The 130,304-nt window shown below is 40.8% G+C and overlaps 4 protein-coding genes across 5 annotated transcripts; 2 read left to right on the top strand and 2 right to left on the bottom strand.

Annotated features, from left to right (window-relative positions):
- Nucleotides 1-15,491: 15,491 nt before the first annotated feature.
- Nucleotides 15,492-46,555, top strand: mrps9 (mitochondrial ribosomal protein S9). The gene is made up of 11 exons (XM_036569817.1): nucleotides 15,492-15,609; nucleotides 17,977-18,159; nucleotides 23,818-23,880; nucleotides 25,303-25,333; nucleotides 25,491-25,570; nucleotides 36,555-36,640; nucleotides 36,775-36,850; nucleotides 38,109-38,277; nucleotides 38,938-39,046; nucleotides 43,485-43,654; nucleotides 46,283-46,555. Exons 1-11 carry the CDS (start codon nucleotides 15,508-15,510, stop codon nucleotides 46,372-46,374), a joined length of 1,161 nt encoding a protein of 386 aa, XP_036425710.1. The 5' UTR covers nucleotides 15,492-15,507; the 3' UTR covers nucleotides 46,375-46,555.
- A 7,218-nt stretch (nucleotides 46,556-53,773) lies between these two features.
- On the top strand, nucleotides 53,774-54,959 carry LOC118807471 (high-affinity lysophosphatidic acid receptor-like). The gene has a single exon (XM_036569485.1). It carries the CDS (start codon nucleotides 53,838-53,840, stop codon nucleotides 54,957-54,959), a length of 1,122 nt encoding a protein of 373 aa, XP_036425378.1. The 5' UTR covers nucleotides 53,774-53,837.
- Nucleotides 54,960-58,307: 3,348 nt separating this feature from the next.
- Nucleotides 58,308-100,144, bottom strand: tgfbrap1 (transforming growth factor, beta receptor associated protein 1). The gene is made up of 12 exons (XM_036569816.1): nucleotides 99,813-100,144; nucleotides 97,715-98,416; nucleotides 90,830-91,024; nucleotides 83,479-83,633; nucleotides 79,032-79,114; nucleotides 76,216-76,557; nucleotides 75,160-75,217; nucleotides 74,799-74,942; nucleotides 72,887-73,033; nucleotides 72,317-72,476; nucleotides 67,376-67,812; nucleotides 58,308-63,622 (listed from the first exon to the last, which is right to left on the bottom strand). Exons 2-12 carry the CDS (start codon nucleotides 98,400-98,402, stop codon nucleotides 63,428-63,430), a joined length of 2,604 nt encoding a protein of 867 aa, XP_036425709.1. The 5' UTR covers nucleotides 98,403-98,416; nucleotides 99,813-100,144; the 3' UTR covers nucleotides 58,308-63,427.
- Nucleotides 100,145-103,776: 3,632 nt separating this feature from the next.
- fhl2b (four and a half LIM domains 2b) lies at nucleotides 103,777-124,704 on the bottom strand. Of its 2 annotated transcripts, none has more exons than XM_036569814.1 (7): nucleotides 124,617-124,704; nucleotides 122,365-122,477; nucleotides 116,551-116,723; nucleotides 112,650-112,824; nucleotides 112,219-112,388; nucleotides 109,985-110,171; nucleotides 103,777-104,016 (listed from the first exon to the last, which is right to left on the bottom strand). In XM_036569814.1, the coding sequence occupies exons 3-7, from the start codon at nucleotides 116,704-116,706 to the stop codon at nucleotides 103,865-103,867; spliced, it is 840 nt and encodes a 279-aa protein (XP_036425707.1). In that variant the 5' UTR covers nucleotides 116,707-116,723; nucleotides 122,365-122,477; nucleotides 124,617-124,704; the 3' UTR covers nucleotides 103,777-103,864. The 2 variants fall into 2 exon arrangements, with proteins under 2 accessions (XP_036425707.1, XP_036425708.1); XM_036569815.1 differs by lacking the exon at nucleotides 124,617-124,704 and adding an exon at nucleotides 122,827-122,844.
- Nucleotides 124,705-130,304: the final 5,600 nt, after the last annotated feature.

The raw sequence follows: 130,304 nt of genomic DNA, 5'->3' as shown, positions 1-130,304 counted from the left end.
GGGGTCCTGACCACTGAAGAACAGGGTAAAGGGGGCTAACAAAGTATGCAGAGAAACAGATGGACTACAGTCTGTAACTGTAGAACTACAAAGTGCACCTATATAGTAAGTGAAGCTGATAAAATGGACAATGAGCATAGAAACAGGTGGTCATAATGATATGCCTATATATATATATATACATATAAAACCTTGTATCTCCATTTTTGTCATTTCTCAGTTATTTAAATAATTTGAAAACTTCTTTCACATTGTGTTTAAATTTCATGATGAATGGACTAAAAGAAAGGCCCAAAATTACTCGGTAAAAATTCTGGTTCCATTGACTTACATTAAAAGTAAAGTATGTTTTCTTCATTTCCTGTAAAGTTACCATTTTGGAGATACAAGGTTTCCTTCTGACAACCAAGTTTGGTGAAGGATATCAAATCTGGCAATAGAACATATATGGCTTGGTCAATAATGCAGTGGTGTAAATGAGTTCATTCAAAACTTTATCATGCTTTGGATTCAAAGTACCATATCTTAGCAAAATAAGCATTAAAGTAGTTTAAGTAGTTTAAATTAGTTTAAAAGTAGCCCCCATTGCCTTACAGCTTCACACACTTAGCATTTTCTCAAGCAGCTTCATGAGGAGCCACTTGTGGTGCTTTTTCAGGCAGGATTGAAGATGTTTCACATATGCTGAGCACTTTTTGACTGAAAACTACTTTTAGCAGGGCATTTAAGATATATACAGTACATATCTTCATAAATACAGTAGTGCGCAGAAGTCTTGCATTTTTTAAACTATATGTCCCAGCAGGAACATTTTTTTGCCAGTAAAAAAAATGTGTATAATATTAGAATTAGCATAAATAAAGCAAATTATATGGTTGTTTTTTTGCGATGGACTGGCGACCTTCCAGGGTGTATCCTGCCTTCCGCCCAATGATAGCTGGGATAGGCTCCAGCACCCCACCGCGACCCAGAAGGATAAGCGGTTTAGATGATGGATGGATATATGGTTGTTTTTTTAAAGTTATTGATATGTGGATTAGAAAAAGATGGTTAATAGAACACAGGTTTGTTTCTTGGTGCAGTTATTGTATATATTTGTTATATTTCATCAGCAGCACACTTGATTTAGTCAAATAAAAGATTGATTAGCTGAACTAAATATTGGATGTTAACAAAATTCTGGACTTCCTTGAGGAGAGATGTGGAAATGATTAAGCAGATACACTCACACAAAAAATCTTTTTTTTTTTTTGCTTATTTGTTTTTTTGTAGCATTAGGCTGGCTTTACACTTCAAAACGTTCATGCAACTTTACTTGACGCTAAATTGCACTTGAGTTGCATTATGTAAAGCTGCAACAGTTCACGGAACAAGTTTCAATGAAACAGCCAATCAAATTGCCAATAATGCACCACATGATCACGTCAAATGACATGCTGTAAACAAACTATTGATTTCCCTGAATTAACAGACAAAAAATACAAAACAGAAGATGGTTTATAGTGCAAAAGAGGCTCCACCCACTCACCCATCCCCTTACAGACTCAAGGTAGTTTTCAAGCAAATATGAGTTTCTCAAAACTAATATTTTTGTAATCAGCTGCGTTAACTTGCCAGCTAATGCTAACAGCTGCTTGTGCTACCATTTATTCATGGCTAACCTGCTGGTAATGTGACTTACGTAGCTAAGTTTATCTTCCCTCTATTGATGCCCCTTAATTTTACACAGAGCTCAGGTTACTTCGGGATACAATGGGAGAAAAAAGTACAGAAGAGGAGACAGAAACGCCAATGAACTCGTTGTGCTTCTAGGGCAGAAAAAGTGAGGCATCAAACTCAAAATACAGTAAAGAACCCTAGGATGTGGACATGGATGACAGCTAAAAAAAATTAAACATAGATGGCAAAAATGCTGTAAATGTGTAAAGTACGTCTCAGGGCAGAGCTTATAGCAAGAACAATACAGCATATCAAAGAATATGAGCTGCTAATGTGGCTAACTGTTGGAGTAGCTGAATGTGTTGCATGCAGTTCTATTGTTTCCCAGTTGGCTGAATTGTAACTGTCAAGTTGCATGGAAATTGCATGCAATTACTCGCAACAATATGCAACTAGTTGCATGAAAGTTTCACCATGCAAAGTCAGACGTAGTGTATGTTTTTGTTAAATAGCCAGGGCCCACCGTCTGGCCCAAAGTTTTATTGCACATTTCTATAACCTAAGAATAACTCACTGAATTTGCATTTTAAGTCCCTGTAGTTACTGAATAATAAGCCTTAGTATGTAATAAGCCTGGGCTTTTCAGGGGGTAAAACAACTACTGTCCAGACAAACTGCTGTCCGTATCACTTTACTAGATGCCTAAGACTTTTACACAGTACATTTATGCGTTTGTCAGACACTCTTATCCACAGGACGTTGAATGTAGCATTAGGAGTCTTGCCTGAGGACTTTTTGGTATAGCGTGGTGTGTTTGCCTGCACTGTGAATCGAATCCTAGTCTTCTGCATCGCTCAGGTGTGTCCAAACTTCTGACGGGTGCTGTAAATGAATGAGCAAGTAAGAGTAAATAGAAATTAGCCTAGCGTATTTATTCTGGAGTATTCTTTTATGTGTCGTTCAGTTGTCCTTGCTGCGTTTCGCCTTTCTGGCTTGGGCTGATTCATGTGCGTGTGGGTCTGTACTATTCAGCTGGTGTCTCTCGGGCCATGCAGGTCTTGCGTGAATTACCGCACGCTCCAGGTCTCTGGGTGGCTCTGCGCTGAGGCAAGGACACCATGTGGTCCTCGCAACATGTCCCCCGGCTGCTTTTTCCAATCACGGCTTCCCCTCTCGCTCAGCACTCCCTGCAGATAAGAAGCCAATCATGGCTGGCTTAGGCACATGTGCTGGTTCACGCGGGGCAGGGGCGTCAGAGGGGGCTGCATGGCCCAGGGGCAGGAACAGCTCGCTGGCACCCATGACAAAGACACACACACATAGACGAGCATGCACACATAACCACACACTCATCACAACTGCATTTGGGGGACAGGAGGGAAATGTGTTGTTTTTTTTTCTCTCTCTCTCTCTCTCTCTCTCTCTCTCTCTCTCTCTCTCTCTCTCTCTCTCTTTCCCTCTCTCTCTCTCTCTCTCTCTCTCTCCTCTAGCAGCCGTGTGTCGATCAATAGTTCTCCAGGCCTTTGATGAATTGGAGTTTGGATTTGATTCATTGTGAGCCATGCTGTCATGTTCTTTGCCCTTTACTCATGCACACAAACTTTTTCTCATAACTAAAGTAACTACCTGTTACTACATTACCTGTTTAACCTAGCTGACTGAGATGGCTTGCCACACACTATATTTTGCGTGTTTTTTAATCCTGTCTCAGTAATGCTACTTCTTTCTATTTTAACAAAAAAAAAAGTACATAGCGCAGCTTCAAACAAAGCATTGTTGTTCACAGAATTATTGTAGTAACTATATTAATGTGATCTGAACGCACTTATGAAGTATCATCATTACAGAGCCTTACCCTGCAGCTTGTATCTTACCTGAAGGTAATATAATTACCATTTAGCAACTGGGCTATTTTCTAATATAAATAGGTAATTTATAATGATAACTATATTCTGCATAAACAGCATGTAATACTGTTTGCATCTACTGCTTCTATGCGTTTATTTGGGTCAAAACCGAAATATTGCCAAACTGTGCACCTGTCTTCTAGTTTTTCCTTTGCATGCACCATTCTTTGCCAGAGTGAAAATCTACTATACTGCAAGTATGTAAATGTGTAATTAATGAGTTGATGATGTTAAAGAATGACTCTTTGCATGATGTCACCACTTATTTCAATTATCACAATATTTGATAATGAGTCTGCAGCCCAAGGCTTACTGGAGTGCCCCTATCCTGCATATTTTGCCGTTTTCCCTGCTCCTGCATAACTGATCCAAATAATTAGACAATTAGCAAGCCCATTTTGAGCTGTGGCAGTGCTTGAGCAGTGTAAACACAAATATGCAGTAAGTACAGCTGTACTCCAAGAAGAGGGAATGGGACCACTTTTATAGACTGATATGGTTTCAACATGGGGGGTTCAACTGACCCACCGCTACACCCTCAAAACTGGAAAGGAGGGATGTTGGTGTTGCAATGTGACTAAAAACACTTTCAGACATTTAAATTAACATCTCAACACATTGGCATACAGCATTATAGTGTTTAAGGAACAAAAACAAAATTCTTTATAGTATTTACAGTAAATATCATTAATAAATAACCTAACTTAAAACGATGGGTAATAAACACCACTTAACACCTTTTTTCACTTTCTTTGGTGCTTTGTGCATTGAAGCGCCTCCAACTGTCAACTCAAAGCTTTAGGTAAGACATTTTAATCGTTAGATATAGTTTAGATGTAATATTTGTTTAGTTACATTAAAGATTATGACATTGTAAGTGAGTGGAGTCTAGTATATGTAAAAGTTGTGTAGCTTGAAGCTAAACATGTTTCTGATTTACATTCCTGCTTGCATCTGTGATATTAAAGATAAATTTAGTGTGTTTGTACACAATCTTGTTATTCCAAATAACCAAGAGACATTTTTCTATGTCCTTTCTAAGTTTAATAACTAGAATCTATTAGTTATTACCCAGTTATTATCTAGAACCTGTTGGCCATCTCACCCTGACCCTATCTGACTAAGTGGTTAAAGATGATGATGATGTTTTATTACATTTATTGTAATTTAGTTTAATACATTTATTGTAATGTAGTTTAGTCTAACTTACATCATGTTCCCCCAAAATAAATATCTAGTACTTTGGACTTTGTACTTCATAGTTACCGGGTTAATACCTTAAACTTAGGGGACTGTATTGTAACACTAAGTGCTGCCAAAAAATCAGCTACCAGCTTCAGTGACGCGCACCCATGATCAAATGTCTGTGGGGGTCTGTTCCATCCCAGGCCCCACTATAGACATGCCACTGCACATGGGTAGCATATGGCTGGTTAGCACCTGCCTATTGGCTCCTATTATAAGGTTTTCTGTCCTTTCCTAAGCAGAGGGAAAAGTTACTGTCCATGGTAATCGATCACATGATAAAGAGAGAGATTAGATTAAAAAATGCAGGAATTTTCCCTCAAAGACAAGACATTTTGTGTTACTTTAAGCACAACTACTGTGTTCTTTTCAAATAGTGTTCAGATTTGTGGCACGTTTTCTAATGACACGTACAGAACTGTGATGAAAAAGCACCTTTCATTTATTTCATTTACAGTCAAATTACAAGTTAATTTTTCAGCATCAACTAAATATAATCAGTTTTTTATTTGTCCACTGTTTGCCTTTATTACAGCTTCCACACTTTTTGAGAGACCTGATTTCAGTTTTTCAGAGAAATCTGCAGGGATATTTTTACACACCTCCAAAGTTCAGTCCTAGAAGTTGGTTGCATTTTTTGTTTCTCACAATCAAGTAATCCCAAACACATTCAGTGATGTTGAGGCCTGGACTCTGGGGTGGTCAGTCCATTGTTCTGAGAACACCAGCAGCTTCTTTGCTTGATTTTTCTTTGTTGTTTCCTTTTCTCAGAAACAGCTTCATGACAGCTACACATCCTTTCAGACCCATAGCACTGAGTTGTCTTCTCACAGAAGGATGGAGAGAAACAGCAGCCAGGCCAGTTCAGCACCCGGACTCTTCTTCTGCTGAGTCATGCTGTTGTGATGGGCGCAGTATGTGGTTTAGCATTGTCTTGCTGAAATATACAAGACCTGCCCTGAAAGAGACGCTGTCTGGGTGGGAGTATATGTTGTTCTGAAACCTTTATATACCGTTCAGCATTGATAGTGCCTTTCCAGATGTGTAAGCTGCCCACTCCATAGGCACTAATGCAGCCCCAGACCATCAGAGATGCAGGCTTTTGAACTGTGCGCTGATAACAAGCTGGATGGTCACTCTCCTCTCGAGTCCACAGGACACGTGGTTTCCAAAAAGAATTTCAAATTTTGATTCATCCGACCACAGAACAGTTTCCCATTTTGCCTCAGTCCATTTTAAATTAGCTTTGGCCCAGAGAAGACGGCGGCGTTTCTGGATCGTGTTGACATATGGCTTCTTCTTTGCATGATACAGCTTTAACTTGCAATTGTGGATTGCATGGCGAACTGTGTTCACAGACAGTGATTTCTGGAAGTGATCCTGAGCCCATGCAGTGATTTCCAGTACAGAATCATGTCTGTTTTTAATGTAGTGCCACCTGAGGGCCCGAAGATCACGAGCATCCAGTAATGACCGCTGGCCTTGTCCTTTGTGTACAGGGATTTCTCCATATTCTCTGAATCTTTTGATGATATTATGTACTGTAGATGGTGGGATATCCAAAGTCTTCACAATTTTACACTGAGGGGCATTTTTCTGAAATTGTTCCAAAATGTTTAGACGCAGTTTTTCGCAGATTGGTAAACCTCTGCCCATCTTTGCTTCTGAGAGACTCAGAAAATGCTCTTTTTATACCCAGTCATGTGAGTCAGTTGCAGATTTCTCCTCCAGCTGTTTTTATTAGAACCACTTACTTTTCAAGCCCAACTCTTTTGAGATGCGTTGTTGTCATCAAGTTCTAAATGAGTTAATGTTTTTCATTAAATAGTAAAATGTCTCACTTTCAACATCTGACATGTGTTCTATGTTCTATTGTGAATAAAAGCATGGGTCTATGAGATTTGCAAATCATTGCACTCTGCTTTTATTTACTTTATTTACATTTTGCACAGCGTCCCAACTTTTTTGGAACTGTGGTTGTAAAATGAAGGGTGGTCTCTGACTTTTGCACAGCCTTATTTGTCCTTGTGGCCTGACTTCAAACGTCTTAAAATAGTGATACCACAGAAAGTGTGTTGTAAATGAACACATCATGTTTGAGGGAGGGCCACATTTTCTACAGTTACATTTTCCTATAGGCCTGATTGGGCCCAGCTGCCTTCACTTTACTCACAGTTCTCAGCTAAGCTAAAGCCGTGATATTAGGTCATTGAGATGGTTTTGGGGTGAACGCTGAATGAATGAGTGTGGGGGGATTTACAGGGTGGAAAATGGCAGCGGAAAAGCAGCTCCAAGCACGCTGCCCCGCGATTGTGATTGTGTTGGCCATAACGTGGCGGCGGAGCTAAGCAGTATAACAGCTTTAAGGCGAGACAGGCGCGCACGGTGAGATGTGCTTATCCCGGCACAAGCCAGTAAGGATATTAGGAAATCGCTGTAAAGCACTGTGGAAATTATGATTACAATAAGCCCTGAACCACAACCACTAAAGCTCAGCAGATCAGCCCAATCTCTCTCTCCCTCTCTCTCTCTCTCTCTCTCTCTCTCTCTCTCTCTCTAACATACACGCATTGTTTGTTTGCTCCTTTTTCTTTTTTTTTTAATATTCAAATGTTCCTCAGCTGGCAACACTACCACAATCCACTGCATGCAATCTGGCATTCCACTCATGTTCTTGAAATAGACACGCTTCTTTTGCCTTTCGAGGATTAATGACTTGCTTACTGGACTGAACCCACTTTTCCAAAATTCCTTGAAAGGAGGAGAACACTGATTAATCCTTCGAGAAGACAACTAAACCATCTTTGCGTGAGACTTCCCGCAATACTAATTCTTTAATCCCGAACTCAAATTGGCGGAGAAGTGCAGCAAAATAAAACAAATTGGGCATAACTGGCAGCCCCGGTAAGACCAATAAGGCTCTCATGCTGCTGAATGCTGTTTTGTAAACTAAAAGCACTTAATTAGTATTCATCAAGTGAATAGTCAATGACATATGAAACACTGACTTCACGTTTACTCAGAGTGTGAATTATACAGTGATACACGGGTGGGTGAGCTATTTTCCAACACAGTTATTGTATAGAGCCACGTAATATGAAAGCGAGTGCGTTCATTAGTGAAATTAGATGTTATATGTAAGCAGCTATAAGGAAGGAAAGTCACCATCTGCTGTTTACATTCAAAAGATAGGCTTGTCAGCCCCATATTTACCTGTATTTGACACTATAGCAATGGTCAAAATGATTAATTAACAGTATAGAAATGTCAATTGCAAGGCTGCAATTGATTTTATACACCTGTTAGCGATAAGTGTGGCTGAAAGACCTGAAATCACTAACTAGAAGGTGTGTATAGATACTTTTGGCCATGTATCTTAGTATGCTGGTCAGGGAAAAATGAGTAGCCCACTGTACTTTTTGACACTATATCTATTGATCTATATCTATATCTAATATATATAGAATGCATTCTGAAAGTCATTTCATGTTTTCATTCAGAATATCTCTGTACTATGCTTCATTCAGCTTTCCCTCAACCCTGACCAGTCTCCCTGTCCCAGCTGCTGAAAAACATCCCCACAGCATGATACTGCCACCACCATGCTTCACTGAAGGGATGGTATTGGGCAGGTGATGAGCAGTGCTTCGTTTACTCCAGACATGACACTTTAGAACTGAGGCCAAAAAGTTCAGTCTTGGTTTTATCAGACTGGAGAATCTTGTTTCTCACAGTCTGAGAGTCCTTTAGGTGCTTTAATGCAAACTCCAGGCGTCTTTCACGGAGGAGAGGCTTCTGTCTGGCCACTTTGCCATAAAGCCCAGATTGGTAGAGTGCTGCAGTGACTTCCTTCTGGAAGTTTCTCCCATCTGCACACAGGATCTTTGGAGCTCAGCCAGAGTGACCATTGGGTTCTTACCAAGGCCCTTTTCCCCTGATTACTTCGTCTGGTGGGGCGGCCAGCTCTAGGAAGAGTCCTGGTTGTTCCAAACTTTCTTTCTCCTCATGGCTTGGTTTTTGCTCTGATATGCATTGTCAGCTGTGAGACCTTATATGGACAGGTGTGTGTCTGTCCAAATCATGACCAATCAACTGAATTGACCAGATGTGGACTCCAATCAAGGTGTAGAAACATCTCAAAGATCATCAAGAGAAATAGGAGGACCCCAGAGCTAAATTTCAAGTGTCAAAGCAAAGGTCTGAATAATTATGTCCATGCAAAATGTTCATTTTTCCTTTTTAATAAAATTTGCAAAAAAATCTAATATTCTGTTTTCACATTGCCATTATGGGGTATTAAATGCAGACTGGTGGGGGGAAAAAGCCTCAACATAACAACAAGTGAAAAAAAAGTGAAAGGGTCTGAAGAATTCATAACTCAGCAAAATACAGAAATACAGAAATATAGTTTTTCCAAATGTTTCCCAAAAATGGACTACAAAATCTATGATGTGAATGATGTCACTATCATACATTGCACAAAGTGGCACCATGGGTTTTGTAGTTCAAATGTATATTAAAACAATGGTCATTTGTAATACATAAATACTGTATTCATTGGTGCTATTCTAGTATGGTCGCAAAATGATTGTTTCACTAGAGTTCCAGCTTTAACCCCTTAACAATCCAGGTTTATTTCATACACAGACTTATTAATCAGTAACTACAGGGACTTCAATGCAAACTAAAGAAGGTATTAGGTTATAGGAATGTGTGTGATAAAGCTTTGGCATGGATTGTTAAGGGGTTGAGTGGTTTTTAATCTGTTATCAGTAATTTCCCTCTGGCAAAAAGAAGGAAAACTCAACATGTGTGAATACAACCAGACACTGGTGCAAATTCGGATGGGTGAGTGGGGATTGGGGGGACATGTCCTACCCACTTTTTGAAATTATTTGAACATTATGGGATTCATGGGTTGGTTGTCAAAAAAAGTACGCTGCTGAGATGCAAAAGAGCTGTCAGATATCAGTTAATATAGCTGATTTGTTTAGTTATGGTCAGTAACAACAAAAATAAAGAAGAACTAACCCGTCTAAAATAATTTGAAACACTTCTTTACAGTACTATGATCATTTGCTGACTTATCCATAAAAGCTATTAATAGTCGTTTCTTTGTCTTGTTAATTTTCATAATGTAGAATGGGGAAATAGACAAAAACGAACATTTGCAAATCAAACAAAGAAGCTGCAGGGTGTCCTCAGAACAATGGCCTGACCACCCCACAGTCCAGATTTCAGGACCATTGAAAGTGTTTGGGATTTCTTGGATCGTGAGAAGGAGAAAATTCAACCAATTTCTAAGACTGACCTTTGGAGGTGTGTAAAAGTATGCCTGCAGAAAGAAAGTCTTGATCCAAAAAGAATGGACACTATGAGAAAAGCAAACTATAAATACACTATATGGACAAAAGTACTGGGACACCTACACATTGCACCCACAGGAGCTTTTATAACATCCCATTCTAAACCCATAAGCATTAATATGGAGTTGGTCCTCTCTTTGCAGCTGTAACAGCTTCCACTCTTCTAGGAAGATTTCAGAGAGTGTCTGTGGGAATTTTTGCCCATTCATCCAGAAGAGCATTTGTGAGGTCAGACAACGATGTTGGACGAGAGGGCCTGGCTCACAATCTCCGTTCTAGTTCATCCCAAAGGTGTTCGACGGGGTTGAGGTCAGGGTTCTGTGAGGGCCAGTCAAGTCCTTCCATACCAAACTCACCCAGTCATGCCTTTATGGAGCTGCTTTGTGCACTGGGGTTCTAGACCAACCCCTGAAAAACAACCCCATTTCATCATCCCTCCTCCACCAAACTTTACAGCTGGCACAGTGCAGTCAGGCAGGGAACGTTCTCCTGGCATTCGCCAAACCCAGACTCGTCCATCAGACAGACAGATAGGGAACCGTGATTCATCCACTGTTCCAGAGTCCAGTGGCAGCATGCTTTACACCACTCCTCCCCATATATATATATATATATATATATATATATATATATATATATATATATATAGATAGATAGATAGATATGCACAGTACTGTACATTGCTAAACCACTAAACTAGCCAGCTAATTCACAACAACACCAATATTTTCCCACATGGCATTTACCTTTCACAACATATGAATACGTATTGAGGGGTTAAGTCTAAGACCGTGTCAACAGTTAAGAAATTATACGGCCCACTGTACGGATATATTTTAGTGGTGCTATTAAGATCATTTACTAATACCAGGTTTTTAGAACATTCCCTCCCATATCATTTGTCTTTACTTCCTCTGGGGGGTTAAAGCCTTAATTAAAGGGGTCAGACTTGCCCAACCCTCCCCCCCTTTATGCGCACCTTCAGTTTACTGAAGCCTACTGGGACAAAATGACAAAATGTGCCTGAATATTCAGTCAGGTTGATTTCAAAAACCCTTAAAAACTCAAAGCTAACAGGGCATGTTTCTTGTATGGGCTCTGCTGTAATTGAGATGTGGTGTAATGTTTCATAGTTTACACAAGGGAGTGAAGGGATGCTTCTCCCAGCCCCTCAAAACACAAACACCCAACCTGTCTAGCGCTAGCTGAGCTAGGCCTAGGCTACCATATGATTTATGCTTGGCCCCCTAACCCCCCACAGTGAATTAGAGACCAGAGGTTGAGTTCATTTTTCTTACTGAGCTGCCGTGCGCTTGTGGCTAGAGTGTGAAAGCAAACACAGTCCATCATGGTAGCACACAGACTGGCACGAGCCGGAGGCACGCGGCCCTTCACTTTGATGAATATCCCCGGGTACTCACTCGAGCTCCATCACTGGGGTACGGGTGAAGACAGAGCATTGATCTGTGACTTGGCACACCAGACCTCTGGAGCCTGGCCAGCCTCATGGCAGGTTCAGCCTGAAGTCACTGGTGCTGTGATGGCTAATCACAAATTAAAGATATGCAGGTTAACAGGACAAGACAGAATAATAACAATAAAAAGAATAAAAAATAGGGGAAAGGGAGAAAACTGATATGTTGCAAATAATATATTAAAATGACTATGGGTCGATTAATTCCACAGTGTTCATTTGAGTTCTGTGCATACTATATAGACAAATGTTTGTGGACACCTGACCATCACACCTAGGATTGAGGTCAGGGCTCTGTGCAGGCCACTGGAGTTCCTCAACACTAAACTGCTCAAACCGTGTCTTTATGAAGCTCACTTTGTGCACAGGGGCTCAGTCTTTGTATGCTGCAGCATTAACATCACCCCTCTGTGGACTTGGGTCCCAAGTCCTGAAACACAGCCCAGGCTCATTATCCCTCCTCCACCAAACTTTACTGGTGAAAGAAGGATAAACTTTACTCTGTAAGGCTTTAGCATAATTCTTGAGGAAATGATGTTCACCTGGCTTCAGCGAGCAATATGACGTAATTTCAGAGAAATCAAACAGCCGCTGACGTCGCGCTGAGGCTTCGTTCGCTGTGCCGCGCACATGACATCTAGGCGAACTCCTCGGACGAACATGCTATGCAACATGTTCTTTTGTTTTTTGTTTTGTTTGTTTTTGTTTTTTGTTGTGGCACGGTGGTGCAGTGGGTAGCGCTGTCACCTCACAGCAAGAAGTGCCTGGGTTCGATTCCCGGCCGGGTGACCAGGGTCATTTCTGTGTGGAGTTTGCCTGTTCTCCCCGTGTCTGTGTGGGTTTCCTCCGGGTACTCCGGTTTCCTCCCACAGTCCAAAGACATACAGTCAGGCTGATTGGACATGCTGAATTGCCCCTAGGTGTGAGTGTGTGTGTGACTGTGTATGTATGTCTGTCTGCCCTGCGATGGACTGGTGACCTTCCAGGGTGTATCCTGCCTTCTGCCCAATGACAGCTGGGATAGGCTCCAGCGACCCAGAAGGATAAGCGGTTGAGATGATGTATGGATGTATATGTATGTTTTTGTTTGTTTTTTTGTTTGTTTTTTGTTTTGTTTTTGTGATTTATTTTTGTTTAAAAAATTAGGAATAAAATATTAGGATCCCCACGCCTTACTAAGTTGTGGTCATGCATTAGGATCTCCACGCCTTACTAAGTTGTGGTCATGCATTAGGATCTCCACGCCTTACTAAGTTGTGGTAATGCATTAGGATCTCCACGCCTTACTAAGTTGTGGTAATGCATTAGGATCTCCACGCCTTACTAAGTTGTGGTCATGCATTAGGATCTCCACGCCTTACTAAGTTGTGGTCATGCAATGGGATCTCCACGCCTTACTAAGTTGTGGTCATGCATTAGGATCTCCACGCCTTACTAAGTTGTGGTCATGCATCAGGATCTCCACGCCTTACTAAGTTGTGGCCACGACTTAATTATCTTGTTCCCACGGCTTACTAAATTGTGGCCATGCATTAGTTTTATTTATACGGGATGTCACCAGCGGGGCTATATTGATTAATATTGGTATAGAGATATCAATCTTGGTAGTTCTGTATCAGATCGAAAAACAGAACAAGTGGTATCACCCACCCTACAAGAGCCCTGTCCCAAAAGGCGCCCTTAGCCCTACAGTCCTCCTCAAACTCTGCACTCTAGTGATTTCAGCAGCCAAAGAGGATAAGAGGAATGTATTTGGGAAAGACTTGTGCATGTATAAATGTTATGTACCTCAAAGTGCAATGATGAGTTAATTTGCTTATCTAAAGTATCTCAATAAAAATTACAAGAAAAATAAAGTTTATTGACGAGGTAAATTAATAAACAATTGCATTTTAGCTCATCTCTGAATATCTTCCTGTCAGGTATGTTGGTCAGACAGCTGTAAACAAACTCTACTCTGATTGGTCCTCACCTGTTTCTCAAGCAATTTTGAGTAAGAGGCCACTGCTGAGTGTTTATGTCCCAGTCCTCACCCTAGGGCTCACTAAGAGGGGCTAGGGGGCGCCTGTGAGGGCATTTGAACTCTAAAATATGAAATGAGACGCAAATGAGGCCTGCAAGTGCGGCGATTAGAACAAGGCTGCTGTCATTAATCAACATGGCAAAATATTAGAGAACATTAAGATGAAGATCAGTGCTGAACTTGCAAAGCCATTCACATTTCCTATAAACGAAACCTGCTCATACCTGCTGTTGCTAATATGGCCAAGACACAGAATCATGCATCTTCAGAGGTCTATGCAAATACTTGCAAATAATAAAATAATAAAATTTGATAAATAATTTAAAATAATAACATTTCTTATGTTAACATGAGCTTGTTTTAGTTGTAGATGTACAACAAAAAAGTGTGTATGTATATTACAGGTTATAAAGGCTTTATATGGAGTTTGAAGATAGTTTCATAGATAATTACATAGATATGATCAAAAAATAATAAAATTAGGCTTTGTAATAAAATTTCTGCTGGTGTGGAAATGGTATTTTGCTTTAAATAAGAGAACAAAATTAAGAAAGTAGTAAGTAGTACAGTAATAATGATCAATAACTGAATGAATAACTTTTTCAGTCACTGAACAAGACATATGACCTTTTTTAATAACTTATATTATTAAATATTACATTTATATTATTAAAAGTGTTTCCTTGTTGTTTTTGTGTTGTACTGAAGTCCAATGTATTTGCATATCATTTGCATATCTTACATATCATTTACATACATGTCTTAACAAGCAGCCTGTTTATTTCTAAGGGATGGAGAGAGTTTGGAAAATGTTCATGTAAAAGTGAATTTTAAGTGATTTTGATGAATAAATCTGCACAAATGTCCTAAGCAGAGCTCTGTGAAAGAACTGAAATACAGGAAAAAGCATGTGTAGGATACGGACATCTAGTTAAGAGATGTTTGGGTCTGGATTATGTTTGTTTCTTGGATAAGGGATTTTTGAGTATGAAAAGTGTGGAAAAGTTTTAAATGAACTAAAGTTTTTTTATTTTTTTAAAAATATAAAATTTGATAAAACTCAAAGCCTGCACTGCTTACTACTTTACTACATTACTTTATTATTATTAGTATATATTATTCAATATTTTCTCTTATTTATAGCAAAATACCATTTACACACCAGCAAAACGTATTTTTTATTAGTATTTTAATTGTTTTAATTTTTTACTAATAAATGGACTAGATAAACACAATTATTATTACTATTATTATTATCATTATTATTATTATTATACTTACTTTATTATTATTACTAAATATTATTAAATGTTTTCTCTTATTTATGTTTTCTCAGAATTTACACACCAGCGGAATTTATTTTTATTAATATTTTTTAAATATTTTTACTAATACATATTCTTCTTCTTCTTATTATTATTATTATTATTATTATTATTATTATTATTATCATATTTTTTTATTTACAAAAAAACTTTATAAAACTCTTTCCTACAACATTTGACGTATAACGTATTAATTTTATATTTAATATTATGTTCCTAAATATAATAACTTATATTACAAGTTTTGAGGATTTTACAATGTTTACTGGAGTTTCAAGACAAAAAAATTCACTTTCTAATAAATTTAATAAAACAAACATAATAAAAATAATACAATTCTGGTGTTGAAATGGCATTTCGCTATAAAAACGAGAAAGTATATAATAAACTATAGTATGAATAGTACAGTAATGTAGTACAGTAGTAACGCTGAGTACTGCAGTAATCATCGAGACTTCATCCGTCATCGGACGTGACGTAGAACCGTTTCCTCTCTCAGGGCACCATCATGGCGGCGTGCAGCAGCGGCAGGGCGGTGTGGGCTGTTCTGTCAAAATGTGGGAACTCCAGCTGGACTTTATTCACACGGTCAGCACAGATCAACAGACAGGTGAGCAGACAGGTAAACGCGCTTCTGCTCGACTCCTCTGAGCGGTGTTAGTCCGGTTTACCGTTGCTGTGGTTCTGCCGGAGCGGAGATGATGTCCTTGTGTTGTAGCCGAGCTGAACCGAGCCGAGCCGGTTTCTGCGCCTCATTCAGGCTCAGAATCAGAGAATAAATTAGTGAAGAGCTGTTCAAGACAAAGGTTAAGCTTCACTGGATCTTCTGAGGGTTTTCCCCTGAACTGTTCTTGCTGACAGCGGTGAATAGCGGTGGTGAAGCCACGTTCAGGTGAAAGCCTTGTAAATAATGATAATAATTTTGTGTAAAGTAAAAGAAAAAAGGGGTTTTACGCGCTGTTCGTCTCTTCTGAGATCCTTTTGGTCTAAAATAAAACGCTTGATAATGAGAGATGAGCATCAGCCAAAAATACATTAATAAAACAAAATACAATAATCATAAGAAGAACTGAACATAATGAAATTACTTCAAAAATGAATTAGGAACATTAGGAACTAAATATAATTAAAATAGGAATGAAAAAGTTGGCTCTTTTTCCTTCCGTGCATTTGAGTACATCGCTGTTGTCGGAAGAAAACCTAGTATCTCCAAAACGGTAACTTTACAGGAAAAGGAAAAAACCTACTTTACTTTTAATGGAAGTCAATGGAACCGGAATTTTTTCCAAGTCATTTTGGGCCGTTTGTTTTGGTCCATTCATCATTAAATTTACACACAATGTAAAGAACAATGGGCTTTTTCAAATTACATCAAAAACTGAAAAACGACAAAAATGGACATACAAGGTTTTCCTCCGACAGCAGCGATAAGTAAAAGCTGTGAAGTACAAGAACTTAAAAATTGTAAGCAAGTGTCTGGCCTGGCCATCACCAGAGGTGGACAATCAGTGTCAAAGCCTTCTGACTAGTAGGTAGGATTTTGTAAGAAAACAGCAAAAACTGTTTATTTGAATTCATGTTGGTGAATAATGTTTTTCTTGGTTGCTGCAGTGTAGATTACTGTACTGTGGGTAGTTATTACATAGAGCATGCATACAGAAATTTCATGTAGTATGAAAACATGGCTAAAGTTCTAAAACTTACTACTGACTCCCCAGTTCATACCGTCCATACATGAACAAAACTGCAAAATCAGCCTCTTTGGAATCCATTGTTTTTGTGTTATATTGAAATCCTGTGTATTTGTAATGTATTACTTATCTGACATATTCACATACATGTCTTAAAGGGACAGTAACAAACAGCCTGTTTATTTCTAAGGGATGGAGAGAGGTTGGAAAATGGTCACGTAAAAGTGAATTACGAGTGATTTTGGTACGTAAACCCTCACAAATGTAATAGGCGGAGCTCTGCGAGAGAACTGAAATACAAGAAAAAGCATATTGCTGTAGAAAACCTTATATCTCCAGTTTTGACGTTTTTCAGTTTTTGACATAATTTGAAAATGACTGTTACCCTTTACATTGTGTGTAAATTTCATGATGAATGGACTAAAAAAAATGACCCAAAATGACTTTGGAAAAATGTCTGGTTCCATTGACTTACATTAAAAGTAAAGTAGGTTTTTTCCTTCTCCTGTAAAGTTACCATTTTGGAGATACAAGGTTTTGTTCCGACAGCAGCGATATGTAGAATATTTAGTTAAGAGATGTTTGTTTATGGATTGTTTGCTTCTTGGCAAAGGGGTTTTTGCACAGTTTTAAATGTCAGAATTAGAATTGGAAGGCACACTTTCCGGATCTGGAGAAGTAAGGTAGGTCCTGAAGAGTTCGCCTCATGGGGAAAGTAGGGTGGCATCTAGTGATTACCTTTATAATTGGTTGGCTGTTTCTAATCTATTGGCTGTTTTTTGATTTATCAACTTATTAACAGTAAATTTCCTGATTTAGAAAACATTTAAATAATGATCCAATAAATCTGAATTTGTAAATTAATTATCCTAAGTGTTAAATTGCTTTACTGTTCTTTTTTACTGTTTTTCTACATTACTATTTTTTTATCAGTTGAAATTGATGCTGAAGCAAAAGTATAATTGAATAAAAAGACATTATAGAGTTAAACGAAGAAAGCTTTTAATTATTTTTTTGAAGTCTCCAAACAGTTAAGTAAATAAATTATAAATGAAAAATGTATAAATAAAAACAGATTTGGCATCAGCTGGCGTAGGTCAGGAGCCGGTTAGTATTAATGCACATATGAAGATTATAATTTATTATAGATTATAATTTTATTTACAAAATTAAATACGACGAAAACTATTATTCACATCATATTTAATTTTGTGCCATGCCTGTGTGTGACATGGTACAGTTTTGTAGGTTACTGCATGTATTATTCGCTCGCTTTTCCTCTCCAGCTCCTCAGCAGGCAGATATGCGTGTCCTCGACAGTGTGGCGGAAGAACCTGGCAGCGGCTGGTCCAGAGAAGTTCTCAGAGGAGTACATTAAGAAACAGATTGAGGAGTTCAACATCGGCAAGCGGCACTTGGCCAACATGATGGGAGAAGACCCAGAGACGTTCACACAGGAGGACATAGATGTAAGATGCCCTTCTTCATAGTTTTTGGCTGTCTGTGTTTATCTTCCTTGCCAGCTTTTCCTCACCTGTACATGTAGTCTGGAAATACATATACCTGTGGTTTGCACTTGTTGGCTTTGGCTAGCTAGGTTTGGACAGTGGGCACGGGAGGAGGTCAGTGTTTGGCTCTTGCTTATAGTATCATGAACAAAGCTCAGTGAAACAGAACTGAGACTGTTTAACCGTGTTAATTAAATTGCAGCTTCATTATGACGTTATTAGTTGACTTTTAGGATTCATTACTTGTACTGCTGAACTAGTACTGCTCTGAAATTGCACAACATTTATGGGTCTTACAGGATGTAACTCGTGGGTTACTGTACTTGTTTGCTGCTATAGTCACATTAGGTGCAGTGAAAAGCCGGGGTTGCAAAGCAGCAGTTCAAGTTTATGTACCTCAACAAAGCATTGGAATCCATTATCTACCAAGAGTCAAGCAAGGTTTTGTGATAGAAATCACCTGAGTCTGTCCATCATTGAGATGCGCATGAAGGGTTAAAACTATTGTAAATCATTTAGCATTCCCACATCCTCACAGAAAAGCCAGGGCACCATTATTATTATTATTATTATTATTATTATTATTATTATTTTTTTTTGGTTAATGAATATTCATTGTTTTTTGATAACATACAGACACACTAAATCGGGGGTGTCAAACTCAACCACTAAAAGGGCCATGTTTTCGTAAATTTCAGAAATTATCATACATTTCATCAAGTTTGTGGGCCAGATGTGTTTTTATTTCAGTTTTACCTCTCGCCGTGACCCGAATGGGCCATATTGTTTGTTTAAAATATGCCAAAACTGCAACAGCAAAATAGGCACTGAATACTTAAAAATAATTCTGAATAAAAAATAAATTGTTTTAGGTAGCTTTTAAAAAAAACGTTTATTTGCTTGAACTAGACACCAGGCTTCTTTTCTTTTTGTGTAATCGCTGACCCACAGATTGTTGTTGGGGATCAGAACGCACACTGTGTTGCAGTGCATGCTGGGGACTGTAGTGCATCTCAGGGTGAAACGGGCCAATAAGAACAGAAAAGTAAAACAATTTCGCAGGACTGTGTCACAGGCCGGACTAGACCTGTGTAATTTTTGGCCCTCAGCTCACCACAAACATTGCACTTTGCGCCCCTCAAGGCAAAAAGTTTGGGCACCCCATTCTAGATCAGTTGTTTTTGTAGATGTTTTGCTGTAGTTCGTAGCTGATCTGTGTCTACAGACCTAATCAGAATCTCTTTGGAGATGAAGTTCTTTGAAATAAGCAGCCATATCCACTCACTACTCAGTGCACTGACTGCTATCAGCACAACCAGGCTGTAAACCAACTCTCTGTGCATAAAATGAAGCCTCAGAATCTTTTCTTGCCTTCCTGAGAAGCAAATTACTGTTTTTAGGCCAGTTTTCTGTGAAGTCAGTGTTCTCAGTGAGTGTACTCTGTTGGCTCACTCAATTAAAGAGAACATTGCCAGTGTTGAACTGATTAAAGAATGTGGTTATTAGCACTGAATTTTGAAGAGTGATTATGAGCAGTTATTATGAGCAGTTGAGTGACATTAGGGAAGAAGTACAATATTAGTTTAATCTTCTCAAGGATTGAAGATGTAGGCAGTCCTTGGCATGGAATAATGTACATATACCATAACAAGTACTTGAAATATCATAGCATTGCTTCCACTAATGCAAAGTTAATTCACTTTTTAATGTCATATCTAAAACAAACTGATCCTCCAAGAATTCGTCAAATGTTCAGCACAGATTAATGTAGAAGGTTATGAAGGTTAATGTCCGGAGTCATCTTCAGCAATAATGTCAGTGATTGGTACTGGAAGGTTAACCTCTAGTTAGGATTGAGCAGCATCCTGTTTCATACATTCAAACTGTCTCCAAATATCACCATGGTATTCAGCGTCACTGAGGGTGGGAGGGGTGTAAAAGCACCATAAGTAATGTAAAAGTGACATTTATGTTGCGTCTTGTCTTGTGCTATTTCACAATTAAAAATAATTTAAGTTTAGTGTACTTATGCCTTGGGTTCACTACACAACTTATAAAGTCTGAAGAGATTGTAAAAGACTGGGCGTCTCACATTATCCCACTGGCTTTTGGAGATTTTTTTGGGCGACTGAAATATTGGGGATCACACGCTAAACGATTAGGGATCAAACACTACTCAACTTTCCAGCCGCTGCTGAGACCCAAATAAACAAACGTGGAGCTGCTGCTGCCGTTTGCTCTGATTCAGTAAAGACGCAGCAGGTAAACATGTTTAAGTGGATCATGGATTTAAAAATGTGATCAGTGTGGGATTTTTAGAGTTTTAAAGGTACATAAACTCGATTGTGCCTGAAACTCAGCTCGTTAAAAAGTTGCACTCCACATCTGAGAGACTTTTTGTCATTTTTCTTTGTTTACTTGCTGTATTTTCTTCTTTTGTGCTCTCTGTTTTTATTGGTTGTTGTAGGAATCTGTTCAGATTGAGTCACTGACCACTAGATTTCACTCAAACATATTTGACAAACTCAGACTGGTCTGAAACGCGATTGGGAGGCTGTAAATCTGAGTCTGTGCCCCTTCCTGACTACTCGAATCTCTCCTACTGACCCAAACATCTGCAGACTAGAGCCAACCAGCTCAGACTCAGCCAGACTGAGAATCAGGGCTAAAATCGGGATAAAAGTCGTGTAGTGTAACCCCAGCTTTACATGATTGCCATTCAGTATCAATGTCAAACATCTATCTAGTGATTGTTAAATGGTAAACAGTGCTGCTAACTAGTACAGAGGTGTTTGGGACTGTAGTGGTTACAATAGCTTAGTTAGTTCCACACAGCACTAGTTTGGTTTCAGCTAATAGACGAACACCCATTTAGAGGATATCTCAAAGTTGAGTGACTGGTGTTTGACTGAAAGCTGAAATCTACCGTATCCTGTGGTGTATGCAGTTCTTAGCCGTCACTGAGCCGCTGTCATGCTGAGTTTTTCCCATGAGGTTTTTTTTCTGGCTCAGATTTTTCCCTTTTTCTGTTTATTTGGCCGTTCAGACGTGGAATAAAAATTTGACACAGCATAATTTTGAAATACCGTTTTATTTTTAAATATTAGAGTATATCTTATTACCGTTATGCTGCCCAGTTCTACCTTTAGTAGCTAATATTGCAGAGAAAAGCAAAGCAGTGTTATTCCACCATAAGGATTCTATTAACGTGATTCTCTATTATGGTTCTTGACGTGGGTTGAAATTGCTGAATTTCTTTTGGGAACAGACGATTCCGACCCTCTCCCATGGTCACGACAAGAGAGAAAGGAGTGTTCAACGATACTTTCATGCCCGGTCCTTTCCTTTCGAAGCTTCGTCTGTAATTGATTCATCCCACCAAATTTGGCCCAATTTGCAGCACTTTGATGTTTATCCCCAAACCTCCCACAGTCGTTAATGAATGGAGCGCTCAGCGTGAGCGTGGCTAAGAGGGAGTGACGCTGGCCGTGCCTCTGCCAGATGAGTGGGGGGTCCGCAAGCGGAAAATGGTTCGGACTGGGGGGCAGTGAGCGGGCACCGGATGGGCGTCTGAACTGGCGCTGGCACCCGCCTCGCTGCCAGCCGCGTCAGCCGACGTGATGTTCCCGCGAAAGCGGCGAAGGTGTGAAACAGCTGCACGGCGAACGCTGCCAGCAGGAAGTAATTAATGAAGACGGCAAGCTTCACCTGCCTTCTCTCCGCTGTCACACACATACGCACACGCGCATCCCCTCATCAGGTGGGTTCAGAGATCTTGGAACTCGGTGCCAAGACCAGTGATGACTGTGATGAAACCTCCACTGATGCCTTTACATGGCAAAATGAAGGTTCTTGAGAAGGCGTCGATCCGATGCCGGTATTGGGCTGATATCAGCAGAAAATGCTGGATTAGATATCTGAGGGAGGAGAAGAATGAATCGGATCCATTACTGTAACAAATGTATCCTGAAATAGCACATGCTCACCTTGTGTGATGTGATGTCGTTAGCTGTGTATTTGTTCCTGTGGAGTAGTAGAGTGTTTAAGTAGTGAGAACATGATACTTTTAGATGCTTAAGTGAAGTGTTTCTATTAAGAATGGCTGCTTTTAAAGCTTAGTAGTGTTTAAAGAAGAAATGTTGAGTTGAGATCAGTATTGACTGATATATTTAAATGGGAATTCAACTGATTGATCAAAACGGCTGTGTAATTCAGTCATTCAGAGTGGTTTGATCCAAAATGGTTCATCGTAGGTGAAGCTTACCGCTTTCTTTACAGTGGTGGTGATAGGAACCGGGGATCACAAAGTCCATGGTGCAAATGTAGCCTGTTCAAAACCACCAGTGAACCTACAAGTGTTCTCTGAGTTTTGTCTGATCCACTCAGACCAGCGCAACACTCACTAACACACCACCACCACGTCAGTGTTGCTGCAGTGCTGAGAATGATCCACCACCCAAATAGTACCTGCTCTGTGAGGGTCCATGGGGGTCCTGACCACTGAAGAACAGGGTAAAAGGGGGCTAACAAAGTATGCAGAGAAACAGATGGACTACAGTCTGTAACTGTAGAACTACAAAGTGCACCTATATAGTAAGTGGAGCTGATAAAATGGACAATGAGCGTAGAAACAAGGAGGTGGTCATAATGTTATATGGAGGCTTTTGGGAAGCTCTCTAATTCTCTGTCAGTTCTCATTGCCAACATCACCATCTTGTCAGTAATTGCCGATATCTGATTCTGTCAGCCATCACGCTGTCACCAAAGCCTGGTTCCTACTTATAGGTCTCAGCATTCAGAGTGACACTGCTGAACCTTTCGTGGTCATATTTCCAACAGCTCTTATGCGTTCATCAAAACAGGAATGAAGCTGTTTATATGGCGTTAGCTGATGTGGCCTCTAATTTGGACCGTATTTGGTTTTCATTAGCAGTCTTGCCCTTGTCACAGCGGACGGTCAGCGTCCTTCACAGCTTCTCTGGCCGCTGTACTGTGCAGTCAAGTTTCTCAACAAAGTTAGAAGAGGTGGCTGGTGCTGTAGCTGTATGCGGTCTTATATCGCCGGCCTCGTGTGAAGTTTAGTCAGCGGAGCTCGGTGGAGTGGTATGACGAGGCTATACCTCCCTCAGGGAGTTGTGCCATATTGCCTTTCAAGGTATTAACAGGTGCTGCCTTCATCTGCCACTGCGTTCTGCATCCTTCTCCCTCTCTGTCTCTCTTCTCTCCTCTCTCTCTCTCCTCTCTCTCTCTCTCTCTCCTCTCTCTCCATACTTTTCTCTCACTCACTCACACTCGCTTCTTTTTCTTGCTCTCTCTTCCTTCCACACTCTCTCGTTCTCCAATTTTGACAGCGTGATACATGACTGCGTGTCCTTTTCCAGTGCATCTGCTGTCATCTCACTTCACCCCCCTCTCTTTCACCTTTTTCATTTCTTTTTTTGTTTTTTCCCCCACGTGTTCATAAATAACCCAGTGTGTATTATTTGTCACAATTCATATTGTCACAATATCTAAAAGGCAATTTTATTAACACTTGTTTCTACATAGTCTCTCATTTTAGGGTTGGAAATAATAACGTATTTTCAATTATGTTGTATCTCTCTGTGTTTGTTTTTGCAGAGGAGCATAGCGTACCTCTTTCCCTCCGGTCTGTTTGAGAAACGAGCACGGCCTGTCATGAAGGTAAGCTTTACATGTCATTTCTTTAAAAAGAAGCATAAACAAATGGATATCGGTATCGATAGTTATCAGTATCAGGCTGATATCAGCAGAAACTGCTAGATCGGATATCGAAAAAAGAATGAATCTGAAGCCTGAAATAGCACTCAGTCACTTTGTGGTTGGCTGACTTCTTCCTGTTGGGGTATTTAAGGAGTTTAAGCATGAAAGTCTACGTTTATATCTGTGGTGAAGTGCCTCCATTAAACATAATTCTTTTTTAAAGGCATAGCCTGCACTTTTCTTATATTGTATTATTTACGCCTGAGGTCCTTTTATGACTTCTGTGAGGTTGAAAATGCCAAAATTAAAATATATTTTTGGACATTTTCCACACTCTTTCTGTTTCTCAGCCAAACGTTTGTAGTCTGAATGAGTGGAGATATATATATCTGTCTGTGTGTGTGTGTGTGTGTGTGTGTGTGTGTGTGTATGTGGATCATCCTGTCGAATTCAGGGTTAAAAACACATTTCAGTTTCAACTGACTTTAGACAGAAATCCTTTAGCTTTGAATGACTCTACAATACGACTCTACAAAATACAACTCTATACAAAACTCTACAAAAATGACTGCAGTAATCATGTTTATTTTATTCCAATTAATAATTGAACATTGCATTTTGCCACTACCAAAACAATCATAACACTACTGAAAATTTACCAAATGTTTCAGTAGTGACTGTTTCGGTAGTGAGGAGTTTAGCTAATTTTGAGCAGAACTCAAAAACACTAGCCAGAACATGACTAGCGAACACAGCCTCGAACAGTTGGACACTCATAAAATCAAAATAATAATAATTTCACAAAATGTGTTTCATTTCTTAATGTTCCATACTGACTTTGAGACACATTTAACTTCAAAACAATGAGATCTAACTGCTCACCATGTGGCCTTGAGGGACAGGGATGCAGCCTCACTTCCTGCTCTGAAGTGCAGGGGCGTGGCTAAAATAAGAGTCCCACTATGAACAAAAGGTCTTTGTGTTTCGGTGGTGACTTGAAAATGTGGGACAGCATTTTTGAATAAAGGTTATAAACCTTTGATAAATCTAAATCTTTTGACTTCACTTTAAAAGAAATTTTAAAAATATCTGATAAAATACAAAAAAATTAAGAATTATTTTTAAGTTGAAATTTAAAGGTTTGGGTTTGGGATCGCCACCTCCCAATAGAAAGTATGCCAAAAATTAATGATTTTGTATAACTTTAGCTTATTACTGTCTCAATTAATCTCTTGGGTTTAAAAAGATCATAACATAACCTGAATTCGTAGTAGTTTTTTTTTTTTTGATAAAGTTTCAATAACTGTATGGGTGGGAGGAAAAGTGGTATTATGTCAAATTTACATCATACACTCACGTAATTCCCTTCTGTCTATTTTTCAGCACCCGGATCTATTATTCCCAAAACAGGCAGGTATGTGCAAATGAGGCTCAGTTGTAATTCCTGATTAGTTAAATTTGAGCATAACCTTTCAAAGAAGAGAACAAATGAAACAGATCCTCTGATTTTGATGGATTATAATGGCTGCTACTCTAAACTGAACTGACCGCCAGCATGCGCTCTTGTGCAGCGATCCAGTGGGGTGAGGATGGACGTCCTTTCCACTTCCTGTTCTACACGGGCAAACAAGCCTACTACTCACTAATGCACGTGAGTTAACTCTCTCTCTCTCTCTCTTTCTCTCTCTCTCTATGTTGAAGTAGTAGTTTATTCATCCATCCATATAACTTTCTGACTCTTTCACATTCTGTAGCTTTGTATGGTCACTTTATTAGGTACACCCACATTGTATTTACACTCTTTGTCCATTTTATCAGCTCCACTTACTATATAGGTGCACTTTGTAGTTCTACAGTTACAGACTGTAGTCCATCAGTTTCTCTGCATACTTTGTTAGCCCCCTTTTACCCTGTTCTTCAGTGGTCAGGACCCCCATGGACCCTCGCAGAGCAGGTACTATTTGGGTGGTGGATCATTCTCAGCACTGCAGTAACACTGACGTGGTGGTGGTGTGTTAGTGTGTGTTGCGCTGGTCTGAGTGGATCAGACACAGCAGTGCTGCTGGAGTTTATGAACACTGTGTCCACTCACTGTCCACTCTATTAGACACTCCTACCTTGTCAGTCCACCTTGTAGATGTAAAGTCAGAGACGATAGCTCATCTGCTGCTCCACACAGGACGCAGTTGGCTGGATATTTTTGGATGGTCGGCCATTCTCAGTCCACTGAGACACTGAGGTGTTTAAAAACTCCAGCTGATAAAATGGACAATGAGCGTAGAAACAAGGAGGTGGTCATAATGTTATGCCTGATGGGTGTAGGCGCACTTTGTAGTTTTACAGTTACAGACTGAAGTCCATCTATCTCCATGCATAAAACCTCCAGCAGCACTCCTGTGTGTAATCCTGCAGTGCTGAGAATGATCCATTACCCAAATAATACCTGCTCTGTGGTGGTCCTGTGGGGTCCTAACTGGTGATGAACAGTGAAATGTTGTAGATAGACGACATTCTGTAACTGTAGAACTACAAATGAATTCATCTCGTTTGCCTTTTGGAAACCCGGATCCTCCTGTTTATTGGCTCCTGTTTTTCGGGATAAACGTTTGGAGGTGTTGGTGTTTGAGAAGCTCAGTTTTAAGACGTTGTCCAGTGCTGTGTGGGTCGGTGCTTTTGTCTGCCCGATAATTGAAGGGTGGAGGTAGATTAGATTGGGGAGCGTCAGGCTCTGTTCCCCTGGAGGTGATGGGGTGATGAGGATGGGTCGGGGGGGGTTTGTTGGGTGGTGGGTGCTTGGTTGGGGCAAGTGGGGGGGGTTATCTTCTTATTGCCTTCCCCTCCTCCATTCTCAAATATTGAGAATATTTTTATTACTATTTTCTATTACTTACTTTTATGAAGTGTATAAGCATGGCGATCTTGATGTTCATTGTATGTTATACACATGTGAACAATAAAATAAAGTGACAAACTTAAAACAGTGCATCACATGGCATAATGTCCATTGTCCATGGTGCATTGTCACAGTTTTCCATTGCAATATCATGATATTCTGACGCATTATTAAACCCCCAGATGAAGAATTGTTTTTTCGGCAGTGTTGAACTTGAGCATGTTAGCTAGGTAAGCAGTAGCTTAGGTTAAGTACTGAAACAGGTCAGCTAGGTTACCTCAGTGCGGAGAAACAATAGAGCAAGCTGATGCTGTGTTTACATGGTGGTGTCATTACGTGCCCTATTGCATAATTTGTCAGCAACGGTATCGACAGCATATGGCCGAAAACATGTTGGGCGTGACAACAATACCAAGACGTCGTAATGATGGAGGTTGATGAAAATTGGTGAAGTTTCTGGCAGCCACTAATTTGTTTGAAGGCAACTTGAAGTCAAAATGGACATTTTTTTTATTATTTTTTTTTACCTTGTTCGTTCATGTCCTTGGTCATATTAAATATAATCCATCGTGTGATCATAAAAAAGACAGAATTCTTGTTTCTCTGTAAACTTTGATCGAAGTGTTGACTTTTGCCTGCCTCTAAATGCTCAACATCTTAGACCTTCATCGCACACTGAAAAAAAAGTGGTGTGTACTTTGGTTCCACACAAATGAAGTTTGTTACGTCAAATTATGTTAATTAAGTCCTTAAACATAGGAATTATAGTGATGTAACACGTTTCATTTATGTGGAGCCAGTATACAGTGTATACAAGTAAATTTAAAGCAACCTCTAAAGCATTTGTTTTTTCAGTGCACCACCCCAACCTCCCTGTCGGTTCCCAGCTGCACGTACATGTATGTCAGCAGCCCAACCTCCTTTCTTTTCATGACTTTCCTCTCACTTTCACTTTCAGGACCGCTTGTAAAAGAATCACTTAAGTCATTTCAGGTAATTTACCCTGGCAAACCGTGTTCATGTTAATTAGGGCTGAACGATTTGTGGAAAATATCTAATTGTGATTTTTCTGCAGTTTAAATTGCGATTTTTTTAAAAAAGTTGAGATTCAGGCCTGATTTATTTTGGCCATGAACACCAGAACATCCACATTGTTTCGTCTTGAGGCTCGACCCCTGAACGCAGTGCGTCAACTGCTAAGTCGTTGTGATCACACAGTGTGCCTCTGATGGCAACTCACCTACAGGCAGTTCACAAACTCCTATTAGGCTCCGTTTCCCCTCTTAAAACGTAAAACAACGTTTTTGCTGATTTACACACTCAATAAAGATGGTTCTTCAAGGGTTCTTTAGTAAAGACTGTGGTTCTACTGTGGTAGAACCGTGAGGACTTAACAACCCATTTGCAGGCATAAAGAGTTCTGCGCATGGTGACGTGGTTCTTCAGATTGATGGAGAATGTGTTGTATATGATTCTATATAGAACCTTTTTGAAAAGAGTTCTCTATAGGACCGAAATGTTCTCCTATTGTTATAAGATTGACATCAACAAGCAACAAAGTAACAATACCAGAACCCTTTTTGATGCTGTACAGAACAACATACAACACATTCTCCAAACTGAAGAACCTTTTCGCCATGCAAAGAACTTTTTATGCATGCAGATAGGTCTGAGTGTTCATGCTTCTATATAGAATGGTTGTCTTTACTAAAGAACCATTTTTTTAGAACCTTATAGAACATAATTTTTAAAAGTGTAGGCTGTAATTAAAGAAAATTGCAGATCTTGCGATTTGAAAATTGTATTGTTTTAAATTGCGATTTCGATATAAAAACAATGAATCTTTCAGCCCCAATGTTAACACTAGTGCGGTCGTTCAGATATCTGGTACTATTTGCACTGTGCTCTTAAATTTTCTACCACACGGTGAGGCTGCAGGGTTGGTCAGCACAGACACAGTCCATCTGCTGCTCACACACTTTAGGAAGCTACACTCGTACACAGATTTATTTTAACGATAATGTTGCTTCTTTTTTCTCTTGCTTTTGCTGTGGAAGTGAAAGGAAAACGAAAGCAACATGATGCTACAAGGCTGACATGCCAACCAGCATTTTGCTTCGTCTGCATCTTAAAAGTAAGAACAAACATATTAAAGTCGAAATTTCAACAAATATTGAATGTTTCAGAAACTACAGAAAATGAACAATGAAAATAGTCATTTTATGACAAAAATCTGTTTATTTATTTATTGATTGATTGATTGATTTTTACATTTGGCTTTTCGTTGACCACCAGAGTCTAAATCAGTTGTTTTCTTGCCTGAAAAGCCTGTTTCCCTCAGAAATACATGACGTTAAGGAAGAAAAATGCATTCTCGTCCCCGATTTAAGATGGAAAAAGGGCACAAAGACACAAGAACTCGGTGCCTTTGAGTTCTTCCTGTATTATAAGAACACGTTACATTTTGCGAATCATTGTTTTTTTTTCCCCTCTTAGCAGAAATCTTTGAAGGAGCCTGGCTTCGTAGTGAGGAGGCCTAGACGGTTCCCCTGTAGCTGCAGCCCTGTTATACACTCACCAGCTACATGCTTCAAACTTCCATTTGCAGAATTATCTCCACTGGTCAAAATGAACTAATAAGTAAATGCATAAAGTATTAAGTAAAATTACTTTATGCGTTTAGGAAGCTACAATTAAAAGTCTTAACTGACCAAGAGCGCTTTGACTGACGTGAGCCGGCTCAGTGCTACAGCTAGTAAAGCGTCAGGAAAAGATGAAATTGAGGAAAAGGAGACGACGAGTAGACAGGAGAAGAGAACACGAGAGGAGTAGATTCAGCAAGAGCGTTTGAAAAGGCCGAGAGAGAGAGAGAGAGAGAGAGAGAGGTGTGTGTGGTTAAGAGAGGAGATGGGGTTGTTCACTGTGACGGTCTTCTGTTTCTCCTCCCCAAATCGCATTTACAGCAGGGAGCAGCACACACTTCACTAGGCACGCCTGGGCTTTGTGCTATTACAGACGGGTCTCTGTGTGTGCGCTATTACAGGGGTACAGCTGTGCTTTGGGGATTTTGGGGAAGGAGCCCCAGAGACGGCGGCGTTCTCTAACCGGCTCTTTGTCACCTCAGCTAATTCCTTTTCAAAGTTTTTGCCTTCTGCTTTTTTTTATGCATATCTCCTTCTCTCCTTCCCCTCTACCATTTATCTTTTGGAGTCGACCTTGGGCTAAGACGTGGCGCTGGAGCGCTGTGGATCCGTGCGTGCGCGGATGTGTGTGTGTTGACTAATGTGGCATTGTCCTCGGCTCGCCCGAGCCCCCGAGCCTCCCCTTTGCCCGGCAGTAGCGGGGACCCCTGCTGTTAATTTAAATAGGTGTGTCAAATCGGCCGCGGCGCTCGGCGCTCCGAATCAGCCTCGGAACACGAGGAGGTGCCGCACACCCTGAAACCCCACTGCGGCCGCAAAATAATGTACAGCTCCCCAGCCGACTCACAGCAATATTTTACTGGAATGAGAGGAAAAGAGAAGCACACACACACACACACACACACACACACACACACACACACACAACCGCACAACCGCACAAGCAGCGGGCACGTTCGAACCCAAGTTAGTACTATTGAACATGCGCTGCCAATGCATCCAAAAGCTGCAATGCTACAGTTTTTAGGGGAATATGTAAGGTTTCCTCCCTTTTGCTGAGTTAATCCCTTAACCCTTTAGAACATAAGCATAAAAGTGGCTGGCTGAGCATGTCTTTATATTTTTGATGTGTATATATATCAGTATTACCAAGTGATCTGTGTGCTTTTATTCAGCACAACTTCGACTTAATGTAATATCAGCTATCAAAAGGCACATATACTGCTTTGTTATTCTTTTATCCCCTCTGAGATTCGCTTTTTTGTGTGGCTTTATATACCAAAAACAGCTCCACTTACTATATAGGTGCACTTTGTAGCTCTACAGTTACAGACTGTAGTCCATCTGTTTCTCTGCATACTTTGTTAGCCCCCTTTTACCCTGTTCTTCAGTGGTCAGGACCCCCATGGACCCTCACAGAGCAGGTACTATTTGGGTGGTGGATCATTCTCAGTACTGCAGTAACACTGAAGTGGTGGTTGCGCTGGTCTGAGTGGATCAGACACAGCAGTGCTGCTGGAGTTTTTAAACACCTCAGTGTCACTGCTGGACTGAGAATAGTCCACCAACCAAAAATATCCAGCCAATAGTGTCCTGTGGGCAGCGTCCTGTGACCACTGATGAAGGGACTAGAGGATGACCAACACAAACTGTGCAGCCGCAGATGAGCTATCGTCTCTGACTTTACATCTACAAGGTGGGCTGACAAGGTAGGAGTGTCTAATAGAGTGGACAGTGAGTGGACACAGTGTTTAAAAACTCCAGCAGCACTGCTGTGTCTGATCCACTCAGTACCAGCGCAACACACACTAACACACCACCACCACGTCAGTGTTACTGCAGTGCTGAGAATGATCCACCACCCAAATAGTACCTGCTCTGTGAGGGTCCATGGGGGTCCTGACCACTGAAGAACAGGGTAAAAGGGGGCTAACAAAGTATCAGAGAAACAGATGGACTACAGTCTGTAACTGTAGAACTACAAACCTATATAGTAAGTGGAGCTGATAAAATGTATGTATGTTTTGTTTTTTTGTTACATCACAGAAACGGTGAGTTCAAAACAAGACTTTTTATATATGCACTGAACGGTATGTGTTTGAAACTTCAGCAATGTTTGCATACTACATCAAACTATTAAAGCAAAAATGTTATATATTATAAAGATATTATATTTTATGTGATATGGGCCCTTTAGGACAAATTTTCCAATGTTTAAGACAAAAATAATATGCAAATGAGCAAAAACATTAAAACCAGAAACAACACGTACAGAATAAAATAATTTGAGTAAATAATCAGAACTATTGACCACTTTATCAGCTTATAAAAACCACTGGAGTCCTTTACTGTCCTCTATTGTGAGCAGTTAGAAACCCCTTTGACTCAGATCACACCTATGATAGAATCTGCTTCAGCAGATAGACGTTTACAAAACAGGAGTATTGGACCAATCGCTGAATCTAGACTTCTTCTGTGTAATTTTCATATTAGTGTCATGGTGGTTAAAGCCTTAAAACTAATAACTGAATAATAATCCTGAAGTTTAAGGAGTTAAAGTTGTCATAGCTGTGTTTGTCATTGTGAAACGTGAGTTGAAGCTCAAACAGAATTGGTCTTTTCACAGAACTTGTAGAGAGAATTTCTCTCTGTAATGTCTTCTGGGTTTCTCAAACGCTAGAGGGCGCTCCCGAGCGAGTCCAACATGAATGGGTTAAGATGGAGCATTTGAGCAAAATCGTAAAAAATAGTTTCTAAATGCTGAAACATTTTTAATGTAAAAGAACACGTTTACCGCCTGAACACTGAACAGCGTAAAACATTCTAACACTGCTGTTATGTTTTTAAGAGCTTTTAAACTCGAGTTATAGGAGTTTAAAACGGCACCTCATGTACGTTCATGACGTCTGTGAGCGCAAACAGCCAATGAGCTGCTCCGCTCGCCAACCAATCAGCACTCAGTAGCAGTAATGCCAGCGTTTTGCTGCCCAAAACCTGTTTTTCTGTAGAATAAATTAAACATACAGGTGAGTTTTTTTTGCTTTTTTAGTGAAATACATTCTTCCACTCTCTAAAACTAAAGGAAAGTTCTAGACGAGTGATTAGAAACTATTTTAACTTTTCGTTTTTAGATGTTTATCTCGATTTCTCCCATTCATTGAGGACTCGCTCGTGGGCATCCTCTGGCATTTTGACAGTCTTGTTTTTGATATAATAGGGGAAATAGGAAGTGGCCAGGCTCCTCATTAACTGGGCACTGGTCTTTTGTCGTAATTGTAAACAGATTTAAAAAAAGGAAATTTTCTTATTTTTGCCCCCAGTTATTTTTCACACGCATAATACATGTTAAATGTGCAATCACAAGTACTGAATGATTCCTGTACGCTTCCTAATTTACACTCAGTTCAGAGCATAAGCTGTTTTTCCACATAAGCACATTGATATGATCATATACACTACTATTCAAATGTTTGGAATCACTGTTTTCGATCATATAAACCAATTTTGTTGCAGATACATTTATACAATAATTCTAACTCTATAGAAAGCTGTAAAGCGGTGACCAACTCCCACAGATTCAATTCTTTGATGAGAAATTACTAAAAATAGGTAAGGAGAGCTTATTATTTAATAACATTTACCTTTTTTAAATCATGCCATAACGTCTTGTTGTTAATCCTTTCAGTTGTGAATAAACCGTTGATTTATGTTTTGGTGTCTAGTTTATAACATTCATCTAAGCACATGTTATTAACGAATAAAAATGGCTACTTCCGAACAGCAGTGTAGCTATGGCAGAAGTTACTCATATGTGTTTGTTCATATTCCCAGTCCTTGTACAGGATTTCCCATCATCCCCTGCTTTGTGACGTGCTACTTAAAGCTTTGCTTTATTCTAATCCTTCTTTAAAACCCAAAGTGGCCGATCTCTGGCTGTACTACGTTCTTCTGATTGATTGAATATGAAAAGCCCAGACCAACCTAAAGGGCCTGTTCAAAGCTCATATCAAAGCTTGTTCTTTTTCCCTTCTCACCAAAGCAGCCTTTCAGACATTGTCAGATAAAGCAACTTCTCCCTCCACCTCTTCTTTTTATTTCACCCATTTGAATTTCTCCGGCTTCCTTTATGGCTGTGTGTGTGTTTGTGAACGTGTAATGTGCATTCCACTCGTCTTACACCACCACCACCACCACCACCACCACTACTCCCGTCTATTTCTTTTCTATTACTCCTCTCCTTTTTTGTGCTGAAAATTGGTTTTTGCCCGAATGTTTGCTTTTTTGGCGAGTGTCGGTGGATTAGACGCACTCTATCAGGACGGAATTAAACAAACAGCTGTGGAATAATTGCGGGGGAAATGAATTCTCGTGCGGCTGAGGGGAAAGGGACGACGTGAGCTGCATGCACGCACACACACACACAGGCACACACACCCCGCCCTGCCCCGCTCCGCTCCACTGCCACAACGCCTGACGGGCACTCCAGGCTGGTGGGCGCGATGCCAATTTAGACAAGCGTGCCCGAGAACGCCATCCAGCTCCGCATGGCAGCTCCTCCTGCAGCCGGGAGGGTGTGTGTGTGCGTGTGTGTGTATGTGTGTGTCTCTGTCTCTATATGTTGGACTGTTCTGGATATGTGTGGGGGGTGAGTGTTTGGGAGTGTGTGAGAGTGTCTCTGTCTGTCTCTGTGTTTCCTTGTGCCTGTTGTGTGTCTTTATGTGTGTGTCTGTGTCTCTGTCGGTCTCTGTGAGCAGGAGTGCAGGACGGTTACAGCCCGAGTGCTCCCCAGTTCAATTTCACACACACACACAAATGGGTCATTCTATGGAAACGTCCATTTTTGTGTCCCTAGCATTTACAGATATGTCACACTTGAAAAAAATGTTAGGGTTACAATTTATTTATATTTTGAAATAAAACAGTTGTTATTTTAACAATTACACCTTCTTGAGTCTCAATTTAGCAATATTGGTTTTTAAATCAATCATATAGAATTCCAAACACCACAGAAGAGCTCGTCCCCACAGTCATGTGTAAAGGCTGAGGCCATATTTTGAGGTAAAAAACGTTTTTCTGCATTTTTAACTGCAATAATCTATACATGACTATGAAATATATGAATTAAATGACGAAGAAAACAAATACCAAATAAATATTATAAAATATGTAATGAAAGTTGTTGTCCCCAGGAGTCGTGTCACTGGTGTTACTGCATAACAAAAAATCTCTTATTTTGAAATAAAATCACACTGATGACATCACTTGACTTCCTTTTACCTGTTTTCTGAGGATCTATGAAGAAAAGCTCATGGTGAGTCCACTGTGTCTTTCAGTTATCAGAGATTTTCTCATTTAGCTCATGATTTCATATGAAGCTTTTAGCTGAAGTCACTGGTGTGACCGACTTTATTCTGAGGTAAAAATAGAATACAAATGGAAATTACATAAATTACATATTTTAGTGGATTTTCCATGATTGACAACATGTGGTTTGATGCTCTGTAGCAGCCATTTAGTAAAATGCATTGTTCATTAAAAATGTCTCTGGTGTTACCTTTATTATGTGTAACACCAGTGACGATCAGTAACACCAGTGACTCGTATGGACAGATAAAAAAGTGGACGTTTCTGTAGAATGACCCACACACACATACACAAACACACATACACGCACACAATTAAATACAGTCAGTGCTGAAGAGACAGAGGTTGAATCTGCCTCCGTGTTGGAGATTCCTGTGCATGTTTGTATGAAAGAGGACTTCAAACTCTCGGGACCTGGCTTGTTACTCACTCACTCAGACATGCCTAAGATTCTCCACAAGGGTGCGCTATTAGTATTCAGGTTGCTTTTGGTGCTTAAGAGTGGTGCTTCACCATAGTGACCCTCTGCTTCCTTGTTGTTTAAGCCATTTGTCCAGTTCATATGGATATATATACATGGATGGTGCACAGTTTTTAACCTTTACACAAAAATTTGCTTATTTAAAGTTAATTGTTTAATCTCAGTGCACTCTCAGAAATAAAGGTACTAAACTGTCACTGGGGCAGTGCCTTTAATCATAACTGAACCATAATCCACTGAAATGATATGTTCTAAGCTGTACTGACTCCACACACCCCGTCTCGTCTCCAGGCTTTTATTTTACTGTTCTGTTTTAAAACTTTCGGTTATAAAAAGGTACAAATACGAACTTTTCACCTGGAAAAACTTATTTAAGGTTCACAATCAGACCTTAAACCACTGTTGTACCTTTGAGGGAACATTTACACTGTTTGTACCTTGATGAAAGAGAAATGTACCTGCACAGAACCTTCGTTTCTAACAGTGTGCTGCCCAAAGTGAGGCCTATAGGCCAAGCTTGGCCGCCAAGAATGTTTGATTTGACTCAACAGAAGGTTGCCCATACTCCCCCACCAATTAGTGAGCAAACATTTTATGTAACTATCTTTGTAGCCACCAGTTATAGCATTCAGACAAGAGGCAATTTGGGGACCAGTGCAGTGAAGAATATCTTCTCAAGGAATTTAAAGGCAAAACTGCTTCATACCATCACAGTATTTAAGGAGCACAACATTCATCAGCATTATGAAAGCACATGTGCTACAAGTCTTTCCACATATGCACTCTCAGAAGTAAAGGTAGGAACCCTCAAGGGTCCATCTCAGTACCTTTAGTCAGGGATCATAACTGAACCATAATCCACTGAAATGATATGTTCTAAGCTGTACTGACTCCACACACCCCGTCTCGTCTCCAGGCTTTTATTTTACTGTTCTGTTTCAAAACATTCGGTTATGAAAAGATACAAATACAAACTTTTCACTTGGAAAAACTTATTTAAGGTTCACAGTTGGACCTTAAAACCACTGTTGTACCTTTGAGGGAACATTTACACTGTTTGTACCTTGATGAACAAAAAATGTACCTGAACAGAACCTTTATTTCTAACAGTGTGTTCAAGATGTGCGAAAAGCTAAGCTGTTTTGTCTTTCTGGCCCTCAGCCCACCACAAATATTGTTTCAGCCCCCCAAGACGGACATTTTGGCCAGCCATGCTCTATCTGCTGTTTGGATTCATTTTTTTTCTTTATTCCAGGACACGTTTGGGAAAGTGCTGGCAATCGAGAAATATCAGGACAGTATGATAAATAAAGGACTATTCACAAAGGACACCAAACAGATGTGAGTACCGCATTTAACAGTACAGATGTCTCCTTTTCTCTGTCACATTTTATTTATTCAATTATTTATTTTATTTATTTTTTGAATAAATGTAACCGTTTGTATTAAAAGCATGTGTGTGATCGTGTCCTCAGCTCTCTGACTGGGAGCAGATGGCTGTTGAAGGAGGAGCTGGAGGAGTTACTGGTAGAAAATATCTCAGATCATGATGTAAGTATGTCATCCACACACTGGTCACTTCAACAATAGAAAGGCCAGTGTTTTAGATGTTTGTAAGAAGTCTCCATGTACACTGTTCCCTGACTTTTACCCAGTTAGTGCATATCACTGTTGTCGGAAGTAAACCTCATATCTCCAAAATGGTAACTTTACAGGAGAAGGAAAAAACCTACTTTACTTTTAATGTAAGTCAATGGAACCAGACTTTTTTCCAAGTCATTTTGGGTCGTTTCTTTTGGGCCATTCTTCATGAAATTTACACACGGTGTAAAGGGCAACAGGCATTTTCAAATTATGTCAAGAAGTGAAAAACGGACAAATGAAGAGTTTTCTTCCGACAGCAGTGATGTGTAATTAATACACTGTTATAAGATCGATATGATAGAACACAAAGTTCTGAGTATTTAGACCTTATAAGGTCATTAGCGGTCATTTTGATCATATATACAAGCTGTTTCATCTCAATCAGACGACTCTTTATTCTCATTAGTCTTTATTCTCATTAGTCGCCTTATCTATGTATTTCTTCATTATAGTGGTCATTTTAATGCTGCACATTAGACTGTGTTTTGTCTGCTTTGTCTCCTTTTTCCTGCTCATTTACCTCACAGAATATCTGGAACGAACAGACTAGTAGTTTACAAACTACAGTATAAAACAGTTGCTGTTGAATGGGGCAGGTCGGCCAATACAGGCCATGACATGAAACCCCAACATACATGGTAGAATGTTTTGATTGGCTGCAAGTTTTTGGTAAAAGCAACACTATTTCTTGACAAAGACGGGACACTGGCATCTAGGAGAGAGTCTGGAACTGAAGATAGTTGCTTTTGTGTTTTGTTGTTCTTTGTGTTCACATGTGAAAGTAATAGATTTGAAATCCAAAGCTCTCCTTGCAGAAAAACACTATTATTGGACTATTAGTGGACAACTGGCACAGGATGGTTATGGAATACAATAAAAATAAATTCTTTATAACATAACAAAAATGTTTATTTTCATTATTCAGTTATTCTCTGTTGTGGTACATATAAGCATTTAAAATTCAAATGGTAAAAGTGACCCCAACGGCCATTGAGTAGTTACGAAATCCCTGCCTTTGAAAAGCACTTGCAGATGCTCCCTTACTGGATGGACTAAAAGCCTGCATTTCCCAAAGACGGCACAAGAGGGTGCTGTTTACAAGTTTGAGTGAATGCAGTTTTCTTCGCCGTTGCCTGCTACTGAGCGTGTTTGTGTTTGTATGCAGTACACCCGGTTCCTCCAGCTGATGGAGAGGTTGCTGTCCATGCCCTACTGCGCTATGGAGGAGGAGTTCGTGCAGCGGTTCCGCCGGCAGCTGGAGGTGCAGTCCAGCAAGCAGGAGATCCCAGCTCTCCAGCACGATGAGAACGGAGTGGCCTTCAGCCAGGCTGAGGGTATACACAAACGGCACTAACCTCATTTTTTGGGTTTACTTCACTAATTTGTTAAAATGACTATAAATCTAGTAACACTTCTCTTTGGAAATCTAGTAAAGATCAGTCCATTTGGACAAGGCTATACCAGTAGTCCACAAGTGTTACTGGGCCAGTTTGGTGCACACAATTTATCACCATCCAAAAATAAATATATCTCCATTTTTATCTGTTTTTATTTTTCTACAGTATTTGAGAACAGCATGTCTTTTACATTGTGTGGAAACTTCATAATGAATGGACCAATAAAAACGCTCCAAAATGACCTGGAATAAATTACTGTTACAAACTTGCATGAAAAGTTTAGAACATTTTTGCCTTCTCCTGTAAAATTGCTATTTTGGAGACATTTTATCTTTGGACAGCAATGATATGCGTGTCACATCTGCAGCACCTGGTCAGAATTTGGACATTCAGTTGGTATCAAAACTGAATTGGATTTGCTCTGAGAAATTAACTTGGGTTTTATGGACAGTGTCCATGAGATGGGTGAGGCTTTGTAACATAGCTAGAAAAGTCCTTTAAGGTTTTAGTACCCAATAGTTGATAGTTTTCCTCAGTATCGGGTAAAAATGCTTAATAGTCATCAAAAATCATCACTCTTCACTTCTCTTCACCCAGGCAGGAGGAAAACGGCCAATGCCAGCCTCACACTCAGAGACTGTGGATCTGGGAGCATCACAGTCAACGGCAAGAGTTACCTGCTGTATTTCCCCATTCTGCAGGACAGGTATGCATCTGCTCTTCATTGTTATTGTGTAAGTTGGGGGGGCGGGTGGGTTGGAGGCACTTGTAAACATTGAGGTGCCAGTTTATGAGGTACACTGACCTTGTACAGTTATTTATCAAGCTATTAATCAAATGCACCTATCATACAGGTGCACTGTGCAGGTTTACAATCACTGACTGTACCACATCCAACCACTAGAGGACCCTACTGAAAAATAATGAGACCATTCTAAGCATAGCAGTGACACCAACATGGAAATGGCATGTTGAGTGAGTGATGGAGGCCTGACCCAGTCCTGCACCACATTAAGTTTTGGGTCCAGAAACCATCACCCAAAATAAAACCTCCTATTTCTATTGATAGAGCCAGTTAAATGATCGCATAATAACAATAACAGCCAGCATTAGATCCTAAATATTTTTTTAATATATAATATAATAAATAATGCTTTCAAGCAACATCCCAAGTGTTTTAGTCTGGATGAACTTTCCGTGCTGTGCTGTTCTCACACTGTGCAATGCTGATATAGCAGTTAGCCTTCACCTGTTTAGTCCTAAAACTCTTTCTTCTACATCACATATTGAATAAAATGTTTTGGCCAAATAAATTAAATATAATCAATATTTTGGCTGCACTAAATTGTACTTTCTTGAATCAATTTACATTAAAAATGTGAACATGTATCTGAAAATCTACTGCTGGGACCTAAAAGTGCCTGTAGTTGCAAAAGCACCCAAATATGCCCATATCTTACATTTTTCCTTCTTGAGGTCCACTTATAACATTTGTGTGTTTTTATGTACCAAAGATGGTGATTATTCATTTTTACATGACCATTTTCCAACTCCTCTTTATCTCTTAGAATTAAACAAGCTATTTTTATGATTGTGCCTTAAGACTGATATATATATATATATATATATATATAAGTGACCTCTCTTCTGATTGGCTGCCATGGATTGAGCCTCATTCAAAAAGCTGAAACACTTCTTATAACGTCAGTCTGAACGGGCGGGTCTAACCTGCTGTTGGCTAAATAGGTGGATATATGGCTCTGTTCACATTACAAGCCTCGTTGCTTAAATCCGATTTTTTGCTCAAATCAACACTCGTTTAGGTAAGTGATTCAAATCTGTCATTAATGTGACGAACCAGCGTCCTGAAATGACCCTCATGAGCTCATCCTACTCAGTAACGTCACGTGAATGAATCACGTTCATCATCAGCACAAACTAATGAGCAGAACGAGCTTCGCTGAGAAGATAATTAACTCTGATCAGCTCTCAGCTTCATTGTTGCGTATACGTATCCGATTCGCGGCCATGTGACCTTAATGTGATGCTCAGATCAGAATTCATGTGCTTTTTTTCCACTGCGCGTGCGCCATCATTCAGCGTTACCATGGCAGCAGCGCCGAACAGAAGTTAAAGCCTGTAAACGGTGGAAAAGCAGCTCATCTCACCTTTTTCTCCTTCGTCTCGCTCTAATAATGAAGCTGAGAGCTGATCAGAGTTAATTACCTTCTCAGCGAAGCTCGTTCTGCTCGTTAGTTTGTGCTGATGATGCTCGTGATTCGTTCACGTGGCGTTACTGAGTAGGATGTGCGCATGAGGGTCATTTCAGGACGCCGGTTCGTTCATATTAATGATAGATTTGAATCACTTACCTAAACGAGTGTGAACCGTCGTGTCAGACAGATCAGCTTTGAGCAAAAAATCAGATTCGAGAAATGAGGCTTGTAATGTGAACGTAGCTAAAGTGGCTCTGGTCGGATTTGAAAAGATCAGATTTGTGTGTCCACACAGCTCTGAAAACATCAGATCTGAGTCACATTAGGGCAAAAAATCGGATTTGTGCCACTTCAACCTGGTTAAAAGCACTCATAGCTGAAACACTCATAACGTCAGTGTGAAGGGGCGGGTCTGAATTGTTATAGGCTGAATAGGTGGATATATGTAAATTCACAGAAACAGTGAATTCAAAGTGGGCTGTTTTTGCAGCTTAGTTTCCATGGATGGACTGTATGGACTGGAGAGAGAATGGTCTGTTTAGAAATTTCAGATACTACTTTAAAAGCCTTTATTTCAAAAAGTAATTTAGTTTTCTATGATACGAGCCCTTTAAATTATTCCAGCTTAGAATGAGAGACAGACGGCTCTGATGTATCTAGAGCCCTGCTCCGGTCTGTTCGTTAGTGCTGCTGTGTCAGTGGTAACCTTCACACTGGTTAGCACGCCGAGAGCAAAGCTCGTGCCTTCCGAACAGAAAATGTCAAAATGCAGCAGTTTTCCTTCTCCACGCTGTTGCGCTTTCCACCTTTATTTAATCTGGGAGGAAAGTTAATTACACAGCTGAGTGAGTAGTAGGACCGGCTCCGACGGCGTGGCCTGCTCTTATCACACCGGCTGCCTCGCGCAGGCCTAAGCGGAGAGGACGGGTGACGTTTTTCAGTGTCAGCAGGGAGAGCTGCCACGCTCTCCATACCTGGCATTGTGTACACATACATATACATGCTTAAATGCAGACTCTGTGTATACGTACTCGCGGTGTTCGCGCATCGTCTCAGTGGCACGTCTGTGGAGACGGGATTAACACGCTGTCTCAGTATGACTGTCGGTCTCAAAAGGGGGATTTGTGAAAGTGTAATGCACATAGATGAGTCGGGCTGAATGTTTGAGAGCAAGCCATGAAACGTAATAGGAACGCGCCACTCTGCTCTCTCTCACTTCGGGGGAATTGTGCCATGTTGCCTTTCAAGGTTTTAAAGAGCTCATATCATGGATAACAAAGTGCTTCAGGGTTGTTCTGTAATAAAGGAGTTTGATGTATTATGTAAACATTGTTAGTTTCAAAACGAACCGTTCACTTACCAGTACTGTTGGTTCATAAATGAAAAATTATAGTGCAAAAACTTTTTGTGTGATGTCACAAAAATTTACATATTTACATACACCCTACCGTTTCAGCCTGTAGGAGTAAGGGCCGCCCACTCAACACAATTTCAGTAGCGTTTAACCTGAATCTACTTTTTGAAAAAGGCAATCAGCACAAAGGTCCTGTGCATCTACACTACATGGACAAAAGTATTGGGACACACCTCATAATCATTGAATTCAGGTGTTTCTTTCAGTCTCATTGCTTTAGGTGTATAAAATCAAGCACCTACCCATGCAGTCCGCCTTTACACACATTAGTGAAAGAATGGGTCGTTCTAAGGAGCTCACTGAATTCCAGCGTGGTGCTGCAATAGGATGCCGCTCTTGCAACAAGTCAGTTTGTGTAATTTCTTCCCTCGTAGATATTTCCACGATCAACTGTGAGAGGTATTATTGAAAAGTGGAAGTGTTTAGGAACCACAGTGACTCAGCCACGAAGTGTCAGACCATGTAAAGTTACAGTGGGGTCGCTGAGGAGCATAGTGCATAAAAGTCACCAACGCTCTGCTGATCAGTAACTGCAGAGTTCAAACCTCCTCTGGCCTCAACATCAGCACAGAAACTTTACATTTACATTACATCACCAAGCACAATGCCAAGCGTTGGGTGGAGTGGTGTAAAGCGCCGCCACTGGACTCTGGAGCTGTGGAAACGTATTCTGTGGAGTGATGAATCACACATCTGTCTGTCTGATGGACGAGTCTGGGTTTGGCGAATGCCAGGAGAACGTTACCTGCCTGACTGCACTGTGCCAGCTGTAAAGTTTGGTGGAGGAGGGATGATGATATGGGGCTGTTTTTCAGGGGTTGGTCTAGAACCCTCAGTTCCAGTGAAGGGAAATCTTAATGCTTCAAAATCTAAATGCTACCAAGACATTTTAGACAATTGTACGCTTCTGATTTTGTGTGAACAGTTTGGGGAAGAACCTTTTTCTGTTCCAGCATGACTGAGCCCCAGTGCACAAAGCAGCTCCATAAAGGCCTGACTGGGTGAGTTTGGTATGGAAGAACTTGACTGGCCCTCACAGAGCCCTGACCTCAACCCCATCCAACACCTTTGGGATTAACTAGAACGGAGATTGTGAGCCAGGCCCTCTCGTCCAACATCAGTGTCTGACCTCACAAATGCTCTTCTGGATGAATGGGCAGAAATTCCCACAGACACTCTCCAAAATCTGTTAGAAAGCTTCCCAGAAGAGTGGAAGCTGTTAGAGCTGCAAAGGGGGACCAACTCCATATTAATGACTATGGATTTAGAATGGGAGTCATAAAGGCTCCCAATACTTTTGTCTACATAGTGTATCAGTCTTAAAGGCACAGTAACAGAAACTGCCTCTTTAATAAGAAAGAATAAGACGAAGTTGGAAAATGGTTATATTAAAGTGAATAATGAAAGAAATGTACAATAATGGCTCTTTAACAGACGTTACATCTTTCTCACACTCACACTATCTTCTACTCTCTCTCTCTCTTTCTCTTCATCTTTCTCTTTCTCTCTCTCAGGGAGCAGCTAATGTTCCCCCTACACTTTGTGGACATGCTGGGGAGGTTTAATGTGGAGGCTAGCGTGGAGGGTGGTGGTCATTCCGCCCAGGCCGGCGCTCTGAGGCTGGCCATTTCACGAGCCCTGCTCAGCTTTGTGTCAGCAGGAGAGATGGAGTCCATGAGGCAAGGTGAGTGAGGTGCACGTACAAACACCAGTGATGTAAGACTAGAAATAATAAACAGACAGTATGTGCTGTTTATACAGTTGTGCCTGCACTGTTTTATCAGGTACACCTGCACTTTGTAGGTATTTTATAACCCCAGCACTGCTGCTCTGCCTGATGCTCTGATACCTGTGCAGCACCCACTGCCATGCCACTACCCCGGCAGTTCTCAAATTAGGGTACTGCAAGGGAGCAATAAGGGGGCCACATAAAAATCCCAGAAGTTGTATTTCTACTTAGTTATTTGTTGTGAATTTAATCAATCTGCCATTATCAGCTATAGCTAAAAAGTAGTACTTGTTTAGAATTTCTTAAGCAGTATTAAAATTAAATATGTGTCAATCAGTAATTCACTTCACCAGTGAGGTTCTTGGTCATGTCATGAACTCAAACATCTCAAATGTGTGTTTTTGACTATTTTATGATTCAAGAAAACCTGAAATACATACATGTTTTTGATATTTTGCAGCAACATAATGACAAGAAATAGCCTACATGCTTCGAAGTCAGTGCTGAGTGGGTCAGAGTTTAAAAAATTAGTATGGAGTCTCTGCAGGGAGCAAAAAATACTCCTTTACTAGTCCTGCTTACGGACTAGCCGGGCTGGCTAAAGGGAAAATAACATTCTTGCAGTTACTATTTGATGGATCCATTTCTTCTTCCTCTTAGCATTTTTACTGCGTTCTCAGTAATAAAAAAGCACATTGAACTTGATGTGAAGGTTTCAGGGCGTTAGATCTGTTAACATCTTGGTGTGAAAAGACCTCACAATGATCACAAACACTGAACTACAACATGAAACATGAAAAATTCTGCTTCAGATGGTATTGTTTTCCTGGGTGTCAGCACTACTGCATGTGTACATTAAGAAAACCAGGACTGGAGTTTCAGATAGTGGATCGGTGCACACAGTGCTCATGTATACAAAATGGAAAGAAGAAAAATACAATAAATTCTGCTTGTAGATTTCATTACTGTTATCGCCGATTATAAAATCAATAAAAAAAATCAATAAGAGTTCCCGGTTCAAGTGCAAAGTGCATCTGTATCAGGGATCACCAGTCCTCTCCACCAAGGACCAGTATATCTGCAGGTTTATATTCCAGTCAAGCAGAAACACCATATTGCCATTCCAGCCAAGTAAAGATATCAAAAAGAGGTCAGTTTGATCAGATTGGATGTTATCTTTGAGTCCCGATTGTGCATTATTGCCTGCAATAACATCTCCAGACATCTATAATTACCGTTAAACTTGCATCAGCATCAAACACCACGGAAACTAAAAGGCACACAGTTGGCTAGAATCATATCATATGGAAGAGTTTTCATTAATTACACCAGCAAACGTTACCGTAATCACAAAAATGAGGAAAAGCCATGCTTTTTTGTTTCATGGGATGAATCAGTTTTAGGCTGACATTAAGCCATGAGCCCTGCTAGCCGTCAGCCGTTCTCTTAACTCATTCATTATCTAGCCCAGGGGTGTCAAACTCAGCCACTAAAGTGGCCATATTAAGAAATCTCAACAAATCTGTGGGGCCAGAGAAAAAATGTTTATATTTCATGTTTAATTAATGTTGCTGTAACACGAACTGGCCACTGTTAATTCAGAATACGCAAAAACTTCAGCAGTAAATTCTTGAAATATTACACAAATACTTGAAATATTTAAAATTGAACTGTCCCCAGGGGCTCACAGTCTCTTAAACCTACCTATTTGCTTGAACTAGACACCTGGCTTCCTTTCTTTGCTGCAGTTCATTAAGACTTGGGTTTCTGAGCTGCTGAGCTGACGTTTAGTGTTCATATTGGCGGAACTGCAGCTGAAAGGCAGCCAGTGTGTTTGGTGATATGACTGTTGTGGAATTGCGTAGAATTGAGGTGTAACCGCTGTCCCATAAACTGTTGTTGGGGTAGGAGAGTCAGAGTGCACATTACGTTGCAGTGCATGCTGGGGACTGTAGTGCAGCACATTGTGAAACAGGCTAATATTAATAGAAAATTAAAATACTTTCGCGGGCCAGATCTGACTCACGGGCCTTGTGTTTGACATGTGAGGTCTAGCCTTGACATAAACAGTTAGATTGGCTTATTCTGGCTAACCGAAGATTTCTCCTTCGCTGACTCAGCTCGTCAGCCTCCCCTCACAGTGTCAGACAGCTGGAATAATATAAAAGCAGTGAACCACACAGCGCACTGTGGCTACATTATCTGTCAGAATGCTTTATTAACTAACAGTGTACAAACGATGGTTCTACAAGCGCCACTGTCGCCACGTTGACCGGTGGTATTTCAACAGAATGGCGGTGGCAACAAGTGTGGCGTCAATCAAACGGTATCTAATATAAGGTGCTTCTGCTTAGTTCTGATAAACCTGCAGCCACACAAGCTCTTTGTGGAAAAGATCTGTGACCCTTGACCTATAAAGCAGGTGAGCCTGATGAACTGTCAAATGGGTTTAGGTACAAGGTAAGTATACATAATAAGCAGTGCAGCATATAGAGGCAGCTTATTAACTGTCCCTCAGCAAAAACGTTAAATCCCGACAAACACTGTTTAATTTTTTTAAATATGGCCTCTGGCTGCTTTCAGCTGGCTTGCTGACGCCCGACCCCAGAGTGAAGGAGAGAAAGAAGCCTGGTCAGGCGGGGGCGCGCAAGAAGTTCACCTGGAAAAAGCGATGAGCTGCCAGAGGTGCTATGGTGCTGCATACATCTTCACTGTTATATTCCAGAAACAAGATCCACTGTAGAAAGACCTTAAGGCCATTTTGGGTTTAAAACTGTTGGAATCTGGTCATTTGATCGTGGTTAAAGATGTTGTGAAACATGAAATTATGTTTCTTTGTGTTTGTGCATATCAGTAATAAACGAATGTTTTCATGTACCGTTTGGTGATGGTTCCAGTTTGTCCTGCTTCTTTTTGTATTTGTACCACAAGAGGGCAACCAAAACCTAATGATATTCTCCAGTCTGATCATATGATTCATGGAAGCACAACTACTAGCAGGCTGCAAAGGTGTTTGACCAGCCCCATTCATTGGGGGCTTAATGATCTTTATGTGCTGTGAGATTTACCCAAAATTGAGCTTATATTGCACAGATAAGGTTGTGTCTAAACCAGGGGTCAAATGCTAAGAAGAGCCATTTTGTCCTTAGACCACCTTGGGAGCCACAACATTTTATTTCCATTTTACCGTCTTGGCTGTAAATGTGTCTCAGTATGTGCTGATGTACTAGTACAGGCTAAAAATATATAATATAAACAAAAAACCCAGACCTGCTTTTCTCTGCTTTAAGCTTTAGCTCAGCTGTAGCCGCTTTTCTCACATCTCCAGCAGGAAACTTTTCCTCAAAAGTAGAACAGTTTCTTGTAAAATGTCTCTCAACATTCAACTTTTTTTTTTTACGAGGCTGAAGTCACTTCTCATTCGCCAGATTCTTGTTTGAATTTTTCTGCTCCACCTTAAATGGTACCTGAGGTGCCAGAACTCATGCACTATTTAAGGTGGAACTGGAACAAGAAGCTGGCGAATGAGAAACTGACTTCAGCTTCATGACTTTTTAGTGTTTGATAGTTTCTCATATCATATTATTATTATTATTATTACTATTATTATTATTAAGGGTTAGTTTAAAGGTTATTGGTAAATTGTTGCCGTAGGGCAACAATGTGCAATTGTGGAAAGCACCATAAAATCTAACAAAAAAAGCACTATAAAATCAAAATTTTCTCTAAAAACATCCTTTTATTGAAAACAAGACTAAACAAATCCTTACATACCTAAACCTACATACTTAGTAAAACGTATGACCCAGTATTTACAAATATTGGACAGTAATAAAATTTCAACTGGTGTTTGGAATGTATGGTAATAATAACATTATAATAAGTTTTCCTGGTCATGTGATGTCCTAAAGTATTTGTCCTTTCAAAGTAAAAGACCCTTTTTTCCACAACTAAATAGCAAAAACACAGGTTTTTAATTACTGCCTTTGAGTAAAATTGAGATAAAATAATTGTTGGCATATGGAAACACCATGCAATAGAGGGTCAAGCTGCACTCCAGTCATTGCATGGATTTGGTCAGTTACACCTACAGCACACCTGATTTCATTTAATGATGGACTGATTAACCAGTGGGCGGCACACAGCAAGAATGGCCTGGGTTCGATTCCCGGCTGGGCGACCAGGGTCCTTTCTGTGTGGAGTTTGCCTGTTCTCCCCGTGTCTGCGTGGGTTTCCTCCGGGTTCTCCGGTTTCCTCCCACAGTCCAAAAACATGCAGTCAGGCTGATTGGACATGCTAAATTGCCCCTAGGTGTGTGTGTGAATGTATGTGTATGTCTGTCTGCCCTGCGATGGACTGGCGACCTGTCCAGGGTGTATCCTGCCTTCTGCCCAATGACAGCTGGGATAGGCTCCAGCACCCCACCGTGACCCAGAAGGATAAGCGGTTTAGATGATGTATGTATGTATGTATGTATGATTAACCAGTCTGGGTGTTGGATGGAAACTGTAAATCCTGGACTGCTAAGGTTTCAAGGTTTCTGAATGGTCAGTCAACACATCGACACGTTAACAGAACAAATACTTATTTCCAAGATAAATGGCTTTACATCCCTGCTAGACCAGCATATGTTGTATTTTTGATGCTGGTATGCTGGTCAACCAGCACGACCATGCTGGGGTGACCAGCTAAACTAGCACCAGACCAGCATAAACCAGCAAAGACCAGCTTAGACCAGTATGAAATGCATGCTGGTCTGTGCTGTTTTTTTCAGCAGTGTGTTTTCCCAGGATATGTGATAGTTGAGTATCAGTACAGTCTAGATTATAATAACAGACAGTAGCGCGAGCTGAATATATTTAGTAAATGACTGGGCTGCGCTGCTTCTGTTGAGATCACAACGTCACCGTTCACGAGAGCGAGCCTGTGCTGCGGGGGCGCGCGATCATCCCACTGCGAGTGGGCACAAGACCGAGCCAACACGAGCACAGCGCCGCAGCTCAGTGTCGCCTCGCTGTTTATTCTCTAATCACGTCCAGTCCGGTCCGGTCCAGTCTCGGAGATGGCGGACTGACCCACAGAACCGGACCGAGGATCTCCGTCCGAATCAGAGGGAGCTACGCAGGAGGGCACAGGTGAGTCTGACCGGCAGAGGATCAGGCTGGACCATAAACAACTAGCTGAGGGAAGAACTCCGAGTATCGATCATCTATTGACTGGTCATTCAGCGGTCATTCAGCCATATTACATCATTTTCTTTATTATAACAGTCATTCTGCACTCTTTATAATATGGTTCTTCAAGGGTTCTTTAGGAAAGGCAATGGTTCTATTTAGAACCATGAGTTCTGTATAGAGAACCATGTCATGTTTAAATGGTTCTTTGCATGGTGACGTGGTTCTTCAGATTGATGGAGAACGTGTTGTATATGGTTCTTTACAGAGCCTTTTTGAAAATGGTTCTACATCGCTCCAAAAAGGGTTCTTCTATTATCACAAGCTTGACAATGTAACAGTAGAACCCTTTTGGGTGCTAGATAGAACCACTTTAAAAAAGGCTCTATATATAGAAATGGTTCTTCAGACTGATGAAGTATGTGTTGTATGTGGTTCTATATGGCATCAAAAAGGGTTCTTCAATTAATACAAACTTGACAATGTAACAAAAGTAGAACCCTTTTTAGGGCTATATAGAAACCAGGATCTATATATACAGAAATGGTTCTTCAGATTGATGGAGAATGTGTTGTATGTGGTTCTATATGGCACCAAAAAGGGTTCCTCTATTATTACAAGCTTGACAACCTTACAACAGAAGAACCCTTTTGGGTGCTAGATAGAACCACTTTCAAAAAGGTTCTATGTATGGAAATGGTTCTTCAGATTGAAGGAGAATGTGTTGTATGTGGTTCTATATGGCACCAAAAAGGGTTCCTCTATTATTACAAGCTTGATAACAACAGTAGAACCCTTTTTGGTGCTATGGAGAACCAGGTTCTGTATATATGGAAATGGTTCTTCAGATCGATATAGAATGTGTTGTTTATGGTTCTATATAGAACCTTTCTGAAAAACCTTCTATATAGCACCAAAAAGGGTTCTTCTGTTGCTACAAGCTTGACATCATAAAAATAGAGGAACTCTTTTTGGTGCTATATGGAACCATATACAACACATTTCCTATCAATCTGAAAAACCATTTCACCATGCAAAGAACCATTTAAGCATGAATTAGAATAGAAATAGGATGCATTGTTCTAAAAAGAACCCTTGCAGAACCATCTTTTTTAAGTGTGTAAAAAGCAGTTGATCTTTTTTGTGTCCATGCTGGTTGAGACCCTCTTGCCTTCGTGGTTATGAAAAACATCTTGGATGTGTTTTTTTGTATTTACTCAGAATAAACAAGGAAAAATGTCCCACGTATCAACAGGAAATGACGTTTCAGTAAACACACAATCCACCTGGATCAAGACTGGGTGAAGGTGCTATTTAGAGATGGCACAATGCTGTCAGTCGAGACTGATCCGATATTTTTCTTTAAAATGCCCAAATCTTATTTTTTCCTGTATTTTATTTATTCCTCAGATAAAAACTTTGTGTGGTTTTATGTACCATAAATTGTCATAATTCATTTTTACATCACCATTTTCCAGCCTCTCTTTATCCCTTACAATTAAACAGGCTGTTTTTGTTACTGTGCTTTTAATGGTAATGTATGTAAATGAGCTCAGTCCTGATTGGCTGCCGTGGATTCTGCCTCATTCAGCTTCAACATGAAAGTTCAGGGCTAACCTGCTGTCGGCTGTGTAGACGTAAATATTTACATATCCTCCTATACAAGTGTGATATATCACTGCTGTCAGGACAAAACCTTGTATCTCCATTTTTGTTGTTTGTTGTATGTCGTCCTTTACATTGTGTTTAAATTTCATGATGAATGGACCAAAAGAAACGACCCAAAATTATTTGGAGAAATGTCTGATTCTATTGACTTACATTAAACGTAAAGTATGTTTTTTCCTTCTCCTGTAAAGTTACCATTTTGGAGATACAACATTTTGGTCCCACAGCAGCAATATGCAAATGAGCTCAGTTCTGATCGGCTGCCCTGTATTCTGCCTCATTCTAAAAGCAGTCAGAACTGAAACACTCCTTATAACTTCAACATGAATGGCTGGGACTAAACTGCTGTAGGCTGTGTAGGCAGATATATGTAAATGCGTTGATTTCACAGAGTAGGTACTATTTGGGTGGTGGATCATTCTCAGCACTGCAGTAACACTGACATGATGGTGGTGTGTTAGTGTGTGTTGCGCTGGTCTGAGTGGATCAGACACAGCAGTGCTGCTGGAGTTTTTAAACACCTCAGTGTCACTGCTGGACTGAGAATAGTCCACCAACCAAAAATATCCAGCCAACAGCGTCCTGTGACCACTGATGAAGGACTAGAGGAAGACCAACACAAACTGTGCAGCAGCAGATGAGCTATCGTCTCTGACTTTACATCTACAAGGTGGACTGACAAGGTTGGAGTGTTTAATAGAGTGGACAGTGAGTGGATACAATATTTAAAAACTCCAGCAGCACTGCTGTGTCTGATCCACTCGAACCAGCACAACACACACTAACACACCACCACCACGTCAGTGTTACTGCAGTGCTGAGAATGATCCACCACCCAAATAGTACCTGTTCTGTGAGGGTCCATGGGGGTTCTGACCACTGAAGAACAGGGTAAAAGGGGGCTAACAAAGTATCAGAGAAACAGTCTGTAACTGTAGAACTACAAAGTGCACCTATATAGTAAGTGGTCACAATGTTATGCCTGATCAGTATATATATGTCCTGAGAGGTTAACACATTTTTGAAAGCTTAAATTGAATTTTTGAATGCTTGAATTCGTTAAAATGATTGGCACCCCAATCATTTTGAAATTTTAACAATGTTTACATACTACATCAAACTCTTATAGGTCAAAGAAGTAAGAGGTTTTCCTCATTATATTACTACTAGTCTTGAAGCTATTTTTAATTATAGGTTAATTTCACTTAATACGATTATCTTAAAGTAGGCTATTATGCTCAAACACTACTTACCCCACTGGAAGAAATACATAACTAACAACAAGGTGCTTTTTTAGACTATATTTGTTGCAGGATTGGACAGATTCATAAATTTTTTGCCTCTAATATCCAATCCAGCATTTTCCGCTGACATCAGGCTGATACCGATGCCCAGTGATACCAATATACCATCTCTAAAGCTACTGCAAAGCAATGGGGACTAACAGGCCTGTTCAACGCAGCACAAGCTTACATTTCTGTTCTCAGTCTACAGCCGTTGGTGAAGTCCTATTTTTGGACATGGCTCACTTTCTCACACCCTAAGAGCTTTTGTTGCCATGGAGCTGCTCCCCAGTTTCCTTGGTAGTGGGGACAGGAATCCAGCACCTTCATTCCTTCACCACACAAGACCTTTCCAGTGAGTGTTTTTCGACTGTCCTCCACATCTGTGTACTTCGTGTTTTCAGGGTACTGACTCATCTCTCAAAGAGGAGTGGATGCTCCAGGAGTGCTCTCCATGATGCCGTGGCTCATCATCATCATGGACATCGTGTACCGCACCCTGGTCTGTGGCCATGACAACAGTAAGCAGTCTGGAAGTCTCTCATTCAGTTTCATGTGTAGCTTGTAAATGTTATATGCCATTCATACTGCCTGCATTTATTTGATTTGTAAATGATTGTAGAGACACATAAAACAGAATTCCACCATTTTTTTTTATTAAAATCATTGCAACGTTCAGTCATTGAGGTGTAAACAAAGTCATTTAGAGTGGTTTGAGGTGAAATGGTGCAGTATAGAGAAAATCTTTGACTTAGATTTCTTTAGCGTGGTGGTGATGGGAACCAGGGGTTGCAATGTCTACCACACAAGTATAGCCTTTTTTATTTACTATCCAAAACAACCAGTGAATCTACATTTGTCTTCTGGGACACATAAAGCGGCACTACCCCTAACTCAACAACACTGGACAGATCAACATGCTTGCAGGAGGACACTAATTGCCAATTCTGTTACATCAGCCAGCAGATGGCCACACTGGCTAGCACTGCACCAAGTGATGTGGGGACAGGGCGGTCAGTTATTCCCCTCTTGGTCTCCCAGCCACAGATGGATGTGGCATCAAACTTGTCCTCTCCCGATGACCAGACCAATACTTAGACAGTTGTCTTCTTAATTATCTGGGGCAGTCGTGGGTTGGAGGTTAGGGAATGAACCCTGTCACCAGAAGGTCGCCGGTTTGATCCTCTGAGCCAACAGCACGTGACTGAAGTGCCCTTGAGCAAGACACCTAACCCCCCAACTGCTCCCCGGGTGCTGCGGATAGGACTGCCCACCTCTCTGGGCATGTGTGCTTACTGCCCCCTAGTGTGTGTGCATTCACTAGTGTGTATGTGGTGTTTCACTGCACAGATGGGTTGAAATTTCCCTGTTGTGGGACTAATAAGGGTCACTTAATCTTAATGGCAAAACAGTGATAAATTTGATAATATAATATTTCTTTAGGTAGAGATTTGTTTTACAACACCCTGCATGTATCACTCCTCCACCAACGGCTTAAAAAATACATCAGGGAAAAAATTCATTCACATACCGATCAGTTGGCAAATTTTTTTAGGGCCGATTCCAATTCCTATTTCTTTACAGCCAAATACAAAAAACATATATCTGCCTAAACAAAAAATAATAAGCTGGCTGATTGCCAATTCATGTTTTGAGCAAACATCTAGCAGATTCCAATCTTGATTCCGATTGTGCCTCCCTCTCATACTTATTTGATGTAATAAATTTATGTGGCCTTTAGAGGCATAAAGGCTTGGGATGTCTGGTTCCCATCACCATGTTAACATTTCTACGTTTCTCTAGAACGATACATCACCCATGAACCCTTTTAATGACTTTGTTTACATCTTAGAGCAGATATTTTGGAAAAATCAGTGGAATTCCTCATTAACTGGTGGTATTTCTCTCTGTGTCCTGTTCTCTGGCTTCTAGACACAGTAAAATGGACAACATAGCAAAACAGGAACAGGACACCTGATTTATCTGGACTGGACTGGCAGCTTCACCACCATAATGATCTGCAACAGCAGCTCTGGATGTGGCTTACCGGAACGCCACATGATCAAATATGTGATGAATGTGACAGAACTCCCGGGAGCCTCAAACGCCCCTTTACCCATCACCCTCAGGGCCGCCCTTTCTGTTGTAATGGTGGTCATCATCATTGTTGGTTTCCTCGGCAATGCTGTCGTTTGCCTCATAGTCTACCAGAAGCCGGCCATGCGGTCCGCCATAAATCTGTTGCTGGCCACCCTGGCCTTTACAGATATCATGCTGTCCCTTTTCTGCATGCCTGTGACGGCTGTCACCGTGGTGTCCGATGACTGGCGCTTTGGGTTGGACTTCTGCCGCATCACAGTCATGCTCTACTGGCTCTTCGTCCTGGAAGGAGTGGCTATCCTCCTGATAATCAGCGTGGATCGTTTCCTCATCATCGTACGGCGGCAGGACAAGCTGACGCCGAGTCGGGCCCGACTGTTGATCGCCGGCTCCTGGCTGCTTTCCTTCTGCCTGGCCCTGCCCTCAGTGGGCAGCTGGCCATCCCTGGGCCCCAAACCCCAGCGCTGCATCCTGGGATACATCGAGTCTCTTCCGGACCGTGGGTACACGGTTCTGCTCGCAGCTACCGTGTTCTTTATACCCGTAAGCGTCATGCTGTTTTCGTACTTGCGCATCCTCAATGCTGTCCGTCGTAACGCCTTGCGCATCCATAACCACGCCTGCCCCGGACCTGACCAAGGGGGTAAAGCAGGTTTAGCGGTCCTGAGGCGGCCCCCGCAGCTCAGCGTGGACATGAGCTTCAAGACACGTGCCTTTACCACCATCCTCATCCTTTTTGTGGGCTTCTCCGTCTGCTGGCTGCCACATACGGTGCTCGGCCTGCTGGCTGCCTTCAGCCAGAGGTTCTACCTGAGTGCCGGGTTCTACCCAGCCAGCGTAGGGGCGCTGTGGCTCAGCTACCTAAAGGCCGTGTTCAACCCTGCTGTGTACTGCTGGAGGATCCGCAAGTTCCGTGAAGCCTGCGAGGAGTTCGTGCCCAGGAGCTGCAGGCTGCCCAGGATCCCAGGACGCAGCAGGCGCAGGGTCCGGCCCTGCAGCATCTACGTCTGTGCAGAGAGCCAGTCAGCTATGTGAAGCATCTGCAGAGCCAGCCTCATTTAGAGAAACATCAAATTTAGATTCAATCTGTTCCTTTAAGTCTAAACAGCCAGTCACATCCATCCAGAACTGTTTCTTCTGAAAGCATCACAGCAGAACCATTAACAATGGTAGAGTGACAATCTCTTTAAACATGCTTTCTAATAGATAAGATCTTAAAAAGAAAAGCATACTTGAAAAAAAAAATAATAATAAAATTTACAGATTTTTCCCTTCCCTCACATGCAGTCAATCTATGGAGCCCCTAAGTTAAAAAGGAAAAAAAAAGTTAATGACATTGCGTTCCCTCCCAAAATATTTGCTTGTCAAGCAAACATAGGACCAGAGGTGCCAGATGACACTGCCTACATTAGAGCTTTCTTTTCAGCATAGCTAACGTTAAAAGCTGTTTTCCCAGTTTATTCAGCTGTTGTTCTCTGCAGTTTCTGTTAATGTAGCTTTTACTGTACAAGGACCCTCAACCTCAGTCTCAGTTTGAGTCACTAACAGCAGAATCATGTCTGATTTTGAGAAGCGACACGTCTTTATATTTCAATCCAAGATCAACGTAAATTCAATGAGCCGTTTCATGTCTGAGCTTAAACGAAGCACAGCTTTTGCAAGCGTCAAGCGTTTGCTTCGTAATGCAAAACATTTGCAAGGGAACGCAATGTCATTCACCTTTTTTTTTTTGTTTAACCACGGCCCCTTAGGGGCTCCATATCGATCAGACGTTTTTGGTACCCCAAATTTGCATCTTTAGTTTTGCACTGGAGCTGAGGCTAATGTAGCTAACAAGAAATAAAAGCTTATATCCCACCAATTAGCACCTGCCAAACTGCATGCCTAAACCACACCACAACTGCTTCAAACTGTCAGGTCATTAGAGAAAATTATAATAATTCAACTGTCAGAATGTAAAAAGTCATGCAGAGTGGTCTGGTGTGAAACTACAGTGGGAGTGATAAGATCCAAGTATCATGATGTCTACAACGCAGCACAAGTACAGTCACTTCATTAACTTTCCAAAATGACCACTAAACCAACATGTTTTTCTATGTTGATAATAGTAAAATAGTGTTAAATCCAAAAAAAGAAGTTTCTTTGTTTCTCTTTCTATTTTGCCTTCAAGTAACTTTAAAAGGCCAAAATCTTAGAAAATATCATAAAACAATGCTTGCAATGTATCCGTTTCCATTTCATGTAATAGCTTCTGGGAGGGAGCCTTTAAAGGCAGACGTCTGGTTCCCATCCCCACCACTGTGAATAATTCTTGGTAAGTTTCTCCACAAAGAAAATTTGAAATTTTGACATTTTTCTGTTGGCCCTCTTGAAATAATTTCACATAAGCCTGCTTATGTAGTTTCTGACCGTATATCACTGTTACCTTTTTAAAAAAAAAGCACACCACTACTTCTGAGCAATGCGGTTCTAGATAACAGTACGTCATAACAGCATTAGCACCATTAGCCTCATAGTGTCTGAGCAAAACTAAAGAAGCAAACCTCTGACACCAAACATGTCTTGTCTGACTGACCACATCTGGATTAAAGGGGATGTTGTGGTAATTGTACTTTTCACCCAACTGTTCTGGTAAATCTTCAGTGCTTTTGAGGTCTTTCAATACTAATCTGAAGGTTTACCACATACGTTCAGTCATAGATACACATACCTAGATGCTGCGTTGGATCCCGTCAGGCACGTCAACGGCGCCGCCATTTTGGGGCGGTCAACATCGCTGCTGGACAGCATTCAGTACCATTACAGAGCGGCAGTTTAAGAAAGATACTGTCCAAAATTACACTATTTCAAGAATATTGCTCTCAGAAAGTGGGAGAGGATTATATAACGGAGGGAACGCAGTGATCCACACTCATGTCTGTGCGATGTTTATGTGTAGATGTGGTTGTGTGGTTGGTGATGCACAGAAAAGCAAGTGATTGTTTTTCCTCTGGTTTTATATTAAGCTTATTTTATTTAATAGTCTATTCAGGGATCTTAACTTTATGTAGTGGTTATTTATTTACAGTGATGGTTAAAGCTTTGGAGTGGTAAGTTATAGCGTTCCTAGATCTGTGTAGATATTCATATTAGATTAATGTTAGCACCTTCTTACACAAACCTGAAGTCAGCTTCTTATTGGCCAGCTTCTTGTTCGAATTTTCCCGTTCCACCTTAAATGGTGCAGCTTCAGGCACCAGCAAGTGACTGCTGCACCATTTAAGGTGGAACAGGAAAACTCCAAGAAGAAGCTGGCGAAAAGGAAGCCAACTTAAGCTTCGTCCTTCTCAGGGTGTGGGGTTACTTTATTTTAATGTGTATTAATATTAGAAGTGATTCGCACATTGATGGATTTGCTGATGTGTGCGAGATTATGTTTCTACCGGAGCTCGCGCTGAACTTTTTAGGGTCAGGTTCAGGTGCAGACTGAATACTTTCCTGCTGGTCCGAACGGCTAATCAGCACAGCCAGTTATTAAAGTAATAAAAGCTACCGAGAGCAGATCCGTGCAGCCTGGATTAATCTGTGTCTGAGGATTATAACAAAACAGATTTGGTGAAAATCGGTTGAGTAATAAGGAAGTTGTGGCTGATTTAATCCTGAGACTCTTCGTCTCTCAATACAAGTGAATTTGTTCACAAGTGGATCTTGACCTCTCCAACATGGCGAAACGCGCAGACGTATCGCCTCAGATAGAGAACAACAGACAACGCGGCATCTAGGCATGGATATCTATGCGTTCAGTTAGGTTAAAAATAAGAAGGAAAAAAAAAAAGATAAATAATGGAGCCTGCTGTTTAACTGAGCCATAAAGGGGAATTCCCCGTAATATAAACAAACAAATTTCTACATAAATGTTGTGATGTAAACAGTCATTCAGAGTGGTTTGATGTGAACTGGGGCTTTGTAGAGAAAATGACTTCTATACAGTGGTGGTGATGAACCAGGATTCACAATGTCTACAATGCAAATATGGCCATTTTATTCACTATTCTAAATCACCCAGTGTCTGGGTCTTTATATGTAATGTTGATGATGGTAGAAAAATAAAGTGGTAAATCTATAAATGAATAAGTACACAAATAAATTATTTTCTTTGGGGACTATTTTGCCTTTTAACTCCCTGCATGTATTTAGTTCTCCAAAGCAGTGCATTTCATATCAAACTCCTTTGAATGTTTACATCTGAACCACTGAATTACACAAAACATTTTGGTGGAATTCCCCTTCAACCAACCACAACTGTACAACTGAAACGCTCAAACACTGCAAATGGACACTGTATGATGCTTCAGATCAAGACTCATCATCGAGTTGCACAGAAATTCACAAGAACCCCAGCAATGTAAGCATAGTCATGTTTATTAAAATGGACGTCTTTACATTTTGTACATTCCACCTACACAGGCATTGATTTACAAAGCAACAAACATTTATAAATACAGTATGTACACACAGGTATATATGCACTTATAAAATACTTGAGTGGACAGAAGGACCAAGAACTCCATCTGCGGTAGTAGTGGGCAGAGGGCTGTAGTTGGACGTTGTCTTTAGGTAGTCGGGGCGAGCCAAGTGGAGATTCGGTTACATGTATGACCGGGATAAAAGCTGCTTGGTAAGTCCAGACGAAACATTCAGGGCCTGGTTAATCAAAAACATCACGGACATGACGATCGCCATAAGAGGTGAAGCTAGATGTCTATTGACGTTCACTCCAACACCTGAAGTGATCATAACACTGCTTTGGAGAAACGAGGGGTCTGTCTCACGAAGCACTTTCAACTGTTATCCTAGGTTTAAATACTCAAACTATGATTAATCCTTTTGTGCAACTTTACATAAAAGAGTGACATTTATGGAGAACAGCCCATCATGTGAAATATAAAGTCAAGGCAGATATATATAGTGCTCAAAAGTAGTGTTGGGACACTCTGAAAACAATGTATGTATTGTTTATGTACTACTTTCGAAGATAAACGTATCATTTATTAATTCATATCCATCACAAAAGTTATAACCAGTCACGTTTTCTGACTGAAACTTAAAGGATCCCGATAATTAATAAGGCAAGAAGAAGTACTGAAGCATTAGTGTCTCTTTCCTTTATGTAGGTCAGTGTTTAGTATTGTACTTAGGTTAGTATTTTGCTGCATAGCTCTTTATTTGGTTGACGGGTAAAAGTCTTCTAGGCATGAAGTGCAGAGTTTGCACAACTCATGCTCAACCAGGCTTGTGAGACGTTCTCTTTCGGATGGTTAGAGCCTGGAAAGCTTTTGAACACGTAGTGAATCTTCATGTCTTCAGTACATTTTTCTCTCTTAATTTTACAATTTTCAGTGCATCTGTAACCGACATTTTATTACCAAGAGATGTGACATTAATTGAGCATGATACGTAGAGTCAGGTGTGTTGGATGATCTGTTGGAGATCTCTGGTTTGAATCGTGTGCATTTGGATTAGTGTCCCAACATTTGCTTTGAAGTAAAATGGGGGGCTGAATTTCCACACTTTCCACAATGCATTAACAAATTTAACAATTCTAATAAAACAAATGATAGAAGTGTCCCAAAACTATTTTTGAACACTGTATGTAAATCTGCAGAAAGAAAAGCACTTAAACACAATTCAGCCACAGCATTGGTGCTTATTGGAGTCATAATTTGTTATATCGCTGCTGGCGGAACAAAACCTTGTATCTCATTTTTTGTCATTTTTCAGTTTTTGATTTAATTTGAAAATGTCTGTTGCCCTTTACGATGTGTGTAAATTTCACGATGAATGGACCGAAAGAAACGGCCCAAAATGACTTGGAAAAAAGTCCATTTGAAAGGTTCCATTGACTTACATTAAAAATAGAATAGGTTACCATTTTGGAGATACAAGGTTTTGTTCCGACAGCAGAGATATTCTTATCTATGTTGTATGATTTATATTTTCAATTTTCCATGTGATTAATGCCAGAAAACCACAGAGGAAAAAGAAAAAAAGTGACCAAAATGGAGAGGAGGGGTCCGTCTCCGTCAGAAGGCTGTCCCTGATTGGTCCAAGAGCTGTTTTGTTATCCGTAATCCTGAACTTGGCTTGGCCTGGAGGTTAGGTGTGCCACAAGCGATTCATCCCATTAAAAAAACAAAAGTAAAAGTAATAAACCGTCACAGAAAATTCTGAGTGAGATCGAGCTGAGCTTAAAAAGTAGCTGGCAAAGCTGGAAGCGCTGCTTCGTGAGAAAGACCCCAGGCACTAGATTTCACAAATAAACAAAATCCTCACAGTGCACATAAGCTGGAATACAAAATAACAGATCTGAAGGTTTGATTTTAATTGTCCCTTTTGTTGCTGTGCACATACTATTTTTGTCCATTTTATGCATGACAGTTTACTTCATTTTTTGTATAATAAAATCTGCAGATGACTACATCCAATAAAATATTCTCAACCAGGCTCTTCTCTTCTGGTGTAGAGCTGGTTCTGGAACAGTTTGTAAGCCTTGTCTTTTTCTTAGCTGGTGGACATCTCCACCATTTCCTGGACCCTCTCAGGTCAGTTTAGTATTAAACCTGTAGGCAGTGTTTATTCTGTGCTTGAGATTTGATAGCGAGAACCTTCTCCAGCAGCTCCATCCTGGGACTCTCACGCTGCTTCATGCCTTCCATAAGCTACACGCATATGCGATAATTTCCGAAAACGTGTTCAAGTATCAGGTGGCACGTCGTTATCTCGCCAAGACCTTTGCTACTCCTAAAAATCACAATGCTCCAGTAAGAAAAATAATATTCTTCATCGTTTTTGATCAGAATTAGTCACAGCTTAGCATTCATAAGACACAAGGAAACCCCGACTCGACCACATGCATGAGGGGAAACCAACCAGGCGTCAATGCTAAACGGGCAACAGAAGCTTTCGGACAGCGCGTCTTCAGTCCAGCCACTTTCATGACAACAATGGCCCTGTGACTGTTAGAAAAGCAGAATTAAATCACTGCCAGTCTTCCATTTACTGTCCAACGGGCAGGAGAGTTTAGAGGATCTTTAAGGATGTTTAAAAATCTTTCTTGCTTATCATATATCTGTGGTTCAAATCAGTCATTGTTCTTGAGATGAGAACATTTTCTCCAATTCCCTTTTATCCAAATTTCAGATTACTTCCGTAATTAAATGTTGTATAGATGTACAAGAAAGCAGTTTCTGTTTATACAGAAATACGGTGCCTGAACAATCTGTATTACTCAAATACATGCCGGTTTCCCTATGGACGCAAAGACGAAGAGCAACTTTGGTGTTACATGAACGAAAACCTTACAGCAAAGCACTTTGCTTACAGCATATACAGACCCTTTTGAGTAAAAGAATTGCTTTTGCTTGTATGAAACCATTTGAGACACCAACCACTGAAGTGCAATGAACTGGCATGACATGGTATTGTACTAAGTCAAGTACTTTAACAGCAGGGCTGCACGATAAGCCATATTATTATCGTATTGCAATAGAAGTTTCCACAATAAACACATTGATAAGGGCTGTGATGAAATTACTGGCACCAGAGTGACGTAATTAGACTGATGGAACGTAGCATTACAGCCTTTTGTGCTGGACTTGAACACTCCAGCACAGAGAGCAATTAACTTAACAATTTAGGTAATGAGCCAATTACATCCCTTTACATTCCATCACATCACATGACTGTGTCAGGCTCCAGTCCTAACAGGCCAAAACACTGCAGACTTCAGCACGCTGTCTCATTAAACACACCTGATTCAGCCCATCAGCTAATTAGCAAGGCCTTCATGAACTGAGTTTAGAGAGTTAGATGAGGGTAAACGCTGATCTCCGCAGCACTTTGGCCAGTTTGACATGCGCACAGCTCAAAAACTACTCCATCCTCAACTACTAGCCTGTAAAAAAGCTACTCTTACAGTGTGTCCCAATTCAGAGGCTGCATTTGAAGGGCAACTGTGCCACAGCGGCGCGGCTAGGCTGTCCCATTTCAAAGCCTCCTTCATATGTGGCTGAGAAATGTGTCCTCCTGTTCCACAGCAACGAAGGATCCAACGGGTGCATCCTTCGCCAGCCAACATAACCTGAGGTTCATTGAGTGCCAGCAAGGATTCGAGAATTGACAGAGAAGCGAACGGCAGCTAAAGAGTTCACTTTTAAATATTAGTATTGGGTTTAAACTGAGGCGAATAGCTGACGAAACAAATGTGTACCAAAAAAAGAAAAAAACAGTGAAGCATCTCCAGCTCTAACAAATGAAAAACTAAACAACTAAAATAAAAGTTTCTGGCTCCATCTTTAAAAAACTTTAAAAGAACTTAACAAGAGTGGCGTTTAGTGCCGCACCAGTAAGGGCAGGAACAGTGGTGCTGTGACACAAACAGGAAATCAGCCGTAGAGCAGACCGTCTTCAGCCTTCACGGGTCTAAGCGGTCTAAGGATTCAGCCCTGAATTGGGACACACTGATAGTTGCAGGGTTTGTGTGTAAAACATGTGAAGCAGTAATGGCTACTGTCACAACAAACCTGCATCACCATAAGGAGCTTTTTAAGAAATATATGTTTATTCCTTTTCTTTAGGCATATATATAAAATAAAAAAAAAATGTACAGTGAAAGCTGTTCAGGGAAAGCTGTTTTTCAGCCTTACAGTGCAGAAAAATTGTGCTTGCAGTTCTGATGCAAGAAGCTATCAGTATTTATTTTGCCTAATAGTGAATGGTGCTTTTATAATTATGCATTTTGATATTTGCTTATAGGAGAGGTTTAGTTACACTGTAAAAAGTTGCTCATCAGATCTACCTAAAAAATTACTTCATGTGGCAACAAGTAAATTAACTAGTTTTATTCAACCTAAATAAATACTTTGAATTAACGATTATTTCAATCAGCGTAGTTTTTTAAGCTGAATAAACCTGGTTAATTTATTTGTTACCATATGAAGTATTTTTTTACGTAGATCTGATGAGCCACTTTTTACAGTGTAGGTTTGTAAGAAAAGAAATCTGTCTCTGCCACTGATTTTATCACAAATTATTGCTGTGATATCCAACAGCTTTTACTGAACATCATATTTCACGTCCATATCGTGCAGCCCTGTTTGACAGTGTCCAAGCCAACAACTGATGCTTATGTGGTTACATCAGATACGATGGTTATATTGTTACATTAACCAGTTAAACACAATCAGTGTTGTGAACACACACGGGGGGACGCAAACAAACACCATCTCATACACTCTCCCACACATTAACTCACTCTCTCCTCCTCTTACAGAGATACACATCCACCTGTAAAGTGGTCTGTGTTGCACGGGTCCTGGGCTGTGTACTCTTACTCAAGATAAGTTATCTGTGCACTCGTCCCTCTGCCTGTCTTCGTCCATCCGTCTTCACCCATATGCTCTCAGCCGTCCACGCCTGGGATCAGCAATAGATGACCCTGCACTGATGCCCATGTCCTGCTAGGTTCATGTGTGGTTGCTGGTGTGGGCGTGGTCTAGCCGGCGCTTTGTGGGCGAGTCCTGTAGCCTCCGAGCAGCACAGAGAGTGTGGACGGGTGTGCCGCCCGGCAGGCAAACACAGTCAGGCTCCCTGAAAGTGTTGTGGCACAGCTGGCATCCCCTCTTTTCCGACACAAAGACTGGGCCGCCCCGATACTTTAGCTGGGAGTGCAGACAAGAAAAAATAGTCAGCAGCAGGAATTCTAGTCAGAGGTTAGTCAGATCAGAGATCAGTTCTGTGCAACTGTGGTTTACTTAAAGACCTCGTCCAGTGAAATTCAAGTTTTTAAATTTGTTATAATGTCAAGGTGGTTTCTTTTTTATGCTAGAATCAGTGGTGGATGAAGTACACAAATCATGTACTTGAGTTAAAGTAGAGATACCCAAAGTAAATATTACTCCAGTAAAAGTAGAAGTTCCTCCCTTTAGACCTCCACTTGAGTAAAAGTACAGAAGTATTTGCCTTTAAGTGTACTTAAGTATTGAAAGTAAAAGTACTGAAAGATTAATTATGACTCTAATGTCCTATTATCATTTTTGTAACAAGACTCATTAACTTCATTAACTCATTTTAGGTGAAAATACTCCAGTGTCTCTCTTGGTAAACCAGTCTTTTAATAGAATGTCATTAATTAGTGACGCTGATGTTTATTAAAATTATCATAAACACAAAACACTGAAGGTAAACAGTTTCCATCAGGTAGAACTGAGTGGCTCTGAAATAACCTTTTGCAAACAAGCAAAGTTTCAGTTTAAGATTTATTTACAAGTTTATGTTTAATAAAAACTTTAAACTCAGATTCACAAATGAGTTTTCCTTCACTAAACTGCATCTGTAGGTCTCTGTTCATAAACATAAACTAGCCAAAACTAATTTACTATAAAATGAAAGTGTTTGTATAAATTCAGAAAAAAAACACGTCAGTCACAACTGCATGTGTGTACATATTTCTATATTGTGGTCTATTTACACATTTAAGTTCCATCATTTATGTTGGAATAGGTGCTCCCAAAATTTTACGCTGCTACAATGACATTGAACCGTGTGCTGCACTGAGCAGCTACATCCAACAGGTCAAAACAAGCTCTAAACAAAGTGACCGCTGTGCCCTGATTGGTCTTACTTTGCGCTTCTTTCGTTTTGACATGTTATGTTTTTATGCACACATAAACCAAAAGGAGCGACAGATTTCTCATAATGTAGTGGAGTAAAAGTGAGATATTTGACTTGAAATGTAGTGGAGTGAAAGTAAAAAGTGGCCCAAAATGGAAAAACTTCAGTAAAGTACAGATACGCAAAAAAACTACTTAAGTACAGTAATGAATTACATTTACTTAGTTACTCTCCACCACTGGCTAAAATACATGAACAAAATAAGCAGTCAACACAATGGCTGAGTATTTCTGCTTTGAAACTGGTGGATTCAGACAGCCAGAATTTCATATGTCACAAAGCTAAGGAAAGAATCCCAGCCACTGGCAGGGTGATGCTTTCCGTATCATTGGCATAACAAAGTGTAATGAGGTAAATCAAGGTCAGGTATAGCTACCTACATGTCGTATTTTACACGCTAAGTTTTGCTTTTCAAAACGCTGGCAGAGACGTGTTGTTTTTGGCTGCAAAGTTAAAGGAGAAAATGTGAGCCTCCCCTTTTACCAAAGGATCTGAAAATCAGAGAACGGGTTCAGTTTGTTTGGAAAAACTGGCCAAACTTCCAGAGAAAAATTTAGGTTTGCAGTAGCCGTTTTCCAGAGGACTGTTTTGTGAATTTTACTCAAAAACAGATGGGGTTTGCCACAAAACATACACTGAAGCTGGACACTCTTCCATCCAGTTATCCTGGGTGCACAGCAAGTATGAGCCAAACGGTAAGTTTGTTTTTCTTGTGTTTTTTCCGTTGACAAAACATCTACAAAGCTGAATTCAGCTTCTTATTACGGAGCTTCTTGTTCAAATTTTCCCCTTCCACCTTAAATGGTTCAGGAGTTATAGTACAATTCAAACAAGAAGGCATGAGGCACCAGAATGTAACTGCTGCACCATTTGAGGCGGACCGAGAAATTTGAACAAGAAGCTGATGGATAAGAAAAGGATTTCAGCCTCGTAACAAATCTGCAATGAGCTAGACAATGGTAGACAACGTCAGCCTTACAGGGTACATGATAATTCACATCAAATGCTGACAGGACACTTTATAAGCTCCTAGTATAGTGTTAGCAAGATAAGGTTAGCTAATTTGATTACATATGGAACATGGAGAAAGCCCTGAAGGCAAACTTCTACTTGCATATGTATAGATCCGCGCACACTGAATGAAGGCAAAGGTGCAGAATTACATCTCAGCAATTTTTAGGGCATTAGGGGATTTTTTTTCTTGGAAAGCATGTAATTTTGATGAACAGAGACTTTTAGGTGTTTCATCAATGCCTGGAGAGGGTCTTTAAATTAAAGATTCAATTTTTCTCATATTTTCAGGGTGAGATTGAGCTAATTAAAAAGGTGCATCAGTCAATTAATTTTTTTCATTACTAGTATAAATAACCTGGAAAATATGTAGAACATGATAAAGAAAATTAATTGTTTCAGAAATTGCATTTAAGCATGTATACTATGTGCCTGAGAAACCCTATTTGGAAAACTGCAGGACAGAGTGGAGGGCTTCTCTGTGTTTCCACTGACGTCCTGTTTGTTATTTTAAAAGACGCTTTGGATTAACAAATTTGGATAACCCCTCTAGTCAGCTGCATCGATTTCCAAAACACAGGTAATAATGGCAAATACATAAGGCTGAAGTTGGCTTCTTATTCAAACTTTCCATTACGCTTTAAATGCTTTAATAGAGAGGTTATTTGCCTGCTAGTGACGGTTCACTAAGAAAACTTGCAGCTCATTAAAATTAAAAAATAAATAAAATAATAAATAAATAAATAAATAACACACACACAACAGCAAAGACGCTCTTAAAACAAACAACAATTGTTTACAAACTTGTAACCCTGCAATCCCCCTATGGCATGTGCCTGTCCCCCGGGCCCTGATGACGGTCACAAGAGCCGGCAGGAAGTCAGGGCCTGAACTCTGAGTGGGGACGAAGCCTGGCGAGGACAGCGGGGAGAGGAACACCACGAGTGGGGGATGGCATGCGAGTCCCGAGCCCTGCCTCCTGGGCGCCGCCTCCGGTCCCGCAGTGAGGCCACTTTTACTTTGCCTTACATTCGACCTGGGCGGCCGGGCAGCCGAGCAGTGGCGGTGACGGGGAGTGTATGAGGGACGAGCAGCTGCACCAAGAGACTGAGAAGTATAGAGCTGAAAAGCTCCAGTGTGGAAAGGACTGAAAAAAAAAGTCTAGCTAGAAGCCACTGAAAAGTGGCCAGTGTATCTTTGGTTTTGTTTGGGTGTTTTTCGTTGTTTGGCATAGATAATAAAGTTTAATGGCTGCTGCAACCCTGAATCCTGCCTCCGGCGTCCTCCTTGAGGCCAGGGTAGCACAAGCTGTGCTACACCACCACCACCCCCCCCTCCACACACACACACAAAAAAGACGCAGCAGTTTGAAACCAGCTCTTGCCAAATGCTGGTGCTATACAAAGAAGTATTTGCAGGACCTCTCATAGCATTATGAGTGAATTAATTACATTACATTGATATAAGTGAAATGTAATGGCATGTCATCAAGATTAACCAAGTACAATGAATCAATCCTATGCTGGAGAGAGAGCAGTACTGTAGCCCTCTCTGATGCTTAATCGAGATGCTGTCTTCAATCTGACTCATGCACCTTTAACTGCAAAGACATTTCAATGACTTTTCTTACTCATCACCTAAGAGTGGCGATAATTTTGAAGCTGGTAGTCATAAAATTTCTGCCAGTATCCAGCCCTGGTGAACACACTAGGCCACTCCAGCAAACTTACCCTGTCATGTTGTAGCTGCAGGTTCTCAGCTCGGGCCAGCCCCAGTGCAACCTGGGAAGTGCGGCGGGCATGTATATTGGCCCTCAGTGCCCCGCACAGGAAAGGACGGAGCAACGTTAGAGACCACGCCTCCGGGAGGAGTTCCAAAACCTGCACGGCATCAAAAACGTCAGCGTGGCGGTTGAGCAAGTCTACGGCCTCCATGGTCTGTGCCCCGCCCGGCACATCTGGGTCCAAATATACGCTCAGAAGCTGGTGGAAAAGCTTCTGGCGGTGGGCTGGGTCATGGTCTTCTGAGGCCCAGGTGCAGTAGTCCTCTGCGGCTGTGGAATTTTTCAGCTGGTGCACCAAAATGTGCAGAGCCTTGTCGTGCTCCTCCAGCTTGCCGTGCAGCGTCGCTCTCTCCGTTAACAGCACCTCCGAGTCCTGGAGTTTACCTGCAGAACATACACAATTAGCTGTGCAACCACAAGCAGACCCTTGTGATTTTCTCTAGGGATGCTCTGAAGATCAAGTTTAGTCTAACACCAATCTGAGTCATTCAATTTGAGCATCTGCTGGTCCAAGTCTAATTTAACTAAGGCTGGAACAACAAATCGATGTTATTGAGAATGTAGATAATAATAATAATAATAATAACAATAACAACAACACCAGTATCAAGAATCCACCCAATATTGTGCTCATTTGCGATGCACCAATACCAACATCCATTACCATTTGACATCATGTGATGTAAACCTAGTGTATGCTGACACGCTAACAAACAAAAGACTCAAGCTGGCAGTGAATGAGGGTCTGCTTGCACAGCAAAGTCAGACGCAAAGTCGTCACTTTACAACATTTCACCTTGGCATATTCCCGTCAGACATACACTGTACTACTTATCCTGTACACAATCACAACCACTTCCTCTACACAGGTGAACAAATGCAGACTAACAAACGGAGGCAAAAAAGCAGCACCGACATTTGATGTACTAAAGTGTGCAAATGCCAACCTTACTAAGTTTGACTGAACTGAACTAAAAGGTATAAATGTTTATATATTTTTTTAACCTCTTCAACTCCTTGAGACCACCAGTGGTTCCAAAACGCACTTCATCATATTCTTCATAACATTCATATTTCATAAGCTACATTCAAAAGGTGGGGGTCGTATGAGAGCTGTAACTGTCTTCTTTCCAGTCAAATAGATGGGTGATGTCATTTTAAACCCTTATAATAAAAGAAGCTGAATTCACAATTTTTTTCCTACTGAATGTCGACCCATTTTTCACAAATCTGGGCTATAAACTATAAACAGATGGCGTCTCTTCAGTGATCTGCTCTGTAAAAATTATTTTTATAAAATAATACAAAGAGCGTCTAAGATTTTTGACTTTCAGCAGTAAATTGTAAGCATATAGCAATATGTGTGATCATAAAACACATGTTCTGTTAATTTGAGGGGAACTTTTACAAAAAAAATAAATAAATAAAACAAAAATGCACATTTATTTCATGCAGTTACTGAATAATTTGCCTTATGGTTTGATCACTTAAATTCAGATGGAAAAAACAAAATATACCCTGGAGAATAAGTTAATTGTCTTTGTATAATAGAATGTAGAGCTGGGTGTCAAACTCAACCACCAAAGGGGTCATATTAAAAAATCTCAACAACTCTGTGGGTGAGAGAAAAAAGAAAGTTTTTATTTCATTTTTAATCAATGTTGTGCTGTAACCCGAACTGGCCATTGTTTATTTAAAATACACAAAAACGTCAGCAGTAAAATACAGACACTTATAATAGACCTTGAAATATTACATGAATACTTCAATTGTTTAGAATTGAGGTGTAACCATTGTCCCATAGATCGTTTTTGGGGTAGAAGAGTCGGGCGCACATTAAGCTGCAATGCATTCTGGGAATCACAGTGCAGTGCACTGTGAAACCGTATCAATATTAACAGAAAATTACTTTAGAAAATACTTTTGCGTGCCAGATAGGATTGCGTCGCGGGCCTGCCTTGTGTTTGACACACGGACTCTAGAGGATAGACTGCTTTGTCCTATCCATGTACATCACCGCCTGGTTTAGGTTCACTGTATAGTGTTGCACAAGTTAGCAAAGCTTCTGTAGCAGTTTTTCATCGTGTTGGCTGAACTACTCGGGTGCACAGCTTTATTGGAGATTATCCATAGACAGAGCTGTCGATGGTCTATTCAAACACACAAGCTGAAAGGAAGGGAATTGTTGGATGACAGCATAAACTATAGCTGAAGTACAAACTAATTAAAGGGGAATTCTGTTAGATGACAGTACAAATTATAGCTGAAGTAAACTCCTGAACTTGGGTGAAGGAGCTGTGTAAGATGACCTTGAGAGGATGAAACAGCCTGGTACAACCAGGTCAGAATGGTTTTTTAAAAAAATGACGTGTGTTTGGTTTTAAGGGGAGCCAAAAAGGGTTTGGATACAATGGGGACTAAGATGATATGGAATTGTGTAAAACGGGATGGGGTGATTACTTTATCAGCCCAAAAGGATATAAAAAAGGGATGCCTCGAGATGATCTTTGCATTGTGGTTGTCCGGGAACCATCTTGCCACTTAAAGCTCAATAAAGGGCCTTTACCTTCCTTCCACAAGAGCTCAGCGGCTGAAGTCTTTTTTTATTCCTTTGTATCCTTTCTTACTTTTTGTTAATATTGTTTTATTCCTTTAATTCTTTTTAAAGAAGTTAGACTACAGATAGTTATTAGGGCAATAACACAGAACATAGAGATACTCATATATGTCTAGACTCTGGGACAGAAGAAACAGCTCTCGGTCGTGACAAAAAACTATAAAACATACTTTACATACAGCTGTACCGAAGTGCTTTTCTGCACTCTTCTCCACTGAAGCGCTACTGGATCCAAGGTAACTAGCATAATGTAGCTAGCTAAGCACTTCATTTAAAATCGTCTAGATTTTAACTATTTAACTATTGAGGTAAACTGAACTCATTTACCCCAACAACTACTAATTCTTATTATGTTACTCATTATGGTATCTGTATCAGCATCAGCAAGCACCAAAAACATGTATATGCATTCAGTCTAAAATAAAGTTGTATTGATGCATCTTTAATAATAATAATAATATATATATTATATATGCTGGCAACAATCTTATCAACTAGTTGACTTGATGACATTTGCGCTTCCCATTTACATCACTTGAATGAAAGTGGGGAAAAAATGATGGACACGACAGTACACGGTTGTGGATGACCCAAAAAGTGAAAAACATGGGAACACTTCACTTTAAAATTGGGTTTCCTGTAAGATGTGTAAAACCAAGCTTACCTGGCATGACAGTACGACTCTCATAGGTAAACAACTAGAGAAAGCATCTTTATTTTGGTAAAGGCTGTGGCACAACAGCTGTAAAGAGTTAAATATGGCACGTATTTTGCTTTTCAGCTGTTTTAGATTAGCAAATAAAATAAACACTGCTGACTGAAGTGATGAGCCATTTTTCATCTAAACTAATTCATGGCTACATTATCAGTAATCAGGATCGCTCATGCACTAATGTACATGGACTTGCCCTTTTGCCTCCCACCCACATGAAAACGCCCACATGGAAACGCATTTTAAGTCACTGAAAACAGAGCTTTGGAAAATGGACGGATGTTTCGGGGGAGGCACCACATGTGGCGAACATGCTTTAGGACACTGCGTGTCTGTTTTCTTGCGCTCCGTAAAATCAGATTTGATTAAAGAAAGGTTACCGACCGCACAAACTATTTAATTTAATCTTTGTTTATATCACTAAAGGAGAAATCATATGAAAAGCAATGCAAAGTTCTTGCAGAATCCTACTTGGGCTGCTATGTAAGCTTTGTGTGCCGTTCCTTTATTTGTTCCTATGTAAAGGAACAGCACACAAAGATTACAATGAGTAAAATCCAATTGTGAGGGGAGGAACAGAAGATCTGTTATGCCTGTGATAAAAGTCCTGTTGACTTAAGCTTGAAAGAATATAAAGAACATGCAAACATAAGGAATAACCCTTGTATTATAAAGAGTTGAATGAAACATTTTGTACAATATAAAACAGTCAGACAGACTACTATTTACAGGTTTTCTTTTCCCAAATAATCAATTAATAAAAGTCACAATGCTATTAAAATTAATAATCATTTTGGTCTGCCAGAGTTAGTAGAATAAGCACAATTGACCTCATGACTCCTCAGCTCATGAGAACAAAGAGGTACATACTGAGGCCTTTCCCGCCGGCATTCAGTGAAGACACGCCCTACTCTGCCTCTGATTGGCTTGTTCTCATTGCCTTGGTTAGGAGAGGATTAGAGTAAGATTATTGGGGAGTCAGAGTCAATCTTATAAGAGGCAGAGTAGGGGTGGGTCTCCACAGAACATGGGTGGGGAAAAATGTAGTCCAGACAATCTTTTTGAATTTCTGCTGCTGTCAATCATCCGATCGACCGTGGACGCCCCCATGCCCCCAAACCCATTTCTTTTTTTACTAGAAAATATTGTGATAATTAAGTGATAATTAATTGAATAATAAATAAGAGATAGTTATTTTTAATTATCGCACTGGCCTAGCTTGGACATCGCATTACCGTCGCTTCAGCTCTACAGTACAAACCTCAGGATGTGTGACATTTACATAGTATCATGACTCTTCTATAAAAACATCAAACTAGCTTTGTGAACAGTGAACAGCTTTGTGAACAAAGCCAGCATCAATGGGGCCACCTGCTGCGTTCTCACCCTTCTCCTGCCTCTGCCCTGTCATTCTGGGAAAATCTATTACACAGCGATCAGTGACTCAGCTCCTCTGACAGACACAAACACTAGACGTGTATCTGAGAACATATCTGAAATGTGCAGATGGCTGTGTTGCGGGTTGGAGAGCGTGGCTTAGAGGTAGATGGCAAACTCACCAAGCAGCAGCTGCACCCTGTATAGGTTGGACTCTCTCAGCAATCGCTGCAGTTTCTCACGGGCAGAGGACAGCTGCTCCTCTGTGGCTGAGGGTCGCGAGAGGAGACCCAACACGCGGTCTGCATACAGCACGGCCAGGTGTGTGTGGTATTTCTCTTTCTGCACATAAGCACACACAGCACACAGAAAATGGACAAAAACAAGAACGAGTCAACAATGACTGAAAAAAAAAACAGTTCTTTTCTATTCAATTCACAACCCAAGAAATTTATTTTTGGAGAAAATATGCAAACGGCATTACAAATGTCTAATTTTGCAAAATAATTCACAGGAGAGACAATATGCTCACTATAAATTTTAAACCTTGAGGTTTAATTCAATTGTTTTATGTTTTAACTACTTTATATAACTGTGTTTAAGGCTGGACCTTAGCTTTGCTCCATCAGCAAACAAAGCAAAACCAAAACTAAACAGACAACTGACTGTGTTGCAGTTTATACATATACTCCATATACACTACATGCCCTGATTAGAGATGAGGCAACCATTAGAGAGAGAGTAGTTCTCACCTGCACTCTCCTCTCTAGAACCAGGTGTTCCAGGTAGAGCACTAGAGCCTGATGGTGCTTTTCTAGGTACTTGATCACCTCATCTGGATTCAGCTGCCCCGTCGTCTCTTTTGAGATCGGTCTCTTAGTGAAGATCTGGACTCCAATCTACAAAAACAAGCACGTATGAATAGTACATCAGTTAACTTATGATCTATCAGACTTATTCAGTGGTAGAGGAGCTGATCTGGGATTGTGCCTTTCCTAGCAGAACAGAATTAATTCAATTACATATGTGGCTGGGTGAGACCTGTTCTTAATCAAGTCGTGCCAATAATACAGGGTGATTCAAGAAGATTAATCCGATTTCAAAGCGCCATATTTTTACAGCTGTGAGGGGTCTATAGGAACCTATCACAATCCAACTGAAAGAGGGGGTCATAGAGTTTCTGACTGTCAGTCGGAAGATGGCTCCCTTCAGTCTGAGCAGAAAGCGTTCTGCGTTCTCCACTTCAATAAGAGTGAATCCGTCATAACTGTGCAGTGTGATTTTCGTGGGCAGTGAAGCTCCAACAGCTCAGAGCGTTCGGCGTTGGTTCCACAACACTGGATGATCTCCGAAATCACACTGAAAGAGCCGTGAGTGCAGCGACACCCGACATGCTCAATCCAGTATGGAATGAATTTGACTATGGTGTTGATGTTGTCTGTACAGCTGGAGGAGGTTCATACTGAGACCTTCTACAATTACACAATAAACTTTACGCTCAATTAAACCATTTACAGTTTACTGCATTGATCTGTAATGATTTACAAGTGAAATAAATCATTTTGATCAGATGAATCTTTTTGAATCACCCTTTATATTGTCCAGAATTCGAGCGTAGCCTGTGGGTAGAATGGGAGACATTGTGCGAACACAAAAACTATAAATTTATGAAATAACAGCTCAAAATGTTCAAAACACAGCGTAATTATACACAAACACTAATTTAAAATATAAAACATGCAAGTCATAGAGCAGGAGTGCCAAAACTCGATCCTGATGATTTTACTCCCACTGAGACACTCTAGAGGCTCTAGTATTCAGATGTCCTGAAGGCCTTCATTAACTGGATCAGGTGTGTCAGATTAGGGTCAGAACCAAATGCACAGTCTAATGCACAGTCTACCCTATATCAGTCCTAATTTGTTGTTTCGTCTCAGAAAAGTCTACAGCAGCACGAGGCTTCGAGACACAGAACGTCTTCCCTTCTAATACATGAATGTGGGTTTCAACTGTTTGGACGCTGTGGTTACATTAAAGTCGTTAAAAACAAAATAGAGAGTGTAATATAGTCCAGACCAATACCTGTATACAATAATAATGTTAAAATAAGAAATAAAAAGTATAAGCGTAACATATTATAAATAATATTTTTTTTAACCATGAATCTTGTTTACACTTACATATTGTTATTGGTTATTGTTATTGTTTTTGTTGGTGCCATCAGGCATATCAATTAAGAGGCTCCTCAGTCTGTTCTAGTGTTAAAGGCAGCCTATGATTAAATATTTGAGGTATCTTTCTCCTACGTATGCTGAAACACACTGTCTGTTCGCAGTGCATATACAGTGCAGTGCAGATATTTCCATTAGAAAGTGCCTTTTCCCACAAAAACTTTGCTTTCCCATTTTAAATTTGGCAGCTACTGTACACCAAAGTGCAAACACAAATACACACTTTGCTATGGAATTTGAATTCTGTCTCAAAACATGCACTTTAATAAAAAAAGTAATAAAACTGTAAATACACGATAGAATTAGTACTTTGTAATTAGCATTTTTATTTAAATAAAGTCCAGAAAATGTGACCGTAGTAGAGCTGTAAATCATTAAACTGCATGTTTATACTAAGTGTTGCAGTAATGTGTGGCAACGTAAAGGCATTCACCTTTTGGTCTTTCTGTAGGGCCCAGTCAGCATATTTCCACACTAGGTCCAGGTTAGAGCAGAAACTGAGGAAGTCCACCACATACTCGAAGAGATCGGCACGCGTGGAGTCCTGGAGGTCGCCGTTAACAACTCGAACCCACATCTACAAAAGTGCAGAGGAACACCTTTGAAATATCCCACTGAAATATGTCTAAATGCAGATCATATTAACTGGTCAAACCACTGCTGAACTATAAGTGCTGGTTAGAAGGCACTTATTGCTGACTTTCGAATCAGCAGCATCCATATATATAAAAAAAAAAAAGGAACACTGACTCTAAGCAACTCTTCCTCTTTGTGAAAACAGGTTCAGGTCATACCTGTAGAGCAGAAGCATCCTGGCCATTGTAGTGATATAGCAGCCCGAGTGCAAAGTACCTAAAAAGCAAGAGAAAACCCATTAGCCTTCAACTCCCACACATACACACTTAGTGCACACTGAGGCTGAGCTACTGTCAGTGACATTTATCAGGGCTTTATCTATGCGCTGCCATGGCAACTGCAGATTCTTCAACAGAAATGAGCATGAGGACAGAGGCTCATGGACGAGTGCTGCACAGCATTAAGTTCGTCTTAACATCAAATTCAACTGATACAATAATATGTGACTGAAGGTGTACTGATATTGAATTCCAGTAAAGAGAGGAACCACAAGGTTCAACTCTAGGACCCCTCACTTTTCACCAAAATATCTAAAAGGGGAGTACACCAGTTGTCCCCAATGAGTGTTCGGTGGGCATTTAGATGAACCAAGGCATTCTTGTAGATTAACAAAAGTAAACAGCTGTAGTCGACCATTAGTTTTACCAATAAACAAAAAAGCTCACCAATGTTTAACCTTTTCAACTCCTTGAGACCACCAGTGGTTCCAAAACGCACTTCATCATATTCTTCATAACTTTCATATTTCATAAGCTACATTCAAAAGGTGGGGGTCATATGAGAGCTGTAACTGTCTTCTTTCCAGTCAAATAGATGGGTGATGTCATTTTAAACCCTTATAATAAAAGAAGCTGAACTCTCAATTTTTCTCTACTGAAAGTCGACCCATTTTTCCACAAATCTGGGCTATAAACTATAAACAGATGGCGTCTCTTCAGTGATCTGCTCTGTAAACATTATTTTTATAAAAAAATACAAAGAGCGTCTAAGATTTTTGGCTTTCAGTAGTAAATTGTAAGTACATAGCAGTATGTGTGATCATAAAACACATTTTCTGTTAATTTGAGGGGAGCTTTTACAAAAATAAATAAATAAATAAAATAAAATAAAAAATTACATTTATTTCATGCAGTTACTGTAAATTCAGATGGGAAAAAAACTAAATATACCCTGGTCAATAAGAGGTTAATACTAATAATGATAGTGATTCCGACCTATTGTGTTTCTCCAGCCAAGGAGCACTGTCAGCCAGCAGGCAAGCGTTGTCAGATGCCAGCAGGTCCAATAGGCTCTCATGGCCTATTTCAGCATAGAGCTTCAGTAGCGCCGTGTCCACGTCCTCGCGGAAGCCATTGGCACTCTCGCTACTGCGCACCTCATGCAGGTAGCTGATGAGGAAGCGCTTGCAGCGCTGCACCTTCTCCTGGTCACCCTGTGCCAGGTGGTTGAGGTCAGCGAATTCGTGAAGCGGAGGGTGGCACCTTGTGAAGGAGGACGAGGCGGGCAGGAGCAGCGGGTACAGGGAGATCAGCTCTCGCACGTCCAGCTGTCCCTTCCTGAGCAGACCAGTACAGAGGACACCATGAGAAAACTGCACAGTCTAAAGCAGCAGCACTGAATTCTTGTCTGATAAATTTCAGGCAGCAGCTCTTGCTGACTCGAAGTCACATAACCAAATGATAACCAGTTTATGTTTATACTACGATGAATAAACACATTAATAAAACAAATATTCAAAAGTTTAGAAACACTTCATCACATAATATCTAGGGTCATTTTTATACAGTGTAGACTGATATAATAAAAGCTAAACTCTAGAACAGAGGTCACTAATAGGCAGACCGCAGTCCGGGTCCGGACCCAGGCGCTGTCCTATGCGGACCTGGACCTATAACCGATAAACTATGGAGAATTATTTCATTTTGACGGGGTGGTCCTATTTTAATGGCCCTGTAAGTTTTCTGGCCTTCACAGTGCCGCTTTAGCGGCCCCGGAAAAACTCACAGACCAATCGCATGCGTCGTAAATATCACACGTGATGCTACTCAGCCAATCAGATCTGTGCGTTACGATGAGCACTGAGACTCAAGTGAGTGATGCACACACAGGGGAGGGACGAGGCGAGACACAGCAGTCGGAGAGGAAAGTGAGCCAGAGGCAAGTTATTTCACATGGCGTGATCTAAAAAGAGAAAACTGACAATAAATATTGTTGAAATATTAATGAATTGTACTTTATTTGACATTCAGTTGTTGACTGTATAAGATGTTGATATAACTACTAGGCTACTTCAGTTTACAATATATGGCACTGAGTCATGATGCTAGTTAGACATTATGATGTTCCGGACCTTTGCTTGAGGAAATTTTCTTTAACTGGACCTTATTGAATTTTAATTAAATACCCCTTCACTAGAAGGATTTTGAAAGATTTTTTGGGGGACATCAAGTAGCTAAATGATAATCTATTCATAGTAATAAGTTTTCTACCTCTAGATTTGTCAAGGCCTTCTGAATGTTAATTTTACCTTAATTCTGGATGTTATACAGCTTTCTCAGTAATTATGGAAACATCTACAGCTCTGTTCATCATTTTGGACACAAAACCCCCTACTAATTAGTTAAAATCTATTAAGTTCCAGCATATTAGAATCATTTTGTACACACAGAACAAACTGAGTTTATATTACTGAAAACAGCGATTCAAAACTTTTGATTGGTGATTACAAACTTTTGATTGCCTTGAGTTTGACACCCCTGAAGACAGGGGTGTCAAAGTCAACCAGTAAAAGGGCCATATTAAAAAATCTCAACAAATCTGTGGGCCCAAGAACGCCTATGTTTTTATTTCATTTTTAATTAGTGTTGTGCTGTAACCCAAACTGGCCATTGTTTATTCAAAATACGCAAAAACTTCAACAGTGAAACACAGACACTTTTAGTAGACCTTGAAATATTACATGACTACTTGAAATATTAAAAATGTAAATGTCCCCAAGAGCTCAGTCTTTTAAACCTACCTATCTGCTTGAATTAGACACCTGGCTTTCTTTTTTTGCTGCAAGTTCATTAATACGTGGGCTCAGTTTCTGAGCTGCTGAGCTCAGGTTAAGTGTTTATGTTGAACCGCAGCTGAAATGCATTTTGGTGATATGACTGGTGAGGAATTGCACTGAATTCCGTGAACTGAGGTGTCCCATAGACTGTTTTTGGGGTAGGAGAGTTGGTACACATTACGTTGCAGTGCATGCTGGGAACTGTAGTGCAGCACACTGGAAACAGGCTAATATTAATAGAAAATTTAAATTCTTGCGCAGGCCGAAAAGGATTGTGTGGCGGGCCTGATCTGACCCACGGGCCTTGTGTTTGAGACATGGGGTATGAGAGAACATTCTGCTCTGGGTAACATGAATCTTGCCCAAGTTTACCACTTATATTTATGATTTTGTCAGAAGTTTGTCAAAAACTAAAATTCACAAATGTGTCATTTGCTCCAGCCCAATCCAGTACACCTAATATTAACACCCTGATTGTACAAGTGGATGGAAACAAGGTACATCTGCACAAGGATGGTTGGGCAGCTAAAACTTATCATTTAACTGCATTTAACTAAAGTCTAAATGTCATTTGTACAAACACAATCAGCACTGCTAATGCAAGAGAGCCGAATTATGTCAGTCATATCGCTCCCATCTCTACCTCTGCATTAAGTGGAAAGCATTAAATATTAATGTGGCACTGGACGCCTGTGATTCTGTTACATTAGGCATGCCTGCAGCATTAGACATCCCACGCGCTAAAGGTCCTGGTGAATTCTGGATCACAGAAACATCAAATGAGTCATTTATTCAGCTATCAGACAACTTTCTGCTCTCCTGTCATTAAGCATACAGTCATTAGGGTCAGGTGCACAGAGGGAGATGAAGCAATTAGAGGAGCCGTTAATTAACTCCATTCAATCAGCTTCTCGAACATCTGGGCCTGAGAGGCGGTTAACGATGTTAATTGCAGGACAGAGTGGTGTACTTCACCTAAAATGCTCTTTTGCTTCTGAAAACTGAAGCTGTCCAAACTGGATGAATCCTGCTTGCTGGAGAATTCGTTTGTGCAAAATCTGGAAAGGTGCAAAGTAAAAAACAAACATCAGCCAAAGCGCACTTTGTGATCTCAAGTGAAGGTAGTGACAGGTAGTGACAGGTAGTGACAGGTGCTCCATGCAAATAATTCCACCAACAATAACACTGCTGTTCTGCACTATACAGTACCAGTCAAAAGTTTTAACATCTATCACAATCTATTCACAAAAGGATTCTACAATATATGACCAAAAGTATATGGACCCCCGACCACCACCACTTTACGTATGTAACAGCCTCCGCTTTTCTGAGAAAGCTTTCCACAAGATTTCGGAGTGTGTCTGTGGGAATTTGGGCGGATTCAGTCAAAAGAGCCTTTGTGAGGTCAGACGCTGCTGTTGAAATAGAAAGCCTGTGTTCAGAAGGTTTAAGTCAGGACCCAACATTGAACTCATCAAACAAGAACAGGAAAGGGCCTTCCACAAAACTGCTGCTACACATTTAGAAGCATATCGCTGTTGTCGGAACAAAACCTTGTATCTCCAAAATGGTAACTTTACAGGAGAAGGAAAAAACCTACTTTACTTTTAATGTAAGTCAATGGAACCAGACTTTTTTCCAAGTAGTTTTGGGTCATTTCTTTCAGGTCCATTCTTTATGTAATTTACACACAATGTAAAGGGCAACAGGTATTGTCAAATTATGTCAAAAACTGAAAAACAACAAAAATGGAGATACAAGCTTTTCTTCCGACAGCAGCGATATAATCATCTAAAACGTCTCTGTATGTTGTTGCATCAGCACTACTCCTCAGTGGAACTTAAGGGCTGAGCCCAAAACCCTGAAAAAAGACCATTATCCTAAAATTTTCCTCTTGACACTATGAATTCCAAGTAGCACACTTCTAGTATCCGCCAAATCCACATTCGTCCATAAGACTGCCGTAAAGTGAAGTTCGATTCATCTCTCCAGAGAACAAGTTTCCACTACTCCCGTGTCCAGTGGTGTTGTGCTTTACGCTGCTCCAGCCGATGCCTGGAATTGCACATGGAATTGCACAATTGATCTTAGGCTTGTGTGCAGCTGCTCAGTCACGGAAAACCATTTCATGAAGCTTCCAACACAGCTCTTGTGCTGATGTTGCTTCCAGAGGCAGTCTGCAACTCTGTACTGAGTAATGCACACAGCAGTCCTGTTCTGAGTTTGTGTGCTCTACTAGATGCAGCCTATGGAGAAGGGGGCGTGGCCGAGCGTCGAATGCAGGATGGAGAAGCCGGTCGGACTGAACCAGCGGGCTACGTAGACTGATGACATTGACCTGTGCTTTGTTTCTGTCAGCCTACTTATAGTCATCTCTTCCCTCAGTAGGTGGCAGAGCCCGGAGAGAGAAGGAGGCCTATGAAGGTGCGAGAGCAGAGGCGAGGAGACCTAACCTGAGCAGAACTAAAGGAAAGAAAGAAAGGACTGAAAAGTCCCAGTAAGCGTCTTGTCTTACTTTGTCTGTGGGCTGAAAAGCCGAGTGTTTTGTGCGTTGTGTATAAATAATAAAAAAAAAAAGCTCTCAGTCTCCACACCTGCCCCCAGCGTCCTCCCTCAACCAATACTTAAAGTTGTTAAACAGCTCCCGAGTGGCGCAACCGTCTAAGCGTTGGATCTATGATCAGGAGATCGCGAGTTCGATCCCTGGTGATGCTACAGCCGTCCGTAGCCGGGAGTCCAAGAAAGCACAATTGGCCTCGCTCTCTCTGGGTGGGTGGGATGGCCCCTACTTCTCCACCCATCACCCAACGCGATGCTAGTCAGCGCAGGCGTCTGTTAGCTGACGTAACAGATCTGGCGTTTGGTGCTTTCCTCCGAGCGCGTTCGGCTGTCCAGTGACGTTGCGTGAGCGGCAGTTCGAAAAGAAGCGGTGGCTGGTTTCACAGGTCTCGGAGGAAGCCTGTGTTAGCCTTCACCCTCCTAGCGTTGATAGCATCGTGTGATTGGGGGAGTCCTAACTAGCAGGTGGGATTGGAAACAACTAAATTGGGGAGATAATTGGGTAAAAAATCCAAAAAAAAAAAAAAAAAGTTGTTACACATCCATTTCACAATAATAGCACAGGGCAGGTCTAGCTGTCCAGAAATTTTACAAACTGACCTGTGGCAAGGATGGCATCCTATGACAGTGCCTTGTTTAAAGTCACTGAGCTCCTCAGTACGGCCGATTCTACTGCTAATCTTTGCCTATGGAGCTGCATGGCTATGTGCTTAATTTTTATACATCTGTTAGCAGTGGGTTTGGCTGAAACACTTCAGCTCAAGAATTAAGAGGGGTGTCCACACACTTCTGGCCAGATAGTGTATTTTTACTATTTTACATCTAAGAATCACAATGAAGACATGAATACAAAAAAATCTGTAAAAAATCTAAATAAAAAAGAAAAAAAATCTATTTCTTCACACAAAAAAAAAAGCTTTTTAACAAAATTCATTTAGATTTAGATCAACGCTACTATACAACATAGAAAATTTGCTCAAAGGTATTAACAAGGACTGAAATAACTTTTAATAAGGCTCACATAGTAATTATCAAGGCTCCAGACAAAAAAAATTTGCTTAAGGAGCAACTGACTCCTAAAAACAGGTGGCAATAGCTTTTTTTTTTTGAAGTACCAAATAATGATGCCAAAAAAATAAAGAAATAAAGAAAAAAAATTAAATAAAAACACACCTCAGGTCAGCTCTGTAATTTAAGCAGCCTTCCACCGTGCCTGATTCTTGTCATACATATTATCGTACATCTTCAACACACCCAGTCAGGAAGGCGAACTTGGTGAAGGATAGTTTTTCATGTGCTAAGCCAGGGGTGTCAAACTCAGCCACTAAAAGGGCCATATTAAAAAAAAAGTCAGCAAATCTGTGGGCCAGCTTTTTTTTTTTATTTCATTTTTACTTAACATTTCGCCATGACCCCAGCGGGCCATTGTTTATTCAAAATATGCCAAAACTACAAATCAAAATAGGCACTGAACACTTATTAAGAAAATTCTAAATAAAAATAAGTAGTTTGTTTTTAAAACTGCCTGTTTGCTTGAACTACACACCAGGCATCTTTTCGTGTAACCGCTGGCCCATAGATTGCGTTTGGGGGAAGGGTGTCAGAATGCAGATGTTGCAGTGCATGCTGGGGACTGTAGTGCATCTCAGGGTGAAAGGGGCTACTAAGAATAGAAAATTAAGATGATTTCACAGGCCGAACAGGATTGGGTCACAGGCTTGATTAAGCCCGCGGGCCTTGTGTTTGACACATGGGTGCTCAGCTGCGTTGAAGTTCATTTTAAGCGCTTTGAACTCTTTCTCAGCTGTTTTATTTATTTATTTTTTTTTAAAACACATGCACGAGACACTGTGCGGGCTAAAAGAGTTTCCTTAGAAGCACTCTTTGCAATAATGAAATCACGTGCATATTAACATGTTCGACTCTCGCCATGTTTGTTCATTCTCTTTTTTTAAATGATTTGTTCCTCTCAAGAAATCCATTTTTCCAGCTATATCTTTGTTTGCTTTTGAACAGAATTCGAAATATAGTCTGCTTTATGTTATCATACCTGAGCCACGCAAATTCCTGAAGCCAAGAATGTCTTAAATGTCCTTCTGTGGTTGTACTTTTACATGAAGTGCTTTGAAGTGGACGGTTGTTCAAGTACATCTTCATGCGCTTCACTAGGTCACTGGTCCTAACTGAGTCAGACTGGGGTTGAGCAGATGACCTCTTAAGGTCTGACAGAGACGTAGATTGTGTGATAAAATCTGATATTGTACACCTCATTTTCTACACGCTAACGTTGACTGCAAAAAGCTCAGCTTGGCTCATCTGCTTTGTCACGTTTTGCCAATCTGGTTGAAATCCCATGAGCACGCGGGTGTGCAATAGGCGGACACGCCCATGTGGCACTATAGCTTCAGATACATTTTAAGATGATAAAAATGATAATAGAAAATACATAAAAAACAAAAATAAGTAATAAATACAGAAGAATAGTCATAAATAGTTACCCATGAAAAATAATGATCCAAAGTCACTACCTATCACCACTGGCGAGTTAATTTTATTACTCACAAATTAATAATTGTTTCAGTCACTGTCTGGAGCCCTGAATAATGATCTAAAGACCGTAATTTAACATTTCTTACCATAAACTCTCACTTTAATTTGAAGTTCTAAAAGTAAACCACCTGTTGGTGAGCAATTAACTGTGAAAAATTAATTCAAAACGACCCTTTTCACTATGTAAACGTGTCTCAGAAACAAATGTGATTCATTTAAGCATAAGCCTTTACATTATGTCCTTACGATTATGAAAAACATACATTAATTTGTGTTAAACTTTTGACTGATACTGTATATTCTGGCAGCATACCTGGAACTTGTCTTTGGGAATGTTTCTCTGTGCCCCCTCTGTGAGGGTCAGCGCCTCCTCCACTCGATGTCCTGCTAACAGGTCCTGGATCTGTTGTTCCAGAGGCAGGGGCACCAGCACGTACACTGCCTTTGTGGAGGCCAACACCACCTTCCCTGAGAGATAAAGATATAAATAACAGTCTTATACACATGTGCACCTAAATTATATACCAATAACTTACCAAATAACTGCATCTGCATGCAAAGACAGTGACTTTTCTGCTTACGCCACAATCTTTGCAGACTGAAAAACGAGTCAAAAATATGCTTTTGATTTGGGAGGACATTAAATACACCAGGCAGACAACACTGCGTGCGGATACATGCACTCAATAATCCAACAACAGAAAATCAGATTTTGTCAGTAATCCGATCAACAAGCACTTGAGTAATCAGATAATGGGGAAACTCCAGGTCTACATGAGTCAGACTGTAATCAGATTTCTGCTTTGCAACCAGCCACTAAACTCACAGAAGACGACGTGACATAAACGTAACGCAAAACTCAAACTTCATGCCTTTTTTTTAAATATTGCACCACTTTACCTGAAAATATGAACTTACATCGTCTAGAAGATGAAGAATATTCAAATCATTTACTTCGTGTTTGGTTTCAGTGCCTCTAGAGAAGTGTTTTGCTGCATCTCGCGACATCCACCGTCTGATCTTGCGCATGCGCAGACTCAGAAATCCGACAGAAACCAGAGTAAGAGTTTACATGCACTGAGAAATCTGATTACTGAGCTAAAAATCCAACCCTCTTTATTGGATTTCTTAATCGGATTTCTAGATGCGAGTATGGTGTTTACATGACCATTTGAATAATCGGATAACTGCAGAAATCGGATTATTGAGTGCATGTATACGACTCACTGTCTCGTACCCTGGGGTGATTTGACACCAAAATGGTGTAAAATATACTATTTATGTGCAGCACTATATAACTGGCAAGTCTAAAATCAAAGACTCTATCCATTAAAATATCAACTATAAAACGGATAGACCCAGAAATCTGATTGGCTGAGCCACGTCAGTGTCACTGTAAATTACTTGCATGTTTATGAGTATTAATATTCTGAAGTTCTACGGTTAAATTTACCACTTATTACCAGCCCAAGTTAAAATGATCATAAATGAACTAGCTTTAGCTCAATGTACCACAGCAGCTCTTGAGAGCCATCACTGTCCACCATGTTCTTCTCTATGATTTTGAACACCGTGCATCAGACTTTCCTCTCAGTGAAATAGTTATCTGTCTTATTACTTGTGGGTGTTTGCTTTCGATGTGGTACATTACTGTGGATGTGCTACATTATTTTCACTATAGTAATAATACTTGTTCTACCTAAAGGCCTTCGCTGATGAACTATATTGTAGTTTGGGCTACAACTCGAGTATTCAAATTATTCAGTCCAGCCATTGACAAATATGCTTTAGATGTTGCAGCAAAAACTGAGACTAAATGCAAAATAAAAATATATTTTTGCCTCCTAGCTTATCTATCTTAACAAGGCTTTACTCGGAATATCAGAGAAGGCTGCATTAACTGCATAAACATGACGTGGGACGTTGCCATTTCTGCAGTCCAACTCTACTTACTGATGCACAGCTTCATTTAACCCTTGTGTGGTGTTCAGGTCTGTGGGACCCATTTTCAGTGTTTACCAAAAGAAAAAATGAAGTGATTTATTATTATTTCAACCTCAGATTCTTGGCCTTTGCTCATTTTCTGTGAAGAACATACAAAAACCCATTTTCAGTGTCTTCACACTGTTCACCCCCCACACATTTATATTACACATGTGGTGTTGGGCTGAACCTGCAGGGAGTAAAAGTGTGGAGGTGCTGTGTCCTTCACTCTGTTCTCCTCCTACATGGTCTGCTGTTAGTGTGTGTGTGTGTGTCTGTGTGTGTTTGTACATGTGTGTGTGTGTGAGGGTGGGCAACATGGACAGGCTGCTGACTGGCTACAGCTGCTACAGGAGAAACCTACGCTGGACACTTGTGATAGTTTAAACATCTGGGATCTTTACATAAATTGTTATGGTTATGATTTAAAACACTGAGTAACAACATCAACACCACACAAGGGATATTAATATGCAAAATCACCACAAAGCAATTTGTGGACAACTGTTTTAAACAGCCTTGCTTTTGGTAATTGTCACTTTATACATCAGCATCAGCAGCAGGATCAGTAGAGTGACCAGAAGCTTAAATATGGAGAAAATTAAAACGAAACGAAAACAAAAAAAGTAGGTCACCACTCAGTGGCGAGAAATATTATATAAGCTCACATAGTAGCTACAAGGCCACCACGTATACAAGCAATTGGCTTACAGAAAGAGACAAGATTATGTAAGTGAGAAGGCAGAAATTACAGTCATCACTCATATTTTAAGGATGAATCAGAAGATTTTCAGGTCAAAACTTGAGTTTATATAAAACACCATATTTGAGCCATGCCATAGCACTTCACTGTGGTGAACGTACCAACACTGAGCTGTGAAAGCCCCCACTGTGATTCAATCTTGGGAGTATGTGATACCTTTTGGAGGTTCTAGATGCATTAGTTAAAGTATGGTCAGCACTAAGATCACTAAAAACCATCATGTCAGCTGCTTCCAGGTAAACAGTCAGAAACACAACTTGTACAGCACAGTTAACAAGTAATGCAGTTGCTTTTGTCCACTGTACATGCTGCGGTGCTGCAGAGGGACCAAGCAGTATTGATTTCGGGCTGTTTTCCGAGGAAAATTCACCTCAGCGCTTTAGCGAAATCAATTCTTACTAACTGGTGCAGCAGTGAAGCCTTCAAAAGCCTCACAGAAGACCAATGCAGGCTTAAAACACCTCCAGCCCACTGATCTAAGCATCGGTCACGTTTTGTCCTATTTCATTAGAAGCAGACCACTGATGGCTGTGACAGAGATTCTGAATAAATATTCCCTTAATCAGTAAATCAGTAATCAGACAGATTAGATATTGTGATCAATAACCAAACAGGTAGTATTGGCCAACAGATAATATTACTTCTCTCACAAAGGGTAGGCCTTAGTCTGTCTGCAAAGGAGATTCTAGACACTGGAAAGCCCCTGGGTTCACAGAGAGGCCTGTGTGTACTTACTGACCCAGTGAAGAGAGGGGCAAGTTGACCTTGAAAGGTAGAGTAGGCTGGTAAAAACCAGTTGAAACCGGTTTTTGGGAGTGAGCTCAACATGCAATGACCAAATTGATGGACGAAGAGATGCACCTATTAGAGAATGAGCTAATATGAAAATTTGAGAAGTAAGGTGGGGGGATATCAAGTTACCCCAGATAAATGGTATAAACTCTTGTTTGGAACACTGTATTTGTGCATTTGGGGTTTCTCGAGACCCTGTGCCACTTGATGCTGAAATAAAGAAGAAGCCTTTTTCCCTCTTCCACAAACTCAGCATCTGAAGCATCTAAACCGCTTATCCTTCTGGGTCGCGGTGGGGTGCTGGAGCCTATCCCAGCTGTCATTGGGCGGAAGGCAGGATACACCCTGGACAGGTCGCCAGTCCATCGCAGGGCAGACAGACAGACAGACAGAATCACACACACTCACACCTAGGGGCAATTTAGCATGTCCAGTTGGCCTGACTGCATGTTTTTGGACCGTGGGAGGAAACCGGAGTACCTGGAGGAAACCCACGCAGACACGGGGAGAACAGGCAAACTCCACACAGAAATGACCCTGGTCACCTGGCCAGGAATTGAACCAAGGCCCTTCTTGCTGTGAGGCGACAGCGCTACCCACTGCGTCACCGTGCCGCCCCAGACTTAGAACAGTTATTAGTGAAAGTGTTTAGCCGGTATTAAAAGATTTCTTTTTATTCATAATATTATGTTGGAGGCCTGGGGTCGAAGGGGACAGCCCTTGGTCCCGACAGCTGACAAAGAATGTATTCGAAATCTTCTGAGAAGAAGCTGAATTGTCTGACGATGGTTCACAAGTATGTATGTGTTATGATGTTAGATTGACGCTTCATTCTGTTGTTAGACATAGAATGAGGTAAACACCATCAATACTCTCAATCACACAGAACTAGCCTATAGCTTATGCGTTGAATGGCTCTTTCATAGTTGGAAATAGCCCTGCAAAGTGTTTTAGGGGTCCTAGGCCTGGGCAACAGGGCAATGTAATCAGATGACTGGCATGTAACCTAATAACAATGCTTAAAGAAAGGGAGTTTGTTAAGAAACTACCTGTTAGTTCTCTCTGTTTGCACTGTAATGCTAGTATTACTTACCACGTCTCTTCAGTTTTACTTGACTTTTAGCTTTACTTTAGTCAAGCTAAGTTTAGTGCATGAAACTGAAAATAAACGCTGATGTGCTTTGCAACAGCTTGCTTCAAAGTGATTCGCTGCAGTAGAACACTATGAAACCAAGCTCAAGTGACTGGGTTTTACCCAAGAGCAGCTAGCTCCAGCCCTGGAACGTTTAGAAGCAGACAAAGTTCCTCTGATCCCTATCTACTGCCAGGAAACAGGACCAGAAGTTAAATAAATAATTTTAAACTTGTACTCCAATGTTTTATTTTCATTTACTGTTCTAAAACAATTTTCTGTTTACCAAAAAAAATGTTAGGCAGTAGATTTTTTCCGCTGTAGCTTTCCTAGAGTGTGTCTGAGAAAAGATTTGCAGCGTTTTCCACACAGCTTAAGTGTCCGGGGGGTATCAGTCATTTAGAGCGTTACAGTCTGAAGTTTCTCCAGCGAAATGTGCTATTAGTATGCGAGTCGCCACAAATGTACACCAAAAGGAACCTCATGAATGCTAGTTCAATAGTAACAATACAATGAGCTTTGTGACATCTAATAGTGCCACCTTGTGGCAAGTATTCAGCCTGCTAAACACGACTGAGTGAGTGTGGGTGCATGGCCAGGTCCATGAGGCGTTGTACATCTAAAAATATGACACAGTTACATTAAACTGAATAATAAAACAGGACAGAAACATAACACACCATCTAAATTTACTGATTTGGGCTGGGTTTCCCGAAAGCATCTTACTGTTATGATCACCTTAACTGGTAGAGAGGGATCAGTCTGACACTCGCACTACCATTCAAGAATATTTTTGTCTTTAGGCCTTTAGGAAACCAAGCCCAGATCAATTTGTGAATTACCTGGGCGTGGCCTAATATTCCAATTAGCATGTTTGCTTGGAACAGATGAAATTACGTTACACGTACACAGAGTGACAGTTCTACTGTAGCGCTGAGAGCTGTGACTAATATTAGAGCACTTATGCTTGTATGACCTGGGGCTTCAACACAGTTTGCAACTACTCTGCTATACACTCTGCTACAGCGTACACAGCTAAGGAACAACACTATCCTTTACTACTACTCTGTAAAAACACTAACTGAGAAGACGTTTCTCAATTCCAAGCATCATGCCTAGCAACAGTGTTTCAAACAACAAGCCTGTATAATTATGACCTGAAATAATGAATGCGTTTGTGATGTATTTGTTCCATTTGTTTATATATCGCTGTTGTCAGAAGAAAACCTTGTATCTCCATTTTGGACATTTTTCAGTTTTTGACATAATGGATCGTAAACAGCTTTTGAACCAATTCAGGTCAAATGTTTCTTTTTTGCGATGTATGTGGTATCAATCTCATCAAATGTTGCTTTTAATTGGATGAAACAAATCATACTAAATACACATCAAGAATGTAAAAAAATATTGCTACAGTAAAAAAACACCATGGCAGTGGTGATGGTGGTGCTTTCAGCATAATAAATGCTTTACTTTCCACTTATTAACACATTATTAATCCAGTGTATAAATTGTGCACTTTCTCCGAATACAACAGTCTAAACGTGCAGAGCGAGTCAGCAAGAAACAAGATTTCTAAAGTCGCACAGTCTTTAAAGGACATTTTAAGCTCAACCAGCCAAAGTCTCCAACAAGATGTAAAACTGGACAAGTGAGCTCCTCGGATGCCTGAGCCTCGGGATGTGAATCCTGCTTTCACTGTGCTACAGAGGTGCTTTTCTGGCATGGACCAAAACACACTCTTCTGCACTTCAATGCGTCTCAATCCAAGGTAACTAAAGTACCATAGCAAGCTAATGCACGAGTCAATGGTGACAACTAGCTAGATTTTAATGATTTAACTGTTAAGCTACATTGCACTCGGTTACACTAACAACTACTTAATTCTAAGTAGGTTACTGAGTATGGTATCAAAATTGACCAGTACTTAAAAACATGTACTAAGTGTTAAAAAATAAATAAATAATAATAATAATAATAATAATAATAATAATAATAATGGTATTGATGTATCCCTGTATGTTTTATGTCCGCAAGACCAAGATTAACCTAATTAATCTTGGTTCCCTGGAGCTTTAACCTCAAGCTGCTCCAAGCTCAAGTTACTGCAAGAACATTGCCCATGTAGTTGATTAAGTTCAGCTGCTTTGTGGAAAAAGTAACACACCTTAAAGTTTTAAACATGATGTGTAGACAGTGTATAAGACTATATTCACACAGCAGGTAAAAGTGGCCCAAATCTGAGTTTTTTTGTTTGGCTGTTCACATTATTTTTTAAATGTGTCCTATATGCGACAGTCTGAACAGATCAGCTACCAAACTGACCCACAGGTGCAAAAGATCAGTGCTTCACGCGGCTCATCCAGAGGTAAACAATCACGACTGCCAACGAACGCCAGTCGCTCCCGGAGGGTTCAGTTTCATCTTCACCAGCATCACAGGAGCCATCATGAAGCTTCACTGACTGACAGCTGGGCTCATCACACAGGATGTGTTCAGCTCGCCGTAAAAAGGGCGCGATCACTTCTTTGATTCGTGTCCTCAGATTCTTTTAACTGTGCTTTCAGACTTTTTAACTGTTCTTTGACGCTGCAGCCTCGTTCTCCTACAGCAGAGTTTGGCCATTTCTTTCTAAATCTCTTCAAACACAGAGGGTTTTGATCAGTCTTTTCTAATTTTTATACAGAAATATCACCCCAAGTGTTTATGAGTCTCAGCAGCGCGAGATTAGGACGAATGTGGAGTTGGACTGACGTAAAAGCCACATGAATTCCGATCCGGCTGTTCAGACTGAGTCATATCGGATACGTATCGGATTTCAGTACCACATATAAAAGCGTCTTAAATCGGAATTGAAAATCTCAGATTCGGTGTGTTTTTTGGATTTGGGCCACTTTTACCTGCTGTGTAAAAGTAGCCTAAGATAAAACTTAAACAAAAATCCTGCTTAAATGTCTGGGGGAGTAGACAAAGCAGGTGTGATGGACTCCTGACCTTCAAAGTCCTGCAGGATGTGTCCTTCTCTGAAGGAGAGCGTCTGTTTCAGCTGCTGATCCAACATGCTGTGAACCGTCACGAAACCTTCGTCCAAAGCCACCACGTACGGGAAGCACACGGCGGCCCCAATCACACTCTCCGACCAGCTCACCGGGGCGCGCTGGGATATGCCCTCCGCGTTAGCAAACATCCCTAAGAAAAGACAGAGACACAGCATGACTCATCCTGACCGGTTACCATGACAACGGGCACAGCAAGAAAAGGCGCAAGGATGTTTCTCGCTGGGGTGGGCCCGAAGTGGCTTGGACACCGTCCCACGTGTTCACCTGAGAAAACAATTAACTCACTGTTCGTTATCCAAACACCTGAGGGCTTCGTTAACAAAGCAGCCCTGAATGAGTCTTTTTGTCACTGTATGTCTTTAACATCTTGAGCCAATAACATGAAGAGATTCTTCAAACAGCAATAAGCCCAGATCTGATAGCTCACAAAGTCTAAGGACCCCTAACAGAAACACTGATTAATACATAGCTTGCAAAATACATATCTAATTAGTGGATGATTATGACAGTTCCTTCAGGCACTGTATGAGCAAGTATGAGGACCTGGGGCTGTAATACAGAAACTTCCTATCTTTTTGTCTTCACTTAAAATCTGACAGGTCAAAATAAGATTTCACAAATTTGTATTACAGAAGCAAATCTTATCTGAATAATCTTATCGTACAGTATCTTTTCTCAAGTTATACAACAGTTAGTTCCGGCCACGCAAGCTGATTGGTTGAGCAGCGTTTTAACTGTGCTGTTATTTCGCCATAACTTCACGTTTTTTCACGAACACTATCACTCCGCTGAGACGAAGTTGCTAAGCAAGGACTTTGACAGCTGTAGGAGACGCTCAAGCCATTTGAATGTTTTTACTTCTTACTTTGCCACAAACAGAAAATGGACACTTTTAAGATCACATTTGACCGACAGCCGATTTGGTCAGACTCTGAAGATGAGACGTCACTAAACTCCCAAACTGTCATCACCACTGAGCAGCTTTTCAGTCGGCAGCTGTGACAGAAGAAAAGCTAAACAACCTGGAAGCAGCCAGAAATGAACCCAACACCATTCGCCAAACATGCAGTCTGATCTTCAGAGTCTGACCAAATAGGACTGAGCCATAAAACTGCCACAATAAAACCAAAAAAGCTGCTCAGTGGTGGTGACAGTTTGGGAATTTAGTGTGAGGAGCTGGAGAACGAACTGCCGGCTGAGCAGCGAGTGGGCGGAGCTCGTTACTCTGACGTAGCAACAAGCTGCTCGTTAAGGAACTATAATTTGGTGAAGGAACTGCGAACATTAAAACATATTAAACGCCGCGTTCACGGCCCAGTTTATTAATTTATTACTTTATTTATTTAACTGTTGTATAAAAGCAATAACACACTCGAGGAGTGTGTTATCGCCAATAACATCACGGCTGTGCGATAACACACTCCCTCTGTGGTCTATTGCTTAAATAGGAAATCTTAACTTACTCGATCTAAGTCAACAATCAACTGTCGTGTCTGTTACCTAGCAACCGACCTTATGGGCACAGCTGAAACATAAACGCGATCAAGTTAGTTAGCCATACAGCTAACGTTAGCTACCGTTGCTGATGTAAAGAAGGTCAATTAAAACTAAAACTTAAGAATATTGTGTCAGTGCTTCGTGCTGTTTATCAGAGTGTCGCCGCGCCACAGTTTCAGTCTCCATTTCCCAAACGCTTTAGCCGAGCACGCTTAAGTTATTCCTCCTAATAAACAGACACACGTTCAGCTCTGTCTCTTTATTCACCACCATCACTGTATTATTGTATCTGACGAGTTTTTATCAAACACCCGAAGGTAATATGTGGGGGCGGTGGAGATCGTGTCTGCAGCATTTGGGTTTTTAAAATGCTGAGAAAACAAAAAGAAAAAGTCAAAGCACCGTTTTCAGTGTAGATAAATGTAAGGTCATTATGCTAGTTACAGTGAACTGTGCTGCCCATCACTGCACAAAACGATAGAAACAGATGGTTAAAACAGAAGTTAAGACTCTCTGGGGTTTATCTTAAAGTTAGGACAGAATTTAGGAAATTCTGTCTAGTTACGACGTTTCTGTAATTCTGTTTTCCTATCTGGAGTTAATGATAAGATTATGAACTTAAGAACTGTTGTTCTGTAATAGCTTCTGTCCTAAATTCAGTCCTAACTGAAGTCGTCATGGTGACTAAACAGATAAGATAAGATTTCAGACTTAAGACGTTTCTGTAATATGGCCCCTGGTCTTGGAGCCCCCCCATGCTCCTGCAGACTTCAGCGTTATCCCTTCTCCAACACACCTGATTCAACTCATCAGCTTATAAATGACTCTTTCCAGATTTGACATCAGTGAGTTAAAGCAGGGAAAACACTTAAGGCTTTTCCAGTGCAGTATGTCCTGGTATTAGAACACACAATAACACTGAAATAGGGCTGGGCGATAAAGCGATAACGATAATAATCGCGATTTAACTTTTCCTCGATAGAGCGATACGACATGTTCGATAAATGTTCGATATAATACACCATTCTCACACTTCCACGTTCAGCGAAAGCCTTGGTGGCGTTTTCTACTGTAAGGAAAGCGACACTACTCTGCTGGTGCCAGGAGAGGGCGCACTTCTGAGTTTTTCTACATGATTAGAGAGGAAGGGGGCCACGAGTAAGATGAGTCTTTAGCAACGGCTGAAACGCGGAGTTATGCATTCCCTGTTTGAGTGGAGCGACCCGGTGATCTGCTCTCCTGTGACTGAGTGAGAGTGACGAGGTCAGTGGAGTAACTGTACTGTCCTACAGCGAACTCACCTCTTTCCTCACATCCTAACCAGCTTTAGCAGCGTTAAATCACAATCCTCACAACTACAGCGCTGTTACAGCGCTCGGACAGTCATAATTTAGTATTAGTGCATTCACAAGCACCGAAAATGAAAGAAAGAAGTGAGTTCATGTAAATTACAGCCCTGATTTAAACGAAAGTAAACTGAGGAAACTGAGGCATTGGAGAGCGGGAGAGCGCTAGCTTTCCAGGCTAGCTGTTTTTAGCAGCTGGCTAACTTGAAGCAGCGCTCCGTCACTCCACAACATGGAGAACTGATGATACTGTAGATCAAACACGACACAAAAGCACCGCTTTCAGTTTAAACGTACCTAAAAAGAGGACTCTGTTTGTCTGGTGTTGATATTCTGCAGTTCACCACTTAAACTACTACGATAGTATAGAGAAATCCAGTCGTCGCCAGTTGGTGTCTGAATACTGTGATGTCATTTGTAGCGGGGTAGCCGAGCGCTCGGCACCAGCTAAAAATAATCTGTTTTCTTTCTTAAATTATGACTATTACAAAATAGCCGTGCTTTTCCGGCTGGTAAAAACAGCTCAGCAGACACTTTCTCCCACTCTCCCATGACAGATTTGTGAAATGTTCCACTGTTTGCCGAGTGTTTGTCGTGTTCCGACCATAAAGGATAGTTTAAAACAGAGATTAACCACCCAGGACCAAAAATCAGCCTTCAAACTTGAAAGAAATAATGATTTGACATTTATCGCGGTATGTATCGATATCGAACGATATGAATTTTGTTTATCGTGATAACATTTTTGGCCATATCGCCCAGCTCTACACTGAAATCATATCAGCAAGAGCAGGATGTTTATGCGACGCTGTGTAGACTTAGTCCTTCCATAGATATACAAATGTTTTAATTTTATAAAACATTTCCTAATATTATACATATTTGTGTATCAGCAGATAGAAACATGAACAATATTGGCTTTGGCCCACAGTTCCCACACTGTTACATCCCTACACGGCATGATCACTAATCCAATTCAAGACCTATTCTTACCCTGAGTATATGTATCTGTTTATCATCACACAACTGTACCTGTGAAGGTAGGAGGGGTTTTCTGGAGGTTGTGCTGTGATGATATGATTTCCCCACACAACAATAGTGTTATCAGTAAACACACACAACAGTGGCGACACTGGAGGTTCAAGCTCTACCTTTCACTCTGCACTCTTGGTTTTATGTGAAAAGTCACAGACGACGACTCTGGCTTGCTTATTCTTATTTATTTATCTATTTATTTTTATTTTATTCTACTAGACCAGAGTTCTGTCTCGCAAAGAATTCCATTGTTAGCCAGCTAACGTTAAGATTAATCTCATATAACCTTGAATTTCTCTGGCTACATAAGCACACTGAACACTTAACCTGCAGGGAAGGTCAAGTTTGGGATTTTGGATGATAAACAGCTCTTGGACCTATCAGGACGTGCCTCTGACTAAGGCAAAGACTTTTCAGGTCACATGTTTCTTTCTGTAATGTATGTGGCATTAATCTCATTAAACTGTTGCTAGAGTAAAACAAACACCATGGTAGTGGTGACTGTGGTGCTTTCAGCATAATAAATGCTTTACTTTCTACTTATTAACACAGCATTAATACTAAATGTCATGCTGTTATGTGTATGTGCATGAAACTTAATCTCTGCCTGGGTAACTAAACCTGGCTTAACAGAGAAAGTCGTTAACTGTCACCATAAAACAAGTTAACCGCAGTTACTGGCCCCAGGGGTGTTACCCACGAAGGGCAGATGTGGCTGCAGGTTTTCTTCCAATCAAGCTCCTGCTTGATTAGAATGTAAACCAAAGAATAAAAAATGAAAATATCAGTGACCCCTGAATTAGGCTTTGTTCATACAGCAGCTAAAAGTGGCCCAAATCCAAAATTTCTTCATATGTGACACAGATGTGTGTCTGTGTGTCAGTGTGAGCAGCAAAAAACACATCTGACATTTCCAATTCCGATTTGAGACGCTTTCATATGTGGTACTGAAATCCGATACGTAACCAACATGCGGCAACGCGACGCAATCTGCATTTACACTGTTCAGTGTTACTGGTGTGTTAGTGTGTGTTGTGCTGGTACGAGTGGATCAGACACGGCACTGCTGTTGGAGTTTTTAAATACTGTGTCCACTTACTGTCCACTCTATTACACTGTTGGTCCACCTTGTAGATGTAAAGTCAGAGACGATAGCTCATCTGCTGCTGCGCAGTTTGTGTTGGTCATCCGCTAGTCCTTCATCAGTGGTCACTGGACGCTGCCCACAGGACGCTGTTGGCTGGATATTTTTGGTTGGTGGACTATTCTCAGTCCAGCAGTGACACTGAGGTGTTTAAAAACTCCAGCAGTACTGCTGTGCCTGATCCACTCAGACCAGCACAACACACACTAACACACCACCACCACATCAGTGTTACTGCAGTGCTGAGAATGATCCACCACCCAAGTAGTACCTGCTCTGTGAGGGTCCATGGGGGTCCTGACCACTGAAGAACAGGGTAAAAGGGGGCTAACAAAGTATGCAGAGAAACAGATGGACTACAGTCTGTAACTGTAGAACTACAAAGTGCACCTATATAGTAAGTGGAGCTGATAAAATGGACAATGAGTGTAGAAACAAGGAGGTGGTCATAATGTTATGCCTGATTGGCAGGAAAACATTGTTTGAAGCTTTCCCTCCTTGCTCCACCGGAACATTTGAATACGGAACGAACGTTTCATACATGGCATTGTGAACACATCTTCTGATTGGACAGATGCATCACGTTGGCCGAATTAATCTGCATAAAGTTCAGCTCGGCTCAACTTTTCGCTGCACCGCATCCCCCAGACTCAACACGCCAGACCCATCATGCACTGTGCGGCTACGTCTGGCGGAATCGATGCTTTCCACTGAAAACGAATGGGATATGTTGCAGTGCGTCGACGCGCCGGAGCAGCGTAAATGCAGCCTCAGTCTGAACAGCCAGATCGGAATTCACGCCACTTTTACGTCAATCCAGCTCGACATTCATCATAATTTTGCGCTGCTGAGACCACATGAACATTTAGCCTGATGTTTCTGTACCAAAGAATTAGAAAGACTTATAGCAACCGCTCTGTGTTCGGAAAGGTTTCGAATGAAGCAGCCGAACGCAGCCGTAAGAGAACGAGGCAGCAGGGTCCAAAGAAAAGACAAAAAAAAGAAAGAAAGCCAAAGAAGTGGCCGTGGCTGAATATTGTACCCTTTTTACGGCCAACTCGAACACATTCTGGGTGATGAGCCCAGCTGTCAACCATTGGAACTTCATAATCGCTCCTGTGATGCTGGCGAAGATGAAGTTGAAAGCTCCGGGAGCGACTGGCGTTCGTTCGTAGTCATGATTGTTTACCTCTGGATGAGCCACGTGAAGCAACCTGAAGCGATGTTATTTTGTCACATGTAGGTCACATTTAAAAGATATTGTGAGCAGCCAAACAAAAAAATTGGATTTGGTGAGAAAATCAGATTTGGACCACTTTTACCTGCTGTGTGAACGAAGCCTTAGTCCTATAAATGGTTTATACTATTTCTAGTTACATACATACATCCTGGCTTGGAACTCAGGTATTGTATGGTTCAGTTAGCAGTGGAAACGATGAAAAAACATATGATCACAGATTTGTAACTGTAACCGCATCACACTGCATTTCGGACAAACATGAACCAAAATGCGTTCACAAAACTGTGCAGGAAGATGTGTATAAACCAGTAGTTCCCAGTCCTGGTCCTGGAATACACCATCCTGCATATTTTGGCATCTTTCCTGATCCAACTAATACGCCAGCTAACAAGGTCTTCCTGAATTTACAGCAGGGAAAACACTAAAATGTGCAGGTCAAATGTGCTCTGGGACCAGAACTGACAACCACTGGTAAAAAAAAAACCATCCGGTCAAAATACTATGACCACAGATCCCTCATGGACATCAATAGTGGACTGTTCCTGGAGCTGAACTCACCAAGCCCACCCGGTGCAGCCAGCAGAAACTCCTCCCTGCCGATCCTCTTGACGATGGGCTTCCTCTCCTCGCTGTCGTAGGGAAAAAGGTCCTGCGAGGCACCTGTACTGTAGTTGAGGATCATGTACTGTGTGGGCAAAGCCAAACACAGGAAGTAGCCATCCACGCTGAGGGCGCAGGGCTGCTCAGGTGTGGCCACCTCCTTCAGTATCTGGACACGGTCCTCGTGCACAGTGCAGATCTGGACCGCCCGCCGTCGCGCCGACACCACCGCCATCTCCGCGCAGAACGGGTCAGCAGTTACCGGGTTCTCATTGATACAAAATGCGGTCACACCTTTCAGTTTGGCCCCGCCGGAGGGTACGGGCTCTAGAGTGACCATGTCCACTAAGGTGATAGTGGCATCACACAGGACGATGAGGCGCTCCAAAGCTGAGGCAGCCTTGAGCTCGGCCACAGGCTTCTTCAGACCCAGATACTTCTGTAGGAGCTTCTGGCTGCTGTAGGCCAGCCTGCCTTTGGTCGTGGTGCGCTCCTCCAACAAGAAGTGATAGATGAAGCAGTCGGTGGTGCCCACATACAGGTGCTGCCCGCAGCATTCGATGCACTCGATGGTGATGCGCACCTTCTCGCCCATCAACTGCTCCCGCTCCACGGCGGAGACCAGCTCGAAAGCCTTCACACTCATGCTGCCGTTCACATCTGCTTGGAAAGAGGTGAGAGAAACAAAACAACCAGTTTACATGTGTTTATGCACACTAGCTGGCTTTCATTTTATGGGTCCAAACATTGTAGTTCTTCAGGTACAGACTGTAGTCCATCTGTTTCTCTGCATACTTTGTTAGCCCCCTTTTACCCTGTTCTTCAGTGGTAAGGACCCCCATGGACCCTCACAGAGCAGGTACTACTTGGGTGGTGGATCATTCTCAGCACTGCAGTAACACTGACATGTTGGTGGTGTGTTAGTGTGTGTTGCGCTGGTTTGAGTGGATCAGACACAGCAGTGCTGCTGGAGTTTTTAAACACCTCAGTGTCACTGCTGGACTGAGAATAGTCCACCAACCAAAAACATCCAGCCAACAGCGTCCTGTGGGCAGCATCCTGTGACCACGGATGAAGGACTAGAGGATGACCAACACAAACTGTGCAGCAGCAGATGAGCTATCGTCTCTGACTTTACATCTACAAGGTGGACCAACAAGGTAGGAGTGTCTAATGGAGTGGACAGTAAGTGGACACAGTGTTTAAAAACTCCAGCAGCACTGCTGTGTCTGATTCACTCAGACCAGCACAACAAACACTAACACTGCAGTGCTGAGAATGATCCACCACCCAAATAGTACCTGCTCTGTGAGGGTCCATGGGGGTCCTGACCACTGAAGAACAGGGTAAAAGGGGGCTAACAAAGTATCAAGAGAAACAGATGGACTACAGTCTGTAACTGTAGAACTACAAAGTGCACCTATATAATAAGTGGAGCTGATAAAACGGACAATGTGACCATGTTATGCCTGATATGTTGCTTATTATGCTAATAATAACAAAACAACATCCAAGCAGAGGCGGACTAAGTTAGCCAGCCAGCTAGCTGTATCTACTGCACCTGACCTGAGTGTAGCTATCTGGCTACACCAACCTGTAGCAAATCTCCACATCTTAGCAGCTCATATACAAAGCCGAGGCGATTATTCACGATATATCGTTACCTATTCTGTCTTTTCCTCTCCAGCTCGGCTCACAAAATCCTTCTCACAGTTTGGTCAGAGACGAAATGTTCAGCTAACAGCTAGCTGGGTTAGCTAGGCGGCTAACAAAACAAACCAAAGCACTAGCCTGTAGCTAACACAGGCTAACGCAACATGAAAAGACATTAATCTGCCAATAAGTGAACCTTCGTCTTTAATAAAACACCGCAGACAGTCGAGCAGCCTCGACACAAATGTACCCGAACTGCTGCTTGGGATCGGCAGGGGCTGTCAGCTAATGCTAACCGAAGCAGCGCAGCGGTTCAGCCTAACAGCCGCTGCTGTTCGGCGCTGGAGGTTTAAGGGGCAGCGCTGAAAGGGGAGACGGGAGAAAAGCCAAAGCAGCTTCGTACCCCAGCCGTGGGAGCCACGGTCCCGTCAGGAGAAGCTCCACCACTCCTGGGCCTCCCTGTTTTCTCCACTACTCTCCACTACTCTCCTCTCCTATCCTCTCCTCTCCTCTCCCCGCCCTGCTGCTGCTGCTCGCCGCCGCAGCACATCCGCTCATGTGATAAAGTTCCGTCTGGATTTGATCCCGTACGAATGAATAGGAGCTCGAGGCCGAATCGTTTTAGGGTTTAACATCCCAAATTCAACACTGGACGAGTAAAAATGTTAGTAATGGTAGTTAAAAAAAAATGTCATGTGAAAATCAGAACATGTCAAAATTAAACTTTTAACCCTTACAGAAAAAAATCACTTTCGCTTATGAACGTAATGACGTGTTATTCAGTCACTGCACACGATATTTAGTGGGTGTAACGTGTTGAAACGTGACACACCCAATGTCCATTTTATCAGCTCCACTTACTATATAGGTGCACTTTGTAGTTCTACAGTTACAGACTGTAGTCCATCTGTTTCTCTGCATACTTTGTTAGCCCCCTTTTACCCTGTTCTTCAGTGGTCAGGACCCCCATGGACCCTCACAGAGCAGGTACTATTTGGGTGGTGGGTCATTCTCAGCACTGCAGTGACACTGATGTGGTGGTGGTGTGTTAGTGTGTGTTGTGCTGGTACGAGTGGATCAGACACAGCAGTGCTGCTGGAGTTTTTAAACACTGTGTCCACTCACTGTCCACTCACTGTCCACTCTATTAGACGCTCCTATCTTCTTGGTCCACCTTGTAGATGTAAAGTCAGAGACGATAGCTCATCTGCTGCTGCACAGTTTGTTTTGGTCATCCTCCAGTCCTTCATCAGTGGCTGGATATTTTTGGTTGGTGGACTATTCTCAGTCCAGCCGTGACACTGAGGTGTCTGATCCACAGTTTAACACTGTGTGTGTGGACCTTCACTTTATTCCTGAAACTAAAAAAGCAAATGTGTTTCTTTTTCTTTCTCTCTTTCATAAAGAATTCATCTCTTCATCACTACTTAAAGTACTATAATTCTTGGAATGAAGAGTCCTCAGTTAATTCATCTTCAGTTGCTACGATAAGCTTTGTAGTTATAACAAATAACCTGTAAATAAGGTAAGGTAAACAGGGACAGAAAACGTAAAACACATGACACCATCATTCATCTTGATCAACATCACAAAGTCTTTTTCTTGGAGTGGCTTTTTAATGTTCAATTTTCCATGTAGACCACCAGAGGGAGCCAGAGATCAGATTTATTATAAGGACCCTAACACCGCATGCAGGCTCTAAAACTGTGTGCTCTAAATCAGAGATCCCGATTCCAGTCATGCGACCCCACAATATACAGAGATTAGTGCTTTCCCTTATCTAGCACACTCAGTAACTCATTAGCAAGCTCTTCATATGCTGAGTGCAGAACAGGAAATATACAAAAACACTGCTTTTCTACACTGGCTGCATCCAAAACTTCATAACACCATATCATACATACTACTATTTCTGAATTTAACACTGTATAGTCATAACATTGTATGTATAGATCTAACACTGTATGTATGGTACCTAATACTGTATATATGTACCTAACACTGTATGACACACAGTGTGAGGGCTATATGCAGAGTGTTAGCACCATATATACAATGTATATGTTGTCCTAACACTGTATATATAACCCTAACACTGTATGTATAGTCCTAACACTGCATGTGTGGCCCTTTCACTAAATATATAGTCCTAAAACTGAATCTGTAGTCCTAATTCAGCATGTATGGCCTTTACACTGTGTGTATAACCCCAGAACTGTATGTATGTCCCCCACACACCACGTATAACTCTAACACTGTATATATAGCCCAAGCACTGTATAAATGACCTTGACACTGTATGTATAGTCCTAACACTTTATGGACAGCCCTAACACTATATGTATGGCCTGATCCCTGCATGTATAATCCTAACACTGTATGCACTTCCCTAACATTGTATGTATGACCTTAACACTATGTATAGTCCTAACACTCTATGCACAGTCCTAACACTATATCTATGGCCTGAAGACTGTGTGTATAATCCTAACACTGTATGTATGGCTTTAACACTGTTTGTATAGCCCTAACATAGCATGTATGGCCCTAACACTGTGTAGTCACAACATTGTATGTATAGACCTAACATTGTATGTTTGGTCCTAACACTGTATACTCCTAACACTTGGTCATAATACTGTATGGCATACAGTGTGAAGGCTATACATAGAGTGTTAGGACTATATATACAGTGTATATATTATCCTAACACTGTAAGTATAGTCCTAACACTGCATGTGTGGCCCTAACACTAAATATATAGTCCTAAAACTGAATATGTAGTCCTAACACAGCATGTATGGCCCTTACACTGTGTGTATAACCCCAGCACTGTATGTATGTTCTCCTCACACTACACATAACCCTAACGCTGTATGTTCAGCCCTAACACTATATGTAAGGCCTTAACTCTGATGTACAGCCCTAACACTGTATGCATAGCCCAGACACGTTATGTAAGGCCCTAACACTGTATGGATAGCCCAAACACTGTATGTATAACTCTAACAGTGTTTGTATTGCCCCAACACTGTATGTATAACTCCAACACTGCATGTAAGGCCTTAACACTGTATATAAGGCCCTTACACTGTATGTATAGCCCTAATACTGTATGTATAATCTAAACACTGTATGTAAGGCCCTAACACTGTATGTATAACCCAAACACTGTATGTAAGGCCCTAATACTGCTTTTTATAGCCCTAACACTGTATGTATAACCATAACACTGGGTGAATAGCCTGTTATACCGCTTACATAGCCTAAACACTGTACATACATAACCTTAACACTGTGAATACAACCCTAATACTATATGCACAGTCCTGATATTGTATATGTGGCCATAACTGCATATATATTTCTAACACCAGTTCTGTATTTGTAGGCCTAACATTGTATGTGCAGTGACATCTGTTTATTCACATTCATTGTATGTGTATATGGTGAAAACCCTTTGAACACCTAATGTTTTTATAGGCTTCAGGGATATTTCAGCAGCCAAAGTGGTTTGATGTTTGTACTCAGTTATTAAGAGGAATGTGTCTGGAATAGCAAGTGGAAAGTAACTTGATGTGTCCCATCTGTTTCAGTCAGAACATCTTTTTATTCATGATAGAAGACACTGGTCAGAATAGGCCTTAGTCCTCCTGGCCAGCTGTAACAAAGCTGTAAAATTTATAGACAAGCTTGTTTCCCTGAATTGTCACAAATGGATCTGGGTTTTGGAGATACGAACATGTCCTTCTGCTTTTCCCTCTCCTGTAAGCACTGCGCTGCACAAGAATGTGCTAAAAGTGCGTTATATTATCTTTCGTGTGACACTTCTGTGGATGGATGCCTCCTCTGCTTGTATTTCACCAAAGCGCTGCAGACTAGTGAGCCATAATATCATTATTATCCATTAAGCTGTCTTTTTAAAAAATGTCTGAGATCAGCTGATGCACATTGCACATACTTAGATAATATAAGAAACATCTGTGATGACGGAGATCTAAGAAAAACCCAAAACAGCTTAGAGCATTGATTATTTTATTGACAGCATTAGTATACATGACATATGATGGTGGAGAAAACTGTTAGTGTCTATATGTCTCCATGTATATCTGCAAAAATAAGAAATATCTTCATTCAAAACTCAGCAAAATAGTTTTTCATCATAAAATCTATCACACGTCATACATTACTTTTATTTGGCACACCTTCAAACCATTCAGATCATTTCACCATTATCTTAATGACATTATCCTGATATAATAAGGTAATTATCTAGAAAAAGAAGACACATTTGAAACTTCCAAAGAGATTTAATAGATACGTCTAATATTTGACAAACAGTTAGGCTGTGTAGCTTTGTGGTTGGGTTAAAATAGCTGTAGGACGTCAGTCATGTATTATCTCATGCAGTCAGCTGATGCACTGGTGCTGGAAGGTTCTGCAGATGACCTTCGCTCAGATATCCTTGCCACACTCAGGGCACAGGATGTCATCCCTCTCGGTCAGAAAGCCACGGCCCACCAGAGACACGGAGCATTTCTTGCAGTTGAAGCAGTCGTTGTGCCACTGGCGCTCCTCAAAGGAGATGTACTTGCTGCCACCAAGGCCTGTAATTTTCACATGACAAGGAAAATTGGTAAAGTCATTCGTTCATTTGACACTGATCAACGCCAGAGTAAAATAACTACAATTAACAGTCACATCAACACATGACGGCTCTCTGCTGGCAGTACTGACAGGTACAGGTTAGATTAAGAGACAGTCTGGCCAAAAGAAAAAACATAACCATGGCTTCGTCTGTTATAAACACGCTACTCACAAACTACAGAGGTGCCATTATAGTCTCTAGAGTGAGATTTTCTGGTTTAAAGACTAGGAAAACCCCCTTCTGATGATGTAACTCAAAGGTTTAAACACTCCTGGTCAAATTACATGCTTTGTTGTAAAAAATAAAGTAAAAAAAAAAGTTAACACATTGGTCTAATCCCATTTCACCCCTTGCCCCTACCACTTAGCCCTTCACTTTTAGGGGTAGGGTGTCCCGATGAAGTGTTAGGGCTACATGACCCTCCAAACGGAGGTTTTCAGAGACTCCCTCCAAACAGAGTGAAAAACCAGCAAGATGGCTGCACGAGCGACCAAAGAAACACACAAATGTGAGAATTTCCTCTGTTAAAAAATTACGATAACCACTGTATTATCTTAGTTCAACGTCATTTCAATGTATTATGGTTCTTTTCTTCATAATGAGCTAAAAAATCGCTAGTAGTATGTTAATTTCTCAGTAGCTAACTAGCTAATTTTCCTGTTCCACCTTAAATGGTGCAGCAGTTACATTCTGGTGGCTGAGGCGTCAAAACTGCTGCTCCATTTAAGGTGGAACAGGAAAATTCAAACAAGAAGCAGGTGAATATCTGACTTCAGCTTCATATTACTGAAGAATTAGGGCACACATCACTGAATTTTAGCGCCCAATTTCTGTTTATTTACTGAGCTCAACATTTAGGAAAAAATAAAACAGAAAATCTGAAATGTTCCATAACTTTTGCAGAGGCCACATTTTATGTTTTAATTTTTTTTTAAATATCACGCTCATCGGCCCATAAAGCTGCTAAGACTATGCTGGTCACTTTCTCACAGGTAATTCAACACAGTGCCTGACAGGTGAGCGTGTTGCTTAATATTGAATTGAGAAAGTGACGATGGAGGATCACTTTCTATAAGCACAAACAATGGGGAGCAACAAGTAACGTTAGGCTGAGCAAAAACTCGAAACAAACAAAGGGAGAAACTAAGAGACCAGTGTCAGTAAAGAAGTGTGGTAAACATCAGCGTCACGTTTTTCAGTCGGAAAGCTCTTATAATGGTCAGAGGACTTCAGAAAGAAGCTGAAGTTGCTTTTTCTGCTGGAAAGGTAGAGTCAAATACATTATTTGTTGTTAGGCATTGTTGATATGACCAAAAAGCTACATATGCATTGAAGTATAACAGTATTTTGATGCAAGCGTACATGCTAATAGCATTCGCATAGCATAGCACAGCTAATAGCACAGCTACACACTGAGTGAACACTTGATCAAATAAAAAAAGGTCATCTATATGACTCCAGTTTTTATGGAAGTCTGGAGATGCCATAAACTGTTGCTATAATTTTCTGGGTGGTTATCTTGAGATAACAAGATATGTAACTCATTATTTCAAGATAACAACTTTGTTATCTTGAGATCACAAGATAATTAACTCATTATCTTAAGATAAGAACTTTTGTTATCTCGAGATAACAAGTAACTTGTTACAAAATTGTTATCTTGAGATAACAAGATAATTAATTTGTTAGCTCAAAATAACAATCCAGAAAATTATAACTACCTCTTGGCCTCTCTTACAGAAGTCCATAGAGGCCATGAGCTGTTGCTATAATTTACTGGATTGTTATCTTGAGACAACAACATCAGTAACTCATCATTTCAAAGGCAACAGTTTTGTTATCTTAAGATACCAAGATAAGTAACTCTGTATTGTAATCTTGAGATCACAAGATAAATAACTTGTTATCTAAAGATAATAACTTTGTTATATAAAGATTACCACACAGTTAACTCGTTATCTTAAAATAAGAACTTTTGTTATCCTGAGATAACAAGATAAGTAACTTGTTATTTGAAGAAAACAATTTTGTTATCTTGAGATAACAAAATAACTAACGTGTTATCTCAAAATAACAATCCAAAAAATTATAACTACCCCTGCTTGGTCTTCATCAATAAGGGTAAATAATCCACTAAACTGTGTTGCTGTCAGTCTGACACTTTCTCAGTAACGTCAGCTTCAGTCGTGACTGATAGCAAAGATGAAGCCAGAAATAGCTCAGTGTCAATCATTACATAATGCTGCTCAGTGTGTTTGGTAGCTGTTGTGTGTTATTTGGACAGATAACTGTTACTATCTAAACTGGTGATGACAGCCATGTCAGTTATTGACAACACAGAATCTGAAAACAAGCATTAACTAACGTTAACTAACGTTAACTAACGCTAAGTTCCTCTGGCTCTGACATCTTTTAAGCACCACTATCAGAACGTTTGACCGTGTTTCCTCTATCAAATGAGGACAAGGTGACTGCCTCTCTACAACACAGAGGGGCTCCAAATAGCAAGAGCATAGCGGGCCAGTGTTAACCCACTGATGGCAAAGCTGGCATCCCAGTGTCTTTTAACTCAGCATTTTCCAGACCGCCCACTGGTGGTTAAGCAGAGTATTAGACAAAATACCACTTTACGTCGCTTTTTACCACTCACTGTCCTATTTATTTACTTTTTTCTTAATTTCTTTCTTTCATTATTCTTTGTAAATAAGTTTAGTGATTAATTTTAATCTAGCACAGTGTCAGCAACACCATTTTCATCCATCCATCCATCATCTAAACCGCTTATCCTTCTGGGTCGCGGTGGGGTGCTGGAGCCTATCCCAGCTGTCATTGGGCGGAAGGCAGGATACACCCTGGACAGGTCGCCAGTCCATCGCAGGGCAGACAGACAGACATACACATTCACACACTCACACCTAGGGGCAATTTTAGCATGTCCAATTAGCTTAACTGCATGTTTTTGGACTGTGGGAGGAAACCCACGCAGACACGGAGAGAACAGGCAAACTCCACACAGAAATGACCCTGGTCGCCCGGCCAGGAATCGAACCCAGGCCATTCTTGCTGTGAGGCGACAGAGCTACCCACTGCGCCACCGTGCCGCCCGCAACACCATTTTTAACAAAATAATTTTATATTGGCCTAGTCATTGATTATTCCTCTGTAATATTTGTCTTAGTTTATTTTCCAAAATAAAAAGGTACAATCAATTAAGATCTGTTTGACGAGATTAAAAACTTGTATGCAGGACAATAATCTGGGTGATCCAAAAAGGACCAGCAGTGGCATACAGTCAGTGGGGTGCCAACTTTATTAAGCGAGCAGACTGATATATGATTGCCAGATGATCTGAAGCAGTATAGACACTCCATATCACCCTCAGGTTTCAGTGTACAGTTCCAAGAATATTACCATACTGGTGGTTCTGTAAGGCAAAGCAGAAACATTTTAGTTATAGTTTATAAAATTCCTGCTAAATGGGTTTGTCAGCACCTGCTGTTGGGTCAGTGAAATGCAGCCTCATCTTGATAAAGGAATCCTGAGGAACTCTCAGCAGACTGCATTGCTGTGGACGTATTAGCTGACCAAATTGACCAAATGTAACTAAACTCTGTTGTTGTCATAATCATAGCAGAAGCAACAGACCATTATTTTGCCTGTGTGAACCTGTTTTCCTGTGTATTTTTTGCTTTCTCCCTTTTGGATTTGTCTGCTTGGATTTAGTGTTTATGTTTGTCTCGTTTTGTCTCTCCTCTGTTCTGGTTCTGACCCATGCCTGTTTCTCGACTACACGTCTGTGGATTATCCTCAAAACAGTAAAGCCTCTGTTAAATCTTTTATCCGCGAGCGTCTGACTGAGTCTGCCTCGTTACACACGCCTATCGTTATTTATAGAAGGGCTCTGTACCCAAAAGAGCTCACTGCCCATTGTCTCCTAGGCAGACACCCAGCTGGGATCTTGGTGGCAGAATTTCTTGTGCTGTATGTATTTAGTTCAGCTTGCAGGCTGTTGAAGTTGCATTACTTGAGTAAATAATCAGGATACAATGCCAGTCAAAAGTTCAGACACACCCAGTGCTACACCCTTTTCTTTATTTTAACTGTTTTCCACATTTGAGAAGGACAGTGTAGACATCAAAACTCTCAAAACACATGGAATTGGGCAGCGACCAAAATTGGTCTAGATCAGAGCTGCTGTTTTCCCCCCAAATCGGGCAGATTTTTGTTGGATTGGTAATAAAATTTGGTCTGGTTATTAAAACTTTGATTGACGTACACTTCATTCAGTCATGTTGAGAGGCGACTGCCCCACATTACTGATGCGCATGGAAACTGGAATGACTCGTGATCTTCACTACAGGCGTAGCCTATAAAGGCAGGCAAGTTTTAGGTTGTGTGTGATAAACTGTTATGCCTCTTTCATTGCTTTCAATACTATTGTTATTTATTTGCCATTCTAATTGGGGTCATGGCTCCAAAAGCAAACATTTGTAAGTGGGGGGAGTAAGATACACATAAGAATCAAATTATTTGAATGTATTTCATTATTTTATTTAAATTAATTGTAGGTTCTTCATCCAGGCAGTTTCCAGTTGATGTTTTACAGGGAGTCTAAAAATTTGTTCTTCGTACCAGTAAACTTAAAGCGCTGACCGTGCCATCTAGCAATGGTGTAAATTTGACTGCAAATATGCAAAAGCAAAACATCAATGATTTCCATACTCAGCAGTTAATTATTGATTCAAGTTGGTTTAAATGTTGTATTTAAGCAACAGAACACGAGAGGGAGTGTGTTATCGTGAAATAACCGAGCCGAAGGTGAGTGCTGTAGATCATTACAGCCGTGATGTTATTGGCGATAACACACTCCTCGAGTGTTGTATTGCTTTTAAACAACAGTTAAATAAATAAAGTAATAAATTAATAAACTGGGCCGTGAACGCAGCGTTTAATATGTTTTAATGTTCGCAGTTCCTTCACCAAATTATAGTTCCTTAACAAGCAGCTTGTTGCTACATCAGAGTAATGAACTCCTCCCACTCGCTGCTCAGCCGGCAGTTCGTTCTCCAGCTCCTCACACTAAATTCCCAAACTGTCACCACTGAGCAGCTTTTCAGTCGGCAGCTGTGACAGAAGAACAGCTAAACAACCTGGAATCAGCCAGAAATGACCAAATACCATTCGCCAAACGTGTAGTCTGATCTTCAGAGTCTGACCAAATTGGACTGAGCCATAAAACTGCCGCAATAATTTTTTGCCAGATCAGTATTAATGTTGTTTTGTTCCAGCCAGTCTGTAAAGCATCTTACAGCCCATTTAGTTTGGCGAATGGTATTTGGTCATTTCTGGCTGATTCCAGGTTGTTTAGCTGTTCTTCTGTCACAGCTGCCGACTGAAAAGCTGCTCAGTGGTGATGACAGTTTGGGAATTTAGTGTTGTCTCATCTTCAGAGTCTGACCAAATCGGCTGTCGGTCAAATGTGATCTTAAAATTGTCCATTTTCTGTTTGTGGCAAAGTAAGAAGTAAAAACATTCAGATAGCTTGAGCGTCTCCTACAGCTGTCGTTGCTTAGCAACGGCGTCTCAGCAGAGTGATACAGTGTTTGTGAAAAACCATGATGTTATGGTGAAATAACAGCACAGTTAGAGACGCTTCTCAACCAATCAGCTTGCGTGGCCGGAACTAACTGTTGTATAATAAGTACTATGGTTGAAATGCTGAGCTTTGGCTGGTTTTGATATTCGTCCTTTTTTGTGAGGGTTGGGGTAGATTGTGAACATTTCTACATATTTGGCTGGACACTATAAAAGCAATCTGGCAACCCCGGTCCGGATATCTTTTGACTGGCATTCTCACCTGAACATTTTATATAAGAACAGTTCATTTATATCTGTTTATGTAAGATGTATAATATTTGTGTCCATACCACTAATGGGGCTGGTGCAAGAGGCACACTTCTTGGCATAGAGGTTGCAGAAGCAGTTGAGGCAGTAAGGGAATTCATCCCGAGAGGTGAATCGCTGGCCAGACAGCTGCTCTTTGCAGCCAGTGCAGAGGAAGCAGTCCTTATGCCACGGCTGCTCATGGTAGGTCACACCTCCAGTAGTAATTGGCTGAGGGAAGCAGAAGAAGAAGAGAGTTAAAGTGATGGTTTGTGGAAATCAAATTGACAGAATTTTCACAATGTAGTCGATCAGCCAAGACATGTCTGACGTTTGAAGGCTGCTGCTTTGGTTTTGCACTGGAGCTACGAGGCTAATTGAGCTCACAAGTAATGGAATAGTTTAGCATTGTGTACATTGCATGCATAAATGATTAACCACTTGCTTCAAACCACTTTAAGTAATATCTCATAGACTTTCTATGTGGTGCCGGAAACCATTTATGCAACTCAATTTAACAACTTTGTTGAGTACATTAGCCTCATAGCCCCAGTACTAAACTAAAGAGGCCAACCAAATAAGTTTGGGCAGATCGACTACATTGGAGCAACCAAACCATCACTTAACAGTAACTTAACATTAACTTAGCTAAACTATTTGCTCTATAACTACCAATCCAGTGCTTGTAAAGGGATGATAAAACACGTGCACGTGTCAAAACAGTGTCAGAAACTTGTCTTTTCCATGTACCGAAGACGTTCTGTAGCGAAGAGATGGTGGTTTCTTCTGTCTTTGGTCCGTTTAGGTGTTCATACTTCAAACAAACCACACCAGAGTTAGTTTTGAAGCGAACTGAGACCAACCTGCTTAGGGGGGCTTGGCCTGCTTGTTTGGTACACTTGTTTGGATGGTAGTTCGGATGGTAGTGTTTTCACTTGCTCTAATGAACTACACTTTGTTTTAATCAAACCAAACTTGCCCCTTATTGATAGTCCTACAGGGCCTGGCGTGATCTTGACAAGAATGTACACCTGGGACAACTTTTTAAACTTGCTGGATTGCAGCGAGACAAGGGTACATCTAAAACCTGACCCCGAATTCTTCTAGTCCAGGGGTCGCGCAACCCAAATGCTAAGAAGAGCCATTTTGTCCTTTCAACAAAAATCTAACCACCTTGAGAGCCACATCATCTTATGTCCATTTTACCATCTTGGCTGTAAATACTTGTATAGGCTAAAAATATAATATAAACGAAAACACAGAGTTACTTTGCTCTGCTTTAAGCTTTGGCTCAGCTATAGCCGCTTTTCTCGCATCTCTGGCAGGGAAACTTTTCCTCAAAAGTAGAACAGTTTCTTGTAAAATGCCTCTCAACATTGGACTTTTTACGAGGCTGAAGTCGCTGCTCATTCGCCAGCTTCTCGTTCTAATTTTCCTGTTCCCGTCTGAGGCGCCAGAATGTAACTGCTGCACCATTTAAGGTAGAACAGGAAAATCTGAACGGGAAACTGATTTCAGCATTGCGACTGTTTAGTGTTTGAAAGTTTCTCTCTGCAGATAAAACATATCAGGAAACCAGCTGGAGTGATTATAAATGCAAATAAGTCCATTCGTCTCCAAATTGTCGATGTTCGTCTTAAATCCTTCTCTTTGCCTTTTTTTAGCTTCCAGCTAGGCCAGATTGTTGTCTGTGTTGCTGTGTTGCTATGGTGACCAGCAGTCTGCACGCCAACTTTCCGGGTTAAAGGGTGAATTAGCAGTTACAGGCTACATTCACTCCAGCGTTTAAGACCATTTCATTCCTAAAACTGTGTTAAAACAGTCAGCAGAGCTTTTTTGTACTGCAAAGGAGGATTATTTTGTTTTTTATCTAAAAAAACCTAATTCTACTGTGGCAGTACAAGAGTTGCTGACCCCTGTCCTAGTCCATCTTGAGTAATTAATAACACAAGCAAAACTAGCTAGCTATTTGTAGGTAACGGAAATGTTTTCCTTTGCAGGAGGTAATTTCGGGGTCACTTTTCAGCTAAGCTGACGTTACATCCATAGGCCTAACAATAGGCTTGCTGTCCGTCGAACAACGTTGACGAGCGCACCATCACCCCTTACTTTGAGCTTAGCCTTCACAAGGTGTTTGATTGGTTTAAAAATTCCACACTGAGGTTGTTCCCTCCCAACTTTCGCCAGCATTTCTCATGGTTGTCTCAAGCCTACGAGACGAGCTCATGAATAGAGTGTCACTAGTTTCATATTTAGCTCTCGTCTTCACTAGTGTCACCTTCTTGCACTGCACGCATTGCATGGCGAACTGCTTCTCGTAGCAGGGCACACAGAAGTTGCTGTTGTCCTTGGGGATGAAGCTCTTGGTGCCGATGGGCTGCTGGCAGCGCTGACAGGTGAAGCAGGTCTCGTGCCAGCTGTTGCCTTTATGCTCCATCTTCCTCGAGCCTGAGAATGGGAAGTATTCAGTCAGCGTATGTGCAGCCCTCTGACAGCAGAGCACTCAAACAGAATAATGAATAACAGTAATAATGTCATTAGCCACGGTGATCTCCTCTGGAAAACATCCACAAACCCCTCACTGTCTTAAACACACTGATCACATTTACTACCGGCAGTGGGTTTTTCCGTGTGTTTACATAAAGTGTCTGTTAACCTCAGGTCATGCAAGGAAGACATGTGAGCGTCACAAAACTCTAGTCTGCTCACCGGGCATGATGGTCTTCTTGCACTCATAGCACTTGGAGGAGTACTCATTGGAGTAGCATTCAGTGCAGAGCAGCTGCTCGTCCTTGGTCGAGAAAGGCTTGTCCACCAGGGAGCGGTTGCACTTGAAGCAGTGGAAGCAGCCGTCGTGCCAGTGGCGGTCCTTGTAGGACAGATCCTGTGTGGACACAGACAGAAGATCAGCTGTGGACGTCAAAGTTGTGAAAGGCCATTGCAAAAGAGCAGAGCTTGTCCATTTTAGCACAGTTAGTCAGTTTATTGGTCACATATTAACACAAAGGGAAACCTAACATCCACTTTAAAAGGTCAGTTAGTTCTTGATCTAATGTCAATGGACGTCCAAACTCTGGTTTTAAAAGTTAGGCTAGTTAGTTGGTGAACTAATGTCAAAGGCAGTCCAAAATCTGGTTATAAAAGTTTCAACCAATTTTGGGAGCACACAAGTTTTTCAAGATGCGTTTTTCTGATGCCCCCACAATGTATTAAATCTATAGTTTATGATCACATATAACACTAATAATACTAATAATACTGATGATAACAATACTACAGATAATTACCAATAATCTACCGACAGGTCACAGCATTGGCAGATGGAGAAGATTTAAAGAAATCCCAAATGTTCTGTGAACTACAAACCTGAGATACTAGACTTTTCACATCTTTTCAATGCCTTTTTAACCAAAGCTACATCTTTAACCCTTGTGTGGTGTTCAGGTCTGTGGGACCCATTTTCAATGTTTACCAAAAGAACAAATGATGTGATTTATTATTATTTCAACCTCAGATTCTTGGTCTTTGCTCATTTTCTGTGAAGAACATATAAAATAACCCATTTTCAGTGTCTTCACTCTGTTCACCCCCCACACATTTATATTACACATGTGGTGTTGGGCTGAACCCGCGGAGAGTAAAAGTGTGGAGGTGCTGTGTCCTTCACTCTGTTCTCCTCCTACATGGCCCGCTGTTAGTGTGTGTGTGTGTGTGTGTCTGTGTGTGTATGTGTTTGTATATATGTGTGTGTGTGTGTGTGTGTGTGTGTGTGTGTGTGTGTTTGTGTGTGTGTGAGGTTGGACAACATGGACAGGCTGCTGACTGGCTACAGCTGCTAAATGAGAACCCTACGCTGGCCACTTGTGATACTTTAAACATCTGGTGTTTTTACATAATTTTTATGGCTGTATTGATTTAAATAAACAACAATGCGGTGGATCCACCAGACCACTGAGTAACAAACATCAACACCACACAAGGGTTAAGGTGACTCTTTTGGACTTTTCAACAGCTACATTTGGATTTTTCAGCTTAATTATTCAACCGCAACAATGTGTAAATTAAACAAGGTCATGTATGTGATTCCAATGTTGATTCACTGGCTGAATGTTGAATATTTTAATTAGGTAACTCACCGTTGCTAGTTAGGTGCCAGTTTTGGCCTTCTTGCTAAATATTGCAGCTAGCTAGCTCTTATTTGTTGGTGTTATTGGTAACTTAGCTAACATTAGTGCCAGCCTAGCTAATTTTATGGTTGTCTTTCTATGGTTGACCCACCCATGGTGACTAACAGCTACAGTATTACCGTAATACTCTGAAGGACAGCAGAAAAGGGAGGTAGGTGAAAAGGTCATTGGCGTTGCATGGTTGATTCTGTTGTGCCCACATGTGTGGGACTTTCATCAAAAAGAAGGGCAAAACAATTACCTTTGATTGTTGGTTTCATGGCAGGTTACTAACCCATGAGAACTGCATGCGGTGGTGCTTGTGACCAGGCACAGCGTGATGTGCGAATCAGAGTGTGTTAGTGAGAGCCAGTCTTATGCTGGGAGCTACGCAGTGTGAGCATGGCCTTATGACCCCATGGACTTAATTATCTACCAATTTGGCCTGAGTGAGCACGAGCGTGTGAGTGTGTGTCCGCTCATTAAATCACTGGCCCAAGGACCGATGCTCTGAGGCTGAGCGAATTGGCTTCTGTGTGAGATGAGGCAGCTAAACAGGCCAAGGACACAGACACAGATGTGGCCCCACCACAGGCTAGTCTTGCGGGCCAGTCACAGCCTCCTCACCGGGGCTAATGACCATGTAACATGACACTAATGGCAGGAGCCTGGAGAGAAAGGAGAGATGCACAAATCCATGGGACAGCAAGTGCTGGCTATATGCTGTTTATAGTGGGGGGTTCATCCTCTTGTCTATGGATAGTACAGGATATGTAGGCAGATTAAAGGCTCTCTTTCATGGAATGAGATCATAAATCTTCCATTTGCTCTTTCGCTTTTCCATCTTGATCGTTGTCTCTTACTCAAATCTCTTATCGGAGTTTCACCCGCAGAACTGTTTGTGACTTTTAATGTCTAATGAAATGTCACTGAGGGACTGTTTGTATCCCATATGTCTGTAGGACAAGCGTGATTGAGTGTTGATAATGCCAGAAAAGCTCGCAAAGCTCGCTTGGCTCTTGTGTCTGGATCAAGGCTCACTCCGCAGCCGTGATTTCCTGCTGGGCTCTACCCAGAGAGCCTGGATTGTCCTTCATTTTAATGAGAGCTGCTCCTACTCTCTTCATCCCAGACTGTGTGATCTCTTGGCATCGGATCATCGGAGGCAGGCCAGTCAAGGAGAAGCGCTGACCAAATACAGACACTGTACAGCTGAAGCCTAAATTACGTCAGCATTGGCTTGAATTAGTTAGATGCAAAAAATCTTAGGGAATCCACTGCAGCAGATACAAGGCTGGATTCATGGGTTGCTAAGCTAATGTTGGGCTTGACAAAAGGTAGCATTGAGTTAGGATGAAAAAAGCTACTCCAGACTAGCCAGTGCTGATCCCACTGCTTATAAGGTCCAGCAGAAAGACTTGTTTAGTTCTGTTTTTGGTCAGCACTGACTAGAATTAGGCCTAATTCACACATGCTACCTCTGCGTGGTGTGAGCAATGCCGCAGCCGGTGTGAGCACCACAGCTGAGCGTAACAGCAAGAAAGTTATACAGACATTCCTTTTACCAGATAAATGGTCACATCTGTCACTCTGCTCAATAAAAATATCATTTATAAAAGTGCGTGGTATGTTTGTTTATCCTCGACAGCATTCTGGCTTGTGATTATGCAAAAGTTTCAAGCTGGTGGACCAACCGTGAAAACTGTTTGCAGCACAGAATGTTTAACTAGTATTTCGTCTTTTAAAAAATAGCATTTTATACATTATTCTATTTAATTTTCATGAGTTAATGGCTTATTTCAGTGTCTTTTGCAGTGTAACGTATGCCGGGTCTATTTTCTAAATACCGCGCAGCTTCAGTGCGGCGTCTGGGATGCTCTGCCGCTTCGCATGCGCAGCCTGTGTGAAAGCACTGACCAGTTAACATGGGCACCAAAATGAAAAGCAAGACTTTCCATATTACTCATGCCATGCAGAACCAGTATGAGCGATCAGGCCTTAGCTAGATCATAATTAAACCTCTTAGCTCGCTAACCAGTGACATAACCCAGATTCATATTGCTACCTTTTATGTGCTTGTCTGGTGGTCATTTTACGCAATAGCATAATTATGAAAGTGGTAACATGGTTAGGAAGTTATTAATCCTGATAGATATTGGTTTCTTGCTAACATGGTGCATATAAATGTCTACGGCATAATTGGTTACATCAACAAGTAAGTTGCAGTTAGAAAATAATGAATTATCTACCATTGACAAATGAAACTATTGTTTTATCCACCAGGATTAAAGGATAAACAAGTTAAAAACTCAAGTATGAAAACGTTTTCCAAAGTTCTCACATGTAAATATGACTTGAATGCATTATTCAGTCTAATTCCTGTAGCACATGACGGAAACACTGGAAGATTGGATGGAAGAGCAGCAGAACCTTAATGAACGTACCCTGCTGTTGCAGCCAATGGGCTTCTTGCAGTCCTCACAAGTGTTGGAGTAGAGGCTTTCATAGCACTTCACACAGTAGGGGTTCTCCTCCCGCAGAACATACTTATTCCCAAACAGGGACTCCTTGCAGTAGTGACAGTCGTAGCGCTCTGCCATTCTGGATCAAATGAGACCTGAAATATGAAGTGAATGATTTCAAATAAATAAATCATAATAAGAAGGTGACACTAGTGAAGACGAGAGCTAAATATGAAACTAGTGACACTCTATTCATGAGCTCGTCTCGTAGGCTTGAGACAACCATGAGAAATGCTGGCGAAAGTTGGGAGGGAACCACCTCAGTGTGGAATTTTTAAACCAATCAAACACCTTGTGAAGGCTAAGCTCAAAGTAAGGGGTGATGGTGCGCTCGTCAACGTTGTTCGACGGACAGCAAGCCTATTGTTAGGCCTATGGATGTAACGTCAGCTTAGCTGAAAAGTGACCCCGAAATTACCTCCTGCAAAGGAAAACACTTCCGTTACCTAATAAAATAATCCTCCTTTGCAGTACAAAAAAGCTCTGCTGACTGTTTTAACACAGTTTTAGGAATAAATGGTCTTCTTACCACCATATCCTGACATAACCACACAAATATGGAACACCTCCAAATTATTATTGAGGCAAATTTCCAAAAATAAAATTTGCATCACTGCTCCTTCGTAATATTCAGAGCATGAATGATATGCTATTGAACTGATGAGATGCTGGCTGCTACAGTAGACTTCCATTTCTGCACATCTATCAGATGATGCAAACTTTTTTAAAGTAGCACAAGATGGTATGCTAGTGTATTAGTATCAGCTGTTACACGACTCCCTAAGATAAGCCTGGCCTGTATCCCTCTTTTATCCCCTAGATCTGCATCCAGACCAGCATTGTCACCTCTCTGGCCTTTAAAACAACCTTTTGCCCCCAAGGCTCTGTATCTGAACCACATTCTGATGGCCCACCAGGTTTTTAGTCCAGGGACGCCACTTTATCAAAGCTTTTTATTCCAAACATGTTTGTATATGAAAGTATATAAAAAATAAGTGCACCACCCAATGACTTTAATACTTACACTATCAAAAATAAAGGTTCAAAGTGGTTCTTGGCTTGAATGCTTGGTTCTAGAAGAGACTTTCATTTGAATAGAACCCTTACATTAAGTGGAGGTCCTCCAGTTGGTTCTTTACATTTATGAAATTTGGCCGATGCTCTTATCCAGAGTGAATAGAGGTAGGCGAGTGCAGCATTTGGAGTCCTACTTGGTCGGGCAGCGAATTGAGGCAAATCATGCAAATCTGTATGGAGGGCAGCAGCGTTACCCTCTACACCCCATGTGTCAAACACAAGGCCCGTCACACATCAGGCCCGCCACACAATCCTATCCAGCCCTGCAAAAGCATTTTAATTTCTTATTAATATTAACCCATTTCAAAATGTGCTGCACTACAGTCCCCAGCATGCACTGCAACATAATGTGCTCCCAACTCTCCTCCCCCCAAGAACAGAAATTGAGCCCTAGTCTCAATAAACTTGCAGCAAAGAAAGGACGCCAGGTGTCTAGTTCAAGCAAATAGGTAGGTTTAAAATTCTGAGCTCCTGGGAACATTAAAATTTTTAATATTTCAAGTGTCCATGTAATATTTCAAGATCTACTACAAGTGTCCGTGTTTTACTGTTGAAGAATAAACAATGGCCGGTTCGAGTTATAGCACATTAATTAAAGTTGAAATAAAAACTGGGGCAGCACGGTGGCGCAGTGGGTAGCGCTGTCGCCTCACAGCATGAAGGGCCTGGGTTCGATTCCCAGCCGGGCGACTAGGGTCCTTTCTGTGTGGAGTTTGCCTGTTCTCCCCGTGTCTGCGTGGGTTTCCTCCGGGTACTCCGGTTTCCTCCCACAGTCCAAAAACATGCAGTCAGGCCAATTGGACATGCTAAATTGCCCCTAGGTGTGAATGTGTATGTCTGTCTGCTCTTCGATGGACTGGTGACCTGTCCAGGGTGTATCCTGCCTTCCGCCCAGTGACAGCTGGGATAGGCTCCAACACCCCACCGCGACCCAGAGGGATAAGCGGTTTAGATGATGGATGGATGAAAACTGGCCCACAGAGATTTTTTAATAACTAACTGCTGAAGAAAAGGAACCAACCACTGAAAGGTTTTTAACGGAACCCAAAGTGGTTCATCTTCGGCATTGCTATAAAGAACCCTAAAGCAGCCTTACTTTTAAGAGTGCTTAAAGTGGGTTGATCATTAAACTCTATTCTGAAAGTAAAAGAAGCTGCCTTCGAAATTTTTAGGAACAATAGTGTATCAACCTTCTGTGCTTCGTTCAGTGTCCTGGATTTAACTGACAACTTAAATAGCTGGGAAAAAAAAGAATGTGTGCTGAAATATAGACGGCTCTGACAGACCATATCACTCCAAAGCCTTCAAAGTCACTGGCAATAGTGATAAAAGGACTCCAAACATAACTCCGCTGGCCCAGCTGTTACTGTATCTGCACTCAGTTTAGCCCTTTTACTGCCACTCAATGGTGATTAGCTTTAACTTGCCATTCAGAGAGGAGGCTAAGTTTAGCGTGTGCACTCGAGATCTCTTATTCACAGGCACACCGTGCCCATTGTAACCCACCACACTGTAAACATTTGTGAAGGCAACTGGGGAATTCCTAGAGCTTCTGATTTAATTGTGTCAGTTTATCTACTGAAAACCGTAAACTAGGTTTTTGTGAGGACACGATAAACGTAGCTGCACTGCATGACTGAAACACCAGCCATATTAGAGAGAGTGACAAGCTATAGTAGGGTTGTCATAATGCCAGAATTTTTAGCTCAGTTTAATATCACAATGACTGAAACATTCTCAGCACTACAGTTACACTGGTGTGGTGGTGGTGTGTTAGTGTGTGTTGTGCTGCTACGAGTGGATCAGACAAAGCAGTGCTGCTAGAGTTTTTAAACACTGTGTCCACTCACTGTCCACTCTATTAGACACTTCTGCCTTGTCAGTCCACCTTGTATATGTAAAGTCAGAGACGATAGCTCATCTGCTGCTGCACAGTTTGTGTTGGTCATCCTCTAGTCCTTCATCAGTGGTCACTGTTAAAAACTCCAGCAGCACTGCTGTGTCTGATCCACTCAGACCAGCACAACACACACTAACACACCACCACCACGTCAGTGTTACTGCAGTGCTGAGAATGATCCACCACCCAAATAGTACATGCTCTGTGAGGGTCCATGGGGGTCCTGACCACTGAAGAACAGGGTAAAAGGGGGCTAACAAAGTATCAGAGAAACAGATGGACTACAGTCCGTAACTGTAGAACTACAAAGTGCACCTATATAGTAAGTGGAGCTGATAAAATGGACAATGAGCGTAGAAACAAGGAGGTGGTCATAATGTTATGCCTGATCGGTGTGTATTGTTTTTTTTTAATGTTAAATATATAAAATAAGTAATTCATTTAAATATGCTCTCAGTCAGTATATTCTGAAGGGTGAACAGTACATCCTAACATTCATCACACTGTGTTTACAACAAATATAAAGTGACTTATACATACTGCTTTAAAGTTTCTATGAGCATTAAGCAGAGGTGTTACTAGAGTGCCATCTTTGGGTGGGCATTTGAACTATGTGGGTGGGCAGCAACAACAGTGTTGGTTTTTCTTAAATCGTAAACATAGTTTAATGGTGCGATGTTGACATAACAGAATTGGCAGTTAGTGTTCTCCTCCAAGCGTGTTGAGGTGTTCAATGACATTACATTAGCTGCAGTTTGTAAAGCTTCAGAGAAAGCATGTGTTGACCTTCACACTCACAGTTATAGTCTAGAAAAAGCACTGAACTTTTGATACACCATGCAAGACTCGTGAACAGAGGCAAAGTTCAGGTAAATCTGCTCAGAGAAAGCTCCCCACGCCTCCCTGCTGCTGCAAAGGAGCCTCTTTGATCTGTCTTCAGCCTACCACCCTGGCATCAGCAGTGGGCAGTAGATCTAAGAGAGTCTCCACAGTGCCAGCTGTCCACCCAGCACCCTCTTCGGCTTCTCAGAGCACACAAACTCTTCAGTCTCCCTCATTATACACACACAAACACTCTCATACACACTGCAGAGGCACATACCCCTCAGACACACGCTTTCATGACACAGACGGCTAATTAAAGACAATGAGGGGGGCCTCAGAGGGACCTTTAGCAAGTTTCAACCAGAACAGAGGGGAGAGGAGACAGATGGGTGCAGAGCAGGGTGCAGCACACATGAGCCTAATATACAGCAATTACAAACCCAATATGGACAAGCACAGGCTACACATCTGCCTCGGCTAAAAGGCTGGGCAATATGGCAGAAGTATGGTGTCATAATACTTGAAGATATTTGCATGTTTCGCTTTATGTATCACATTTTGTTTTTTGTATGATGTTTTTTTTAATCTAGCACTCACAAACATGAACTATTGGCGAAGAAAAATCAATTCCCTCAACAATCAACCCCTTCAACAATTATTAGAAACATCAATTAATAAATTGTGATGATGCCATAATCCCATCAGCTGCGTGTTACTATGTATTTTATGCAGATATTATACACTAGTTGTTGTACAGACCTTATAATTGATTTAAATCTTTTTTTTAAGGTACCTGCTGTTGATAAATGCTCTAGAAGTACTTATAGTACCCAATATACTGTATATATATGCTCTGAAAAGCTCATTATATGTCATCAATATAATGTTAATTTTACTTTTGAGACCTAAAAATAGAGTTTTTGAGCCTGTCAGTTTGACGTTAATATGTAAAGATCTAAGATGTGGTCTAAAAAACTCTGAGACATCATATTTTAGCGTTTTTTTTTCCCTACTGACTCAGTGATGCTACTTTTAACAGTAATGCAATGCAGTGCAGCATTAACGTCTTATTATCTCCCACCCCTAATCTGCAACACTTTTACAGCTGTGTGGTTCCAACCCCAAACCACAGCTAGCAAAGCCACAGTCACAAGTGAGTAAGCACCTGCCAAACCTACCAAACCCACCACAACCCACCTACCAGGACCTCATACACTTATACACACATAACTACATATACATGGTTATATTAGTGGTTACAGTTCTTGATCCAACGATCAATGGACACAGTCCATGTTGTATCTGTCAGTGATGTGGACTATTATTAACCACCTAGAAGCACTAAATTCAGTAAGAAATGTATAATTCTTTACCATTTCTGAGATTTTGCGAACCGAAGACTTTAGACAAGAAAAAAAGCCTCCCTGTTCCGAGCTCATGTTGAATTATTCATTTGGAACCATGAATAGCCTTGGACGAAATGTGGAATTTGGAGAGCTGTCTGGGTGAGCGAGTAGAGAATTACACATACTTTCCGTGTGATGCGCGTCGTAGTCATCTGCAAGAAATAGACCAAATTGGGCAGAACAACAAACAGAGCTTCTCTTCATCATTTTACGACTTTTGAAAGAGTGGAGAAAGCATTTTCCCTGAAATAAATGGAATCTGATGCGAGTAATTCTGCATATTAAACTATATATTCTATGAGAAACTCTTTTTGTCTTCTGTAATGAACAGCAGAATGTATAAAAGTAAATGATTTGAAGAGCCATTTGATTACTAAATAGCAGAAACAACCGAAGAGAGAAGAAGACAGAATTGCCTTAGGAAGCAGCTGTAGATGGAGAAGAGAAGAGAAGAGAAGAGAAGAGAAGAGAAGAGAAGAGAAGAGAAGAGAAGAGAAGAGAAGCTCAGGCTGTGGATGCTGCACCTACCTATTGCTGGATTGCTGAGTTTGGCTGGGCTGGGCTCTGTGCCTCTGGTTTCTCTGGCTGGGGAAGAGGCAGAGGGGCGATTCCACTTCTCCTCTTTATTGGATTTACTCCCCCTGCGGACAGGGCAGTGGGGTGACTGGGATGGGACAGTCACTTTATCAGGAACTATAAATACAGAGCACTGCTCCACTGCAGTAATCCAGGAACACATACACTTACGTAAGAGACGAATAAGCATGCATGTATGCCTGGTAAGTGAGCTCTATAAGCCCACAAAACACTGTAATTTACAGTGCATATTATAGAAACAAAGCCTATGTAACCCTGACTGTATTCTTTTACGTAGGTTGGAGGCCATATATGGCTAATTATGAGTCTACTGTACACTAGAGACCAGCTTATCGGCATCCTTTGGAAAAAGGATTTGGTATCGCAGATAAACAGTCAGTTCCTCTTACTCACACTTCACTTAGTGAGAGGTGTCAGGATCAGTCTCTGGACAAAAGCCCTGTCCTCTCTGCACACTGCAGCCCTCATGAGGAAGTGATAGTCCTTCAAGCTCCAACTGGAGGTGGCCAGCACAAGCACAGTGCTTACTGATGTTCACATACCTGTTGCAGTTTAAGAGGTGGGCCTGTCGGGGGGCAATGATTCTGCGTTGGGTCTTTTATGAACGTGGTACAATCATCTTACAGTGTGAGCAGTTTTGAGATTTCCAAGGCCAGGGAAAGAATCCTCAAACTCATCTCACAAAGCATCATATTTAAGGCTTCATGGGTCAAGGAAGGAACGCTTATACTCCTCTAACAAAGCGTCTGTTTTGAGGCTTCTTGGACCAGGAACGAAACCTTCATAGTCACCTCCAAAAACACCATTTTTGAGGCTTGTTGGACTAAAGAACATATCCTCAAATGTGTCTTATAAGGCATTGGTTTTGAGATTTCTTTGAACCAGGGATAGACTCCCCAGACTCGTCTTACAAAGCATCAGTTTGGTGTTTTCAGTTTTGAAAAGTTACTTCACTATAAAGTTTTCTGAGTATGTAACATCGTCAATACTTTTGGGAAACTAAACTTACAGTTCTGCTCATAATGTTACATATTTACCATCTTTAGAATGTATGAGAGATCATACAAAAATCTTTAATTGTACTCAGAAGAAGCGATTTATCATTACAGAAATTTGTGCTTATTATATTTATCATAATAACTGAAATTACACAGACATAAGATTACAAACCTTTGTCAAAACTTAGGTAATTTGGAGTAATCAGACTTTATGGTCACAACCAAAACATTATGTTTGGGAAGTACTCAGCAAGGCCCCTGAAGAATAATCTTATCACGAAGCATGGTGGTGGCAGTTTTGGGGGTATGTGAGCTGAAGTAGCACAGAAAATGAATAAAAATGAATTCAGCAGATTAACATAAAATCTTGAAGGAAAAATTGCATGTATCAGCCTGAAAGTTGGCCTTCCAGTGGCAGCAGTGGGATAAAAGAGGACCCTTACAGTCCCTGGACCTCAACATGAGGTCCTGTGAAAAGACTTTACAGGACCTGGAGGCTTTTTGCTAAGAACAGTGGGCAGCTTTACCACCTGAGAAAATACAGGCATTCATTTACAACCATCACAAAAGATGACATCACTAAACATGATATCAAGGACCAAGGGTATGTAAACTTTTCGTTGTTTAATTTCAGTTATTAATATGATTAAATTGATACATGCACATTTCTGTAATTATAAATAGCCTCATCTGAGCACTTTTGGTAAATAAATGTTTTGTATGAGCAGCTATATTTTCTAAAATTCAGTCAGGGGTATGTAAACTTATAAGCAGCACTGTTTATTTCACAAAATAGAGATTTAAAGCAGTTATAGAGAGCCTGTAAACAATCATAACAACCAGCCATATGTAGTAACTACATACCCTGCATAAAAACAAATAGCTGATTCAATGTCAACCCAACATGCCATTATATTATTGTATTAATCCATTTTTACCATTTGTTTGATTTTTTCTAAGGTTCCCTCTTAAATAGTTTACTTTTGCAAACGCTCTATTAAAAAAAAATATATATTATACTCATAATTTCCCATCATGAAATTAAAGTTTTAAAGTTTTACTCTGGTATATTTGTGCCACATCACCATCCTTTATCCTAGTCTTGGTAAAATGATTGCCATTTAGGTCCATTTATTCCAATATAACTGATAACAATATATTATCAGAGCAGCTTTTACTGGGTACCTCATCTGTGGCCTGACAGCTTCAGTCCTTCAGTCTCAGCTGGGCCAGAGCAGCCTGGTCATGCCATGGCCTTGTGGGGGAGGGCGGGGGGAGTAATGCAGCTGGGAGGATTAGAGGCTAATCTGGGAAGCCCCCATCAGCCAAAGTGATGGGGTCTGATGAGACAGGGAGGCCCAGCACCTGTTGCCCCCCAGCTATGCCCGCTCTCACATATCACACTCGGAGGCACTGGGATTTTTCTGCAGCGTCACGGAGAAGGGCCTGAAACCTCATGTCTGTCGTCAATTAACACATGACGCCCACAGGGGAGGGCAGACTCTCAGCGCATTTGGAGAGCAAATAGAGTCTTCATCTGTTTTCCAAATCCAAGATGTCCCGGCGGGATCAGCATAAATCATTACTGATTGATAATTGCTCCACATTCACGTCCTCAAGCAAAACAGAGGCTTACAGAACTTCTAGTTCTAGTTCTAGTTCATTTTCCACCTGCGTGAGACTGAAGGAATATCATAATAGGCTTCAATTTTTCTCTAAGTGTGAGAAAAAAACCCACCTCTATGATGCTCGTTTGTGCTGCGCCCTGAGATTTTGAGTAATATACACTGTTAGAAATAAAGGTTCTGTTCAGGTACATTTTTCATTCATAAGGTACAAACACTGTAAATGTTCCCTTAAAGCTCCAACAGTGGTTTTAAGGTACAGTTGTGAACCTTAAATAAGTTTTTCCAGGTGAAAAGTTCGTATTTGTACCTTTTCATAACCGAATGTTGTAAAACAGAACAATAAAATAAAAGTCCTGGAGACGAGACGGGGTGTGTGGAGTCAGTACAGCTTAGAACATATCATTTCAGTGGATTATGGTTCAGTTATGTTCCCTGACTAAAGGTACTGAGATGGACCCTCGAGGGTTCCACCCCAGTGACAAGAGGGGCACTGACCCAGTGACAGTTTTGCACCTTTATTTCTGAGAGTGTAGGGCTAAGATAACAACACTGGTGCACAGAAACAATCAAATTTATGCATTTTTGTCTTTACACCAAATGTAGTCAATCAGCCGGAACATCTTTAGTGGACATACATACAGGTAACAGACACAGTGCGCACAACATTCAGGGTTTAATTTGGTTGCTATGATGTTTTTTATCAATACAATGTACGTTTATGCACTTTTTATACATAACACTATGTCAGAAACCATATGAGCAAGTCTATTTGAGATTTCTTAACAACTTAATGTGATTTGAAGCAAATATGTGATGATTTAGGCGTGCAGTCTGTGTAACAGGTGACTACAATTTTGCATTATTTTACATTACATTAGCCTCTTAGCTCAAGGGCAAAAATAAAGAAACTACTTTTGGTTACCAAACATGCCTTGGTGGATTAACTACATTTAGGTTAAGGGTACAATTGCATTCAACTCTATCACTCCAGTAAGGACCTGGCTTGAGTACAGCTCTGATACATCCAATTAGGTCACTTATGGGTGCCCACTTTCAGCTCTAAAGGCCTGATTTATACCAATAAGGTGTTTTTTGGCCTCTGAGTGGGGCCTGGACCCTCAACACTGTGCCACCTTCTCTGCCTGGAGATAAGGTCTAGATAAGACCAGCAGCTGTCTTGATTTCAGCGTCAGAGGCAGTTAAAACTCACCGTGTAGCATTGCAGCTAACGAGATGCGGAAAAGGTCAGCAATGATCCTCCTGAACCATCACTGTGGCTGTAAATTATTCAGCACTGGCAGGCCAGACAAGTCCAGCAGCCAGGGCGCAGATCCAAACGCTGTGTGCTTCTACGGTTCACATTATCCTCTCTATGAAAGATGCCGAGTGTGTTTGCCCAAGGATCTTTTTTCTAAATATGTGTTAATTCTGACACTCAAAGCATCCCAATTACAAAGAAGTTGTCTGGACTGAGTGAGTGATATTTGAAGCTTTTGGCATCATATCAAAGGCAAAGGCCCAAAGAAGTTGTTTGTTTTTTGTCTTGTTTTTTAGCTTGTTTTCCTAAAAAAGAGTACTCTGTCTAACTGGTTGACGCATTTTGATGTGTCATCATCTCACACCTACTGCGTAGGAATGTCCCAGTCCGTTTGAAGAGAGTCCATCACTCATGGGTTTAGAAAAGCACACAAGCCCTGTGAAATATGCCAGTTAAAAACAGGGACAGTTGCTACACACTTTCTTAAAAATAAGCCATCATGGAATCCAATTATATAAATATAGCAGCAAACTAGAGATGGGCTGCTTTAACCCAATTGTCAGGATTGCAGGTTAATAACCCAACAAACTGAGTTTTTCACTTAAAAAGATGGTTCTTCAATGGTTCTTTAGTAAAGAAAATGGTTCTGTAAAGAGGAACCAAAAAGAGCTCTACTATTGTAACAAGCTTGACATCGTAACAATGGAAGAACCCTTTTCGGTGCTATATAGAACCCTTTTCAAATAAGGTTTCATATAGAACCATCTACAGCACATTCTCCATCAAACCCTTTCACGATGCAAAGAACCCTTTAATCATGCAAAGGGTTCTTTGAGTGTTCATAGTTCTATATAGAACCATTTTCTTTACCAAAGAACCCTTGATCTTTTTTAAGAGTGTACTTATTTACTAATCATAAATTACAATTATGTATGAATTGAAATTGAAGACATTTATTAGTAAATGTTCTTAAAAGCACATTTTCTTTTCATTAAAAGAAAATTTCTGCTCTGCTAGATCTGCCCCTGTCAACTGTAAGTGATATTGTGAAATGGAAGCGTCTAGAAGCAACAAGAAGTCGGCCATGAAGCAGCAGACCAGAGGTCACTAATAGGCGGACTGCGGTCCGAGTCCAGACCCAGACGCTGTCCTATGCGGACTTGGACCTATAACCGATAAACTATGGAGAATTATTTAATGTTGACGGGGTGGTCCTATTTTAATCGGCGGAACTTTTCTAGCCTTCACAGTGCCGCTTTCAGCGGCCCGGGAGACTTACAGACCAATCGCATGCATTGTAAATATCACTTGACGCTACTCAGCCAATCAGATCTGTGCATTACGATGAGCACTGAGACTCAAGTGAGTGACGCACACACAGGGGATGGACGAGGCGAGAAACAGCAGTCAGAGAAGAAAGTGAGTCAGATTAATTTACATGCCGTGATCTAAAAAGAGAAAACTGACAACAAATATAGTTGAAATATGACTGAATTGTACTTTATTTGATTTGACATTCAGTTGTCAACTACATAAGACGTTGATATACCTACTAGGCTACTTCAGTAAACAGTATATGGCACTGAATCATGATGCAAGTTAGACCATTATGATGTTTCTGACCTTTGCTTGAGGAAATTTTCTCTAACTGGACCTTACTGAATTTTAATTAAATACCCCTGCGGTAGACTATGCAAACTCACAGAGTGGGGCTGCCGACGTCGAAGCGTGTAGCCAGTAAAAATCGCTTATCCTCTATTGCATCACTCCTTACAGCAGGGGTGTCAAACTCAACCAGTGAAAGGGCCATATTAAAAAATCTCAACAAATCTGTGGACCAGAGAAAAAATGTTTTGTATTTCATTTTTAATTAGTGTTGTGCTATAACCTGAACTGGCCGTTGTTTATTCATAATACGCAAAAAAATTCAACAGTAAATTAAAGGCACTTGTAGTGGACCTTGAAATATTACATAAATACTTGAAATATTCAATATTTAATTGTACCCAGCAGCTCAGTCTTTTAAACATACCTGTCTGCTTGAACTAGACACCTGGCTTCCTTTCTTTGCTGCAAGTTAATTTAGACTTGGGCTGAATTTCTGAGCTGCTGAGCTGACATTCAGTGTTTATATTGGTTGAACTGCAGCTGAAATACCGGTGTGTTTGGTGATATGACTGATGTGGAATTGCATAGAATTGTGTAGAATTAAGGTGTAACTGCTGTCCCATACATTGTTGTTGGGGTAGGAGAGTCAGAGCACACATTATGTTGCAGTGCATGCTGGGGACTGTAGTGTAGCGCATTGTGAAGCAGGCTAATATTAATAGAAAATTAAAACACAGGCCTCATCTGGCCTTGTGTTTGATACATGGGCCTTACCGTGTTCCAAACCCTCAGAAAACAACAACAGCACAATAACTGTGCGTCAGGAGCGTCAACTCCATATTAATGTCCATGGTTTTGGAATGAGAGATCCAATAGCTCATATTTGTGATGGTCAGTGTCCACATACTTTTGGCCACTTAGTGTATCACCACCCCTGTAAAGAACTCAGAGTTAGTGAGGTTTTTCTACAATGCATTATTTTACATCAAAACACTCTGAATGACTCTGAATGATCTCAATGTTTGAATTGGGCAGGAATTTCATTCTTCCAATTCCATTTTTTTGGAATGACACTTTATAAGACCATTATAAATGAAACAAATTACTGTGATTTTCTTCAGAAATCATCTCATGTCATCTTGAGAATACTGACATAAGCTGTTCATAAATACTCAAGTTTGTGTTTTTAAATGTGTTATTTAATTCTTTTACATTAGAAGTATAAAAACAGGATATGTCCCAAATGCAGTGACTACTTGTGTTTTTTGTGTTTGATTTACATGCTTTTGCTACCCAGACATTCAAGGCTTGCTACATAAGTGCTACGGGAACGTCCTCAAAGTCAGATCAAAGACTTACAGTTCAATACTTTACATTAGAGTTTCATAATGTACTGATTCATAATCAGGGACATTAATAATACAGCTTATCAGAAATCAGAGGAAGCTTTTCCAGAAAACCTTTTGTGACCTGATAATAATGACTTGAAGCTTATTAGTTTAAACCAATTACAAGCAGAAATGAAGTTAAGTGAGGCACCAGAACACTTACGACTGTCTTAACTGAAAACTGATACAGCATCCATACAATGTTGTGAGCTTAAAACAACATACTATATGGCTTAATAATGTGGCTGGAGAAACTGGAGCCAGGAAAACACATATGTCACCCCATTGACCACTGGATACTTATTACTAGGAACAAAAATAAAAGGTCAATTGCACTTTTTTAGCACTTTCAATTGCATTTTCTCTTTTTATCCTATTAAAGTACAGACTATACATCATATTAAGTTCTGTAGCTCCCATATAGAAAAAAATATATGGACATGTATTTTTAGATATTTGAAATGCATTTCAAATACATTGCAATCCATGGCAAAATACATTCCAAACACTAAAATCTATTTTAGAATATATTGCCATCTTAGCCAAATATATTTTAAATGACATTTATTCAAAATGTATTGGAGAAATGTTACATATAGGAATGTACCACACAAAAATAAATGTACTTATTAAATACGTTTGAAAAAACATTAAAATAACCAAATATATTTGCCAAATATATCTGCTAAATATATTTGTACTTGTATTATATTATATATATATATATATATATATATATATATATATATATGTTTATTTATATTACAGCTTGTTAGTTTGACTTGCAAATGTCCTTTTTTTTTGTCTGTTTCCTTTTCTCAGTATGGGCTTCTTGATCCTGACAGACCCATAGTGCTGAGTCGTCTTCTCACAGTGGAAGGATGGACAGAAACACCTGTGGATGTTTTCAGATCTGAAGCAGCTTGATTTTCTCCTCTCTCTCAAAGATGAAAAGCTTTAAGTACTGTTTATCTGATGGTTTTCGTGGTCT

This window comes from Colossoma macropomum, unplaced genomic scaffold (assembly GCF_904425465.1).
Source record: "Colossoma macropomum unplaced genomic scaffold, Colossoma_macropomum, whole genome shotgun sequence".
Taxonomy (NCBI): Eukaryota; Metazoa; Chordata; class Actinopteri; order Characiformes; family Serrasalmidae; genus Colossoma; species Colossoma macropomum.
This window is presented reverse-complemented; position numbering and strand designations above follow the sequence as displayed.

What these genes read in the sequence shown, in the direction of transcription:
- mrps9 (XM_036569817.1), top strand. Translation starts at nt 15,508, where the DNA reads ATGGCGGCGTGCAGCAGCGGCAGGGCGGTGTGGGCTGTTCTGTCAAAA. An exon ending in CAGCACAGATCAACAGACAG is followed by an intron (nt 15,610 to 17,976) that starts GTGAGCAGACAG and finishes TTTCCTCTCCAG; the next exon opens with CTCCTCAGCAGGCAGATATG. An exon ending in ACAAAGGACACCAAACAGAT is followed by an intron (nt 36,641 to 36,774) that starts GTGAGTACCGCA and finishes TCGTGTCCTCAG; the next exon opens with CTCTCTGACTGGGAGCAGAT.
- LOC118807471 (XM_036569485.1), top strand. Translation starts at nt 53,838, where the DNA reads ATGATCTGCAACAGCAGCTCTGGATGTGGCTTACCGGAACGCCACATG.
- tgfbrap1 (XM_036569816.1), bottom strand. Translation starts at nt 98,402, where the DNA reads ATGAGTGTGAAGGCTTTCGAGCTGGTCTCCGCCGTGGAGCGGGAGCAG. An exon ending in CATCCTGCAGGACTTTGAAG is followed by an intron (nt 83,634 to 90,829) that starts GTCAGGAGTCCA and finishes TTTATCTCTCAG; the next exon opens with GGAAGGTGGTGTTGGCCTCC. An exon ending in TTCCCAAAGACAAGTTCCAG is followed by an intron (nt 79,115 to 83,478) that starts GTATGCTGCCAG and finishes GCACCTTTCCAG; the next exon opens with ATTTTGCACAAACGAATTCT.
- fhl2b (XM_036569814.1), bottom strand. Translation starts at nt 116,706, where the DNA reads ATGGCAGAGCGCTACGACTGTCACTACTGCAAGGAGTCCCTGTTTGGG. An exon ending in CAAGAAGACCATCATGCCCG is followed by an intron (nt 112,389 to 112,649) that starts GTGAGCAGACTA and finishes TCCCATTCTCAG; the next exon opens with GCTCGAGGAAGATGGAGCAT. An exon ending in AATGCGTGCAGTGCAAGAAG is followed by an intron (nt 110,172 to 112,218) that starts GTGACACTAGTG and finishes TGCTTCCCTCAG; the next exon opens with CCAATTACTACTGGAGGTGT.